The sequence below is a fragment of the Camelus dromedarius genome, chromosome 17, assembly GCF_036321535.1.
Source record: "Camelus dromedarius isolate mCamDro1 chromosome 17, mCamDro1.pat, whole genome shotgun sequence".
Taxonomy (NCBI): domain Eukaryota; kingdom Metazoa; phylum Chordata; class Mammalia; order Artiodactyla; family Camelidae; genus Camelus; species Camelus dromedarius.
Genome location: NC_087452.1, coordinates 45,256,828 through 45,401,006, shown reverse-complemented (window position 1 = coordinate 45,401,006; position 144,179 = coordinate 45,256,828). Strand labels below are relative to the sequence as shown.

The 144,179-nt window shown below is 43.5% G+C and overlaps 1 protein-coding gene, 1 non-coding gene and 1 pseudogene across 2 annotated transcripts; 2 read left to right on the top strand and 1 right to left on the bottom strand.

The window, feature by feature from the left end:
• Positions 1 to 48,074: 48,074 nt before the first annotated feature.
• Positions 48,075 to 95,996, top strand: GPD1L (glycerol-3-phosphate dehydrogenase 1 like). Its single transcript, XM_064496808.1, has 9 exons — positions 48,075 to 48,200; positions 60,085 to 60,282; positions 65,239 to 65,242; positions 71,725 to 71,841; positions 73,483 to 73,621; positions 81,461 to 81,573; positions 87,086 to 87,319; positions 87,574 to 87,680; positions 93,182 to 95,996. The coding sequence occupies exons 1-9, from the start codon at positions 48,154 to 48,156 to the stop codon at positions 93,276 to 93,278; spliced, it is 1,056 nt and encodes a 351-aa protein (XP_064352878.1). The 5' UTR covers positions 48,075 to 48,153; the 3' UTR covers positions 93,279 to 95,996.
• Positions 62,213 to 63,276, top strand: LOC135323365 (cytochrome c oxidase subunit 6C-like; annotated as a pseudogene).
• Positions 95,997 to 110,261: 14,265 nt separating the features above from the next.
• On the bottom strand, positions 110,262 to 110,334 carry TRNAI-AAU (transfer RNA isoleucine (anticodon AAU)). The gene has a single exon. It is a non-coding gene; the product is annotated as a tRNA-Ile (tRNA).
• Between the last annotated feature and the right edge of the window lie 33,845 nt (positions 110,335 to 144,179).

Below are 144,179 nucleotides of genomic sequence, written 5' to 3'. Positions count from 1 at the left end.
ATAGTCTGATGGGATTTGGGTAAGAATTGTGCTGAATTAAATCATTTTTGGGGATTGAGTCTTCCAATTCATGAGCATATAATGTCTATTTATTTATATTTTTTTAATTTCTCGCAGCAATATTTTTGTTTTCAATGTATATATCTGGCACTACTTTTGATAAATCTATTCCTAAGTATTTTGTTCTATTTGGTTCTGATATAAATTGAATTGGTTTCTTATTTTCCGTATTGTCCTAGCTAGGACCTACAGTACATCACTGAATAGAAGTGATGAGAGTAGGTCGTCTTGCCTTGTTAACGATTTTAGGAGGGAAGCATCTGGTCCTACACCTTTCAGACTGATATCAGCTAGAGGTTGTTTGTAGATGACCTTAATCAGATTGAGCAGTGTCCCTCCATCTGGTTTGCTGAGTATTTTTTTTTTTTTAATCATGAATTAACACTGAAACAGACTCACAGACATAGAAAATAAACCTATGGTTACTGGGGGGTGGTGGGAAAGGGATAAATTGGGAGTTTGAGATTTGCAGATACTGATATATATAAAATAGATAAACAACAAGTTCATACTGTATAGCACAGGGAACTATATTCAATATCTTGTAGTAACTTATGATGAAAATGAATGTATGTATGTTCATGTATGACTGAAACATGATGCTGTACACCAGAAATAGACACAACATCGTAAACTGACTATACTCCAATAAATAAATATATATATACACACACACACAAAGGAATAAATAAATAAATAAATAAATAAATAAATAAATAAATAAATAAATAAATAAATAACAAAAGCAAAAAAAAAAAAAAAAGAATTAACTCTGGATTTTTCTGTATCTGTGGAGATAACCATGTAGTCTTTTACTTTATTTGGCTTTATCAATATGGTATATTAAATTAATTGATGTTTGTATGTTAATTCAACTTTTCATTCCTGAGACACAGGGTATAGTCCTGGGAATAGATTTGGTCAGGGTGTATCCTTTGTTCTACATTGATGAATTTGATTTGATAGTGTTTTATTAAGAATTTTTGTGCCTATGTTCATGAGGAATTCTGATCTGTAATCCTCTTTTCTTGTGATGTCTTTGTCTAGCTTTGGTATCAGAGTAATGCTGCCCTCACATGTGGGGGCTCTTTGTTACCGTAGCCTAACTTACCCTAAGCTGACTGATACAGTTGCTAAAAGAATGATACAACTCTATATTTACAATCTCTGAGATATAGCATTAGGTGGTAAATGCATGTTACAGACTCTACGGCACATGGTGCGCTATCACTTTGTATAAGGAAAAACTAATCTATAAACTCATGTACATACGCGTAGCATATCTCTGGAAGTAAGGTTGCCTCTGTGAAAGAAAAGTGAGCCACTGGGGTAGTGGAAAGACTTCTTTTCCCTGGTTATCATTTCATACCTTTTGAATTTTGTACCATGTATGGGTGTTACACACGCACGCGCACACACACACACACACACACACACAACATCCATACACTCTTATTTTACAAAAATATACTTATATTATAAGGAAGCATGGCCACAAACAAGATGAAGATTACAGAAACAAGCTTTGTCTGGGAAGCAGCTAAGCTGACCCACCACCTCTGACCATTGCTCCAGAAATACTTCTGATTACAGTCTGATTTGCCTTGGAGATCTGTCTATGGAGACAAGCTATGTTACCTGATCCCTTTTAGCTGTATGTTATTTATTTTTAAATGAATGAATGGATGGCCATGGTTCTGTACAGTATTGTATCTTTTCATCCTGGAAGTGTGCTCCTGAGAGGGGGTGCCGTCGTCAGGTGACTAGACGTTCAAGACAGACGACCTGAGCCCAGGTCATGGTGACCTCACCTGGGCCATCTTGTCCCCTGTGACCTTTCAGGTGGCCAGCTTCCCCCGCTCCTTCTGTGATATCTGATTTGCTGTGTATCCTTTCCTTCAAACAAAACACTTGCCATGGGGAACACTTGTATCTGCAGCTACCCAAGCATTTGCATTGTATTATATTGTTGTGTTGTATTACGTTGCATTGTGTTGTACTGTACTGCATTACTTTTTAATTAAAGTATCATATACCTACAGAAAAGTACCTAAGAAACAAGCTAAACACACCCAAGTAACCATATCGAGATCAAGAATCAATGCAACCAGCACTTCCGATGTCACCTTCCTGCTCCTTCAACCACTACTGCCCCGAGGGAGATACTATCCGTATTTCTAACACCATAGATTAGTTCTGCTGGTATTGGAACTTCTTACGAGTGTAATTACACAGAATGTACTGTTCCTGAGCTTCTTTCACTCAACCCTGTTAGACTGGTCCCTTCTAGTCCAGGTTGTAGTGGTACATTTGTTCTGATGGTTATGTGGTTTTCATGGAGTGGATACTCAACACTGATAATATCCATTCTGCTGTGATGTGCGTCTGGGAACTACAAACAGTGCTGCCATGAATATTCTAGCATGTCTTTTGATGAACGAATGTATGCACTTCCCTTAGGTCAACACCTTAAAGGCAGAATTGCTGGGTCACATGATGTGTGTATTTTCGGATGTAGCAGACACTGCTAAACAGTTTTCCAAAGTGGTTGTACCAACTTACACGCCCAGCAATGGACTTGATGTTGTCAGTCTTTTCTGTTTTATTCATCGGGGAGATAGGTAGTGGTATTATTGTATTGTGGTTTTAGTTTAACTCTGCAGACTTCCTATGTTAGGGTCATTTCCTGTAAGCCCTGCCTCCCCAGAGTGCGGAGGTCAGACCATCCCTGTCTTAGTGCCCCCGTGACTCAGGCTTCACCCATCAGACACACTCATGTAAGACTTCAGCTCCATGAGGGAAGCAACTGTGCAGAATCCACTGTGACAACACTCACAGAAACTTCGGATCTGCAGGGACAATGTGAAGCTTCAGGCGTCTACACCCCGGCATCACAGGTGGGAGCTGGGGTCTGCGGTCAGCAGAGATGGGTGGATGTGATGTTTACACTGGAGCAGGGTGTTGGGCATTGTTCCTCCCTACTCAGCCTCCAAGCCCAGCTCCTTGGCCCTCACTGTCAGAACCTTAATATTCTTTAAGGAGTTCCCTTTCTGCTCCATATAACTTCAATATAGAATGCAGGTTGATGTGATTACAGGGACGCCAAAAGGGACAGCCAAAGGCAATGCACGTGTCTGAAAGGCAGATCCCTTAGTGAGCATTACAGCAGGGTGCCTCTTACCACACACATCAGTGGTCCTGAGGGAAAACCTTTCCATCAATCAATATCTGCATTCCCTTCTGCCTAGTGAACAAAGATCGCTCTCGGGAAATGACCCGCCACACTAACGTTCCCTTTATCTTAAAAGAGGGGCCTCCCAGCTGCATTTTGCAGGTGGTGAACAGCTTTTGCAATTTTTAGCCAAGACTGCTCTAAGCTGAGGAAGCAGGCACAGGATCGAAATCCCCAGAGCCCACTTCACTTCCTCAGTAACACCCTCAATTCTGAGCCAGAGAGGCCGCAGTGGCGTCCACACAGGTGTGCGTCAGCCCCCAGGACAGGCTGGGGCCACACTCAGAGAGAGCGAACTCTGGGGACCTAGGACCCCAGCTTGAGTGGTAACAGCCATGGCCAGCTGAGGGGTCACGGATTAATAAAAAGATACATGAATGGATACTCTACGTTAGCTTCCAATAATTATGTATGCAAATTCTAGAGTACAGATTGAAAGGTACAGCCCACACTCATCCCGGCCGACTGAAGTCGGGGCACAGAGCAAGAGAGGAAGGGGGTTGGGGTGGTGAATAAAGGGGATGCTGGCCTCATCTACAATGTTTCACATTCGTTAATGAGAAGACTAGACACAAATGAGACAAATGTTAACAGCTATTAATTCTGATGTTGGAAATGGGAGTATTTGCTAAATTTTCCTTTCTCTTTTAGCTCAAAAAATCTAATAAAAACTGGAATGTGTTCAGATTTTAAGCAAGAGGCCTTCTGCTAAAAAATGGAGATGCCCCTCCAGACGTCACAGTTTAGCTTTTTCTCACAGCGAGACAAGACCTAGAGCTTGGTCCTCCTCGTTCTTTTCCGGATGGGGCAGTGGAGAGGATGGACTAGCTGTGTTCAACCCTCTTGAAAAGAATTAGCCACTGGGTTCTGGAAGGGGTTCTAGAAGTCAGCTCAGCCGGTGAGTAAGGAAAATACGGAGAACTGCCCTCCCTGTGCACGACAGCCCTGCCACTTCAGCGGGTCCTCGCCTTAGCTGGTATCTTTCAACCCATCCCTCAGCCGGAGCTTCCGTGCTCATGCTCAGGAAGGACATACAGACGCTCTCATACACACGTTCTCACGTATGTGCTGTGGGGGGTCAACCTGGTCTTGATGTCAAATGTGTGTCAAACTGTGGGTCACAGTCAAAATCTGGGAGCCACTATACCAAGCAATAACATGGCCAAATCAGAACTCTTCTATTTCATTCACCTTCTTCTCTCTAAACCTCTAAAAATATTCCTCCCCCATTTTCTCCATCTCAGTAAATGGTACCACCATCCAACCCACTGGCTTAAACCAAAGACCAAAAGTGTGGGCTTTCTTCTCTTATTCTCCACGTCCCAGCCACCGGCTCCACAACAGATAACAGACTACACCTGCAGCACAAGTACCGGTTTGTAAAACTCATGTTTTGGACACAGACATACACATACACACCGACATACACACTGACACACATAATACGCACACTGAATTGCAATGTAAAATGTATTTCTTCCCTTTTCTTGAAGAGGGAGAATGTTACAAAGAGGTGGTTTTCATATTTTAGCCTCTTTGAGGAAGTGGGAAACATTGGCGCTCATACGTGCTTTCTTTTTTCATGTTCTTAAGTGTTTAGGAGCCTCTCCATCCTGTTGCCTTTCCTTTTCTACTACTAAGAAATCTGCTCCTTTTGTGGGAAATCACTGATGGAAGGTAGGAGGAAACAGAGGCCGTGGAAGGGATAGTACATTTCTAGCGTGCTGCTGCCTGACTGAGAGGTGTGAGGACCAATGAAAAGTCTGTTCTCTCCTCTGCATTTCCACAGCCCTCCATCTGGACCCCCTGGGACACCTCCCACTTTGGATCTTGTGTTGCAGTTACTGGAACACATGTTTTATCCTCTCTGATTAGCTATACCTTGGGTGGGGAAGGTTTCTTTTATATTTTACCTGTGTTCATCCCACCCCCACCCTGTTCCCCTACCAAAGAGCCTAGTAGAGTCCCTTAAAAAAACCTTTTGAGTGACTGCCTAATTCTAACTTCCTTCCCTCCTCCCCTTCTTCCCTCCCCTCCAGTCTTCCTTCCTTAGACAGCAGTACAACTGTGCTTTAGAAACTCTGCTTTCAGCTGGAATCAGGTATGAAAGGGGCAGGGCCTTCGGTTCAGAGAGCACCTTCCCTGACACCTGACATCATGGGTCTGGTAAACAGGCCTGCAGAGAATAAAAGTGCACCATGGGCACAAACAAGCTCAATGGAGCTCCAAGCTCATCAGCTTGGGCACGAGCAGAGTTTATCAAGTGTCCTTGCCGAAGGGGAGGGAAGAAATTTCTTTTTCTCATTTCCGTCGGGAAATTTCTCTTCCAATGAGTTTTGAATGACTCTAACCTCTAAGGTTATTTCCAACACTCACTCACAGATATGAGCCACGCCAGCTTAATCCAGGTCCTGCAGTCATGAATCAGTGTCACGTGCCTGCAGAGGTCACTGAGACACCTCACCACGCCAGTGCTTTCTCTTAGGGAGTTCAACTTGACTGCCAAGGACTCTAATACACATGGGAAGAGAGCCAATAAAAAATAAGGTGAAAATGCATCATTTCACTCTGAGACGCATCCACTCCCTAAAGGGGAAAATATCTGAGGTAGAGCCAGAGAAACCATGTAGAGACATACTGTTTTTATTTGCAGATAATGGGACAGCGGGTTGTGATTACGGCTTCTTTATGTCTCACGTAGCTGCTAATGCAACTACCAGCAATCAACAAATAATTTCTAATGATAATAATAATGTTATATCTGAGAGCAATAAATCCTTGAACACTGCCCATTAAGAGTAGCCTGTAAACCATTTCCTGAAATTGCTTTCCAGCCAGTCTCAAACATGGCTCTATTAAACCATTAAATAAAACAGAAGAGGCTGTGTCATAAAATCAGAGTGAGGATTATAGCAGAGAAGGTTAGAGGCTAAATTTATAGTATCTAAACTTTCTTAAGGAAGCAAGGGATAAAATTTTACTAAGCACAACCCTCAAGTTGTATAAAATATTCTCTAGCTGAAATCACACTTTGTCCAGCAGTACTTTATCACAAGGGAGTGATAAGATGATATGAAGTATTTTAACAAGGAAATAGAAAGATTGAAAATAATCGAGAACTAATGTGAACTTCACCTACAAAAAAAGTAAAATACTTGACAATTTTATAATTTCAGGGAGAGTGACTGGGTTTGTCCTATCTGAATATATCTTAAGCTCACAGGTGAAGCCAAGGTCGATGGTATTTAGAACCTTTTATTTTTATAAGTTGAACATAATTTTTTAAAAAGATGTAATTTGGGCCAGAAACCAACTTCTTGCAAAAAAAAAAAAAAGCTTCAGATTGTCTTCAATTATTTAATTGGAAAGGTTTTGAATAGAAAAGAATCTACAAAATTCTGATGTTAGTTAACTTTTAAAGGAATATTTGGAGACAGACTCAAGGGGGGAAAAAACTGATACAGGGAAAGCATATAAGTAAAAGCAAAGAATGAGAAATAGGAAATATAAGTGCAACAGAAGAATGAACCCGAAATCTTAGAATATTTCAAAACCCAATGCAGATATCAGAGAAAGACGCATCACTTAAAGAACTGCTCCTTGGAAATCTTAGGAGATCCACATATTTTGTTTTCAAGGAAGGAGAAGTTCCTTCTTTCATGACATCCCTCCCTCCCTGGAAAAACAGGTAAAGGAGAATAATTAAATTTTAGTGTCTTTAATTTGAAATGCCACCTAAACAGGACACTATTTCTTCTGTGAATATGAAAAGAAACAAGAATACAAGATTTACTATCTCCAATTTTATTGATCAGCTGACTCATATTATTAACTTTGTAAGAGTAGAGCATGTTAGCCTTCAACCCAATGGATATATGTTTCAGATTCTTGTTAACAGAACAGGAAAACTAATGGGAAAAATGACCTCTGACATACTCCCAAATGACCTTTCCATTAACAGAGAATTTCATAAAATAAGATTTGCTGTTTGTGGAGGTTCACTGAGTGAAAGTTCATGTCTTTCCTCAAGAATACCCCACGTACAAATTGGAAAACAAGCAGTAAACCTGTCACTGTTGGTGGATGACATGACACCATACACAGAAAATCCTAAAGATGCTACCAGAAAACTATTAGAGCTCATCAGTGAGTTCAGTAACATTGCAGGATACAAAATTAATACATAGAAATCAGTCGCATTTCTATACACTAACTACAAAATATCAGAAAAAGAAATTAAGGAAACAATCCCATTTACCATTGTATCAAAAAGAATAAAATACCTAGGAATAAACCTACCTAAGGAGGCAAAGGACCTGTACTCCGAAAACTGTAAGATGCTGAGGAAAGAAACTGAAGATGACACAAACAGATGGCAAGATATACTGTGTTCTTAGAATGGAAGAATTAGTTTTGTTAAAATGGCCATACTACCCAAAGCAATACACAGATTCAGTGCAAGCCCTATCAAATTACCAATCACAGTTTTCACAGAACTGGAATAAAAAATATTAAAATTTGTATGGAAACACAAAAGACCCTGAATAGCCAAAACAATCTTGAGAAAGAAGAACAGAGCTGGGGGAAACATGTATACTGATTTCAGACTATACTACAAAGCTATAATCCTCAAAAACAGTGTGGTACTCTCACAAAAACAGACACATAGGTCAATGGAACAGGATAGAAAGTCCAGAAATAAACCTGTGCATTTACGGTCAGTTAATATACAACAAAGGAGGCAGAAATATATAATGGAGAAAAGACAGTCTCTTTAGTAAGTGGTGTTGGGAACACTGGACAGCTCCCTGTAAAAGACTGAAATTAGAACATTCTCTGACACCATATACAAAAACAAAATCAAAATGGATTAAAGACCTAAATATAAAACAGGATACCATAAAACTCCTAGAGGAAAATATAGGCAGAACACTCTTTGACATGAGTTGCAGCAATATATTTTTCAAACCAGCTCCTAGAGTAATGGAAATAAAAGCACAAATAAACAAATGGGACCTAATTAAACTTAAAAACTTGCACAGCAAAGAAAACCATAAACAAAATGAAAAGACAACCTACAGAATAGGAGAAAATATTTGCAAATGACATGACCGACAAGGGACTAATTTCCAAAATATACAAACAGCTCATACACTTAACATCAAACAAACAAACAAACCAAGCAACCCAATTAAAAAATGGGCAGAAGACCTAAATAGACATTTCTCCAAAGAAGACATCCAGATGGTCGAAAGGCACATGAAAAGATGTTCATTATCACTAATTATTAGAGAGATGCAAATCAAAGCTACAATGAGGTATCACCTCACACCAGTCAGAATAGGCATCATTCAAAAGTCTACAAATGATAAATGCTGGAGAGGGTGTGGAGAAAGAAGACCCTCCTACACTGTTCGTGGCAGTGTAAATTGGTGCAGCCACTATAAGAACAGTATGGAGATTCCTTAAAAAACTAAAAAGAGACTTACCATATGATCTAGCAATCCCACTTCTGGGGATATATCCAGAGAAAACTATGATTTGAAAAGATACATGCACCCCAATGTTCACAGTAGCACTATTTATAATAGCCAAGACATGGAAACAACCTAAATATTCATCTACAGATGACCAGAAAGAAAAAAGAGGACACTAACAAACTCATCTACAAAGAAACACACTTGCAGGGAACTATATTCAGTATCTTGTACTAACCTGTAATGAAAAAGAAGATGAAAACATATATATATATATATACATACACACACACACACACACACATATGTGTACACACACACATACACTGGAATATTAGTCAGCCATAAAAAAGAATGAAATAATGCCATTTGCAGCAAAATGGATGGGCCTAGAGATTATTATATTAAGCAAAGTAAGTCAGACAAAGACAAATATCATATGATATCACTTATATGTGGAATCTAAAAAAAATAAAAATTTTATTTGCAAACCAGAAATAGACTCACATAAATCAAAAACAAATTATGGTTATCAGAGGGGAAGGGACGGAGGGAGATATTAGGAGTTTGGGATTAACAGATACACACTACTATATATACAATAGATAAACAACAAGGTCCTACTGTATAGCACAGGGGACTATATTCAATTTCTCGTAATAGGCTATAATGGAAAAGAACCTGAAAAAAATATATGTATATATGTATGTATGTATACGTACAACTGAATTGCTTTGCTGTACACCTGAAACTAGCAATATAAATCAACTATGCTTCAATAAAAAATAAAATAAAACAAAAAGAATATCCCATGTAACTTCTAGTAATAACAAAAAAAGTCTTCTGAGTTATTAATGGCTGTGGTCAGCAGTTATATTTAGGAGCTTGTCAAACCACAATTTGATGGATTTGCAAAAAAAATGTACTTAGATTTTATAAGTCATGTGAACAGTTCTATTATTTCCAATAAAACAATTTGCAATGTACATTAAAGCTCAGTGGTTTTTTTCTGTAGAATCATTTTGGCCCAACTTGTCAAAATTTGAGGACCTTAAGGGCTGTTTCAATTACAAGAAGGCTTTTACATATCTGTATTAGTCTTGTAAGATTAATTTTCATCTTAACAGGAAATCTGATTTTTTTTAGTACCTAAATTTAATTAACTTGAACTTACATTATCCATTAGAATTTAAAACCTGGCAAACCATGGACACCAGTCCTGAGGTTAGAAATTTAATTATAAAATATCTGACACCTAAAAGGCACCTGATGAATACTCGTAAAGGGAGTGAACGGGGTGGAGAGGTACCTCCTTGCTAATAAAAGGTTATATAGTTCTGAATCACAGCCAATGAATGCTATATAAGAAAATACCTAAGAATATTCAGATTCACATTCATTGTCAGCTACAAGTGACATTAACCTCCACAGAGAGAGGACAAAACGGACAAGATTCCAATAAAGCCAGTCATTCTGTTCACGACAGGGGCTGTAGGACACTCAGCCCAGAGCGAGGAGATCAGCTGTCCTTAAGGCAGGACGGCAATAAGAGCCCTTGTCATTATGGGATTTCTTACTCTGTCTTTAGCAGAAAGAAAGAGGAGAGGTAAGGTGAGAAATGAAGAATTTGTATCACATGCACCCAAATGTTCATAGCAGCACTGTATACAGTAGCCAAGACATGGAAACAACCTAAATGTCCATCAACAGATGACTGGGTAAAGAAGTCGTAGTATATTTATACAATGCAATACTACTCAGCCATAAAAATAAGAATAAAATAATGCCATTTGCAGCACCATGGATGGATCTAGAGATTGTCATTCTAAGTGAAGTAATCCAGAAAGAGAAAGAAAAGTACCATATGATATCACTAATATGTAGAATCCAAAAAAAAAAAAAAAGCTAAAAAAGGCACTAATGAACTCACCTATAAAACAGAAATAGACTTGCAGACATAGTAAACAATCATGGTTACTGGGTGGGAAGGGATAAATTTGGGAGTTTGAAATTTACAAATGTTAGCCACTATACCATACATAAAAATAGATTTTAAAAAATAAGGTTTTCTGTATAGCACAGGGAACTATATTCAATATCTTGTAATAACATTTAATGAAAAAGAATCTGAAAACAAATATATGTATGTGCACGCATGACTGGGACACTGTGCTGTACACCAGACTGTACTTCAGTAAAAAAAGAAAAAGAATTTATATCAAACATACATACCTCTCCAAAAGTTCTGAGGCTTCCTCAAAGAAAAGTAGAAATCAATAATTAACGAGTCCAATCAGTCACCAGCTCTGAAACTGAAGAAAACTCAACACCAAGATTTCCCAAACTGAAGAGGGTGACACTCAGGACAGTGCCTTCTGAGGAGACAAGTCTGCGTACCGCTCTGGGTCCTCACTGTGGGACCCTCTAACTTGTCTCCAACATAGTGCTCACTATCCTACAAGCCTTCGGTTAAGCTTGGCCAAGATGCTGCTCACCAAGAGGGAAAAATTTCAGGCTCAGTTTGTGAATTCAGTATTGCTGAACTCACATTTATTTATCCTATGTCAGAGAGCTGTTAGGAGAGTCAGGCTTCATCAGTGCGTGGTGGGTCAATTTCAAACTATGAACACCCATAAAAATACCAAAATAAATATAGAGCATAGGGCTATTTCAGAGTCTAAGAAAAAGAACATATATATACACACACACACACACACACACACATATATGTGGAACCCATGAAGAATTTTGGAACATGATTGCCGGATTTTCCTATTACTGAGGTTGTTTTACAAAAACAGCAGCAATCCACACTCAGACAGTCTCATCAGGTACACAGCCAGCCACCCCAGAGAGAACCTGGAGATGGGAAAGTGGAGAAGCAAGATATACCAGAAAGGTAGAAAGGTAGAAAAAAATGTATTAATTATGTATGATAAATGAAGTAAGTCAGACAAAGACAAGCATCATATGATGTCACTTATATGTGGAATCTAAAAAATGCTACAAATGAATCTATATACAAAAAGGAAAGTCTCACAGATATTGAAAATAAGCTTATGGTTACCAAAGGGGAATGGGGTGGGGTGGGTAGGGATAAATTAGGAGTTTGGGATTAGCAGATACACACTACTATATATAAAATAGATAAACAGCAAGAATTTACTGTATAGCATAGGGAACTATATTCAATATCTCATAATGAGCTATAATGGAAAAGAATCTAAAAAGAATATATACATATATATATGTGTATATATATATATATAATTGAATCGCTTTGCTATACACCTGAAACTGACACAATATTGCAAATCAATTATAGTTCAACAAAGAGAATAAGAAAGAAAAAATATGTTAAAACAAAAACTCACAACAGACATGTCATCTGTAAAACAGGATCAGATACAGATGTTCTTTTTAATAAAAATATTGAGAAAAACAGTGTTTGGAAGAGCCCTTAAGAGAATATGCATTCATTCTACCCCTCAACCTTCTGGTAGGAAAAGAACTCAAGCTGTCTTCGTGGATTTAAAAAGCAAAAAATACGAGGCAAATTCATAGAGACAAAAACATAGAAGAGGTTAAAATTTTATGTTATAATAAAATTTACCATTTTTAAGTGTACAATCCAGTGGCATTAAGTACAATCACATGGTTGGGCAACCATCACCACCATCCATCTCCAGAACTTTTCCATCTTCCAAAACTGAAACTCTGTGCCCACTAAACACTCTCTCCTCATTCTCCTCTCCCCCAGCCTCTGGTAACTAGCCACCATTCTACCTTCTGTCTCTCTGAATTTGACTACTCTGAGTACCTCATTATGATAGATATATTTCACCATAATTTTAAAAAAATTTTAAGAAAAAAATCAACTTGCCACTCCTTTCCATTCCAATTGCACAGCCCTGACCAGGCCACCGTTTTGTCTCATGCAGACAGTGGCAGTAGGTTCATAACTAGTCTCCCTCCCTGTCTCTCCACTCTGACCTGGGACCCACTCAGCTCTCCACTTCCACTCAGAAATCATCAAAGGCTTCCTAATTTCTACACAATCAAACACAAAATCTCTGGATTGCTTCAAGCTTTCAATAGCCTCAAGTGCTACCGTGGGGTAAACCCCAGTGCCTCCCAACTTGGTAAGATGCTGCATCTAAAGCCTTAAACATGAGACACGAGAACCCGCCCAGAAGAAAACAGGCAAAACACTCTGACATACATCTCAGCCATGTTCTCCCAGGGCAACCTCCCCAGGCAATAGAAATAAAAGCAAAAATAAACAAACGGGACCTAATTAAACTTATAAGCTTTTGCAGAGCAAAGGAAACTATAAGCAAAACAAAATGACAATCTATGGAATGGGAGAAAATATTTGCAAGTGATACGACTGACAAAGGTTTAATTTCCAGAACATACAAACAATAATTACAGTAACTTAATAACTAAAAAACAAACAACCCAATCCCAAAATGGGCAGAAGACCTAAACAAGCAACTCTCCAAAGAAGACATACAAATGGCCAATAGGCACATGAAAAAATGCTCCATATCACTACTTAACAGAGAAATGAAAATCAAAACCACAATGAGGTATCACCTCACACCATTTAGAACGGTCATTTGAAAGTCCACAAACAACAAATGCTGGAGAGGGTGTGGAGAAAAGGCAACCCTCCTACACTGCTGGTGGGAATGTAGTTTGGTGCAGCCACTGTGGAAGAGAGTATGAAGCTTCCTTAAAAAACTAAAAATACAGTTATCATATGATCCAGCAATCCCACTCTTAGGCCTATATACAGAGGAAGCTCTAATTTGAAAATATACATGCACCCCAATGTTCACAGCAGCACTATTTACAATAGCCAAGACATGGAAACATCCTAAATGTCCATCGACAGATGACAGACGACAGATAAAGAAGTTGTGCTATATATAAGGAATACTACTCAGCCATAAAATAGAATAAAATAATGCCATTTGCAGCAACATGGATGGGCCTGAAGATTGTCATACTAAGTGAAGCAAGCCAGAAAGAGAAAGAAAAATACCATGTGATATCATTTATATGTGGAATCTAAAAAAATGACACAAATGAACTTATTTACAAAACAGAAACAGACTCACAAACATAGAAAACAAACTTATGGTTACCAGAGGAGAAAGAGCTGGGAAGGGATAAGTTGGGAGTACAAGATTTGCAGATACTATTATACATAAAATAAAAAACAAGTTCCTACTGTACAGCACAAGGAACTATATTCAATATCTTGTAGTAACCTATAATGAAAAAGAACATGAAAAGGAATATACATATGTACACATGTATAACTGAATCACTATGCTGTACACCAGAAATTAACACACAATAAATCAACTATACTTCAACAAAAAAAGATGGAACAGAAAATGCTGTTCCTCAGAATGACAAATTAGGGAAGCAGAGACCCACAGCAGAGTCTAAAAGACGTCCCCACTAAATGCAGTGTTTGAACAGACGCGAATTGTAAAATGCATTCGTGAGGTTACCCACTGGGCTCTCGGAACCACAGACAGCCACACAGCAGGCCACCTATCCTCATTCTGAACAAACAGCTGGGCAAATGTCCAGATGTCGTACTAGATCAGGCAAGCTAACTTGATCTGAACTGGTCTAAACCAAAGCTGTGCCTCCCTGCCCAACTCTGCCCCCTGCTGGCGCCGGGCGCTCTCTCTCTCTCTCTCTCTCTCTCCCCCCTCTCTCTCTTTCTCCCTCTCTCTCTCTCTCTCTCTTTCTCCCTCTCTCTCTCTCTCTTTCTCCCTCTCTCTCTCTTTTTCCCTCTCTCTCTCTTTTTCCCTCTCTCTCTCTTTTTCCCTCTCTCTCTCTATTTCCGAGGCCATTCAGTGACAAGTACCATTCCTGAACCGGCCACTGCATCTTGGGAGGCAAGCATCCTCTCAAGCAGGACCCCCAGTAGTAAACGCTGGAGGAAGGGGTCTCCCATGCACCCCATCTGACAGAACGTACCCCCGGCTCACCAGGAGGGCTGGGCCTGACATGGGCACCTCAGTGAGACAGGTTAACAACAGTCTACTCACCTGCCCGGATACCCTCTCCTCATTCACAGAGGAGAGAATGTGTGTATCCTGGAAAAGATTCTGCAGCTTTCACGGGAAAGGGAGCATCGTTCTGAGGACTCTGGGAAAAAAATACTGCTGAAAAAATGTTTTCATATAAGAGCAAAAAAACTGTTTATAAAATGTCTAAAAGCTATGGATTAATGCACCAGAGAAAAGGGAGTTGCCCTGAAAGAGAATTCCAGAGATTTGCAAACAGTCCTCCTGAGACTTTGGCAAAGTGCTGATGTCTGCCTGAATCTAGGGGAAACCACCAGAAAGGAGTAGGTGAACATTTCTGAAAAATCACAAGTACTGATACACGGATGGGCCTGAAAAACATGACGGTCAGTGAAAGAAACCAGGCACAAAAGACTGGATGTTACATGAGTCCGTTATGTGAAGTGTCCAGGAATAGCAAGTCTGTAGACACAACAAGCAGACCGGTCGTTGCCTGGGGCTGCAGGTGGGAATGAGGGCTGACTGCAAACAGCAGAGTGGTCCTCTTAGATGATGGGGATGTGCTAAAATGGACTGTGGTGATGCTTGCACAACTCAATATTTACTAAAAATCACTGAATTTACACTTAACTGTGCATGAATTTTATAGTAGCCAACTCAATATACAACTTATAACCCAATAAAGCTGTTCAGAAAAAAAAAATCCTAGACAAGAAAAATAAATAAATGGGGGGAGGGTATAGCTCAGTGGTAGAGGATGTGCTTAGCATGCACAAGATCCTGGGTTCAACCCCCCGAATAATCATTTAACAAAAAGTTAAAAAATAAAACAAAATAAAATAAATGGACAAAATCCCTTATCTAGATGTTAAAATGGGCTGAAAGATTACTGCAAGTAAACTACAAAGACAAAATTAAAAATTACTGACAAACTAAAAAAACAGTGAGATTAACATTAAAAAAAATTTAGGAGCTATTAAATAATTTAGAGAGAGCTTAACTTCAGAAAAATGTATTTTTTAAAAGGAAGAAAATGTCTTCCTGAAAAAAAGCAAGAAAAGAAAAGAGAAATTCTAAAGCAGATGCTAAGAGATAAACTGAGGCTTAGTAAAATTTTTGAGTTTATTTGAGCAGAAATCGATTCAAACCAGGCAGCATTCAATCTAGCAGATGGAAAGGAGCTCTGGGGAGCTACATAAAATGAAAGACTTTTTAAAAAATTGAAGTATAATTGACTTACAATATTATTTTAGTTTCAGATGTATAACATAGTGATTTGATATTTTCATATATTACAAAATGATCACCAAGATAAGTCTAGTTACCACCTGTTCCCGTACAAAGTTAGCACAGTGTTACTGACCATATTCCCCATGCTGTACATTACATCTCTGTGACTTACGTATTTTACAAGTGGGAGTTTGCACCTCTTCACCTCCCTCACCTGTGTCACTCACCCCCGCCACCCCCCTTCCCTTGGCAATCACCAGTTTGTTCTCTGGATCTATGTCTGTTTTCTGTTTTGTTATGTTTGTTCATTTGTTTTGGTTTTTTTAGATTCCACATATAAATGAGATCACACAGTATGTGTCTTTCTCTGCCTGACTTATTTCACTTTGCATAATACCTTCTAGGTCCATCCGCGTTACTGCAAATGGCAAGATTTCATTCTTTTTTACCGCTGAGTAATAAAATGAAAGACTTTTGTAGCCAGAGGGAGCAGGAGGTTATACTGGGCAAAAAATCGGGTTGGTTATCACAGTTACTGTCCTTGAGGGGGTGGCAGGGGTCTGTCGGGTACATCACCTAATGGTGCAGATCAAGTTTCAGGTTCCACCTCTGGGAGAGCTGTAACTATAATGAAGTTAAGATTCTGTTTGGTATCATGGGGCTTAGTGTACGCGACTCCATTCTGGGCCTGTTGTTTTTAACAGAGGTATAAAACAAATAGATAGGATTTTTTTTTTAACTTAAAGGAAAACAGAAAAAAAATACCACTTAATGTTAAGAGTGATTCGCTGTCTTTAAATTGATTACGTAGTTTTTATTTTCTCCTTACTCTTCCAAATTTCCTATAATAACACAGCTTTGATTATAAAATATGATTATATGTGTGGATGTTTATAAGGTAATTAATTGGAAATTTTCAATGAAATGGATGATCTCCTAGAAAATATAAACTACCCAGATCGTTTTAAGAAGAAATGACAAAAAAGGATAATTGAAAATAGTTCAAGTTTACAATTCAAAAGGCTCTTATTAGTATTATGCATTTCTTTCTTGTGTGTGTGTGCTGTGTGTACATGTTTGGATGACACTATCCAACAGTGAGTGGGAGGAATGCACCCTTCCCCACGCCCACCCACTTCTTGATGTGAGTCACCTGGCTGTGAGCACCCGCAGTCTAATGAGGGGAATGAATAAATGCACTGATGTCAGGTTGTTGCAGGTTCTTGGGGAAGCAGATGCTGAAATGGCATCAGACACGTGACTGATTTACTGGGAGTGACACTGGCAAAGGAGAAAAGAGGAAGAAGCAGGACTGGGCAGGGGGAGGTCTCAGACTGACTGTGAGGCAGACCTGATAACCTTTCTGCCTGTAGAGACATCTCTGCAGGATGGAAATGGCCAAGACCTCCTACCGCTGTCCTCTCTGGTCATTGCCCAGGGGATGACCCAGAAGAGGGATTCTCGACTCAAAAGCTGAGACAAGTATCCAGAATACATAAAGAACTCTTCCAACTCAACAACAAAAAGACAACTCAGTTTAAAAATGGGCAAAGAATTTGAATAGACGTTTCTCCAAAGAGATACAAATGACCAACAAACAAATGAAAATGACATTCAACATCACTAGTCATTCAGGGAAATGCAAATCAAAACCACAGTGAGACACCCCTTCCCCCCACTAGGATGGCTATGATCAAAACAACAAATAATAAATGCTGGTAAGGCTGTGGAAAAACTGGAAACCTTATACATTGCTGGTGGAAGCATAAAGTGGTGTTTAGCCAGTGTGGAAGACAGTTGCGTAGTTCCTCAGTAAGGTAAACATAAAATTACCATATGACCTTGAAATTGCGCTCCTAAGTTAACATACCCAAAAGAAATGAAAACAGGTGTTCAAACAAAAACTTATACACCAATGTTCATAGCAGCGCTGTTCACAACTGCCAAAGGATGAACCTTGCAAATATGCTAAGTGAAATATGCTAAGTGAAAGAAACCGGACACAAAAGTCCATATATTTCATTTACATGGAATATCTAGAGTAGGCAAATCCATAAAGACAGAGGTAGATTAGAAGTTGCCAGAAGCTGGGGAGAGGGGGCAAAAAGAGATTGACTGATTAATGGATATGAAGTTTCCTTTTGGGGCCATGAAATGCGCTGGACTTAGTGGTGATGGTTGCACAATATTGTGACTGTCCTAAATATCACTGATGATGAATTTTATATTATGTGTATTTTAAAATTGAAAAAAAAAAAGCCGAGACAGATTCTGAAGACACTAGAGGCAGCTTCCAGAGAGGCACGCTTCCCAGCGCTGGGCAGCCAGCGTGTGCCCCTGTGTCTGTCTGCCTCACCGGGTCTGTGATGGGAACTTTCTCGATATATGGGGTGATCACCCTTCTCCTTATTCACTCTTATCTCCAACCCAAGGAGCTGTCTTTTCCTCTGCACCGCCTCGGGGGAGGAATGATTCAGGAGAGTTCAGTCTTTAGCTTTCAGTTTGGAGAGGAGAGGTCCTTTGGGAATAAATACAGACGGTTTTGGAAGGAGGCATCAAATTCACACTCCCAGCTTCAGGGGTTAAGTGTTGGATTAGATCTTAAGGAATCCTGTGCTTGGGGTGGAAGAAAGGTAAGGGAGAGTGGTAAAAGTTACTTGCTGAAAGACCCTTATTTTTCAACGTTATTTGAAACAGTAATTCAGTGCAGTCTCTGCTTCAAATGTGCAGGGGAGGGAACCTGGGTTTTGAGGGCAAAGGGAGTGAGGGAGAGATGCCAGATAGATCTGGAGGTTCTGGAGGGGAAAGAGCCTGATTGTCACTTCCTATGTGGAGACCTCAGAGGTCTCCTATCTTATCAATGTCTCCCTGCAGCTGGCCTGGCACAGGAGTGGAACGCAGTAGGTAGACAGGATCCCAAGGAGCCTCGCAGAGTTCCCTGCAGCCCCAGGAGGTTCAGGACAGCAGCCAGCCTTCCTCCTGTGCCTGGTGAAGGGGGCAGTTTTAGATGAACTGGAGCTGTCCTCAAGAAGCCCAGCAGTAAGGGACGACACAGCAGACCCTGCTTGATTCACATCCCAGGAAACGCGGGTGCAGGCACATCTGGGCCGATGCCAGCCTGGATAGAAATGAGCCCTGACCCAGCTCCTTCCCCACTGTAGGCACCTCAGGGAAGGGAGGGTTGAGCTCAGGTGATCCAGGGTGACCAAGATTACCCAGAACTAGGTCTCCTTGCCCTGACGGGATTTCACAAAAGAAAAGGCAGATTGAATCATAGGAAAACAAAGTTCTCTTTCTTCTGTGATGTGTGGCCTCAGACAGGACACCTGCCACAAAGGCAGTAATGTTACCGAGCAAAAGAAGAGTTTGGAGCAGAGAAAGGTTTCTTGCAGGGCCAAGCAAGGAAGACTGGTGAGTTGCACTCGAAAAACCTGAAGTCCCCAGTGGTTTTGGGGGAAAAGTTTTTATAGGCAAAATTTAGGATGAGGGCTGCAAGGTATGTGACCTTCTTCTGATTGGTTTGAGGGGAGGTAACAGGGCATTGCCCCAGGAATCTTGTGCTCAGCCTCAAGTTACCACCCTCCCCCTGGGTGGGGGCCTTAGTCCCTGCAGAAGAACTCAAAGGTATTGTTACATCTGTTCCTTCAGGAGGAACCAGGACCCCGCCCCAAGGCTGCAGTATTGTTCCCTGACTGCTCCTCCTCTGTTTCTGCATCCTCTCCCTTCCTTGATTAGCAACTGTTTGAATCTGCCCTTTGGAACTCAGGGAAGGTCAAGGAGGCAGAATGAACCCCATCTCCTACAAAAGAGAAACAGGGAACAGAAAGGATTTGTACCAGAGAGAACCCCACAGGGTCCTGCTCTGTCTCAATAAGATTCTTCACGCCAGGGCCCCAGTCTACATTCATAGCCTGATTTCCTGCACTGTTTACTCCACACCTGAAATTCCAGCAACACAGACTGCCCAACGGCTGGAAGCACCCACGTGCTCTCTCAGCACTCCTGCGACAAGTGTTTAAATGGCCATCTGCCTCCCACTGAGAGGTGAGGCTGTCCCTTCCTGGTGAACCTGAGCCAGCTCAGCCTGGTGATAACTGATGGAACGTGGTGCAGGTGGTACCCCGTGACTTCCAAAGCGAGGGCTGACAATACCTTGCAGCTTCTGCCTGGTTCTCACTTTTGGAGCCCTGAGCCACCAGTTTAGAAATCTGACCATCCTGAGGCCGGCTGCCATGCTGTGAGTTAGAGAGGCCCCGTCAGTTATTCTGCTGACAGCCCCGGCCATGGTCACCCCCACTAGCCAGCATCAACCGCCAGGCACGTGAGTGATGATGCTTCCAGGCAATTCCAGCCCCCAGCTGTGGGGTCGCCTGCAGCCCTGAAGTCTTTCTAGTTGGGCAACCCGGATATTGTGGGGTGAAGTCAAATTGTCCCCATTGCACCCGGGCTGAATTCCTGACCCAGAGAGCCTGCGAGCATAATAAAATGATTGGTTTTGGCTACTAAGTTTTAGGGCAGCTTATTTTGCAGCAGTAGTTACCAGAACACATCCTTCTCCATTTTGAGGGGCCAAAGTCCTAGTCTTCCTTAAAAAGGCAGCAAAAGGCTCTCATCCCCTTTATGATCTCCCCTCCTCCTGCGACAGGAGGGAAGGGGGCAGGGCACAGCCATTAAGAGAATGACGCAACAATTAGCACCAAGATGGCAGAGAATTCAACTCCCAGTGGACCTGGAAGCCCAGGATGGCAGGAGATTTGACTTCCAGTGGGCCCTGAGCTTCATTATACGCTCATCATAATAATAACATGGTGAATGGCACTCCCACAGGTGCCATGCCAACTCCCAGGCTGGCCATAAAAGGTCAAAAAGTGGGCGGTGGCCCAGTTCCTGGGAATCTCAGCCCCTTCTCCAAAGTAATTGGAATAATCCTCCTGCTTGTTAGCATATGAAGTTACCAAGCTCACAAAAACTAACAACCAAAAAACAAAAAAATCTAACAACCCCCACTCCTTGTGGCCACTGTTTCTTCTGAGTGAGACAGCTCACACTCTTGTCTGTGGAGTGTGTATCTACTTTTACTTTAAACTGAGCACTCAACCCCCACACCTCATGGCCTCTTTCTGGCCTTCTGAGGTGGCCTACACTCTGTCTATGGAGTGCGCCTCTCTCTGAATAAATCTGCCTTCACTCTCCTGTGGCTCTCTCTTAAATTCTTTCCCGCATGAAGCCAAGGACCCTCACTTGGTGGGGCGCATCCCAGGGACTCTTCCGAGACCTGGGACAAGGCTGTCCTCTCGCGCCGTCTCCCCGTATTGCTCCCAGCCGCCGGGTCAGACTCGATCTCGTGGTCAGGCTGCTGTGATGCTCAGTGGGGCACCGCCATCCCTCCCTCTCCCAGGCCAGCACGCAGTATGCCCTGCACTGAGTGGGGAGCCCTGCACATGGTAGCAACTCAAACATCATTTGTTGAAAGAATCTTATTCCTCAGCTTTCTTTGAAATAATTCAATGCAGCCTCTGTTGCCAAAATATCGGCCCCCATCCCTGACAAGCCAAATAACTCAGAGACCGGGTCTTGGAGCTTAGAAGAAAAGAGGCAGCTTTATTGCTTTGCTGGGCAAAGGGGCTCAAAAAACTGCTCAAAACCCTTTGCCCAGCAAAGCAATAAAGCTGCCTCTTTTCTTCTAAGCTCCAAGACCCGGTCCCTGAGTTATTTGGCTTGTCAGGGATGGGGGCCGATATTTCGGCAACAAATTCTTGGCACCCATCTTGTGGCTCAAACCACCCTCTTTTCTAAGAAGGGCATTAGGTTCCTCCTCACTGCCAGGCCAACAAGGCTCGAATGATTGCCACTCCGGGCTGATGGGAGGGACAACGGAGAACGCAGCCCAGAGGCTGCCAGGGCCTCCTTTTGCTCTGGGGATCCTTTCATCCCTTGCCCTTCTACCCGTCAACGGACTGCAGGTGCCCAAACCCACTCCTTGGAGGAAGAAAAGATGGCTCTGTTTCTTCTGACGCGTCGCATCTGATCGGCAGGCCTAGAGTAAGTTCCCGGTGACGACTGAGGCCCCTTGATCTCGCTTTGGGAGTTCTCAAATTAGGTGCGGAACTCCCGTTTGCATCTGAAACAGGTACCCGTTTGTAAAAGAGAGCTCGGGCTGAGGGAACTTGGAAGCAAATAAGTTTGGAATTTGAATTTGTTTTAACCTGGCATTTGTAAGTTTGTGCTTCCATGTACTTACACAGGCCAGGTATTGCAATCTGAAATCTGTATTTGCATCTCGTATTTGAAATGAGTTGCTATGAGAGGCGCACCGTCTATTCCATCCAATAGCTCATTGGGTAAGATCTTAAATGACTGGTCTAATTATAGTTAACTAAGAAAAAGTAAACAGAGTAAGTAAAAGTAAAAGAGCAACAGCCAAAAAAACCCAGGAGAATTACTGGAAACTGCCTTTCAGGTTTATAATGCTAGAGAAGAGAGAAACAGAAAATCAGTGAATGTTGTGATAACAACTCGCCCTGGAGCCTTTAGTAAACAGAAGCCCAGAGGCCAAAAGGGAGAAAAGAAAAAGCCAACTGTGACTGTTGATCAGCGTGTCTACTGTAAAGAGGAAGGACACTGGAAAAAAGGCTGCCCAAAACCAAAATTAAAAAAAAAAGAGAGACAGAGAGAAGAACACCTTCCAGTGCAAAGGTCACCTAGAGCCTCAGGTACAACTGACAGTGGGGTCTCAACTAGTGGACTTTCTAACTTCTAAACTCCTGACTTCTTAACTTCTGTCCCAGTACCAGTGACTCAACTGCTGTTACGACCTATGGAATGCAAATTTTGAAAAAGAGGGAAAGTAATTTGGAACTTGGCTTGTCAGGGACAAATAGAAATCTTAGGTGCCTTCCATAAAAGTTAGTAAAAACATTTAACTATCTGGACAGGCAACTTTGATTTATTCCATCTGCCGGAAACCCAACTTAAATCCAACTTCTTGTAACTGATGAGACTTATATTGTTGTATCTGATTCACGGCTAAAATTTTGAAACGGGAACTATGAGGTCTATGTGTTCGTGTGTTTGTACGTTCTTATAGGTGTGTTGTAGATATGCGGCATTGCCAAAGTCAATTTGTAAAAGAGCTCTATTTAATGGCCTAAGGAAAATTAAATGCTTATATAAATACTCAGAAATATAAAAGAAACTGGCCAGAATGAAAATTGGGTTCATGTGATCTAAAAAATATTCAGTACTGAATTGATATCTGGTATCTAAAGCTAGCTTACTGGTTTAATTAATATAGACATGTCTCAAGATGCAATAATGTTAAGGATAAAACTTTTACTGTAGTTGGGTTTAACAGAAGTCCTACTGAAGGAGGATTAATAAAATGGCAGCACTTGGGCCAACAGGTTACTTATCCTTACGCTCGCCCTTAAAACGGGCAACTGACCTGACGGGTTGCTGCTCACGGTTGCAGGCCCATTGCTAAAACCGAAGCTATTGCTCTTGCTGTTTCTACTTTCTTCCAGTGATCAAAAGCTATAATCATGCTTGGTCTCTGAGTCATTCTCCAGGGAGAAGGTGACAGGACTTTAACCTTACAAAATAGCCTGAATTACCAAGAAGACCACACCTTGGGTGCTTATAAGATAAAGAGATGGAAAGAGTGACAACCGCTGGCCTCTATAGAACTGGTCGCCTGGAGGCATCCTGACTCCATTCTAAGTCTTCTGATGAGAAAATGATTCGGTTGATTGTTATCGATGCTTTATTGTCTGAGCTATGGCTGCACAACCACCCCACCCCATCCCCAAGGTGGGTGCACAGTTTTGAAGGCACTAGCTTTTGCCTGGCAAAGCAGTAAAATTGCCTCTTTTCTTCTAAGCTCCAAGACCTTGTCTCTGGGTTATTTGGCTCGTCAGGGACGGGGGCCGATCTTTCGGCAACACTACAAGGCCTTGTCATATCTGTTACAAATCTGTCAGCAAGAAAAAGAACTTGGTATAATGTTCTTATAAGTAACTTACATGCAAATGAGAAAGACCTTTGGGGTAAACTCTTTAGGAATGATCATTTCAGGAATGTCTACTCAAATGGTCTCCCCAGATATTTGGTAACTTGAAATTTTAGAGTTGTGCTAAATTAAGTTAAACGATGACAGTTTATTAAATAGCTAGGCCATTTTCAGACAAAATAAGATATCAAAACATTAATTGACTTCCACTTACAGAGAAACAAAAGGTATTTAGAAATACTAATAAATGTTTGGTGCCACCCTGAAATATTCTCTACTATTAAGGGAAACATCTCAGTATGCGAGGAAAGTAAAATGAGTGTGTAAAAGAAGGTATGAGGAATGGAATTATGCTTTGTTAATGGAAAAAGAGTGACTTTGTCCTGAAGCTGGTTACTTCTGAGTGGAAGAGAAAATAAGGGTCAAAATAATATGAGTATAGAAAGCTGTGGAAGGTTTGTGGAAGAGGAACCCTGCGAAAAGAGTTTTGTGCATGGTCATGATTGGCCAAGTTTAGAATAAATTCAGCTGAGTAAATAAATCTTAGAAGTCAGCTGGTACAAGACTAGATTTAGTTCTCCATTTCTCTGTTAAGGGGACAAAGTTTTCTTAAAATGTTAATCTACCTTTAGTAATAGATTGTAAAATTTCTTTTACCCCTCAAGTGATCTGTTCTGCATCTACCTTTAAAATATTTTATTGTTAATAAATAAGTGTTGTCTCACAGTGACCTATGCTTTTATCTGACCAACTGTTTTGAAATTTTTTTAGCAAGCTTCCCAAATATCAAATTTTAATCAGAGTTCTTTTGACCTCCGGATAACTCTGGGATGCTTCAGAGGGCCCTGAAACATCCCCAAAAGAGATTTTAATCTAGTAAATTTCAATTGGTATGTTAGATTACATGGGAAGTATTGTCAAATGAATAATAAATCTTCTTAGGTTATATTGTAAGAGAAAATGTTATTAATATAGATATTCTAGAAATTATGTGGAATCCCTAAAAATCTGGTACGTCTGAAATGTTACTAGTCATAATTCTGGTTATTGTAACCAGGTTTCTTTATTGATTACAGTGTAATGAGGTGCTTATCCATGCTTTTAAGACTTTTATCATTTATAGACAGTTATTGTTTTGTTCTGATGCCTTTGCAAAATGCTTTCTCTTCAAGGAGATTTACTGGTTTCTGATAAGTTTGAGATTATAGCACTGAACTGAACTGGGTAAGAAATTTTAAGTCTGATGGAGACTCATTTCATGAAACTGTTAACAAAAAGGATTAGTTACATGAGTAAACTGATGAATATGGTCATAATTTTTGGGTTTGTCTAAAATATTTCTGGCTTTTAATCTGTGTTTTCCAGATATAAAGAAACCCGTCTCCTTAAGCTAATTATGACTCACAGCAACTTGGTAAATTATACCTATGTGAGCAGACTTGGAACAGTTACCTTTTCTCTCTATCTGATCTCTCCAGAGGCTGGAAACTTCTAGGTCCCCAGTGGCTCTATCAGATAAATTAGGAAGATTACCTCCTAACAGGTATAGGAATCTCGAGGTATTCTGAGGAACTTGAACAGAAAAAAAATTTACCTAAATCTGTAAGGCAAAATCTGTGACAAGCCCTTAATGTGGCTTTCTTGGCCTTAGGAGATCTTATTAAAATTTCAGCTTGAATCTCCTTATAAAAAGTTCTGGCACAACCAATTTAAAAGAGCTTACATGATCAAACAACAAGACTTAGCTTGCAGACAAATTAATCTTGCTTTAGCTGTATTTGACAAAAATGAGGGTAACTTTAGAGAGAAAAAGATTATATTTCAGTGGATAGTAAATTCGAGTTTTGTTAATTGAGGTCTGTGTTTACCAGGACTCACTTCCCAGATCATTCCTTGCTGTTATGTTACATTGCTGAAAGGTTTAATTAAATTATTAAAAGGACACCCTAAGATTGTTCCTGAAGCTCAGTAATCCAGCCTTTAATGAAGATCAGATGCCCAATGACCTGCAACCAGGGGATATACGTGCTGGAACAGTAAAGAAGTATCTCCAACCTGGATGGAAGGACCCTTTATCAGGTACTCTTCACTAGACCATGCACAGCAAAAGCTGAAGGAAACTGACTTTTGGATAAATTTCCAGTCAGAAAGAGCCCCTGCACGGGATTGGCCTATAGAGGACTGCGCACCTTAAAACAATGCTCAGATGGAGCTCAAGAGCTACCAGACCAGGATGAGAAGACGACATCTGAGGTAGACAGCTGACCCAAGACACTGGACCAGGCCTGTATACCAATTATTTTGATAACTGCTCACACCTTCACTTATGAACAGATGCAATTGTTAGGTTTATAGTCAGTTACCTCTATCTAGTACTTCTCTGTTACCTTGGAGGGTTTCCCCACTCCAAGGCTCTAACTAGATAGCCCTTAGAAAATTTATTCTAGAGAAAAAAGAAATTATAGTTCTATTTAGGCCCCTATCGATATTACAAGCTGGGAGCCCTCACCTGGCCAATTAATAATACCTGCTCTGAGCTGGGCCATAAATATGAATTTTCTTGTAAGATCACCCAGGCTCAATCAAGGCAACAAGCAAAATTTCAGCCAAAGAATATAACCTCCCTCAGTTATGGACTTATATGGTTAACAGCAGGGTATGGACATTTAAGCTTAAAGGCGCTGATGTTGGGAAAAATTAAACTATATTAAGGAAGACCAGCCTCATAACACTAGGAAATTTGGCTGGGTGCCCTGTGAACGATGCCTGTGCAACATCTTCCTTAAAGATAAGGATCAGTACAGAGCAGACTCAGTCAGGTGACCTGGGGATACACTGAGCCGCACCTAATGGGAAGTTCTCGGCTTAAATTCTTGCTTATGACCTTACTAATACTGCTAACGATATTATTTGTATCTTGCCTCTTTTACAAAATTGTTGTTTCTTGCATTGCCAAATGTGTGACTGAGCCTCTGATAAAATAATGACTAGGCAACTTGAAACAGTAGGCCAGACATATACTTCTGTATGAAACCCGTGATTGTAATAGTATGACTCTAGATATGGGAAGAAGCAACATGAGGAATATTCTCCTGGATCATAACAGGCTAGTAAGACAGGGGGGTCCAGAGACTTGTTGCTGCTGTTAATAAGGCCTAGTCTCATAATAGCACAGCGAGTGGTCTATCAGTGAAATCCTTGCCTGACCTAGGAATGAGCATTCCTAGCACCATGGGACAAAATGGCCATGCCAAACCATGGTCAAATTTATGATCATGAGGGCACCCGCCATCTGCCTCTGCAAAGACTGGCTCATGTTGGCATTTGCCATCTACCTCTGCTTGGATTAAGTCATGAGCTGCTGCAACCGCTGACCTCCAACACACTCTGAAAGGAGTTCAGGATGGAGATCAGGAATGAGGCTCTCTGTGCTCTGGGAAAACTGGCTGAACAGGCCTTCAGATAGTTAGATATTTTCAGGAGAAAATTTTATGAGCTCAAATTCTTGCATCTCCTCATATCTAGAAAAGCACTAAAAATCATTAATGGTGGCATCTGCTTTGGCCTCTAAGGAGAGAAATGCATTTGAAAATCAAAATGGAATAACTGTAGTTCAGACAGCCAAGGTAAAACTAGGTTACCATTGAAGATGGGACTTCAGGCAAGTTTCTGTATTGCTGAGGACTGGAGTTTTCTGAGCGGTATTAAATTGGGGACGTCACCAGCCATCCTCAAAGCAGCATCTGCTGGCAACTTGTAGCAGCAACCTCATGGGTTTGAGTTCTCCTCCTGTAGTTACTGAGCTTCTGCCTGTCGTACTTTCATACCAGATGAATCCTGGAACATCACAACTGCCCTGCAGGACATGAAGCTACAAACACAAAATGTAAGGGACTCAGACGCTTATGCTCGAGAAGTTACATCTCAAGTCAATACCTGGTTTTCTGGCCTCTTTTCATGGGTGCCCCAAGGTCTCAGACCCATCCTTGTGGGGCTCCTCCATTTTCTGTTATCACTTCTGTTAACAAACGTTAGTACATATATAATATTTAGACTAACGGTTTTCTGTTGTCTAATGTGCGGAAAGTGAACAACGATAGCTCTTTCTGAACCCCCAGCCACATGACAAGATCAGGTTCATTCTTTCCATTTCAAGGGCCACCAAACAACACCCCCATTCAGCAGGAAGCAGCCAGACGAACACGATGTCCGTCTCCCTATTTCCATAGAAACGGAATGAGAGAAACTGACAGTGGGGATTTTGAAGGAGAAATAATAAAATGGCCGCACTTAGGCTAAGAGGTTCTTGGCTTTATGCTTGCTGTTTGCTCTTAGAACAGTCAGCAAATGACTGATCAGTTACTCCTCACAGCCCCAGGCCCATTTAAAGCTGTTGATTTTACTGTTTCTACTTTATTCTGGTGATCAGAGTTATAATCATGCTTGGCTTCTGAGTTGTTCTCTAGGAAAAAGGTCACCGGACTGTAACTTTACAAAATAGCCTGAATTACCAAGAAGACCACACCTGGGGCACTTACAAGAAGAGGTGGAAAGGGCGACAGCCACTGGCCTCTGCAGAACTGGTCGCCTGGAGGCACCATGACGCCACTTGGAGTCTTATGAAAAGTGAATAATTCTGTTGATTGTTACTGATGCCTCATTGTTTAAGCTATGTTTATATAATCATCAAGCCCCAACCCCAAGACAGGCTCCCAGTTTTGAAAGCCCTAGCCTGCTGTGAGTCTCTTTTGCCTGGCAAAGCAATTAAGCTGCCTCTTTTCTTCTAAGCTCCAAGACCTGGTCTCTGAGTTATTTGAGTAGTCAGGGATGGGGGCCGATATTTCGGTAAGACCTCTACTTGAAATTTGCAGGGAAGGGCACCTGATTTTGGCAAACTCAGCCTACCTCTGAATGAATGGATGGCTCCAGGGTTAACTCACTTGTGTCTTTCTCTCAAAATTAATTTGCAGTGTAAGATAACCTACAGTCTTTGGCCACAGAACGTTCCACCCCCCTTTGCAGGCAGTCTCAGTGGTTTGGGCTTCTCCTAGATGCTGGAAAACAACTGTGAGTTACTGAGGAAGCAGATTACACTAATGTCTATTGCAAAAGTCAATTTTCATAGCAGCTGTTAGGGTGATTATGATAAGAGTAGGCTGATAATCGGGTTTATGCTAACAGATCGATCTGTAAAAGAATGGCAGAGATGATTGGGAAAGAGCCTGCATGAGGGTGCAGAGGTGAACCTCTGTGTACCCAGCCCCTCGTCATCGGGAAGCAGAGACAAGGAAAAGGGAGGGAACAGCTGTACCCTTGGCTTCCCACCTGGGCAGGTTCCAGACGACAGCATTCAGCCTGCAGTCAGAACAGACAAGCACGTTTAAAGGCAGTCTCAGCCCCCACAGCCTGACAACTTTGTGAGCTCTCAGATTTCCCACACGGTCTTCCTAGAAGTGAAATGGGGGAAAGGGGATTGGCTAACAGGGAGGCTAAGCCTCCCTGACTCCTGGCTCCCCCGTGGGGCTGACTCAGCAGCACTAAACAAAAATGCGAGCGGGACTTGTGTGGGCATCTACCAGGTGCGGGCAGAGGAGGTCTAAGAATAAATGTGATTATTCAACGTTTAAAAAAAAAAAAACTAATACAACATTGTAAATCAACTATACTTCAATTAAAAAAAAGTATCATATACAACTGAAAAATTGTGCTCTACACTGGAATTTGACACAACATTGTAAAATGACTATAACTCAATTAAAAGAAGCTTGAAAAAAAAGTAAAACACAAAAAGCAGCCCAGAATCTCAGTTCTACTGTTTGTCCTGAACCCACTTTCCTGTGGTTTCTTATTTCTTAGTTACAGTGCGGAATATTTTTGCATCACAAAAATGGGGTCAGCCTGTGAGAAAACACCGTTTGCTCTAAAAATAACTGACACTCAGCAAAATCTCCTGGGTGTAATGTACCCCACTGTGCCTTTTCCTTCTCCCCAGCCCCAGTGGCTTTCCCACCTTTAGACTCCGAGTTCTCCCTACCTTTCCTTATCAAAACAAACAAAAGATCAGAGATCACTATTTTCACCTTAAGTGAAATTCACGTACACCAATGTAGTAATGCTTTTTAGTTTCTAGGCTTCTGTCATCAGAAGACACTTTCTGCAAAACAAGTGGCTCCATTTCCTGTTAAACTAATATTGCTTCCATGCCAGGCAGATGGGAAAGGAATGAAGATGGGGGAACTGAAGGAGACACATGAGAAGTCTTCCTTGTTCTGAACTGTCAACGCCCAAGACTGGCCGCAGCACTAAGCCAGCCCACCACCCATCCATGCATTCAGCAAACCAGTCACTCACTAGCCAGGAAATCTACATGATCTCCTGTGCTGCTCACAAGAATTGACTGGGGTGGGTTCTATGACTGTCCCCACTTTACAGACGTGGAAATTGAGGCACAGAGAGAGTTCAGTTAACACAGATGTACAGCTAATAAATGGAGGAACAGGGACATGCATGTAGGGGGTCTGACCCGACACCTTCTCCCCAACCACTGCGCATGGCAGCATCTATTGGGTTTCCCTTTCCTTTCCCTTCTCTTCAACTGCAGCCAAAATCAATGTTCCAAAAGGCAAATTTGGCCATGCCTCTCCCCAGGCTTAAAAAACACTTCAGCGGTTTCCCTGTGCCCTTGGCCAAGCCCAGACTTGTTGGTTTGACCAGATCCTGCTACCTCTCCACTCCCCTGGAACATTCTCCTGCTTCTACTCTGTCCTCCAGACACACAGACCCCGCTCAGGTTCCTCAGATGAGCCTCACTAGGTCTGCCCTCCCAGACCTCCCACATCACCCTTCCCTCCTCTGCATCTCTCCAGTCCTGCGCATCCTCCAGAAGGCCTTTGTGGAGGAAGGAGCACACTGAAGACATCCTCCTTCTCCGTCCCCTGAGAACCCCAGACACCCCAGCCAGAGCAGTCACCACACCTGATTGTAAGTATTTCCTTAATACCTGTTTTCCAGACAAACTGCAAGTACCATGGGTGCAAAGACAGTCTCTGTCCTTGATCCACTGTATTTCCCGGACTCAGCCCTGGGCCAGGAACACAACAGATATTTGTTACATAAGGGAAATCGTAAAGGAGTGATGGGATGAAGAAATGCTTTTTAAGATTAGAGTTACTTATCTATCACAATCAGTACCTGAGGGGAAGTCTTTTGGAGGGAAAACCCTGAGGTTCCCACAGCCTAAAACCCTTTAATGAATGCATCCTCCCTTTAGCTGTCAAGTTTTGCCTCCAGGACAACAGAGGGTGCAGGTGTTGTACGTGTTGCTGGATTTATCAACCTAGGGCACAAGTTAGCCTACTTAGGGAGCAGGTAGGCAGCTAGTTTGGGGGTTTTTTGAGGGGAAAAAAAATCAATGACTTCTGGACGGAAGAGGCAAGAGAAAGTGGAGGAAGAGAAGGATGGAGAATCAATAGTGTGCGAACCTACTACGTGCCTGGCTGGGTACGGACTTGGAGAGGCCAAGGGAAGAGCTGGGGGAAGAAAGGGCAAGGAGCAGGAGTGACACTGGAGAGGACCTACAGCGTAAGGGGAGCCAGGGCAGAAATCTGGGTCGTGCCCCAGGGCAGCAGCTTTGGGCAGGAAAGAGCTCTCTGCAGGAGGCCCCTTTTGTCTCTTCCCTTAAACCAGGCACCCCCATGCCCTACTCCTCTCTGGCCCTAGATGCCGCCTTCCAGATCTTTTGATCACACGATACCCTGCCTAATCTGTTGGTTTCTTTCTGTAGATCAAAGAAGTAGAAATGGAGATTAAGTGATTAACAGATGACCAGATCTCCCTAGCTTCTCCTTCAGAACAAACTGAGCAAGACAGCGTCTAAAGAAAGATCAGAAGTCCACAAGCCTGACAGCCTATCTCAACGATTAAATGAGATTGCTTCCCTTTCTCCCTTTAAAAACTCTCCTGACTGAGCAGAGCAGAATCTTCGGTGATGGTTTTGGGGGGCACTGCGTCCACCATCTCCCCCCATGGCCAGCGTTCTGATTAGGAGCAACCCTCCTTCCAACCTACTGTGTCTCCCTCGGGGACTGACTTTTGAGCGGCGAGCAGCCGGACCTGAGTTGGGTAACACCGATACTGCGAATCAGAAACGGAGAAGGAGGCAATGAGATAAAGACCGAGGGACACTGGGCGTGCTGGGCGTCAGGATTCTAGACCAGCCTGACACCACCCTGCTGCGTGGCCCTGTCAGACCTCTTGGTCTCCCTGGGTCTCGGGCTCCCCATTTGCGAAATGAAAGATTTTCTTAGAGCAGGCAGATAGCTAGATATGAGCAGAGAAAGGCGGACACAGAGCAAATGGCAGGAATTGGGCAGAAAGGAGGGGCACAAGCCAAATGCAGGAAACATACATAAGCACCAGGGGTCCCTGGGCAGAGAAAGAAAAGCAGGAATCTTTGGGTTGATAAGGGGCCACAACTTTGGCCTGGAGACCAACAAAGAAAGGTGAGAAAAGGCAGGAATTTCCAATGTTTGAATGTAACATTTTGCTCATTATGCCCTCATTTCAATAAAATTAGCCTTGCAGGTCAGAGGTACCTATCATGCACCGACGCCATGACGCTTCTGATCCAGACTAAATAAGGACAAAAATCCCTCCTCCCTTTGGGAAGGTGGAGTTGGGAAGATAATCAGGAATTATGACCCCAAGCCCTTCCCTCCTCAATGAATATTCTGCCCATTCATTTTACACCCGATGTAACTAACTTGCCCAAGTAACTCAGGGCAGCCGCTCACCTGAGCTGCCTGCTCTCCCCTGAGAGTGTACTATCCATCCTTTAATAAATCCTAACTTTACTTATTTTAACCTCTAAGTCGTTTCTGAATTCTTTCTGAGGTGGGACAAAAACCTGGAACACTGGTTGGATCCACTGGCAACAGTTTCACAAAAATGATGCTTACCAAGAGTTCAGAACTTTGTAAATGCTGGTTGTTCAAAGGCAACACTTTTTTCAAAAGATCAAAATGAAAGACAAACTTAGATGAATTGAACACTTTCGTGGTCATGATCTCTGCCAAGCAGTGAACAGTGGGTAAGTAGTTAACTCTCTTACCAGGCTCTCTAACCTAATCTAAGGTATGTTTTTATCTGGTTCTAATTGTCCTGTAGGATCTCAATTGTGTCTTCAATTGCAATAGTGGATGTTTGTATAATACACATTGTCTTTAGGATTTAGAAAGTTCTTTTAGGCGGGTCCACACAAAAACTGAGCACAGATATGAGATCTTGTCCCAGGACACAGAACTGAAAAGGGGAGAGAGAAAGGCTGGGTGAGGCCTTCCTGCAGGAACCTGGGTTAGTGCTCACGTGGCCACAGCCACATGTCACCACGTACTGACATCCAGTACTTCCTTTCTAGCAAAAGTATTGTGCGTGTATTATGAACTTCCAGACAGGACAGGAGCATTTGTCAATTCTCAGTCTTCAATCTCCTGTTTTTATTCCCCAGCATGTCGTGCAAATATTTAAAATTGAAAAATGAAGACCATCTGTTCAATGTTTACCAGCAGGCGAGAAGCAGGCGAGATAATCTTTTCAAATAAAGTCCTCCTTTTTCTGGTACTTTTTACCTTGAGCATGCAAATCCTGGAACTAGACATGTATTGTGGATAACCTCAGTTCACAGCAGTTTATGTGCTAAAAATATTTATATGTTCTCTGGTCTTGATGAGCACAATAGTGATCTTAAAAATCCTGGCAGTGTGATGTAATAAAACTTGAATTGTAGCCTTGAACATTTCTAGTTTTCATCCCATCTCTTGGTTGCTGAATCAACATGGGTTTGTTTCAAGAGCAGACTAGCAGAACACTTTGCTCCCTCTGGAGGAAGTGAGGAGGGACACTCATCAGAAGTATCTCACGAGAAGAGGTGGCCGCTGACTGTTTTTAGCACCGAGGGACTAGTTCCCCATTTAATCCTGCTTTGAGCGGGAAGCTGACAAGTCCAAATTCAGGGGTCTCAGCTCCACAGCTCAGGAATCCTGGGCCTTTAACATCAGAGAGTGACCAGCCTCAGGGTAAACAGACCAACAACAGAGGTCAAGAGTGGGGTCTTCAGTCAGATTAACCAGGGTTCCTACAGACTCATTATGTGCTACTAGAAAGACATGGGCAAGTCACCTGAGTTCTCATCACCCTGTCCCCTCCTCCATAAAGATCATTAACACAGCTGTGAAATAAAATTCCTATTTTATGGCAAGACAAGAAAAATTTAAACATAAAATATTTTTCTCTACCCTCTGACCTCCTCTGTGCATTATGTACCTGCATGATACACAAACCTCCCCCACCGGCAGGAACACCTGTGCAACTGCAAAGAGCAACATTCTCCCAGCATCAACAAGACAACTCCTTAAGAGATAATAGTCCTTCTTGATCTTATGAGGGCTCACATGATCCACCAGGATGACCCTTAGATCTGAATTCAGTAAACCTTATTTGATGTGCAGCCCTGTGCCTCAAAGAACTTAGAAAACTGTGCCTTGATTTTTGAATGGGCTGAACAGTTCTCAGAGCTTTCCAAGATGCTCTTCTTGGGTTATAATCCTCAAATTTGGCTTGAATAAAATTTTCCATTTCTTTCTTATGAATGAATTTATGACGAATTTTTCGTTGACACAGCGTATCCCTTGGCACTGCTTTGAAGATCACACTCCTAGAGGATAAAGAACAAGAGATGTGTCTTGTTCACAGTTGTGTATTTGGCACCGAGCACTCTGCTTAACACCAAATAGATGTTCATGAAAAACTGTTCAATGAATGGTGAATGTAAAATGCTTAACACAGAGCCTACATCTTGGTGAATACTAACAGAAAATGTGTTGACTGAATGGTTCACATGAGTGTGGGACTGGCTGAACACCTAGCCACCGGGGGCTGATGTGTATAAGGGCTCACTTGAGGTAAGAACTCTAAATGTCAGGTTAGCTGATTGGCAGCAAATGTGTTCTCTTCCCAGTAAAGCAGCCGACCTGGGAAAGCAAAGTGAGTGAAAATGTGCAAAAATGAGCCTATTCTCTTAGATTCAGTGTAAATATGAGAATGCAAATGGTCTGCCCCCTAACTCCCCCTACACAGCTTGGGCACTAAGGACGGAAACCACCAGCCCCCAACATGCTTCAGGGAGTCTGTGTTGATTTAACTTAAGTATTCTACCCCCCTCATTAGCATAACTTTACTATTCCAGAAGACTGCCCAGACAAAATGCGAAACTGTTGAGAACACGAAATTCCTGAAAGACCCAGCAACTCTTCAATGGAAATCATCAACAGATACTTTGCATGCTAAGATTCTTTGAATTCCTCACCCATCCTGGAGAGTTGCATGTAATCCTTGTCCGGTCCTCTTCAAAGTCACAAACCGAAAGCCCCGTTCCATTTCCACCTTGCCGTCCACTTGAAGCCACAGCCAAGCCCCGGCCAGGTAGCCTATGGCCAGCAACAGACCCTGCCTTGTCTTTTCAGTCAGTCCTGCTGGTACTGTTGGGGTGGTTGCATTGACAGATGAGTCATCGACTGTCAACACTACAAAAGCAGCCTTAAGGTGCCTGGTCCACCAGGGCTGGGACCCTCTAGCAGGACCCTAATAAACAGTCATCTAGGCTCAGCTCTGATCCCCACCCCCTTCTGAGGGGCTTATTCTGTCTCTGCCCAGCTCTCTCCCTGTGACTTCCCACAAATCTGATACTGCCTCTGGAAATTCACCCCAAGACTGGTTCCTCCTCCAGGAATCAGCTGACAAGGAAATCATCAGCCCAGTGTCCTTATCAGCTCTCTCTGAAGGCAGCTGCCCACAGAGCAGGATCTAAAATATCAGAGGCTTTCTCAGAAATCTCTTATTTTCTCTTTCAAGCATTTTGAATTCCCACCATGACCATCACCCTTTGGGACAAGAGATTCTGTATCTTATGAAACCAGGAAAAAGATGATATAATTGTTCCCTCCCTTGTGTTAAGGTCTGGTTACCCCTCTTCCAATGTAAGTGCTTTTATTTTTGGCAGCCGGGGGGTGGGGGTTAATTAGGTTTATTTATTTACTTTTAGAGGAGGTACTGTGGATTGAACCCCGGACCTCATGCATGCTAAGCATGTGCTCTACCACTCGAGCTGTACCCTCCCCACCATAAGTGCTTTTTGAAAGGGGAATATATATAAAGCCTGCTACCCTCTTTACAAACTCCTTACCCTAGATGAACCAAACAGGCACTTGAATCCCAGTTGGTTTGAAAATATTTTATTGTTGTTCTTTCGTTATAGAAATAATACATATTCATTATAGAAAATTTAGAAGACGTAACTAAAGTTTTAAAAGGTCACCTGTTCTCTCCACCTCTGATTCTCAGTCTTTTTATGTGTATCATTCATTTGTGTTTCTGCTGGTACAAATTCTCTTTTCATGCCCTGTGTTCATTTTTCTACTAGAATATTCAGTCTTCTCTCTACTAAGTTATAAGAGTTCTTTATATATTAGGATATTCATCATTGTTCTGTTCCACATTTTATACAATTTCCTGAAGGTTAACAGGCAATGGAGCTGAAGGATCTGGACCCGATGGTAACAGAGGAAGGTACAGCTCGGGAACGGTCCACAGAGGTGGATCCTGGGGAGTGTCGGGGAACTAAGACCTGGGGAAAAGTAGGGAGAGAAAACATGGAGAAGGAAAACCCAAGACAAAGACTCAAGTCAGAGAAGGGCAACAAAAAGAGACCATATGCAGTGCAAGAGGGTATCTAAGGTGATAAGCCTGTCCAAAAGGATGGCGTGGAGTTCCTTTTGATTCGTCTAAATGGTGAGCAACTTTTCAACTTCCTCACTACTGCCTGGCGGGGAGAGGGGTAACCCTAAGACTAGATAAAGCAGCGAAGTCTGTTAAGTTCCTCTTCCAAACAGGCACATTTAGGCTCTCTGTGGCCCTCACACACTGTCAGAGGCTTCCTCCTCTATTCCAGACCCCTTAATGCTAATGCAGGAACGTCCCACCTGGAAGACCTCCAAGCTTCCTGTAAGCTCACAGGTTGGTGGAACTGCTTGGTACCTGTTTTCTGTTTGTCTTTTGTTTGGGGGGAGGAGGTAATTCAGCTTATTTATTTATTTATTTATTTTAATGGAGGTACTGGGGACTGAACCCAGGACCTCGTGCATGTTAAGCACATGCTCTACCCCTGAGCTATACCCTTCCCCTTGGTCCCTGTTTTAAAAAACAAAACGAATCAACAAGAAAATCTTGCTAAGTTTCAATTATCTTCAGACAGTCTGGTCTCCTGAATCCCGCCCTGGGCGCCTCCTGGATCTATTTATATCTCACTTTTCAGGATCATCGATGTAACAGTTGGAAGGAAAGTGACCACTTACAAAGAAGAGTTTACAATCCCTCCCTCTCCAACCCACGCACCAGCCAGAGACCTAAGCTCAAAAGACTGTCCTGTTTTACTCACTTCCTTCTTGCTCTATACCTAGCCCTTCTGGTTTCTGCTCTTGTAAGTAGATAAGGTAGGGGGTCCCTGGAGAAGGAGAACCAGGAATGGCTTTCTTGACACAAGAGAAGCCATTTTTGGCCAAAGCCATTTTGCGATCTAAGCCTGGCCGTAATGCTTGCCCTTGAACGGGTCTCAGCAATCCAAGACCTTAAGAGAACAAATGACTGTTATCAGGCAAGAAAAGTGACAACAGCAAAGATAATAAATCAGTTGTGATAAACTGGAAGTTTGAGATTTGCAGATACTAACTACTATATATAAAATGGATAAACAACAAGTTTCTATTGTATGGCACAGGGAACCATATTCAATATCCTGTACTAATCTACAATGAGAAAGGATATGAAAAGGAATATACGTATGTGTATGTACGACTGAAACATGATACTGTACACCAGATATTGACACAACATTGTAAACTGACTGTACTTCAATTAAAAAAAAAAAATCAGTTGTCAAATCCTACTTTTGTTTCAATGGTAAACATTAACCTGAAACACTTTCCTGGACTATTTTGCAGCATTTAAATCCCCCTTGGGACTCAACAACCAGATCAACTGTTGATCTCACCTAAGGGGTGAGAATGTTGAACTTTAAGTCTGACCCCTGTGGCTTCAATCAACTAAGCTTGGGCTCTGCGAACCTTTGCCCCAATTCTATGCTGAATTCTCCCCTCCTCAAGCCCCTTGATGAACATGCATGTTCCCTTAGTTTAAAATTTCCCAAATTTAGCTGCTGGGGGAGACACTGCCTTGGGAAAGAACCCCCAGCCCCACCCCACTCCCTGCCCCATGTTCTCCTTACTTGCTGCAAGTAATAAATCCTTCCTTCTCCTGATCTTTGGCTTGGTTCTGTCTTTTGGCTCCACACCCACCAAAAGGTAAACCCAGTTTTCGGGTAACACTCTGAGACCCACAGAGCTCAGACTGAACGGCACAGCTCCCCCTTTCCAGGCAAGAAAGTGCCATCAGCTTTCTCTTCCATTGGCAGTTAGTGGTCTTCCTTTCTCACATCCCATCCTTAAGTTTAAGTGATTATCTGGTTAACATAATTAATACCAAGGCATGAATAATGGTAGGCTTTCATTTTCTTAGGTTTGTATTTATTTATTTTTATTAATGAGGGTATTGGGGACTGAACCCAGGACCTCATGCATGCTAAGCATGTGCTCTACCACAGAGCTATACCCTTCCCCTTCTTTTTCTCAGGAGTATTGGCATGGCAAAGGTTTTACCAACACATATTTTTCTGTAAATATACAACTGGTAGATCTGGATTTTTTTGGTGGGGAGGGCAGGCAAGGGGACAAGCAGGAAGGGAAACTCCTTATCTGTAGAATGAGCAGAAAAGAATAGAGTCCCTCCCCCAACCTACTGTCCCCCCTTCCCTGCAAATTACAGGTCAGTTCCCTGTCCGGGGTCACCTCTACACCACCCCCCTTGCAGCAGTGGTTATCCACACATACATTGTGATTACAAACCAGAGCAGAGATGTGGTTTTTCTCAGTTTTGTCTTCTCAGGGTCTCACATACACACGCTGAGGAAGTCATTATAAATATTTGTTAAATGAGTAAATGAACAAATGTGCTATGATATGTGTAAATAAAAAATGTTGCCAGCCATATCAGTAAACAAAGGATGCTGCAGCCATCAAGTCGTCACTGCTGCCCCATCCCAGACAGTGAGCGGAGGGAACTCAGGATGCGGACAAGCAGGCAGCCCAGCCTCTGCAGCCACCCCCATCCGTGCTCCTTAAGGGGACTCAGGATGGGAAAGAATAGGACACTGGCCCTAGACAGCTAGGTACACATCAAAGAGATGATGTCAGTGAGCTCAGACCTTTGCACCTTCCCACACACAGAAAAGTGCTAAATTCCTTAACTTGAGATAGCTGGTTTTCTTTTATTAAGTCATCTTTTTAGATAAACAAGTTTCTTCTGTATAGTACAGGAAACTATATTCAGTATCTTGTGGTAACCTATAATGAAAAAGAATATGAAAAGGAATACATGTATTTATATGTATGACTGAAACATGAATCCCTGTTTACTATCACAGGACAGCTGAATTACAAAACTCAAGAAGTAGCAGAAAATCTTATTAACAATAAGAGAAACACAATGTAAAAATAAAAGGAGAATATTTTCACCTATTGGACTGGTGAAATCCCAAAAGTTTGGGAACATACTTCCCAAGGCTGTGGGGAAGTCAGCACCATCACACACTCTGGGAAGAGTATAAACTGGCCTAAGCTCTGTGGAGGACAATTTGGCCATACTTCACAAAATTATGAATGCATATACTCTGAACCAGCAATGTCACTTATGGGGATTTATCCTGGAGATATATTTACATGTGAGAAAAATAACATCTGAATATTCTCACTGCAGCCCTTTTTGTAAAGGAAATATTAGGGGAAATGCAAATGTCCACCTGCTTTTAAAAAAGAATAAAGATGGTCTCTCTACTCAAATGGCATGCTTAATTAAATATTTTATTTTTATTTTTTGCAGGGGGAGGTAATTAGGTTTACTGATTTATTTGTTTTATTGATGGAGGTACTGGGGATTGGACCCAGGACCTTGTACATGCTAGGTATGCACTCTACCACTGAGCTAACCCCACCCCCCTAGTTTCTTAAAAAAATATTTTCTTGAAGAAAAGCAAGGTGCAGAGCAGTGCATGTATATGAGGTGATCATCAGCATGGTTCACCAGCAGGTCTGGCTGAGTGCTGGGCACATGTACATAAGTCTGTACTTTCTGGCCCCCTTTAAATGGTCATGTCCACACGACATGCCTTGTTCAATGAATGGGAGCAGGAGGGACACGTTTCACCTCTGAGAAGAAGCCTTTAGGGACCCAGGAGCATCTGTCATATTCCCTGCCCCTTATCATTGCAAGCATGACACTCCAGATGGTAGACACTGCTGGTTTGCCACCCTGTGTGAGGAAAATGTGAAACCGCCTGGGATGGACATGGAGCGTGAGTGAGAAAGAAGCCCCTAATGTGCTTGGATTAACCTGTGCCGGGGCCCTAGCCCGGACCGAGACCCCCTGTCTCCACCACGGAGGTTCGTTTTCTGGTCGGGTTTGCACAGCCAATAACAAAATCGATGCTGTGACTGGGACAGCACAGGCTTTACTCAATGACCAAAGAATGGAGAAGTGGGAACCTAGGGTGCAAAACAACTTCTCAACCCAACTCGGGCAGAGACACCAAACGTATAGGAGGGTGGAGGTACAGGGAGGAATATCCATAAATTAGCTGAGAACCGGGGTGTGGTTTGGACCTAGAACTGATGCAACCCTCCTGTTCAGTCCTTGTATGGGCTTTTCTAGTTGTTGTCAGGACAACTGTCAACTGTCATGGTGGGGGTATAATTTAGCAGCTAATGCATTACAATGAGCAAATAATGAGGCTCAAGGTCCACTGGAAGTCAAATCCTCTGCCATCTTAGACCTACTAGGTTCTAACCGGTTCTTGTTTTTCACTCTTTGCAGCTTCCTCCTGAATCTTAGATAAGAATCATTGCTTTCTATTCAAGGGAGGGGCAGGGGTATGATTCTGGGGCAAAAGCCTCAGCAACGTGGTGATATTTCCTTTTATACAGGTACATACAGAAACCTAACAGTGGTTTCGCAAGGGAAGTGGATTGGGTAGGAGCTAGACAGATGGGAGACAGGAGAAGGAGAGATAACTCTTCACTGTGTATCTTTTTCTGTCTTATTTTAGAACCATACAAATGTTTTACCTATTCCCAAACTTAAAAAAGAAACAGCAGCATAAGAACATTGTTTACACACATGGAAGTAAATATCAGATGAAGTAGCAAAAAGAGTTGAAAGCGGTTATTTCTAGGGAGTGGAAGCTAGGGAGGAAGGTTGTCACTTGCCATTTAGTAGTACTGACTATAATACACATTTTAAAACTATGTGTATACATTCCTTTGATTTTTAAAAATTAAGAGGAGAAAGCCATGGAGAGTGACAGTGGTATTATGAGGGCTCAGCTTTACTCAACTCTGTCTTGCATCGGGAAGTGACCTAAGAATGGAAGTTTCTGAATTCCTCCAAAGTGCCAATCCTTTACAAATTGAATCATATCTCTTAGGCTTGCAGGTCATTTGTGGAAAACTACAACCAGTCTTGAATACTGCTGGGCATGAAATGGAACAGAAGGACTGGTATCTGATTTCATATTCTGGTAAAGAGGAAAACTAGCAAACTTCTGCTTTTGCCAAGAAAGGCAACTTCTGCCTCAAAACACTCCCATCCACCACCACTGCCCGTCCAGTGACCCAAGTCAGAACTCTGTAAATCACCCTCAAAGTTCCCCCCTCCTTCATCCCTTCAAATGCAACCAGAATGATCTTCTAAAGGACAAATATGACCACATCACTCATCAGCATAAACACTTCAATATTTCCCCTTTGCCTTCAAAATAAAAGTCAAAGTCCTGTAAGAGAGCCCCCCTTGCCTACCTGTCTGCCTCATCTGTCTTTACCTCTTGCTCTAGCCTCCAATTTACTAAACTCCCAGTTCTCAAAGGAACCGAGTATTTTCCTTTTGCCTCCAAGCCTGCATGCTGTTCTCCCTGCCTCGAACGCTCTTTCCCTTTTGATTCCTACTCATCCTTCAGTTCAGACATCCTTCTTCTAGAAATTCTTACCTAGCACCCCAGGCCCAGGTGAGTACCACTCCCATCTGTTCCCAGAGTCCCCGTCTCTATCAGAGCAACGTCAGGCTGTACTCTATGCAAGACACTTGTTTCTTTATCTGACCTGCTTTCTAGACTGAAAGCTTTGTCTCTTTTCTTCAACATTGTATCCTCAGCTCCTGGCCTACGGTAGGAGTTCAGCGTGGAATAAGCACACAAACAAGACTCAAATTTAGAACCAAGACCAGGTTAACATTTGACTTTTAATCAAGTAGAAACTGAATGAATATCTCTGCCTTTCTCTGTTAGGGTACAGTGCCGAGTCTGATAATTTTGTCTTCAAAACTCCCAAGTTCTCCAAGTGATCCAAGGTGGCTGGTACCCAGGTGCAATCAGTTACAATACCCAGTGCTTGGTTAAGAGTTGGTTCTTAAATAAAGGTAGGTTATAGCAGTATGATCTCTAAAAGAAATAACAGATCCTAATACCACCTGAATCTAAAGGGCTGGTGAAAAGGTACAACTGGTGGATAAACCTAGAGTGCAAACCTTTTTGATAATTTAATAAATTTTGGTATGAACAGATTACAATTGACACCAGCTACTATTAAGTGTCTGGAGGTCTAGTTAATTCTTTCAAGCTGCTAAATCTGCCTTTCATCTATTATGTCTCTTTTCCCCAAGGAAGTGAGATTAAAAAACCCATATAAGCTTCCAGAATGAGGCATTGTTTTCTTTGGCCAAAAATCTGTAATTTCTCATTAGACTGTCAATAGCAATATTGAAGGTGGGCAATTTCATTTGAAGTCTGTTGTAAGGATAGTACAGTGTGTAATTAAGAAGCTAAGGGGTGATATATGTACTGGAGAACAGAGTAGATAAAATGTTTCTCTAGGGCACCCAAGTTTGTCTTACCTGGAATTAGAGAAATGAATATAACCAACACCAGCTTGTGAAAACACTCTCAGTGCCACAGAGAAATGAGAAAAATAAGAACTTTGTGGTGAGAGTTTCCTAAAGAGCTTAATTTATTCTTTTCATTCTTCATTTTTAGTTTTCATTACATGCCTTTGATTTTCTGGCAATGACTGACACTTGTAATATGAAATCATGTTAGGCAGGGACATAGGTAACAGAATTATGTGCAGACACATGAAACTGGTAACAAGGTTCCCTAAAGGGAGGGATCTGGGGGCTGGAAAAGGGAGGGAGAGAATTTCACTATATACCTTTTCGATCCTTTTGGAGTTTGAATCATGTGAATGCATTAATTATGCAATAAATGAATTGATTAAATTAAAGTGAATAAGATGAATTAAAATAAATTAAATAAAGTTGAAATAGGAAGAGAATATGGCAGTAAGTTTATGCCCTTACTTGGAAAATTTTTGAAGAATTGGTTAATTTTATGTCAGACTTCAAAACCAGTAAAACTGTTTTTAATCTATGAAATACCAAGGTCTGGTAACTACTTCAAAATATTTTTTCAAGACGCCTAAATTAACTAAATGCCCCCTCACTCCAGCTAAAGAAGGCATGTGTGTCCCACAGCTGGTAACATAGAAGCTGATCACTTGGTTAAAGGTGGAGCCGGCCAGTTTTCTCTACTGTGAAGTTACTCTTTTATCCCATGTAAACAATTTCCCTGGAGACTTTGAGGCTCGGTAAATATCCTGTCCCTCATCAAATTCCACAACTATTGCAGCCCCCAATGATGACCGTGTAGTCCGTTTTTCCCTCTGTGCTTAGCTGGCATGATACCACAAGGTAGAGCCCTCCCCCTGCTTGTTTATTTGTTTACTTACTTCTTTAAATCATCATAGACCAATGAATTTTTTTAATCCATGAATTTTTAATTTATTTCATTCAAAGGATTTAAGCCCATTACTGCTATTATTTACTTTAATGCTTCTGTTGACCCAGATTTGGCTAGTGGGAAATCCTTCTGTTTTTTTTTTTTTTTTAAACCATGGACCACAGGGCCCTACTAATTAGTCTGGCCTGACTGCACCTCTGACTGAAATTTTGTAGCTCTTCCTGTTCCTTAAACACATAGGCTATTTCCTGCCTCAAGGCCTTTGCACTGGCTGCTCCGGCTCTCTGGAGTGCTGGCTGCTTTGATTCATGCAGGAGTCCCTCCTCAGAGCCCTTATGACCCTCTCATCTAACTCAGGGGTAATCCTTCTCTCCCTCCATCACTCTCCCTCTCATTCTCTCTGCTGTGTTTGCAGCCTCTCCCTCTCTACTGGCTCCTTCCTGAGTATTTCAACGTGTTCTAGCCTTTTCCACGATTTAAAGGAAACAAAAGCCCTACGGATTCTTCCCTTCCCCCTTCAGTTTTGCCTTCTCTGCCCATGTGCCCCTCGCCCTCATCTTCCGCTGACAGGCAGACTTTTAAAAGGTAGGGTCTACACTCTCTCAAGCACCACTTCTTGCCTTCCATTTACGCCTCCACCCACCACAAGCCGAGTTTATGCTCTGCCCCAAACTGAAACTGAAGCCTTCTCACTAGGCCCATCACCTACCAGGACGGTGGCTACCCATAGCAGACTTTTGTGTGGACTAGAAAAAGGAATCCCTCCTTCAAGACACTTGCATCCATCTGCCAGAATATGAGCCTCTCAAACATACCAAGCTGCAATGTCCACAATGTGCATGGTGCCCACTGGCATTGTGCAGTGTGCTACCTGTTCAACTGTACTTGAGGGCTCTACTGGCAGCCTTCGTTCCACTAGCTTGGAAGATTCACTCCAGTCTGATTGTATCTGACCACTCTCAAACTCCCCTGCGACCACGCCTCCCTCTGGAAATGCAGCCTTCCTTTTGCAACCACACCACCACACTCTGCCTTCCTGCTCCTCCTTTCTTGCCCTTTCAACCTCCTTCTCTCTCTTTTTTAATTTATCTTATTTTATTTATTTATTATTGTATCATTTATTTTATTTCGGCAGGGGGAAGGTAATTAGGTTTATTTATTTTAGGAGAGAGTACTGGGGATTGAACCCAGGCCCTCCTGCATGCTAAGCATGCGCTCTACCACTTGAGCTATACCCTCCCCCTTCTTTGGCTCTTCTCTTAAATATTAAGTCCATTTCAGAGTCCTGCCCTGGTTTATTTTCCTTTGTTATTTGACCCATCTCTGTGACTGATTCCAATCACTTTTACTCAACAAACATTTACTGAGTGTCCACTCTGTGCCTGGCATTGTTCTAGGCACTGAGCCCTTGGAAGAGAATGGAGGAAAACGTTCCTAGAGCGAGAGGAAGGGAGACTCCCGTTATACAGGAAAGTTTGGCAGTGCCGTAACCATCGTCTCCTGCAATGCAGGAGAAAATTCTTGTTTCCCACAGAAAGTAAGAAGTGCACTTCATGAACTCAGTGATCTGGTTAGGGAGATTTCTGGGCTGAGTTTCTAAAGTGCCACCTGGCTTCTCCTGGCTGCCTGGTGAGTTTCTACCATGATAAACGCATACCCTAGTCATGGTGTCAAACACTGTCTCCACGCACCAAACCATAGACACCTAGTAGCATCTCCAAGTCCCTGAAGTGTCGGCCTTGTCACAACGAGACTGGCTAATGAGACTTGTCTTCCAGGATGCTCAACCCTCTTGGGGAAGATGACCCACAGGAGGCCAGCATCAGCACCACTGCCACCTTAAGCTGACCAGAGGGGGACTGGCAGGAGACCGGCCGTCTCAGCCCTGGCTTTCCTCACTCCTCTGTCCTGTGGCTTCTCCCATGCCCCAGGATTCTCATTAAATCGATACACAAACATGTTTATAATAGATGCAAAAGTATAAAGAATAACCAACTCTCCTCTCCACCATAACCACAATCCTGCATTTTGTGTTTCTTTCTTCCTTTACAGTTTTACTATGTATGTATCTCTCCCTAGTGATAGATGTGATTTTGCTTGTTTCTGAACTAACAGAAATGGGCCCTCCTGTATGCATCCCCTTGCATCTTGCTTTGTTTTCTCAACCTTCTGTCTCTGGGCTTCACCAATACGGTTTTCGTCTTATTTTTGTTTTTAAGCCAACATTTTATTTTATTTGGGTTTTTCCTGTTTGTTTTGGTGTGGGGAGGGGAGGTAATTATGTTTCTTTATTTTTAGAGGAGGTACTCAGGGGATTCAACCCAGGACCCTGTGCATGCTAAGCATGCACTCTACCGCTTGACCTATGCCCTCCCACCTCGGTTTTTGTTTTAAAATTTGTAACTAGTCCATAAAATAAATGACTACTCACTATGTCCCTTCTGGCACAGTGCGTTGTGCATCTCAGGTTATGAGGATGCTGTGCGGGATGGGTCCACAGAACAGCCAGGCAGCTCATTTTCATGCAGGTGGGGTTGCAACATCAGGGAAAAGGAGTTTCATGCAAAGGCTTAACTGGAATCCATAACTTGGTGTAAATCTTGGCATGTTGACTCCTCAGGTACATAAGTTCATTGTTTAATTGGACAAACTCACTTTGGAACACACAAGCAAGAGGGGAAAAAAAAAAAAACGACTAAAGCTTGGATAGTCCACCTTTTGCATCATTCCTGCTTTGGTATCTTTCCATTGGTGGAAAGAATTGAGAACAAACCACCAGAGTGGAGTGGAGAGCATGCTCTGTGTCCCCGACTCTCTCCAAGTAGTTCCTTGAGTAAACATCATAAGTAATATGGATAAATTCTTCATACAATGTATAAGGAAGACAACAACAACAGTTACTCCTCTGGGCATCAAACTAATAGGCCTAGGTACTACAGTATTTGTTTCCTCAGCCAGTCTCTGCTGGTATTTCAGTCCTCTGGTTCTCAGTCTTGAGTCCTTTTGCAATCCCTATTGGAAGTTTAAAAAATTCTGATGTTTGTATCCCATTCCGGGGAGATTCTGATGCAGTTGGTCTGGGGTGGTGCCCGGGGAGCGGGATGTTTGAAAGCTCCAGAGGAGGCTCTAATATGCAGCGGAGTTTGAGAACCACTGGTTCACACCACTTTGTCCTCCTCCCTCCCACAGGATGGAGGCTGGCGCCTGGTGGAAAGTGATGCTCAGAATGGATACACAACGTTTGGTTTCTTAGGAAGGAGGGAAGGGTGGTCTCAGAACCACAAACTTTCCTGGTGCCCCAGGGCGAAGACGATGAGGAGGCAAGTCCTGCCAAGAAAGTGAGTGAGGGCGGAGTCGCCCGCGTCCAGGTCTCTCTCCTGACTCTAACTAGAAAGTGTCCACCCTGATGCGCAGGTGCTGTCCGGCCAAGTCCCGAAGGCCTCAGAAGGTACATGTCCACCGCGAAGTTCAGCAGTGCCAGGGGGTTTCGCGTTTCCACAAGTGAGGCAGAGGCTGAGGAGGCGGGGGGCGGGGAGGGTCCTTCGAGCTCCAGCCCAAGTCTGGTGGACTTTGGAGTCAGCCTGCGATCCTCTCTTGGCTCCCAAATGCACCGCGGCAGCTCTTTCTGACAGGAGGGGCGGGAGGAGTAGGGGGCACTGGGGCGAACCGGGCCAGGCCTGCTCCGCGGGGAGTGTGATGCTGCCTCCAGCGTCTGGAGCACGGGTCGCGGCGTAACCACGCCGGGCAGCGCGTGGCACGGCGGCAGCGGCCGTCCAGGGGGCGCGCACTACAAGTCCCGAAAGGCCTCGGGCAGGGCTGGGCGGCGCCCGAGCGGGGCCGAGAGGCAAGACGGCCCAGGCGTGCGCAGTGGCTCTCGGGAGTGGCGGGGCGGGCCCTCCCTGCTGTCAGCTGTGGCCGGGGGCGCCTGAGCTAGTGGGGGGGTCGCGGCCATTGGCGGAGAGGCGGGAGGGGCGGGGCCGCCGCGAGCCGCAGCGGCTTCAGGCGGAGCGGGCGGAGGCGGAGCGGGCGGAGGCGGGCGGTGGGCCGGCGAGGCGCGCGCCGGGCTGCAGCGTTCCGGCCTGGCCATGGCAGCGGCGCCCCTGAAAGTGTGCATCGTGGGCTCGGGGAACTGGTGAGCGGCGGCGGGCTGGCAGCGCGGGCTCCGCCTCTGGAAAGCCCCTCTCCCGGGCGGGTGAGGGCGCGCGTCCCCGTCGCGGCGTGGGCACCGGGCACCGCGCGCGGGGAGGGGGGCGGGCGGCCTCGCGGCCCGGCTGGGCACCGCGCGCCGGGGGAGGCCGCGCTGAGGCACTGGCTCGGGAGGCCCTGGGCCCGCGTGCCCGCGGGGGCGGCGCGGAGAGAGAGTACTGCGCGCCCGCGGGCACCTGTCTGCGCTCGCGGCACCGCGCGGCGGGCGCACGGAAGCCACCTGCTCGCCACGCCTGGGGGTTTGCGCAACATTCTAAGGATGTTGTCCCTTCTCAGCAAGTCTCCTGGAGTTGTCCCTTCTCAGCAAGTCGACTCGCCAGCAAGTCGAGTTGAAGGAGGCTCAAGCCTTGCTGTGGTTTCGGTATGAGGAAACCGAGGCAGAGGGGTCTGAAGGGCGCTTGCTCTCCAGGCTGAGGGCGGAGTCGGTGCTGCCCTTCAAAGCGCGGGTCTGGCTCCGGCTTCTGCTACGTCCAGTATCTTAGTAACATATGGGGAAGAAAATCCAAGTTCCTACAGGCCTGGCTCCCACAGTAGCCCAGGGGTGTTGGGAATTCTCCCTTGGGGGAATGTTTGTGAAGCTTCGAGTCTCCACTAGGCTCTGTTTGACTTTATCGTTTATAAAGCACTTTGTGCACGGCACTCTTCTAAGCACGGCGCTCTTCTAAGCACTTTAAGTGTCAGCGCTTTTGGTTCCTTTCCTCAGACTTACACAGTGGGGATTATTTGGTGTGTTTCGGTAAATGAAGAGCGAAGTGGAGACGAGGAGGCAGAATATGGTATAGTCTCTGGTATTTTCCATCTTTTTTTAGGTTGCTGTGCACTTTTTCCCCCCACATCCGAAGAACTGGTATAGAATAGTTCAAAGCGATGTTCTGATGTTTTTCTGTGACTTGACACTCATCACAGTTCAGGCTTCTAGGAGTCCTGCAGCAGTTGGTACTAGTTACTTGGTCTCCCTCTTTAAAACTTGGACCAGAAACAACTACTGGAGGAAACCTTATCTGGTTCTCCACTTTTCCATCCCAGCCAGGCCAGGGGACCTCTCCTTGAGTCCCTGTTGCTGACATCTGTCACTGGAGGGTAATGATTGATTGATTGATTGATTGATTGATTGATGGATGGAGGTACTGGGGATTAAACCCAGGACATCATGCATGCTAAGCATGTGCTAAGTTACTGATCTGGGTGCACTTCTCAGCAAGGTGATGATTTATTTGATTATCTGTTTCCACTCCTCCCCACCTAGCTCTTGAGAACATATGCTAAGTAAATACTAAGTGAAGACTAAAAATTAAATTTTTAGTGTAAAAATTAACTATATTTGATTCAGTAATATCTTCATGTTGTTTGAAGCCGGAAGGCACCAACCCCCCGCACCCACCAAAACAAGTGAAACATTTCCCACCCACACTTTTCCCCCAGAGTGCCTGCTGGAGGAAAACCAGTGTTATCAGTGTCTTCTGGTCTTTCCAGAGCAATTCCATCAGATGCAAATGAATGTTTTCATATATTCTTTTACCTCTCTGCCCTACAGATACGCACTTTCTGTAAACTCCTTTTCTTCAATGAACAACAGAACGTTATGTACAACATTTAACGGAGTCAGTTCCAGTCCACTGCAGAGTTTCATTTGGACTTCCTGCTTGACTTTGCCAGTTTTGATCCCAAGGTCACTTTGAGTGAGATGTCAGCTGCCTTGATGGCCATGAGGCTGGAAAAGCGCCCGTTTAGCACATGTTCTTTAACATTAGTTTCCTCTTCTGGAAGAGGACACAGAACCACAGATGAAAGCATCTCTTCCCTAGTTTGCAAGGTGCTGTAGAAGTAGCATGGCTTTGTCACGCTGGATTTGGGCCTGGAGCAAGAGTAGTGAAGTGACCCTCCTACTCCCTCCACCGGATTTGGCTGCCTTCCCACAGCTTCACTCTGTTGTGCTTGACTGTTTTTCTTGGCTCACTCCAGCCCAAGGAAATGGAGTAGAAATTGGCTAATGACACTGGAGCAGAGCAATTGAGAAATGTGCCGATGGTTTGGGCAGTCTGCCTGGCTCCCTTAATTACGGGATCAGATGGGAACAGTTGTTGGCTTCCCTGCCACTGCCCTGGGTGTCGAGCCACACCAGTCCTAGAGAGAGGATCACGACCTCCCCAGAGAGATTCAGGAACTTACCTTAGGAACTTCACCTTCAGGCTAGAGATAGATAAAGACTTGGAAGATAAGTTCAGAAGGAACACAAAGTGGAATGAAATATGTCACAAGATTAGATGTTACCTTTTAAATACTGTTTCTTAAAATGTGATCCAAAGATCACTTGCATCAGGGTTAGCACTAAAGCAAGATTTGCTGAATCATATTCCCTGAGGGTAGGATAGATTTTTCTCCCAGAGACTTCAACCTTGTGCTAATTTTAAAACAGGTTACCAAAAGACAGACCTACCCTTCCAGTTCAGAAAAAGGAAGTTGCTTAAGCAGCGTTCATACTTGGGACTTTGAAGTAGCTCAGAATGCTTACGTAAATAAAGGTATTGTCACATCTATAACTAAAAGGTGACTCTAAGGCTCACACTGAGTATCTCTCCCATGTTAATGATCATCACTGGCTTTGCAGATACCTGAAGACTGAATCTAGCTGACTTGCCAGGGAGCTTCAGCCAGAAGGATATGCAAGGGAAAGTAAACAGTTGTGTGAGGATCCTGTCCCACCCTCTCGCACCTCCTTTCCTCTAGAAAGAGAGAGGAGGCTGAGAGGGACCTTCATACCTCCAGCTGAGCCCTGCTCTGCTGCCCTCAATTGAGGATGCAGGGAGGTGCGTCCTAATCCGCATGGCTTTTCATGGCCCCTGTGACTTATAAAAAACAACAGAAAGGGAAAAACAAAAGCTTCTTAGGTTCCTCCAAAAATGAAACAGAGTTTCTTCATCAGAACCTTGGGAAGATCACCCAGACACAGTGCACCAGGCAGTTCTAGGACTAAAACCTCAGGGTTGTATTTGCAGCCACGCTGCTGTACTAGGGAACCTAAGTCCAGAAACACCCCAGACCTCCTTTGGAAAGGGGGCGCTCAGGATTCTATCCCCGTCCAGCGCTGGGTCCTTGAGCAAACTGCTTCTCCCCAAGAATCATTGCTTGTGATATCTTTACCTGCTGTCATAGGATCATGGTTAGAATTAAATGAGCTGATCGGGGACAGTGCAGAGTGACACACTCCATGTCAGCTAATAAAGATATGTTCTTTTTATTGGTTTGATCATCCTTCATCAGTACCATCATTAAGTCACAAAATGGACCTTTTCAAGGTTGGAGTTAATAAAGTAGTGTTGAAACCCAGATCCTTTAACTCCATTTTTCGTGTTTCTAGAAATTCTTACCATTTTTTAGTGAGAAGCATACTTTTACCTGAGAACAAATTCCATTGTCAAAAATATAGAGTCTTTTACCCTCCCAACGAAAGTCTAATATAACAATAGTCCACTTAAGAAAAATCAAATTGAAATGAGGTCTTAAAAATCATCCTGTCGAGTTTCCCTCCAAAGCAGGCAGCCTGTCTCTTGGAGACATGACATGGTTATAGTTTACTGTTTTTAAGGCATAATTTACTGATTTTAAAAGTAATCTAGTATATTAATTATTAGAAAGACCTTATATTTGAGAGAAAAATATGCCATCTCCAACGCCCACCCATTAGTCTCAGAGCAGTGCCAAGGTGAGCCCACTCTTTTCTAAGTCCCATTGGATACAAGTGCACTAAATCTCTGTTGTCAGGCCATGGGGTCCTCGCCATGCAGGTCTTTCTTCCCCTTACCCCTCACTTCCAGGCTTGGTGATAATCAGGAACTAAGCCAGAAGTCCTTCAGCTCCTTTAAGGTTATCCCAGTGGCACTTTGCCGTCATTCAACTTTGGGGCTCAGTTCCTTCCACAGTTGGGCGCTGGGAACCGAATCAGTTATTTGTTGCTACCCAACCATCTCCCCTGAAACTTAGTGGCTTCAAGGAGCTGTCATTTATTAGCTCATGATTCTGGGGGTCAGCAGTTTGGGCTAAGCTGCTGGTCTAGCCTGGGCTCACTCATAAGGCAGCGGTCAGGTGGTGAGATGGCTGGGACTCGTGCTCCCAGATGCCCCCTTTCACATGTGCGGCAGTGGGCGGGCTTCAGCCAGGATGACGGGGTGCCTGGCTAGAGCCTCTGGTTCTGCAGCAGGTGAGGTTGGGCTTCTCCGTCTGGCGGCTGAATTCCAACATCAAGAGAGAGCTCCTATAAGTACCTCACATAAGTGGAATCATAGAGTATTTGTCTTTTTTGTACCTGGCTTGTTTCACTTAGTATAATGTCCTCAAGGTTCAGCTGGGTTGTAGCACGTACCAAAGTTTCCTTCCTTTTTAAGGCTAAATGATACTCCATCGTCTGTATACACCACATTTTGTTCATCGGTTCGGTCCATCAGTGGACACTTGGGTTGCTTCCACCTTTTGGCTATTGTGAATAATTCTGCCATGAACATGGATATACAAATATCTTCTTCAAGATCCTGCTTTCAATTTGGGTATATACTCAGAAGTGGAATTACTGGATCACAGGGTAATTCTATTTTTAGTTTTTTGAGGAACCCCTGTTTTATTTTCCATAGCAGTTAGACCATTTTACATTCCCACCAGCAGAGCACAAGGGTTCCAGTCTCTGTGCGTTCTCACTAACACTTGCTTTTTGTTTTGTTTTGTTTTAATTTAGTAGCCATCCTAACAGGTGTGAGGTGGTATGTGTTTTGTTAATTGCATGTGATTTTATGGCATGTACAGTTTTGCATCCTGTTTTTTGTTAAATGTAACATTCTATCTTAGGTTTTTCCTCTGCAGTTTGAATGTTGATAGACACAATGGCTTTTTTCATCTGCTTTCTCCCCCTCCTTTTTCTCTATGTGAAGTTGTTCACATTGATCTTTTTTCCTCTGTGGTTTCCATCTTTAATTTTAAACTTAGAAAGCTTCCCTATCTAGAAATCAAATAAACATTCACCAAGTTGAATCCTTTATTTTAAAATAACTTCACTTTTCACATTTTAATCTGATATTCTGGCATTGGATTGTACTTTAAAAGCCCTTTAACTGCAAAGAATTACACAAATTGTTAACAGTGGTTCTCCTTGGATGGTGAGATTGTTTACAATTATTTTTTCATCTTTCATATATTGCTTTCATGTGTAAAAAAAAAAAAGTAGATGTTATTTAAACTAAAACTGACTACCCTTTTCCATTGGGTGAACAGGCAGGATCAGCTCTGGGCATGAAATGGGGGAGGATCTGGCTTGCGTATTTAATAACCCTTCATTATTCTCCCTAGAGTTTCCTCCTTGGTAAAAGAGGGATGGTCTGTAGGGTCTTTTCTGGGCCAGAAGGCTTCTGCACCACATGCAGTTTTGGGAGTTGACAGGTTCTAGCCTGACTTGATAAGCAGCCTGTTCCTTGGCTGATAAAACTATTAAACCTCTTTAGAAAGAAAGAGGTGAGAAGGCTGTGGACAGAGAGTGAATGCCAAGGGATTGGGGGAATGTGGGTATTGCCAAAGTAGAGGTTAGGACCTCCAGCAGGTGGACGTCCATCCAGCTGGGACCCAGGGAAGGAGAGTGGTGGTGAAGACATGGCCTGGGCTGAGTCTCTTCTCTTCTGCTGATCACCTGTGTGATCCCTGAGGTCACTTTCTTCACGTGAAAAATGGGGATCACAGTAGTACCTACCTCAGAGGGTTGCTGAGGCTTAAAGCGGATAATGTGGGTAAGGCATTTAAAATAGTACCGTGGTGGTAATCAGAATGGGACATATCAGTGTATCAGATCAACACGTTGTACCCCTTCAACTCAGACAATGTTATATGTCAACTACATGTCAATCAAAAAACAAAAAGCAAACAAACAGTGCCTGATACCTGGTAGTCAGCAGACTCCTACCCCTTTCTGTCTCCTGCCCCATCCTTGCCTCTTCCCCTTCCCTCCCCTCCTTTCTCTGTCCCCTCTCTGCCCCCAACCCCTCAGCTTGCACTTCTTCATGGTGTCCTCTCCCCTTCCCCCTCCTCTCCCTCTCCTGCAGGTGTGGGCTCCGGGTAAAAGCAGAGGACACTCTGCATGCCCCTCCTGTTCCTGGGCTTTTGCTCCACGGGCCCTTCCCTCTGCTTGGAAGGCCCCCCCACCCCGTTCCTCCAGGTAAGCCAGCTCAGCCTTCAGAGTCCAGAGTTCTGCCCTCGCTGCTGCACCTGGCTCCACCTCTCCCTGATGTCCACCAAGTGTCACTGTATCACCTGTGTAGCGTCTTTGGTCACCTTGGTACAGTTACATTTCTACGTGTGCTTCCTGGAGCAACATCAGTCTCTGTTTCCCAGCCTCCAGGAGAGCAGGGATTTGTCTTTTTTATTTTTTTTTAATTGAAGCATAGTTGATTTACAATGGTGTATTAGTTTTGGATGTACAGCAGTGATTCAATTATGCACGTATACATATGCACATACATACATACTCTTTTTCAGATTCTTTTCCATTATAGGTTATTACAAGGTATTTAATAGGGAATTGTCTGCTTTATTGCCTGTATCCTCTGTGCCTGGCACAGTGTCTGCACGGCATAGGTGCTCAATGTGTATTCTCTACAAATGATTCTACTCTACCCTGCAGCAAATATAAATTAGCAGAAAGCGTGGGCTTTGGAACCAGATCTGGTTTTGAACTGTTGGCTCTAGATGGACAGCGGGACTTTGGATAACATTCATTCTCTCTGAGCCTGGACTTCCTCATCTGTAAAGTGGGGATAACGTCAAGTACCCAGTATGTACACAGCTGGCACTGGAACATGATTTCCCACCCAAGTCCCTTTTAAATTTCATATGTATAGCGTTACTGAGGTTGTGGGCTAGCCTGTGTTTTGAGGCCCAAGGGCTAAGACAATTCACAATTTCATGGGAAATATGATGGGAAATGTGACTTGGTCTGTCTGTAAAGACCCAGGACTGGCTGTCAGCAGTCCCGAGTCCCCCTCCCAGTTCTGCCACTGCCTGGTTGAGGGACACAAGGTCAGAGTGACTGGGCCTTCTGTGTCAATCTGCCAGGTGGAGGTTTAGGTAGGATTAAACCTCCATTTGGCAGGCACTGCCCTTGTGGGGTTTGCTCTGCTCATTTGCCTATTATACTTTCTTTAAAAGTTGACTTTTGTGTTTTTGGGAGGGGAGGGTAGTTAAGTTGTATGTATGTATGTATGTATTTAATAGAAGTTCTAGGGATTGAACCCAGGACCTTGTGCATGCTAAGCACCTGCTCTACCACTGAGCTAATACCTTCCCCCCTAAATTTTCTTTTAAAGTCAACTTTTTAGGGAGAAAGGGGATAGCTCAGTGGTAGAGTGTGTGCATAGCATGCGTGAGGTCCTCAGTTTAATCCCCAGTACCTCCGCTAAATAGATAGATAGATACATAGATAGATAAATAACACCCCCTTCCCCCCACCAAAAAAAGAAAACGTTATATCCCCACTGCAGATACCATGAGCAGTAGATAACAACAGCCACCCGCAGAATGGAAACAACACAATGTCGTAAAATCCTCGTCAGATGCCCGATGATGCCCGTACCTGCCAAGGCCCTGAGTCAGGCCTGCTCATACTTTGTGAAGAAGGGAAATTCACACATGCTGGAGATGGGAGAACTCAGTAGCATCCAGAGGAGACATTCTGCACTCTCAGGGAGGCTGGGAGAGTGGAAAAGGGCGGCAGGGCAGCAGGTTTCCCCCACATGGGGAAACACCCGGCTCCTCATACACCTGTCATCCAGCAGAGGGATGAGCTCGCAGGTGTAGAAGTGGCCGCTATGCCCTTGACCCAGCCGTGTGGCGATCCGTGCCTGGACGTATTTTTTGTTTTTGCTGGGGCGAGTGGGGTGGGATTAGATTTATTTATTCATTTATTTTTTTTAATGGAGACACTGGGGATTGAACCCTGGGACCTGGTGCAGGCTACACACGCACTCTACCACTGAGCTGTACTCTCCCCGTCATCATTGCTATTTGTAAGTGGACTCTGGTTTCCTTAAAAATACACAAGTTCCTCCAAAACGCTCCCTTTGCTCTTTTTTTTTTAAACAATGTCCCTTTGTTCTTTGATCTTGTTCCTTCACGTTGGTCAGAGGTAGTTACACATAGATGACAAACACATTTCATACTATTTCAGAGCTACAAAGGACTTTTGGGTATGAATTATACTTTAAAAGCAAAACCCAAACAGCTTTATTGAGGTATAACTGATACACAGAAAACTCTGACATACTTGATCTTTGATGGGTTTGGAGTATGCATACAGCTGTGAAACCATCACCACGATAATAATAAACACCCATCACCTCCAGAAGTTTCCTCCTGCCCTCTCCCCCTCCCCTGTTTTTGGTGACAAGAATACTCAGTACCATGTTAACTGTGGGCTTGGCATATAGAATATATGGCCTTTATCGTGTTACGGTGAATTTTCCTTTTGGGGTTTTAGAAACAACCCAGAAGACGGTGGACAGCAAAGAAGACATGGAAGTTGTACCGAAAGAGATTAAAACAAAACAAATTAAAGTGTTTTGACTTCTGATCTCCCCCCATCAAAAAAAAAATGATTGTATAAGTTATTTAGAAAGAACAAGACTAGGCCTTAAGGCATTAGAATCTTTTTGCTCATCTAGATTTCTCCTTGAATTATTTCATGCCCCTTGCTTGCCCCCATCTCTTCTCCTGCCCCTATCCCTGAGTGGTAGATCCAACACCTAGGCCCACAATTACCTGGAGTCACCTCTAGTTGCCTCAGAGTTGCTGTGTCTGGTGTACCCTTAGCCTGCTGCAAAACCTCCCTTAACTCAGGGCTGAACATAGCAAGCCTGGGTCATTACTAATGGATCAGCTGGTTAGTTCCTGGCTTGGCCCAACTCACCCATGTGCCTGTGGTCAGCTGAGTTTTGGGCTCTTCCCATCCCTGATTTATGAAGCCCTTTTTGCTTCTCAGCAGAGGTATGATCTTCCTCAGCACCACTGTCATGTCTTCTCTCAGACCCCACCATGGTCCCCTCACCTGAACGGTGGGCAGGCCAGACTTCTGGATGAACTGGATGGCACCTGAGTCCCTTGTGTTGAAAATCCGTTGACATTTACCCTTCTAATGATGTGTCCTTCCATTTCCCTCCACCTCTTATCACACACAGAATTGTGAATTCCTTTTACCTTACACATCTCTCTCAAGTGGGCGGGAAGCTTTTGAGAGCAAAGAATGCTTCCAGCCCAAGGCATTCTAGGCAGTAGGTGCTATGCACACTGTTGATACCTGAGATAAAGGCATGAATGAGTGACTGAATGAAGTCATTGATGAAACCAGGAAGGAGGCAGAATGAGGTCCTGGTGACCTCACATGAGTAAATAATATAAGTGGAGTTTCCCTTACTTATTTTTGTTCTTTCGTTGTTCTTAACAGTTCCAATTTTTACTTAAAATTTCTTAGCTAACTCTTTTTAGTAGATACTGCAGGTTTCCCTCTGGTTACTAGTGCTTGGCTTCCCCAAGAAGCTGCAAAGGCAGAAGCAAGTGTTTTCCAGTAAGACCGTGGACCATGGGGAGCAGGCTCGTGTTCTAGTTTATTTTCCCACTTGATTTACTAGACTTGGATTCCTGGTGACTTGTAGATGGACCCTCGGTTTGCTCAATTCCCCAGAATCATGCTTGCTCTGTTTTACTTTGTATGAGTTACTTAATGGCAGGGAAGCTTGTGAGCCTGAGCGGTTATGCCCTGTGAGCAGTGAGCAGCTATTTCCAAGATTAGAGTAAAGGTGATAGTAGTGGTGGGGAGATTCTTGACCTCTTTTCTACAAGATATTGGAGGGAGAATTGGATTAATGGATATTTAGCTAATAAACTGTCCCGCTGGCATAGAATAAGAACTTCACAGGTAAAAGCTCTGATGTTTACAGCTATTCCTTGGTGAAGGAGGAGAGCACCAAAGATCATTGGACGGAGTAGCTGTTTGGAACTCTGGCCGCGCATCAGTCCCAGGGGAGCTTTAATAACTGCTGCTGCCTGATCCCACTGCAGAGCTACCCATCGCATTGGTCTTGGGTGTGGCTTGGGACTCTGTCTCCTGGGTTATTCTAATCTGCAGCCAGAGTTGAGGACACCTGCTTAGTTTATCCATTCTATCTCAGGAAAGGGGGCATAATTCTAATATAGATTGTAATTATTTGGATTTTCCTGGTTGTTAAAGCACTGAGATCTACGTGCAGGGATGAGTTAGAGTTGGCTACAATACCAGCTTTATTGGAGAGTAAGGATAACTGTCCCCAATATGTTCCTCTGCATCAACTTGGTCTCCGCCCCTTTTCTGTTATCAGCTCTTACTCCCTCTCACAAATTGTGTTCCGAATAATCCTTAGAGAAAATAATGAATGCCCCGTCGCATGAATTCTTCAGGTGCTCTTTGCCATTCTTCCGTTTCTCCTCATACCAGGAAGATTGTCTAAGAAACTATTTCTCCAAAGTCCTACAAAAGAAGCTAATTGGCTCAGCCGGGATCGGGTACCACCCCTGGCCCAGTCAGTGGGCTGGTGGCCCACTGTGCACTCAGCACACCCGTGAGACCTGGCTGACCACGAACACCTCTGCCACGGGGTCCAGCCTCACATCCGTACCTCTTGTCCCAGGACTGGCCTTAACTAGTGTTAGCTAGTGTCTTCTCTCCCCCACAGTGGGGAAGCCTAGGGAGACTGATCATTACCAGAATATGTTTGGTGAATAGAGATGCAAAAAAAAGAGGGAGCTGCTGGGTGTCTGCTGGGGGGACCAAATGCTCATGCAGCTGGGCTCTGTGCCTTTGCTCTGTTCCTTTTCTGGAATCCACTCAGGTCTTGCCTGTCCTTTCTGTGTGCACCTGGGGCCTGCTGCAGTTAACCAGAACATGGTGTTGACGGAAATAAATGCACAGCCTAAAAGTTGAAAGTTATGTTTTATTTGGTGGACATTTCTGAGGACTCGAGCCTGGGATGACAGCCTCTCAGATTGCTCTGAGGGACTGCTCAAAAAAGGTAGGGAGGAGCTAGGATATATAGAGTTTTACAACAAAGACCAGGTAGTTGGAACATTAAAAGATTACTTGTTAACTGAAGAAAAACAGACATCTCAAGTTAAAGAATTTACGGCTTTTCCGTGTATGGGAGGGAGCAAATATTTGGGCTCATTGAAATCATTCCTTTGAAAAGCACCTAACTATCTAGGGCCAGTATCCTGTCCTTTTTATTCTGAGTCCCCTCAGGGTGCACCACTGTGAGTGGCTGCAGTGGCTGGGCTGTAGGCTTGTCTTCACTGGAGGGTGGCAGCAGCGGCTGATGACTTGATGGCTTCAGCATTCTTTGTTTACTGGAATGGTTTGCAGTATTTTTCACAAGGACTACGTTACATTATGGTAGCTACATTTTAACCTCCTTGATGGATTTGAAATATACCCTAGTTGCCTCTTGAAGTATTATTTTTATGCTGTCTTTCAGGTGGGTTTTTCTTCTGCCTGAATACTCCCTTCCAAGATAGACTGATGCTTAACTAGTTTCAAGGCGTGGTGCTTTTTGACGTTGTACCAAATTTCTGACCATGGGGTGGTATTTCCAGGAGAAAACTAAGTTTCAAATGGCTTGTGGCTGATGTGACAATCACAGTCTTGAGTTATAAGCTCAGTGCTTGAATCAGAACACAAGCCTTCTGAATTATGATCTCAGGCTTTGCCTCTTCTGCCTAGGTGAGTCTCATTTTTCCCCCCACTGTTTCTCTTATAGGGGTTCAGCAGTTGCAAAAATAATTGGTGACAATGTCAAGAAACTTCAGAAGTTTGCCTCCACGGTCAAGATGTGGGTCTTTGAAGAAACGGTTAATGGGAGAAAACTGACAGACATCATAAATAATGACCATGAAAATGTAAAATACCTCCCTGGACACAAGTTGCCAGAAAATGTGGTAAGACTTTGGAATGAAAAGTACATTTGGTTAATTCTGAAAGTCACGCTCAGCTGAGTTAGCCCGAGGGACTTGGGGAGCTGGGGAAGCTTCTTTCCTCCTCTCCTGTTCCCTTCTCTACTGTGTCCTTTGCTTGGCTGGTTTTGGTTTTCCTGAAACTCTGAACGTGGGCTTTGTATGAATTTGCTACTGTCATCATAACAAGGTACAAGAGACCAGGTGGCTCAAATATAGAAGTTAATTTTCTCACAATTCTGAGGCTTCAAGTTGCCTGGAGAAGGACATTTTCTGCTACCCTTTGGGGTTCTTCTGGCTGGTCTAAGAATGACATTGACATGAGACAGATTAACAGGAGAAAATCAAACAAGTTTAATCACATGTGTACATGGGAGAGACCCAGGAAAACTGTATAACTCACCAAAATAACTGAAGCCCTCCCCTTAGGTATCATCCTCAGCTAAAGAGAAAGGGATGCTGAGGGCAGGGAGAGTCTGTTACGGGAAGTTACCAGGAAGAGCACAGTAAACACGGGGGAGGTTGTTATGCAGATTGTAGCCTTTCCCTTTTCCATTCATGAGAGTTTCTAGAGATTTTAGGTGCTTTCCTCTTCCTGGTACTTGGAGGGAGACCCCCTTACAAATGGAGATTTTCCTTATCAAGGTGAATGTTTTTTACAAAAGGGCACCTCCTACTTGGATTTTAGTTTTTCCCATGTCTGCTGTTTCTTAAAAAAATAACTAGCTTAAAATAATTAATGCACCACAAAGAGACATATTTTGAGGTGGCAAATTCTGCTCCCATACAAAGCCCAAGGTCAGGTTGTCAGCAGGGTTGGTGTCTTCTGAGGCTCTGTCCTTGACTTGTGGACGGCCACCTTCTCCCCGTGTCTCTGGAAAGATTGGCCCCCACCCCGTCCCTGATGAGCCAGATAACTCAGAGACTGGGTCTTGGAGCTTAAGAAGAAAAGAGGCCGCTTTATTACTTTGCCAGGCAACGGGGACTCAGAGCAGGCTAGTGCCTTCAAAACTGAGCCCACTTTGGGGTTGGGGTGGGGTGGTTATATGGCCATAGCTCAGACAATAAAGCATCGATAACAATCAACAGAATCATTTTCTCATCAGAAGACTTAGAATGGAGTCATGATGCCTCCAGGCGACCAATTCTGTAGGGGCCAGCTGTTGTCACTTTATCTCATAAGCACTCAAGGCGCGGTCTTCTTGGTGTTTAGCCTACTTTGTAAAGTTACAGTTCTGTGCGCTTCTCAGAGACCAAGCATGATTATAGCTTTTGATTCTCCCAAGTGCGGCCATTTTATTAATCCCCCTCCATCTCCACATGGTTTTCCTTCTATGTGTGTGTGTCCAAATCTCCTCTTCCTGTAGAGACACCAGTCATGCTGCATTTTAGGGCTCACTCTGATGACCTCGTTTTAACTTAATTACCTTGATATAAAGACTGTCTCCAAATCCAGTCACGCTCTGAGGTACTGGGGTTAGGACTTTGACATAAGATTTTTGGGGGACACATTTCATCCCATAACAGCCATAACAGAACCTCCTTGGCATTCAGACTGCTGATCACCTCAAAGCTGGAAGTAACAGCTTTGCCTTTGCCTCATGTCCCTTGGTAAGTCCCAGTACACCTGTTGATGAAAAATTAATCAGCTGGTCTGAAAAGGAAATGGAAAATTTTATTTGAGCCAGACTGAGGATTATAACCAGGGAACAGCATCTCAGAAAGCTCTAAGAAGGGGTGGTATGGCTCAGTTGGTAGACTGCGTGCTTGGCAAGCATGAGGTCATGGGTTCAATCCGCAGTACCTCTATTATGTAAATTAAAAAAAAATAGATAAACCTAATTACCTCCCCCCAAAAGACAAAAAAACAAATAAGAAAAGCTCTTAAGAATTGTTCTGCCCGTTAGAAGTCAAAGCACAGTTACAGAAGTTTTTTTGAGACAGAGGGCTATACATTGAATGCTGCATTATTGACAGTTTACAGAATCCGAATTTCTTAAGTACTGTACAATAAAATAACTAATTTATGGCAAGACAAGAAAAATTTAAACAAAAAATTCTTCTCTGCCTTTGGCCGCCTCTCCCCCTGCGGTGTCTTGTGTGTCTGCATTGTGTGTGGACCAAACCTCACCCATCGGCAGGACCACCTTCTCCACCATAAACAGCAGCATTCTAGCATCAAGACAAGCCCTTCAGGGCCATTTCTCCATCAGTCTGGAAGGACATTGTTGAGCTGTCAAGGAGAACACCATGACTTCCTGTGCTTTGAGGAAACCTCAGATGCGAGGCCTTCCGGCCAAGTGTCTGCGATTTCATATTGTTGGCACATTGTATCCCTGGGAGCTGCAGTTTTCTGTAAGTTTTCTGTGGCTGAACCAAGAAGGAAGGCATATGAAGCTTTCTACAGAGATTATGATTCCATGAAAGATTTTGAGGGAATGAGGAAGGCTGCTATCTTTCAGAGTGCAGAGTGATCTTGGAACATAAAGAATTTCTCTGGGTTGAGTTCTGTGGAAGTTGTCACTGGTTACCTGCATTCTTGGACTATGAAACTGTGAACTGTGAATATCTGGGTGAAGGAGTAGTTTCTCTTGATCAATGAGCAATGAACAAGTACTGTGGGGAAAAAAAAAAGACAACTCCTTCAAGATGACAAACATTCCTTCGCTGGGGAGACAGCTCAGCAGTATTGTGCCTGCAAGGTCCTGAGTTCAATCCCCAGTATCTCCATCAAAAATTTTAAAATAAATAAGTAAATAAATAAATAAACAACTTAATTAGCCCCCCCAGTAAACAAAAAAAAAAACATAAAAAAAAGATAACATTCTTTCTAGATCTTGTAGGCAGTCATGATTATCCGCCGTTTTGTGCTGTTGACACAAAATTAATCAGTTGATCTAAGAAAGAAATGGAAAGTTTTATTCAAGCCAAATTTCAGGATTATAAGCCAGGAAAAGCTTCTCAGAAAGCTCTGAGAACTATTTCCCCCTGTTGGAAATCAAGGCACAGTTATATAAGTTTTTTGAGACAAAGGGCTGTACATCAAATGACATTTTTTAAAGCATTTTATTTATTATATTATTTAATTATTTTATTTTGGTGGAGGGGGAGGTAGTTAGGTTTATTTATTTTTAGAGGGGGTACTGGGGATTGAACCAAGGACCTCATGCATGCTAAACATGCAGGCTACCACTTGAGCTATACCCTCCTCCCCGCAAATGACGTATTGGCAGTTTACGTCGTCCAGACCTAAGGGTCATCCTGGTGGGTCATGTGACCCCTCACAAGATCAAGAAGGAAGGTTGTCTTTAAGGAGTTGTCTTGATGCTGGGAGAATGTTGCTCTTTATGGTTGAGCAGGTGTTCCTGCCAGTGGGGGAGGTTTGGTCAATGCAGAATGCAGATACACACCGCATGGTCAGCCGGGAGAGGAGGCCGAGAGCAGAGAAGAATCTTTTATCTTTAAATTTTTCTTGTCTTGCCATAAAGTAGGAATTTTTATCTCACGCGCCTTTTCAAAATGTGTGGAATTCAGTCTGTCCCTATGACAGCTGATGCACTGGTCTGTAATTAAAATCAAGATCAAGACCTAAATTACAGAGGGAGATTGGAGAAAATAGAAAATTCTAAGACTGACAGTTTAAAATTCAAGCTGATTAGGTCTGAGAGGGGAAAATCTGGGTTATTGCCTGGCCTCATTCCAGTGGGGAAGAAATGAGCATGCGAGTGAAAATGGTGACCCTGCTGCCTGTGGGAGCTGCATTTACGAACTTCTGTTCCAAATGGGGTTATAGCTCAGTGATAGAGCACGTGCTTAGCATTCACGACGTTGTGGGTTCAATCCCCAGTACCTCCGTTAAATAAATAAATAAACCTCGTTACCTCCCCCCAACAAAATTTTTTAAATGAATAAAATAAAATTTAAGATAAATTTAAAATAAATAAATAAATGAATAAATTCCTTCAGATTCACTTGTGGGTGGCTTTCTGTAATAGTCTGTCTGAGAACAGACCATGTGGCTGCCCATCCCCTGCCGTCATGAGGCACTCATCATTCGGTGTTCACTCACCAGACCTTTGCGAGCAGGTGCCGCGGATGCAAAGCACAGCATTGGTTCTGGAGACAAAGAGGAATGAGGTCAGCGGGCCCAGCACGAGGGAGCCGGATCTGTAGGCTGAGAAATGTGAGGAAGTTTGGAGATGCGATGACCTTGCTCACTGAGGACTTCCTTTGGCTTTGGTGACAGTGTTCTTTAGTGTCAAGCACTGTGCTAAGTAGTTTACAATTACCGTCTTCTTACTCGAAAACTTGGTGGGTGTCTAGCCAAAAGACTCAGCCAAGCCAAGGATTTATCGCTTGCAGCAAGTAAGGTTAGAACACTGAGGATCTTTCCCAAAGCAGTGTCTCCCCAGTAACAAAACTGGGGACCTTTTCAGCTAAGGGAACATGCGTGTTCCTGAAGGGGCTTGGGAGTGAGTCCGAGCTTTAGTTGTTTGAAGCCCCGAGGGTCAAAAAAGGCCAGCAACATAATTCCTTAGGTTCCAGTTGATCTGGTGGTGGAGCGCCCAAGGGGGATTTAAATTCTGCGGAACAGTTTAGGACAGTGCTGCAGGCTAGTGTTTACCACTAGACAGAACTGGGAGTCTTTCCAACCGACTTGTTATCTTTGCTGTTGTTACTTCACGTGCCTGGTAAGTTTGTCCTTTTGTTCCCTTAAGATCACTGATTTCTGAGACCTGTTCAAGGGCAAGCCTTGTGCCAGGTTAAGATCACAAAATGGCTTAGGCCAATAATGGCTTCTCTTACATCAAGAAAGCCATGCCTGGTTTTTTCCTCTGAGGACCCCCTACCCTATCTGATTTTAGTCTTATTTAATGTTCTCGGTAACCCTCTTAGGTTGATGCAATTAGTTTTCTTACGATGATGATTCTGATTTTACAGGGGAAGAAACCACAGCTCAGAGAGGTTAATGAACTTGCCCAAGGTCACAAAGCTAAAGGCTGGTGGACCCGTTCCTGAGTTCCTGAGCCTGCTGAGTTGGTGCCTTCTAGACAGTGATGACTGTGTCATGGCACTAAGGCCGGGCAGCGTTTCCCTGCAGTTACTTTTGGTGCTGTAGGCGGGGAGAGAAAGGATGCCTAGGGTTCTGAGCTTGGCAGTTAAGTTGCCCAAATATCTGATGGAAAAAGTAAAGGGGGCAGGGGTTCCCACTGCTCTGGAAGGCCTCTGAAATCATCTCTGATCCATGCTTGGTGCAGACGATTCCTCGGAGCTTCCCTAGTCAATTTTAGAGTATTTCATCACCTTAAAAAGAAACCTCATGCCCTTTAGCAGTCGCATCCTGTTTCCACCTATCCCCAGCCTAAACAACCGCTAATCCACCTTCTGTCTCTCTCGATTTGCCTGTTCTGGACGTTTCATACAAATCGCACCATACACTGCGTTGTCTTCTGTGACTGACTTCTCTCACCGAGCGTGATGTTTTTGAGGTTATCCATGTTGTAGCATGAGTCAGAACCTCACTGCTCTTTGTGGCTGACTCACATTCTGTTTTATGCATGTGCCGTATTTCGTTTATCCACTCATCGGTTGATGGACATTTGGGTTGTTTCTGCTCTTTGCTATTGCGAATGATATTACTGGGAACAGTCATGTACCATGTTTTGTGTGAATGTGTTTTCTGTTCTTCTGACTGTTTACCTAGGGGGACAGTTGCTGGGTCTGATGGTAACTGTTTAACTTTTTGAGGAACCGCCAGACTGCTTTCCAAAGTGGCTGCGCCCTTGTACGTTCCCACCAGCGGTGTGCGAGGGTTCCAGTTCCTCCACACCCTCACCAGCACCTGTTGTTATCTAACTTCTGGATCCTAGCCACTCTCGTGGGTGTGACGTCATGTCTCACTGTGGTTTTGATTTGCATTTGCCTGATGGTTAACAATGTTGACCATCTTGTCCCATGCTTATTGGACGTTTGTATCTCTTCTTTGGAGAAAGGTGTATTCAGATCCTTTGCCTGTTTAAAAAAATTGGGTTATTTGTCTTTTTATTATTGAGTTGTAAGAATTCTCTCTCTATATTAGATACAAATCCATTTTCAGGCATGTGATTCAGAAGGATATTGTCCCCTTCTGGGAGTTTGCGCTTTCTTGGTGGTGACCCCTCTTTTTTTTTTTTATTTATTTTTTATTGAAGTGTAGTTGACTTACAATGTTAGTTTCAGGTGTACAGCCAAAGCAATTCAGTTGTACATATACATACATACATACATATATATTTTCATTTTCCATTATGGCTCATGACAAGAAATTGAATATATTTCCCTGTGCTATACCTTTGTTGTTATCTATTATATATACAGTAGTGTGTATCTGTTAATCCCAAACTCCTAATTTATCCCTCCTCCCCAACCCTTTTCCCCTTTGGTAACCATAGTTTTTTTTCCCCTGTGTCTATGATTCTATTTCCAAGTTGTAAATAAATTCATTTGTATCATGGTTTAGCTTTTTGGTTTTCGTTAGTGGATCAGCCTTCACTGGTATTCTCAGATTCCAGTGTTCCTCAGACTCGCTGGGAGAGCTTACCAGGAATCACTGGGTCCACCCCGAGAGTTTGGGATGCACTAGGTCTCCGCTGAGGCCCAGGCATTCGCATTTCTAACAGGTCCCCAGGTGATAGAGATGCTGTTGGTTCGGGAATCACACTGGGCATCACTGGTCTACATAATGAAATGATATTTCTGGCACAGTATTGAGGCAGCCTCACTTTCCACAGTGGCATGTTTCTGTCAGAATCATCAGACGGGGTGTGTATTTGAGGATCATTTTTCTGAATGCAGAACCAAGGGTGTGAATTTCACCTATGATCTGGGCCCAGATGGAGGTGAGGAGAACAGGAGGCAGCCACGGTATTTCTGAACCTCTGCTGTGGGCCAGCTGTCTTTTGCTATGTGTGCTTCTCATGCTGTTGTGTTTAATTACCTCAAGAATGTAGGGGAATGGCCCGTGGTGTCCAGTTAGCTAACTGGTGACAGAGCTGAGCCACGCTGCCCACACACTGAACTGACAGCTACTCCACAGCGAAACAAAGGAAACTTCAGGTTTGGCACATGGACTTTACTGGCTGTGTTTAAAATGAATTTACTTATTATTAGTTTTTCTTTCTTTCTTTCTTTCTTTCTTTCTTTCTTTCTTTCTTTCTTTCTTTCTTTCTCTCTTTCTTCTTTCTCTCTTTCTTCTTTCTCTCTTTCTCTCTCTCTTTCTTTCTCTCTCTCTCTCTTTCTCTCTCTCTCTCTTTCTCTCTCTTTCTCTCTTTCTCTCTCTCTCCCTTTCTCTCTCTCTCCCTTTCTCTCTTTCTCCCTTTCTCTCTTTCTCCCCTTTCTCTCTTTCTCTCTTTCTCTCTTTCTTTCTTTCTTTTCTTTCTTCTTTCTCTTTCTTTCTTTTCTTTCTTTCTTTCTTTCTTTCTCTCTTTCTTTCTTTCTCTCTTTCTTTCTTTCTCTCTCTCTTTCTCTCTTTCTCTCTTTCTCTCTCTCTCTCTCTCTCTCTCTCTCTCTCTCTTTCTCTCTTTCTCTCTTTCTCTCTTTCTTTCTTTCTTTCTTTCTTTCCTTTTCCTTAACTTGGACCAAGAGCCCTGGATTCCTGAAAGTCTGGGCATCAAATGAACCAGCCCTGATGGCTTAGTTCTGATTTGATGATTTGTCCTCCCTGCCAGTGGAAGGCAAGCCCTGTTGTTCTGACTTGTCTTTCCCAACCCACTTCAGGTTCTTTAATGGACACTCTCAGAAAGATTTTGGCAGGAGGCCTGTGAAATAGATCAGTGTTCCCAAAGCAGTGTCCTGATTTTGCTCAGAGATGGGATAGTGGCTTCGCTAAAGGTTTTATTCTGAAAGAGGCTGTTGCACCTGCTGTGTTAGTTGTGGAGAGCTCATTTTGATGCTGGGCAAGAGGAGTCGTGGTCTGTGAGTGGGCCGAGTGCACCGTACAAATGCAGCTTGTGTTACCTGCTGCTCCTGTGGGTTAAACCCTAAGCATTCAGCCAAGGACAATGGAATGACGTCCGTAGGAGCTGAGTGAGCCCCGGTCGTATTGTCCTAGGGACCCGTCACCTCCAGCCAACTGCAGGTTGTCCTTTGATTTACTGAAGAAGGAAACAGAAGAGACAGGAAGGAATCCAGACCAGCTGGCAGTTTCCATGCAAATGTTTGGTAACAAGGGACCTAAGGATGGGCTGACTCCTTAAAAGTTAAGAATTTATAGGAGGCAGGTAGATTTTTCTGGTGAGTAATTCCTTTCAGTTATTTCATATCACTTTAGAGCTCTGTCGTTCGTATTACTTAGTTTGAAAGTGTTCTGTGAAGTAGCCGGTAGGAAAGGTGATTTTCATTCCCGTTCTGTGTACGGAGTGACTGTGGTCAGTGAAGATGTGTCCTTTGTCTGAGGTCCCACAGCTGGTCAGTTGTGGACGTGGGGCCCCAGTGTACATCTTCAACATCTTTTCTCTGGTTCTGGTGTCTTTTCCATCTCACTGTGTTGGGAAAAGCCCTGAAGGGATGGAAAGGGAGGATGTGTGTGGGCGGCCGGGAAGTGGATGGGAGAGGAGAAAAACAGCTCTGGAGAAGAAGCGTTTGAATTAAAATTCAGGCTGCCAGGCTTCGTATGAGAAAAGGAGTCAGAGAGCAGAAGTCCCAGCCTAAGCAAGGCTAGTAACCCCAGGGGAGCAGGAGTGGGGCGTCAGAGTCAGAGTTCTTACGAAGGCTGCGGGGAGACTGTCTGGGACCACAGACAAATGTATAAGAGCTTAATGAGCTTTGACAGTAAGGGACAAACAGAGCAACTGCAAGTTGGCATTGGGGGTTAATGGGATCAAGTAAGAAACTGCTTTTTTGGAGGAGATAGAATCTCCAGATGCCAGGGAACTAATAGGCAGGTAGATACTTGGTGGTGAATCCTTGCTACACAGCCTAGATTAGCAACCTGGACAAGCCCCTCTGAAGAGGAAGACAGGTTTCCCTCTGCCTTTGAGGGTGTGAAAAAAGAGGGATAAGTGCTAAACTCTGGGTTATGATCTCCTCTGTGAGGAATGACTCTTTTTGTTGCCATTCAAATCAACTTAAGCTGATGTTTTGAGTCATATGACTAAAAATTCAGGTAGAGCTGGTTTCAGGTACAACCAGAACCAGTGGCTTAAATGATGTCAACAAGGCCCCATGTTTTCCTATTTCTCTGCTCTGCCTTCATTCACATCAGAGCCCTTGGCAGGTCTCGGTTCTGCCCCTCACAATGTAAAATGGTTGCAGCTGTTCCAGACCTCGCACCATCATCCCATCCTGTTCCAGGAAAGACCCAGTAGCTGCTGCAGAAGAGTAAGGAAGCTGCTATTCCCCAGAAGCCCCAGCAAACATTGGCTTCCATTGTTTTCTGTGCCTATGAGCTCAAACAACTTAAGGACCATCCATGGGGCAGGGGAAGGGCTACCTCCAACCACATTGCATCGTTAAAATGGGGCAGCAGTAGCTTTTGAAATGAAACTGAGAGGTACTTTTGCTAGAAAGAAGGGGAATGGAGGCTGGGTGGTAAATTACAGAAGTCTTACCCACCAACCGAAGGGAGGAGGGGGTGCAATCATGCCAGGTAGAATTCCTTGGGGAATTCTCTGAGTGAGGGAGTAACTCTTAGCACATGTGTTAGTTAAGAGACTAGAGTAAGGGATAAGGAGAGACGTCATAGTGTGACTTAAAGAGCAAAGGTATTTATTTCCCTCTCACATGACAGTGGTCCGGCAGCTCTTTCACGCCATTATTCTTGGTCCCACGTTTCCTCACCATTTCTGTGCCATTTGCTAGCTCTGGGCTGTCAGTGAGCAGAAAGAAGGGGGAGGGAGTGTGTGGAGGAAACAGCCCCCTGTTTGAAGGCTCTGGGCCTTCAGTAGTGAGTGCTGGCCAGTCCCCAGCATGGTGACCAGTGACCAGAAAACAGAGAAGAAATTTTGTCGAAGAGTTGGCATCTCCACTACAGCTCCCAAACTAGATTTTCTGGGAGGCTTATCCATCCTGAATGATGTTCCCGTGGCAGATAGCACTTCCTCAGAGTGGAATCTTCATCCAGGTCCCTTCATTTTGGGAATCACCAGTGTTTAATGGGAACTAGGTCACTTACAGTTAGGTTAGGTTCAGGTACATATGACAGAAAACCAAAAATACAATGACCTAAGCAAAGTGAATGTTTGCGCTTTGTTTTCTCTCACATAAAAGACATCCATCGTAATAATGATACATCATAGTGTCAGAGACTCTGTTCTGCCATCTCAGTATTTGGTTTCCTCCTCATACTCTAAGGTGATTGCCTGAGCTCCAGCCATCTCTTCACATTCACTCCGGTAAAAAGGAGGAAGAAAGACCTTCAAGGGCATTTACTGGAAGTTACATGCAACACTTCCATTTACACCTTACTGGTCAGCACTTAATTACACAGCTACAAGGATGGCTAGAAATATAGCCTTTTTCCCTGGAGTTAAGAGCCTCACCCCAAAGTATGGGGTTTCTCTTGCTGAGGAAGAAGCGGAGAACAGACATTGGGCAACAAGAGGCAGTCTGTACTAGAGACCTATGCCCCAGTGTCCTCACTAGATGTCCTCGCCTCTGCCTCTGTGTGTGTGTGTGTGTTTGTCCAGGTTAATCTTAAAAACCCATCTTCCTACTTACCTGAGAAAATAAATCATCATAATAGCTAATATGTTTCACGTGCCTGTCAGGTGCCAGACACTGATCTGTAGCGTTTATTCTTCCCAACAGCTCTCTTTCAAAGTGCTTAAAGAAGGAGTGTGTAGTGTGGGACCACTGACAGAGGTGTGGGCAGAGTGGAGGGAACCAGAAGGGCTGGGTGAGGTGCCTGGAGATTAGCAACAGCAGGAAGCCATGGCCACCCCTGGAAGTGCAAGGGGATGGTTGAGTGTCACTCCACCGGTTCAACCAGTGCTTAGAGCCTCGAACTCAGCTGCCTCCTACCAGGTCAGGAGGTGGAGCTGTAGAAGGAAGCCAGGCCAGCAGCACGGCTGGAGTGGCCCCAGGAGGCTGATCGGCACCCTTAACTTCCCTGTCTCTCCTCCCACCTTGGAGCTCGCGATAGCGCCGCCCTTGGGCCGGACCCAAGAGCAGCCTCCCGGGGAAGACAGCCGGGCAAAGATGGGCAGAAAATGGACTGGGGGGTTGGCTGAGCAACAGTATGGTTATGACTCCCTTTTATGGGGAAGGGAACCGAGGCAGGGAGGGAGTAGGGCACTAGCTTGGCTAGTAAGCTGCAGAGATGTGCGTCCTGAGTGAGGAAGGCAGGGCACGCCGCGCTCTTGTCCTGATGGATGGTCTGCGCTTGCGCCACGCAGCGCTCGACTGTTCGGCCCAGGAGTAACAGTTTTCCCCCTCACCATTGCAGGTTGCTGTCTCGAACCTCGGGGTAGGCGGTGCAGGATGCAGACCTGCTGGTGTTTGTCATCCCCCACCAGTTCATTCACAGGATCTGCGACGAGATCACCGGGAGAGTGCCTAAGGACGCGCTGGGCATCACCCTCATCAAGGTGCCGCGGCCCCTCGCTGCGCCGTGTTACTGGGAGCTTCCTTTCCTCTCCCTTTCATCTGTTGGAGGGAAGGAGCTGAAGGGAGGTTACGGCTGGTTTGGGTTTGTTTTCTTTCTTTTTTTCTTTTTCAATTTTTTTGGGAGGGTTATTGAGGTTTATTTATTTTTAGAGGAGGTACTGGGGATTGAACCCAGGACCTCATGCAAAGCATGTGCTCTACCACTTGAGCTATACCCTCCCCTTGGGTTTGTTTCTCAAATATGCCTGGAAGGTGATCAAAACCACGTCTCCCATGAGGCTGACTTAGCTCATATTGAGGAGAGGCTGCTTCCCCATGCAGGAGGTTCTCAGGGGTGAGGGTGCGAGGGTCCCCTGAGAAGCCTTCCCGCCAGAGAGACCCTTTTAGTCCAGTACGTGGGTCTGCGCCTGCGCTCTGGAAATCTCCCACGGTTTGCAATAGCTGCAAAATTAATCATCTTCGTTCCCACATCTGGGTTCATTCCCTAAAGAGGTTGTTTTTAACTGGAAGTCCACAAACCACCCCCAAAGCTCCACAGACAGAATTCAAGATGTTCATGGACTGAAATATAGGGGGGAGGCCCTGCATTTTTATTAATTTTAACTCTGACTGAAACAGGCATTTCGTTCACTTAGGAATGTAGGCCACAAGCCAGAGTTTCATTAACAGTAGTATTAGCAGGACCTTGACCCCGTGGTCAGTAGGTATTTTTGTATCACTTTATGGTGGCTTCACATATCTCAGGGTATCATTTATGCTCATCACTACTTTGAAATTACTGTAATTATTAGACCTACCATGACATCTTTTAATAATTGCATTAATAAAACATATATATTACTTTGCCACAAATTTTTTTGGACATTCTGGTAACAATATTTCAATATAATTGTCTTACATATTTTCCTCTGTGCATATGGATTTTGAGAATGGGTCTGTAAACTTCACCACACTGCCAGGGGCGGGTCCAGGTCATAAGAAAGGTTTAGAACCCCCTGGACAGACTCTGTCCCAAAGTGTTCGTAGGTGAATGTTTATGAAGGCAAACAGCTGCAATGTCATTCAGCAGTAGGGTGGATGAATGAACAGTGGGGGAAACTACACAGCCGTGAATGAGAGTGAACCCTAACATTCATGCAGCCACATGGGTAAATCTCTAACGTAATAATACAGTTCAAAGCAGCACGTTACAGGTGAACAGTACAGTTTCACTCATGGTTTTCAAAAATAGGCATACTGACATAACATTGTTTAGAGATAGTTTTATGTGGCAAATGAGCAAGAAAAGCAAGGGAGTAGGACATAAATCATTCAGGATGGGGGTCAGGGAACAGGGACAGGGAACAGTACTAAGAAGGGGGATGAATTTAGGGAGAGACACAGGAGACCTCAGTGTCTGTCATGTTCTGTTTCTTAACCTCGTGGTTACATGTTCATTTTCATCTGATTGTTACTCTTTAAATAGTACATAGACAGTATGAGTGTTTACCCTTGTAAACAAGAGAGGTTTTTCCAGTTGCGTGTGCCACCGGAGGTCTGAACCTGGATTACTTACAAAGCAACAATCTCCTGCCTCTTTCTTTGGTGGTTTGTTTCCCCCTGACTGGCTGCCGTCCCCGCAGGGCATTGACAAAGGTCCCGAGGGACTGAAGCTCATTTCCGACATCATCCGGGAGAAGATGGGTATTGACATCAGCGTGCTGATGGGCGCCAACATCGCCAACGAGGTGGCCGCCGGGAAGTTCTGCGAGACCACCATTGGTGAGCGCCCCCGGGGATGGGGCCTCGGGAGCCTGGACGTTTGCTGTCTTAACATGTACATTTTCTGTAGTGGACTCTTCCCTGCCCCCTTAACATTTCTGGGGTGGACATTCAGTGGGGTGGGAATTTTATCTTAGGAGCCCATGCTGTGGGATTGGAGTGTTTCAACAGCCTCTGGAGTGAAGGAAAAGCCCAGGAGACCATGCTGACCCGCCGTGATCCAGCAATGACATCATTGAGGCTAAAACACAAGGGTGCTTGTACCAAGAAGCAGAGAATGGGGACATCCATGGTGGGGCTCCCCTGGCCATAGAAACCCAGCTTCTCGTTACTCACAAATGCCAGGACCTGGATCCTCACTGGATTCCAGTGAGATCTAAAAATTGGTGGGAACGATCCCCACTTTCAGGTGAGCAAGCCGAGGCTCAGAGAGGAAGTTACCTGTCCCCAGGGTCACAAAGCTAGAGAGCCTGGGCATGAACTTGGGTCCCCTGTTTCTTGAAATCTCTTTCTACTCTCGTACACTGGTGTGAGACTTCAGTTTCTTATAAAGAGGGCTTTGGAGTTCCCGTGTGCCTATGTAGCATGTTATAGGACTCAGAGAGAGAAATATCGTTGTGTTTGCGGATGCTTTGCAAATGTCTGTCTGCTACTCCCAAACTTACTTCCACCCTTGTCAGACACACCAGCGATGTGAATTGCTTCTCCTTAGCAGCTCTGTTAAACGAAGCACTGAGAGAGGTCAGGCTCTTCTGAGTAAGTTAGGGTGAACAGGGAAGGGCGGCTCCTGGTTCTTATGCCTCAAATTAGGACATTTTTTACTTTTTTTTTTTTCCTTTTCTTCTCCTTTACTTTTATTAAAAAAAGGTTTTTTTTTTAATATGTCTGACATTTGCCTTTTTAACTGTTTAAGTGTACAATTTGGTGGCTTTAAATATATTGACATTGTGCAACCACTACCTTTATCCATTTCCAAAACTTTAATTACCCCCAGAGAAATTCTGTACCCAGCAAGCAATAACTGAGGATTCCTCCCTTCCCGCAGTCCCTGGGAGACACCACTCTACTTTGTGTCTGTCTGAATTTGCCTATTCTAGGTATTTCATATAAGTGGGCTCATACCGTATTTATCCTTTTCTGTCTGACTTATTTCACTTATAATGTTTTCAAGTTTCATCCATGTAGCATGTAACAGAATGACATTCTTTTTTATGGCTGAATAGTATTTCATTGTATGGATGTGCTGCATTCTGTTTGTTCACCTATCTGTTGATGTGAGGTTGTTTCCATCTTTTCAGCTACTGTGAATAGTGCTGCTCTGCCCCTGGGTATGTAAATACCTGATTGAGTACCTGCTTTCAGTTCTTTGGGGTATATACCCAGAAATGAGATGGCTGGATTATACGGTCTTTCTGTGTTTAATTTTCTGAGGAACCGACAAACTGTCTTGCACACAGCCTTTTACATCCCCCGAAAGGTGTATGATTTTAAACTGTAAGCTTAGTCTACTCCAGCTCTTTAAGTATCAGAACCGTAGTTGTCTTTTTGAAGGTGCTTGTTGAATGTATGCATGCAGTAGTATGAGTCTCAATCAGCATCATTCCAGGATAGAAGTTCAGGTGGGTTGATTTAGCTTCCAGGGAAGAACTGTTAGTAACAGATTGATGAACACCTCTGTTCAGAGATGAAAGTCTGTATTTTCTCCAATAAATTAAGTTCCTATTGCCAAGTTTTCTCCTTCATTTATCTGTTTATTTATTTGTTTATCCCTTTAATGGAGGCACTAGAGATTGAACCCAGGACCTTGTGCCCACCAAGCACACACTCTACCACTGAGCTGTACCCCCACCCCTTCTCCTTAATTTTTAATTGTATGGATATTCCCTGATTACTGTGGAAAACAGAGATAATCAAAAGAAAACCTTTTAAAATTTCATTTAATTTTTATCTCTTCTGTTTTTGTAAATTGTGTCTGTAGCTGTTACGCCCTCTTTTATGATCGCTCCACTTACTTGGTGTGTAACAACCGACTTCCTAAGTCTGTCAGCTTACATCTTTATAGTTGCAGAGCATTCCGTTGACAATCCCGTGTATCTGGGCACTTAGATTTTTTTTTTTTTTGAGAAATAATAATTTTGGAGAGGAGAGGTATCACAAATACTAAAAGGAAGAAAACAAAATGACCTATAATAACATGGCTCAGGTTGATATTTATGAAGGCCATACAGACACAGGTAGGAAAATTCAAACAGCATGAGAAGGTGTAAAATTAGAAGTAAGATTAGAGTTTTCCATCTGTTCCTTCTTCCCAGAGGGAGTCACTGTTAGCATTTTCCAAGCATCCCTCCAGGAAAAAAACTGACACATGTGTATGACTAGCCTGTATACAGGTTTTATTCTTTCACAGTTCTTTCATTCATCTGTGATTTTAATGTAGCCTGTGAAATTGTTATGTAATTACTATTTTTTTTAATACTAACTAGTTGTTCCCACTCAGTCCTATTTGCTAATAGTCAATTTGCTAATCGGTTGGGAATGACTGGTCACCCATTCATTCTGTAAGGCTGAGACTTCTCCAGTCCTTGGGTGAGACCTGTAGGTTTTGGCTATGATTTTTACTGGCCTCTGAGCCCTGTTGTAAGGAAATGCATTAGGCTTTTTTGGTTTGTAAGACAGACAAATGCACAGAAGTCACATCTCTTCACCTCTGGTTTCTGTTTACCCAGTGCTCCCACTGCCTTGTCTGTGGGTTGGACCATGGCTGGCAATTAAATTCAGTAAAACGTTGAAAGTAAGAACAGGAAAGTGACACTTGCTGAATTTTCTTACGTAACCTGACTTTGATCGTGAAGGAATATCAGACAAGCCCAAAGTAAGGGATGTGGTACAAAACAGCTGGCCAGTACTCTTCAAAAATGTCTGTGACGTGGACGAGGACGAAAGGCTAAGGGAGTGTCTAGTGCAGGATCCTGGGATGGATCCTGGTTGAGGAGGGGAGGTTGCCATAAAGGCAACACTGAGGTGATGCGTGAGTTGGAGTAAGGGTTGTAGTTAGATAATTATATCAACATTAAAATTTCTGGACTCAGCGGGGTGGGTATAGCTTAGTGGTAGAGCATGTGCTTAGCTTGCATGAGGTCCTGGGTTCAATCCCCAGTAACTCTGTTAAATTAAAATAATAATTAATAAATAAGCCTAATCCTCCCCCCCCCCCCCCCAAAAACCCACGAAACAACAAAAAAAATTCTGGATTCAGTCATTTCCCCTTGGTTATCCAGATCTCCTTTCTTGATGACATTAGCAGCCAACTCATTTTTAATTATGAGGGATTCACGGATCTTAGCCCTCTTGAGTCGTCTGTGGAGGAGGGAGAAAATGGCATTATTTTCAGCTCTGGAAAAATACCGCTGAGCACGGGGAACTACGGCGCCCCCTTGTGGTGAGAGCTCCCTTCCTTCTTGGGACTGACTGCACAGAGTCCCAGACTTCCACTCACCCACAAATACCGTTCAAAGCCTGTTCTGTGTCAGTCATGGTGCTAAATGTCAAGAATACATAAGCTCCTGTGTGGAAGGAGCTTCTAAGTACACAAATAGGGAACTGCAAACTGATGGGAGGGTTTTGAAGGAGTTTTACTCAGTAGGTTATCTCCAAAACATGGTGTAGCTGAGAACGGGGATTTTCCTGTTTTTTGATTCATATGGAGTCTGGGGAGCCCTTGCACACAGCTGTTGGGCATTACCTGTTCTGGACCAGATGCCCCAGGTCCCTGTGTGCGGCGTCACTGCTTATGACTGATAACGATAATATGGTTAGTGCTTCCTTATCCACGATTTAAAATAATAAAAGATAAAAATTTAAAAGGTGCATTTGAGAAAATGTAAGATTGCTGTCAGTCAAGCCCACCTCCCTAATGGACACCGTGTGGAATTTGCAGCCACCGAGGCATTGACAGACGCCACCTTGTATCAGTGGTAAATGGACACGTTCTCCCTGTCAGGTTGCTCCCAGGTGCCGACGGCTGGATGAAAGTGCCTCGGGTGGGGGCCTGTCTGTGACAGTTGTCAGCATCCCTCGTGTCGGAGGCCCGTGGTCAGGGACAGCGGAGAGAGACAGTAATGACATCCTGATGTGGGGCTGGGGCCGGTTTACCCAACCCAGGTGATGAAACAGTGCTGCTGGCCTGGAGGACTGTTTAGAAAAGGAAGGGGACAGTTTGCTCAAATGGACATACTTCTAGTATTTGGACAGAGGAGAACTCAGCTAAATAACTGATAACAGCACGGCCTGTAAAATAGAAAATGTGTTTCTATTTCTGAGGATCTAGTGTAGACATCTTAAATATTTTATGGAAAATTTCCTTAAACCAAACAAAATTAGGGAGAACAGTATCAGGACCCCACCGCCTGTCTTTAGTAATGAGTAGCTTCTAGCCAGTCTTATTTCATCTTTCCACTCTCTCCTGGGTCATTTTGACATTATATTACTTCTGGGTGTCATTTTAGTTGTTGACAATTGTTTTTTTTTCTGCATCAGGAGACAATAGCTCTAATTGTGATGTTTGTTTGTTGCTTATCTTATCTTTTCTTGCCCCAGAGAGGAATATAGCACAGAGAGAGCCTGGGCCCAGGAGTCAGAGCACTGGGTTAGAATACAGGCTCTGCCTCCTACTAGCTGTGTGACCTAGGGCAACTCGGTAAACCTCTCTGGGCCTCCTGTCTATAACCAGGGAAAAATCAGGCATAAGCACGTTAAGTGTCAGCTGTCCTGTTGTTGTTACATAGGACCTTTGCAAGCTTGTTGTGACAAATAGGCTGTTTTCACACCTGATTCTTATTTAACCTCACTCCAGTCCTGATGGTGTCATCCTGTCTTACTCATGGGGAAGCCAAGGCTGGAGGAGGTTAAATCAGAGGTTTGCAGACTTGTCTGCCTATTGGAGTCACCAGGGGAGCTTCGAAAATTACTGATGCTTGCTCAAACCAGAGCTTATGGTTTAACTGGTCTGACTTACTTATTTATATTTGGAGGAGGTACTGGGGATTGAACCCAGGACCTCATGAGTGCTAAGCATGCATTCTACCACTTGAGCTATACCCTCCCCCCAATTGGTCTGGGATGTGACTGGCCTTCCTTTTTTTTTTCATTTTTCTGTTTTACTAAGTAGAATTGTTACAGTTTGACTGCACATATATGATATATTGCATGTAAATACATATACACAATATACTGCACATATTTTTTAAATTTACATATATGTACTGTTCATTGTTTCTAGGAACGTTTAGAGCTTTAGCTTTTTAAACTTACGTAGTTATCAAAGGAATAAAGCCAACCACAAAATAAGAATTAATTTAAAAATTTGCATTCACCCCACTGTTAACGGCCACATTATTTATAATTGCCAAGATATGGAAGCATCCTAAGTGCACATCAATAGATGAATGGATAAAGAAGATGCAGCATATGTATATAATGGAATACAACTCACCCATAAGAAAGAAAGATATTTTGCCATTTGCAGCCCTTCATTCACATTTTTTTTTTCACTCCCAAAACCAGAATTTTGTAACTGGCAGAAACAGTTCCATTGCATCAAAAAAAAAAAAAAAAAAAAAAAAAAAAAACCCAAAAACCAAAAATACCTAGAAATAAACTTAACCAAAGGGGTTACCTATGCTGTGAAAACTGTAAAACATTGATGAAGGAAATTGAAGATGATACAAAAAAATGGAAATGTGTTCTTGAATTGGAAGAATCAGCATTATCAAAATCGGCCTTCCGTGTTTTTAAAGATCACCAGGTGATTGTAACGTGCACCCAAGCGTGGGGGCAGACTCAGGAACTGAGAGGCAGGAAGGGCCCGATGGCTGTGGTCCTCAGGGGGCTGTCTGCCGGCTCTGCTTGGCGACCACCATGTGGGCCCCAGGACTTTGCTGGCAGATTTTGTCATCCTGATCGTTGGAGCCCTCCCGGGGCTGAGTCCCCACCTTGTCCCCCACCCATCAGAGCAGCGTTCACATCAGGCTTAATGTGTAAAGTTTTATTTTTGTTTTGAACCAAAAGCCTCTAAACACAAAAAGTGTGAAAACTACTGAGCTTCTGTGTCCTTCCAGGCATGATCCCAAGGGAGGGGAAACAGTGGGAGCAAAAACAAGGATCCTTTGAGTGCACTTCTGTCTCCAGCAGTTTAGTCAGTGAACATATTTGTTGGTATTGCATCAGTTCTCTGATCCATAGTGATGCTCAGTAACAGACAGTCCCAGAATCTCAGTGGCATCCAAAGCAAGCCCAGCTCACAGGTCTGTGGGTCCCCTGGGGCGCTGGGGTGGCTGTGGTCCTTGCATCTCATCTTCCTGTGGGGCCCAACGGGCTGGCCGGGGTGTCTTCCTCTCACAGTGAAGGCAGAGGGACATGAGAACCAGCCCTACTCCTGCACATGTGGGCTTCAAGTCTGCAGTGTATCAAGTCTATTAATGTTCCCTTGACCACAGCAAGTCACAGGACTGAGCCCAAGGTCAGGGGATGGGGAAATTTGCCTCACCCACTGTGAGTCCTGGCACATGGTGTGGTCAAACCTGGCATTGGTAGAAAGGGAGGTATTCTCCCATGGAAACGAGAGGGTGATTGGTATTGATCAATAATATGTATGTTACAGATATAAACACAGAAATCGAGCTTATAAGTATCGATGGTAGCAAAAAGTCAGGGACAGTTTTAGATATCAAACAATAGAAAGATGCTTAGATAAAATGCAATGCATGTGCACAGTAGAATACAGACATTTAAAATAATGTAGAAAATACATCATTGAAAATTATTCATGCCATAAATGGGGGAAAGCAGATTTTGGACACATACATGTCATGTTCCCAATTTTGAGAAAACCTATGTATATTCCTATTTCAGTAAGTTAAAGCTGTATGCAAAGTGTTATGATCATCTCTGGTGGAATAATGGAATATTTTCATTTTCTATTTCTAGTCCTGTGAGTTTTCTAAAATTTCCTATAATGAACATATGTTACCTTTGTAATAAGAAAAAAAAGGTCATTTTAAACTGTGTTAGATGTGAAAATTAAGATTAGAGGCTGCCATGGATTTACCCTATAATCCAGCTGTCCCACTCCTGGGCACATATCCAGAGGGAACCTTAATTCAAAAACACACACACAGCCCAGTGTTCATAGCAGCACTATTTACAATAGCCAGCACATGGAAACAACCTAAATGTCCATCAACAGATGACCGGATAAAGAAGTTGTGATATATTTCTACGATGGAATACTACTCAGGCATAAAAAGAGTGAAATAATGCCATTTGCAGCAACATGGATGGACCTGGAGACTGTCATTCTAAGTGAAGTAAGCCAGAAAGAGAAAGAAAAATACCATATGATATCACTTATGTGTGGAATCTAAAAAAAAAAAAAAAAAAAAAAGACAAACATTTATAAAACAGAAACAGACTCACAGACACAGAAAACAAACTTACGGTTACGGGGGTGGGGGGGAGGGAGTGGGAAGGGATAAATTGGGAGTTTGAGATTTGCAGATACTAACTACTATATATAAATTAGATAAACAGGTTTATACTGTATAGCACAGGGAACTATATTCAATATCTTGTAGTAACTTATGGTGAAGAAGAATATGAAAATGAATCTATGTATATTCATGTATGACTGAAGCATTATGCTGTGCATGAGAAATTGAGAAATTGACACAACACTGTAAACGGACTATACTTCAATAAAAAAATATATATTTAAAAAAAGAAAAAACTTAAAAAGGATTAGAGGAGCTGCTATTAATTTCCTTTTTTCTAACCTTTCCATAGGCAGCAAGATAATGGAGAATGGCCTACTCTTCAAAGAGCTTCTGCAGACTCCAAATTTTCGAATTACAGTGGTTGATGACGCAGACACCGTGGAACTTTGTGGTGCTCTGAAGGTAAAGCCAGCCTTGTTCTTGGTTAGCATTATGGCATCGGACCCCGGAGAATGGGCTCTGTGTTCCGTGCACTTACTTCAGGGAAGAATAGTGAATTGGCAGCCTTGTTTATCACTTCCTGCTTTGCCCTAGCCTCTCCCAGGGCGATTAGAGTTTCTCTCTCACTCCTGGTTTGTTTTTATTTGTAAATCTGGGGGAAGTGTGGTGTTTTGTTCTTTGAGAAAGTGACAGCATTAACAATTGGAAAGCAAGGGGCGAACTTTGATGTGAGAGCCCAGTGTTCTATTAATTCACACATCTCTCCTACATATTACCTTGAGCAGGAAGAGGAATTTGGTCCTTCTGAATGATGCTACCCTATTGGCTTGCTGGTTTGGTTGGTTGTTCTTTTGGGGGGCGGGGGGAAGAGTCTGCTGCTGAGGGAGATTTTCCTAAGAATAGCTTTATCTTTGCCTTTAAGGGAAAAGATCAGATTAAAGAAGCAGTTTCTATTGGCCAGTGGCTTGGGAGGGTTAAGGGAAGTTTCTGCACTTGGACTCAGGCTCCTGACTTGTTCCCTCTGCCTTGGAAAGTTGGTCCCTCTCTCTATCCTGACTGTGGGGAGCAGTCAGCAGGGAGCTGGGCTGCAACTTCGAATCCTTCTCCCCTTGGAATCAGCTGCCTTAGCTGCCATCTAAAAAAAAAAGGAGAAAGGAAGGAAAGGAGGGAAGGAAGGGCTGTAATGGAAAAGAATCTGGAAAATACACGTATTTGTGTGTGTGTGTGTGTGTGTGTAACTGAATCACTTTGCTTTACACCAGAAACTAACATTGTAAATCAACTATACTTCAATTAAAATATAAGAATTTTTAAAAAAGAAGAAGAAAGGACGGAGAAAGGGGGGACAATAGTGTTAGAGTGCGTGGTTAGCATGCATGAGGTCCTGGGTTCAATCCCCAGGACGTCTGTTAAAATAAACCGACCAACCAGCCAACCTATGTCCACCCCCCTCCCCCCAAAAAAAGAAAACTGGAGGGAAGGAAGGAAGGAAAGAAAACAAAGAGCTTCAATGTGAATGCATAGCCCCTTTGAGTCACTTTTGAATCACGTCTTTTGTAGCAGAAGCTGCTTTTCAGGAATTTGAGGACCTAGGGATGGAAATGAAGTGATCTGGCCTTGGCCTCACTTTGTCAGATGAGAATCGCAAATATCGAAAAGAATGCGGGGGAGCCCAGCCCAAAGAGCACCTTCTCACTCTTTCTCCAAATTGCACATCTTTTTTTCTAGTCAGAATTTAAAACCACTTCCTAGATTTAATATCGTGTGTGTGCACGTGTGGTCATGTCCCCAGATGACAAGAATTTAAAAAATTGAAGCCAACCAGGGACTTGGGCTCCCAGGCATCCCGCATCCCTGCCGCATGCTGGCAGGTATTCTCACGTTGCACGCAGCCTGGTACAAGTTTAAGACACTGCCTTTGGTGGCATTGTTTGTTTTTGTTGGTTGAGATTTTTATGTGTTTTTAATAGTCCTTCATTAAACTAATGACCACTCGCCAGCAGGGCATTGGGAAGGCTAATTGCTCAGCACGGCCTGTGTGCTTCAGAGCCGTTTTTGAAGTGACTGGGTTATTCTGGGCAGTGGATGGAGAGGCTGTGAAAGCCTGCCGGGAACAAAGGTGCTGGAGGCGAAGAGAGATTTTACATTGAGGGCTCTGGAGAAGCTTCTGCTAACAGGGCCACACACTGGTCTTGTGTTTGAACTTAGCGTGGCTTTTCATTTCTGTTGGCAGGAAGCCTGCCAGTGGATTTGCGGGGGGAGTGGGGGGAGGCAGATAGGGGTTGAGGACCATTGATCATCCTTCCCCCGGCTTCCCTGTGAAACAGGAGCTGTCACCATCATTCCTGCCAGCCTGCATCAGAGCTGGGAGTTTTGAAAACTGAGAAACAGGCACTTTGGCAGTAATTGAGTCTAACAAAATCAGGCGATACAAAGAGTAAATGACTCAAACGTAGCACATATTAGCACAGTTAGCACGGTCAGAACGTGAACGCGGGCGTTAAGAATCAGTCTGGTGTTCTTCAGTGACTGTGCACGGCCTGACTTTTCCGGTCTGTGTCCAGGCAGTTGAATAACATGAAGCCTTTCCCTGTCAGAGCCTGCCAAACAAGGGCAAATGGGCATATGCCTCTTTGATTATGTAATTAATATTTTGTTTTCTTCCTGATTTTAATAGGTGGTGCAGGGGGGAGGGTATATCTCAGTGGCAGAGCACATGCTTAGCATGCACGAGGTCCTGGGTTCAATCCCCGGGACTTCCATCAAAAATAAATAAATAAAATAAGTAAACCTAATTACCCCCCCCCCAAAAAGGTAGTGCACATTCACTGCGTTTCACACAACAGAGAGGTGTAAAGAAGAAAGTGGACATGAGCGATAACCCCTACACCCTGAGATAAACGCCCTCTCTGCTTGTTGTGTACCCTTTTTAGTGAGTATATATGCAAGTGTACGGCCCCTTTCTAAGACAAAATCTAGATCTTACTGTTCAAGTAGTTTCTGTTGTACTTTTTCACATTAACAACGTTTAGTAATCTTCTCCATGCTAGAAAATTTTAAAGGTACGGTTTTTTTGGTGCTCAAAAAATGAGAGCATTTGACTTACAAAAAAAGGGGTAAAAGAGAAAAAAGATTAACAACTCCCTACAAGGATAAAATAGAGAAGTCAAAGGAATTGTGCAAAATCATTTTGTACTAGTGCATCTTACGGCCTTAAAATGTCCTTCCCTTCTTAGCTGTGTAACTCTTAATCAGGAAGGATGTATTCTTTTTTAAATATCAACTTTAAGCGTGATTTGTGTGCATTAAACTGCATCCATTTAAAGTATGTAATACAATGGGTTTTAACAGTTGGGTATATACATCCTGAAAATCACTATACAGAGCATTTCCTTCACCAGAAAACAATTCTGTATGTCTCTTTGCAGTGCACCCTTGCCTCCCAAGCTAGCAGGCTCTCATCTGCTTTTGTTCACTATAGTTTGCATTTTCTAGAAATTTTACAATGGAGTTGTATAGTGTATACTTCTCTATGTCTGGCTTGGGTGTATTTTTGTTTTAATGTAAAATTTAACAGGCACTTCACATAGAAAAGTACAGAAATTAGAAGTGTACAGCTCAACCTATGTTATTTTTAGTAAATGCTTTATCAGGTAAGTTTCATTAACAGAGACCCAAAATAATAGTGGCTGAACAAGGAGGAAGTTTCTTTCTTATGTAAAAATCCTGACTCCAGATGACAACTCCATTCACAGAATTTTCAGGGACCTAGGCTCCTTCCAGCGCATGAGATCTTGTACTCATGTTCTAAGATGGTGACCAGAGCTCCAACCATCACATCTGCCTTCCAAGTCAGCAGGGTCCAAAGACAAAAAAAAAAAGGACAAAGGGCATGTGGCAGCTGTAAAAGGCAGGTTCTGGGGAGTCACAGTGTAACACTTTGGCTTCATCTCAATGGGCAGTACTTAACTGTACTGCAAGGGAGGTTGGGAATTTTTTCCCTCTGAATAGCCATATACTTGTATGAAAATCAGGGACTCCATGACTCTGGAAGAAGAGGGGAGTAGATTGGGAGATAAACCCATTACCTGAGCTGCAGATGCACAGCATTCCTTTGCAGGGTTGTCTGTGGTGAGGTTCACTGCCCTAATTGCTGAGAGTGTTGGTTCCCTCCAGGACTTTGGCTGTGATGAACCGTGCTGTGGGGCACAGCCTGGTGCCTAGTCTCTTGCCAGGGCTCCTGCTGGAGCCCATTAGCCATATGTGGCTATTTGCATTTACACTAAAATTAATTAAAACTTAGAAAAAACTAAAAATTCTGTTCCTAAGTCACAGTAGCCACATTTCAAAGACTCAGTAGCCATGTCTTTAGTGAGTCTCGGTGGCTACTGGCTCCTCTACTGTGTAAGCAGAACATTTATATCATTGCAGAAACTTCTGGCGGACGACTCTGCTCTAGCTCGGGCAGCTTCTTACCTGGGTTCTCAGCCTGGCTACCTTACACAGGGCCCGACCTGCAAACCACACGTGGTACCTTGCCCATACTTAACCTGCACTCCGCAGACGGTTTCTTCCTGGGTCAGATGCCCTGGGAACTGGCCTCAGAAAGAGTCAGATGGATTGTCAGACTTCTAGAAAATACTGACTTGGGTTTCAGCAGGGCCATTCTTCCTAGGTGGTGAAAGTGTTTGCATAACCTAGTCTTTTTGTGGGAGGATGAGAGGGAAAGAAATTGAGCCCCATCTAACCCGCCCCAATTCAGAATTGCACAGACCGCACTTCAGGGAGGATGAGTGCCTCCGAGTATTGCAGTCAGCCAGGAATTGGGGAAGGGCTTGAGCACGTCTCTCTTCTGAAAACCAGGGTATTTTTAGCTCCAGAATCGTTTAAAGCAGATTTAAATGCACAGTGGATAATGATAAATTTCACAGCTGAGCAGATCTCAGAGGACATCTGCTCAGATGCTATTCAAACACAGTCTGACAGGCTCAGTATGTTTATTTTTCTTTTGACAGTGATAAGTGGTGGAGCGAGAGAGTGAGGATTTCAAGATCTATCATAAAGAGATTAAATTGGGTCAGGGCCCAGGGCCCCACCAGGAGGGAGGCGTTTACTCTGTAGTGGTCCCCTGCCCCCTGATAGTGGGGAGGGTCAGACATGCGATGGAAATTCAGCTGGTCCCAACCTGGGTGCCCTCAGACCACAGGCATCCTCATCTGCCTCTTCTCTGAGTGCAGAGACACAGAAGGTCAGACACACTGCAGTGGAGCTCAAGGCTTATCTGTCCAGCTCCTGCTTGGATGCTCCCAGTGACAGAGCGCTCACTCCTTTGCCTCTGTCTTCTTTGTTGGGTGGGGTCCGCTCTTCTTGTGAGAAAGTTCTTATCTTCCTGAACTGGCCACTCTGTGCCTCCTGCTCACAGGCCTTGGGCAGCCTTGTGTGATCTGGTCCCCGGAGAGAACGAGGGAGCCGGGTTCAAAGCCCAGCTGTACTGGTCCTGATTGTGCAACCTTGGGTGAGCTACTTACCCTCTGTGTCTTGAGTTTCCTCTCCTCTTGCTGTGCACAGTAACAGGACCTGCCTTATATGAGTGTTGTGAGGATTAAGTGACTTAACATATGAAGCACTTTGAACAGTTCAATAAGGTTAACTGCTATTGTCATTTTTATTATTTTGCACCGTAAATTATATCCAAACAGTATGTGACTGGAGACTGCTATGTGCTGTTCTCTGGCTTGTGCCCGATCGCCCAGTGACCCCATGTCTGGGCCTTTTGTCCTTTGGAGAGAGAGATGGGAGCCTGTCCCCCCCCCCCCTTTCTGTCTCTCTCTTTCGGGTACAGTAGCAGAATCCAGGGTCGTGCGGGAACCAGGGGAGTCAGCGTCCTTGCCTCGGTCTCTCCCCACCTCCCCGCAACCTTTTCCGCAGCAGGTGTGTGTGTGACGGCCCCCTGGGCTTCTTGTCTCCTCCGCAGAACATCGTGGCCGTGGGCGCCGGGTTCTGCGACGGCCTCCGCTGCGGCGACAACACCAAAGCGGCCGTCATCCGCCTGGGGCTCATGGAGATGATCGCCTTCGCCAGGATCTTCTGCAAGGGCCAGGTGTCCACCGCCACCTTCCTGGAGAGCTGCGGCGTGGCCGACCTGATCACCACATGCTACGGGGGCCGGAACCGCCGGGTGGCCGAGGCCTTTGCCAGGACCGGAAAGGTAGCCCCCGCCTGCCCTCCCCGCAGCCCCATCCCCCGCGAGGGCCTCCCGGGCCGGAGAGAGGCCGGCCTTTGCTGCCTGCGGGGGTGCTCCTGCTCTCACCTGTCTGCCTTCACTTAAAAGCCCTTCAGTCCTACGATGCCCCTTGAATGTCTTTATCTCTCCTTGGCCTGCAGCCCCCCTCCCACCCTTCCTCTTGAAATCGGTGGTCCTCCAGACTTTACAGGAGGCTGTATTCACCCTTTGTCTTTAAGACCATCGAAGAACTAGAGAAGGAGATGCTGAATGGGCAGAAGCTGCAGGGACCCCAGACTTCGGCCGAGGTGTACCGCATCCTCAAGCAGAAGGGGCTGCTCGACAAGTAAGTGTCCGTTGTCCGCGAGGCGGGAACGGCCGTCAGCCCCCCTCGCTCGGGACCACCGGCGCGGTGCGCGCCTGCGCGCAGCTGTTGGACGCGCGTGCGCAGAAAGCGCCTGGAGGCGTTCGGTCCCTGGCGCGGTGGGAAGTCTGGCAGGGAACACCCGCCCGCCCTGAAGAGGAGTCTCTACACCAAACACGACACGAGGGCGAAGGGTCAGTGCTGCGAGGCACCGTTCAGAATAGGAAGTTGGGGGTTCCGGCTGGTCCTGCAGGGTGTTTGGTGAAAGCTACACGTTATATGTTTTAAAATGGAAGGGAAAAAAAAAGAGATGATTTCGGTGTTTTAATAAAAAGATAAGTCTTGTTTATAAAAGGAAAAACAATTCATGGAAGAAGGAAGGACAAGTCACCCCAGGACTCTAGGACCAGGCCCCCCGGCCCTAGATATGTGTTGGGTATGGCGAGCAGCCTTGCCATCTCCCTGTCCTGCAGGTGTACCCATGCGTCCTCTGCTGCCTGTCCAGGCCGGGCACGTGGTAAAGGCAGCTTGGGTCGGCTTGGTCTGCCTCCAGATGGACGGATGGAGCCCAGCCTCTGAGGCCGCTCCAGCCCCTCCTCCTGTTGGTTTGCTGGGCCTGTGTCTGTAATTACGATGCTGCTGCACCGCCCTGTAAATGCTTAGGCAGTGCAGCCCTAACTCTCCTGTAATGTCTGGGAGACGGGGAGTTGGGGGCCTCCGGAATGAGGATAAGGGAGCTGGTCCCGAGCATGCACGTATCCACACTGGGTGGTGGGTCGGGTCTGTGCAGACGCTGCTGGTCCCAAGCACGCATCTTCATCCCACTGGCAGCAGCTCTCCTCCTTGTTCGTCTGGTTCCCTATTGAATGTTGGAAATGAGGGATGACAGGGCATTTGTCTTCCTTCTTTAATTTGCATTTTATTTTCCTGAGATGGCTTTCAAAGCCAGCCAGGCAGAAGTGGAAGTCATAAACAAGCCTCAGAGGAGAACTACCTTTAAATCGTGGTTAAAAGGAAAATGCCTCTGACACACATGGCTTTCCTTACATACTGACAGCAGACGGTGATATGCTTGTGTATGGCTGGGGCTACTTTCATGACTTAACTCTTTATCGGGAATTTTTTTAAAGTCTTAAAAGAATACCTGGGTGTTTGATGATGGTAAGTGTCTACTAGTCAGTTTTAAAGTGGCATCTGTGTGATACAGAGTTAGAATCCTAGGATCCTAATAGCTCGCCGATAGTGTGAGCTCCTGTCCTTTGACAGGATTCTATAAGTTGACCTGTTGGCCAGTGTGAATCTGTGTGCATCCTCTGACTGCCGGAGGATACAGGCTGGAGCGGGTGTTCTGGGATCAGTACTTGCCTGGGTTTTTGTTGGCTTTTTGGGGGAGGGGGTTGAGGTAATTAGGTTTATTATTTTTTTAATGGAGGTACTAGGGATTGAACCCAAGACTTTGTGCTAAGCACGCGCTCCACCACTGAGTTATACCCTCCCTCCTTGTTCCTGCCTGTTTTAAAAGCAGGTGTAACCAAGCCGGAGAAGCCCGGCTCTGGACGACACCTCCCCAGTCATTTTCTTTCTTTTAATTTGAAATTGAACAGACTGTGCCTGTGCTTTATGAGGTTGCTGCTGCATTGGGTTTGTGGGGTGGGACGGGTACACCCCTTCTCCTGGACTGAGTGCCGAGTCCTGTGGGTCTCTCCCCCACCGCCTCTTACCTTGATTTCTTTTCTATTCTAGCCATCCCCACTCTGGTCTTCCTCTCTTTCCTTCTCCCCTCCCTCTTATAGAAAGAGCAGTGAGCAGGGCAGTGACCTTGTAGCTCACTAGCTATGTTGTCTATTTTTAGCTGTTCTGTGCCCTGGTGGTCTTTATCTGCAGAATCAAACTGGTAGACCGGATGGTTGCCCTCTACCCTGAGGATTCTCACTCAAAGGTCTCCTGCTCTTAGGAAATGGGGTTCATAGTCCCTGGGTTGGCATCTGAAGCAGCCCCTCTCAGCCTAGTACCAGCTTAGCTTCTGACAGCAGGTCCTGGGGCCCCTGCTGTAGCTGACAGGACCTCCCTTTGCCCCCACGTGCCTCCTTTGCAGAGTCTTGTGTGAGTCTGTCCTGCCACTGGCTCACCTGGACACCCCCTCATCACCCTCGAGGCAGCCCACTGTGTCCTCAGAGAGCCTCTTCCATGTCCTCCAGAGGCAAATAACTCTCCCTGCTTCGAACTTACTGTTGAGACCAACTATCAGCACATTTTTTCTGTAAAGAATCACACAACAGGTATCTTTGTTGGTCACGTCCGGGTCTCTGTCCTGTATTCTTTGTTTCCTTTTACAGTCCTTTAAAACTGTGAGAATTGTTCTTAGCCTACAGGTCACAGGCCAGCCTTGCTGCTCAGAGCCTGGTCTGACACCCCCTGGTTTAGAGAACATTGCAGCTGATGTGCTGGGGACTTCCTACGCAAATGTACAATTTTACTTTTATTCTTCAAATTTGGTTGTGAGGGGGGCACATGCTTCTGGTAGAAAGAAATTAAAATCACACAAAAAGGCACCCAGGGAAAAAAGTGGGTCCTGATCTCCACCCCAAACGGAGGTGGCCTTCTCAGTGTTCAGTAAACTTTCCACACGGCCCTTTCCTTTGTGTGACGGGTGACGGCCTCCATCGTCTACTCTGTCCCTTTTCTTCACCATGGGATGTATTCTGAAGATCATTTTCTCATCTGCACCTCGAGGTCTCATTTAATGACTGGAACATTCCACTGTGTGGGAGAACCTCAGTTTGACTGACCCAGTCTTCTCTCGACAAAAGTGAAGGTTGTCCAGGTACTTCTGCTGTTTCGAAGTTTGCTTTATTTAGTTTCCTTATACGTGTGTCTTTATGACCCTGTGTGAGTGTTCAGGTGTCTGTGTTAGTTTGCTGGCGGCTGCCACAACAAAATACCACAGATCAAGGGGCTCACACAACAGAAATTTATTTCTCACAGTTCTGGAGGCCGGAAGTCCAAGATCAAGGGGTGGGCAGGCCGACTACTACGGAGGCCTGTCTTCTTGGCTTGTAAACGGTGGTCTTCTCTCTGTGTCTTGCCGTGGTCTTCCCTCTGGACATGCCTGAGTCCTAATCTCCTTTTCTTGTGAGGACATCAGCCATATTGATGAACACTTTGATTATCTCTTGAAGTGCCCTGTTTCCAGATACAGCCACATTCTTAGGTCCTGGGGCACTGGATGAATGTGGGGTTGGGGGCACATTCAGCCCCTGACAGTGTTAGGAGCTCCTTCGGGGCTGTGGCTTTATTTATAATACGGTACCTTCCTGTGCCACGTTGAAGCCTAACACATCCGCACCCTCAGTATCTGTTAGTGGGATTGCTCATTGATTGGTGCATGTCGATTTTTTAATGATATTTTGTCTTTTGTCTTTCTTTCACTTCTGACCTCCCTTAAGGAGTTCCTCAAACTGATGTAATTGGCTTTGCAGCATTTTAAATGGTTAGAAGACAGCATTTAGATGGGCGTTATCGCCTAGCGGTTGAGTGGTGGCCCCTGAGGCAGAAACTGTGCCTTAATTTCCTCAAATTTATACAATGAGGATAATAATATTATCTACCTCATAGGGTGGTGCTTGTGAGAGTTAAACAAGTTACTTGTCCACAGAAATCCTCCCTTCCCCCAGCAGTCTGTATCTCTTGTTAGCATCCCATCTACGGAACACATTTGGAAATGCAGGTTGTGAAAGTTGGGAGAACTTTTGCTTATGTGAGCAACACCCAGTTAAAACGCATTGAACAACAGGGTTATTTTTCTCACGTAACAGAAGAGTCTGAAAGTGGACGTTAATGGTGTTGGCCCAGTGCCTCTGGGTTAGGAGCTTAGTGATCCTGTTGGCCTTTCCTCAAAGCCTCAGTATGGCTGCAGCAGCTCCAAGCATCACATACTCACACAACTGCACTAAGCAGCAGGGAGCAAGGGCAGTCTGGGGTAGCAGATTGTTCCTTCAGTGCTTCTTGAGGAGAGAAAGCTCCTCCCCAGAAACTCCCAGATGTATTATATCTTGCTGGCTAGAATGTGCTTCCTTTGCCAATTCTAGGTGAAAGAAAGACTGGGGAAGAGAGGCTATTTCCCACCTCAGTAAGGAGAGAAGGGGGTTGGGAAGGTCTTTGGGTGGCCACTCATCACCTGCCACCCTGCTTGAGGGACATACAAGTTGTTCTTAGGAACAGGAAAACTAAGCCATTGAAGGACAAAGGAAGAGGCTGAAATCTCCAGGCTCAAACTCCCATTCACAAGAATTCATTCAACAAACACTCACTGAGCACCTGCCTCTGCCATGCATTGTGCCAGGCCCCACCTACACAGAGGTGAACGAAACAGACTCAGGCCTTGTCCTCCTGGAGCTGACAGCCTGGGACCCAGTGGCCGTCATGTGGCTGCATTTATAAGCTGTCGTTTATGGCACACCTGTCATGTGCCAAGTGTTGTATTGTCCACCTTACATCTGAGTCCCTTAATACCACAGTCCTGAGTGTCCAGCCCCATTTTGCAGATGAGCAGCAGGTCAGAGGGCTTGTGAAACCTGCCCAGAGTTAACAGGCTGTGAAGTCGGATTGGAGCAAGTCTACCTGACTCTAAGAAACAAAAAAACATTCTGAACCTTGAGAAACCCACAATGACAGCCTGTCTTAAAGAGATACGACCCTTTAGTACTGTTTGCTGTTCTTAAATTGTCATAGGATGCTTAAGTAGATAATTTTCCAAATGGCGTTTATGATTCTTTAGATTCTTTCAGGCTCACTTTGGGCCGTGTGCATGTGTTGAAAAGCCTGATTGGAATTACTTAGTTGTTTCCTGAGTGATTTCTGCCATAAAAGATACTTACTGAGCCCGACGGACCCTGGGATGACACCATCTTTTCTTACAGTGGATTATTAGCCCACTCCTTCGTGCCCTCATCCATTTCAAACTTTCATTTATACCTGTGTTCACATCTTGGAAGAAAAGGCAAAATAAACCCAGCTTCCAACATGACATCAGTGCTCTGCTAATTGTGGGTCCCTACACGGATTCCTGCAGCATGTCCCAGGCCTGCATTACTTACGGTGCTGTGTGGGCTGCCTCGTCTTCATCCTCAAGTGATTCATCTTGCAGAAGCGAGAGCACCACCTCCTTGAGATTTAAAGTGTATTCTGCAGCCTTTTTAAAGAGTGACAGAACCTTGGACTCATTCCAGATTTGGCCAAGATTACCCTGTGACTTGTCTGTAGACAGCGCACTCCCAGCAAGAAGGCAGAGGATGGTTCAGGCTGGACCAAGTTCTTACAGCCACCGTGCAGAGGCTGTCTGCAGACCAGATGATGAAGGAATGTGAGGTTAATCACTTTGTTTCCTGATAGGCACACACTCACATATGCAGAAAGACTAGTTTGTTCTATGAGGTAGACCAGATGGCTTAACTTGTCTTTTCACATCTCCTCCCTCTGACCAGGTTTCCGTTGTTTACTGCGGTGTACCAGATTTGCTATGAAGGCAGGCCCGTCCAAGAGATGTTGTCTTGTCTCCAGAGCCATCCAGAGCATACATAACGTGAATCGTGCAGCATGTCAGGGAAAGGCCCGCCTTTCTGATCAGTCACTTGGATGCAAATGGAAACCGGGACTTGGCGACAAGACATTTGCTTGACTGTAATCCCATCCTGGATGTGTATGGACTTTTACAGGTTCATTTTTGAATTGAGAGGTGAAGTCCATTGGCTAAGAGGGTCCTGGGCAGCAACTCTACGCACATATGTGAACGTGTGAGTGTGTGTTCATTTCTTGTTCTGTGGATGTTTCTCTGAACCAAAATTAAAGACCCTTTTTAAAAATTCCTTTTGAAATTTTCCCACTGTGGTAGCTTGTAAGATTGAAACTATTGCAGCTAAAAGTTTGGGCGCTCATTCATCTGTATTTCTGTGAAGGATTTTTTTCCCCCTCATTCTCTTGAGGTTAAAATTGAACCAGCATAATTAACACAGTAGAGTGGAGGAGTGAGTGTGTTCAAAGATCAACATACTGTAACTTTTAAACACTATCTCAGAGCCAGCATAATTAACTACTTCGATTGTGGGTTGATCTTTTTTTTTTTAAGCAATTCTATATTTTTAATTAGGTGATCCACTTATATATAGTCCTCTCCCCGTGGTTTTCGGCAGTTTCAGCCTCTTTTCTCTTCATTAGCTACCAGAGTGTGCTTTTACGCAGCCTCAGCAGTGGCAGAAGACAGACAACTCCGCCAGGAGTTTCCTGCTGTGATTGGCACATTCTTCTGATTAACGGCACTTGTGTGATGCTTTTTGTCAGGTTGTGCAGATGCTTCCTGGAAGCCCCACAGGCACCCTGAAAGGAGGCTGCTCTACTTTTAAGATGCAGTCGCCTGGCGAGTAGGGGCCAATCCAGTGCCCCTCCCCCCACCAGGGTCCTGGGACGTCACTGGGCTGCTCTGACCTCCAGCTTATTGGTTGTAGCAGATGCCAGCACAGCCTTCCTGAGGGCATAGGCGGGTTTTCTGCAGCAGGGCTTTGTGTGGGTCCTTGTCTAGAAGGATGCCACTCCAAGGATGTCTCTTGGACTCTTGGAGTCTTCTTAGAAATGCAGGCTCCCAGGCCCCACCCCAGACCTACGAAGTGGGGATCTCGTATCTAAGCTTTGCCTTCCATGTGTTTCAATGCTCACTACAATTTGAGAACCACTACTTTAGAAAATTTACTTTAGAATGGCGTTTCCCAAACCAGGTTCTGTAGGAAACCAGTATCCTGGGATCCAGTGGTGGTTCCGGGTGTTCCCTGACGAGGCCCAGCGCGTTTGGGAAAAGCTGCGTCTCTACACCCTTCTCGAAGGAGTAGAATGTATGTTAGTGTGTTAGCAGAACCTGTTTATTTAACCCAGCAAGTCCCAGACATCATAAATTACGGAGATTTTGAGGGGCAAGGAAACTTGGCCAGAGTTTCCAAGGAACACTGTTCCTGGCTGGTGACAGCTCAGGTACACCCTTACTCTCTGCAGGAAATTAGGGTGAAGGACTCGCTGTGATATTGTTCTGAACTTTCACAGTTCAGGTCTGCCAGGAATCCCTGACAGAGCTTCAGGGCAACACTGTCAGGAACAACCAGGTAGATGTCAGCCTCGCTGAAACGCACATTGTATGGACTAAGTGCTTTTAATTTTAGAATTAGAATGGGGATGACTGTATCTTAAATGGGATTGGTTTCAGGATAGCATTACAGGTACCTTAGTAGCTAGCCCTTGGTAAGGGTTAAGGGATCCTATGAACATCACTTATATATTCATAGATTTTCAGTCACTTTCAGATTTTTTTGACCTTTCTTATTTTCCAGCTTGGAACTTTTTCCCTTCTACACCTGAAATGATTGTAGAGTAGGTTTTGTGGGAATTTTAAAAACTCCCACACACAGAAGCGTAAGAAAGCACACGACATGCTACAAATTTCATTGATTTCAGTGCCACTGTTAAGTCAATCAATTTTTGCTTGTCTTGTAATTGATCTTTTTAAAAATTTGTACGTAGGAAACAAAGTGTTACTTTTAAAGACACGTAAAGGGCTGTAAGCTAACTGTGGTGTCTGTCAAGTGGGCTGATCGGATGTGAGGAATTAGGATTTTGTCTTTTGTGTTTTCTCATCCGCGTTTAGCTTCCTCTCTGGGTTTTGAATGTAAGTGCTTTTCCTTTACAAATGCCCTCTGCCCACTCTGAAGTCTCCTGTCGGTACCTCTTAAACATACTTACACTCTTCTGCACGTACAGAAAAAGGTAAATTTTATATAAGTTTGTGCTTTGCTAACTGTAGATATATTTATGACTCTACAAGTTCTCTATTTTTCTAGCCACCTGTGGTCCATCATTTATTTTAATTCACATTTCTTACTAATTATGGTCATAGGGGAGGGAGACATCTAGAAGAGAAGCTTAATTTATACTGTTGCAGCCAACCTGTGAATGTAAAACTACACTGTGGCCTTGCTAAAATCCAACCTACTATAATGTGGAACAAATATCTGTCTGGAAGTCCATCTGAGCATGTGGAATTGAGCTAAACTCCTGGTTTTTCATTTGACTCTTAGCTCTAACATGGCTCCATGGCACCGACCCAAGGAACAGTGAGGTGCCACTGTATAAAGGAGTCTTTAGTTTTTCCGCGAGTTCTCATCGGGGAGCCTTTTACCTACACATGTACTATATTTGTTTACAGACTGTAGGTGGATATAACTTAAAAGCTTGGTTTAATAAAACATTTAATCCCCCAAACTTGTGCTGCTGATCCTATTTTTTTTAACCAACTTATTTAATAGTTTCATTTATTTAGGTCTGCTCTTTTTTTTTTTCTCTCTCCAAATTGTGTTGCATTGACAACAATAAAAAGGCAAGTTTTAAAAGAGAGGCTTCGTCTCTGATGCGCTCTCAGACACGTCTGCTTCCGTTGGTCCGCGTTCCTTTCCACTGCTTGCTGATATTTTTTTATAATCATAAGCGTAGGACGGAGACCTTCCAGTTCCAGCCTCCCAGGGGACCAACGTGAGGGAAATTCCCGGGAGCCTGCAACGGATTGGGGGGCTGACGGCCAGAGCAGTAAGCTCTGAGGTGGCTCTGCGGCTGCAGGGGAGGGAGTGGAAAAGGCCTCCATTATTACGTAGGGGTTTGGGTTGTAAAGTTTATGCTAAAACAAGAGCCCTCCGAGGACTACACTGTTCGGAGAAGAACGGGCTGAGAAATGCACAGGCAAGGAAGCTGGGCTCCAGGTGGAGGAACAGGTCTCTGCTGAAAATTTGTCATCATGCCAGCACCACAAATGGGCTGTGGGTTTGAATTTTCATATCTGGGAACCACAAGCCAAAAGTTAGCATATACATGGAACTTGGGCCAGTCATGCGAGTAGATAACTGGCAGAAACAAACAACAAAAACACCTGCAGAAATCACTCTGGATCCAGGCTGTGTCAGCATCTCATAAATATGCACTTTCCATAAATACTCCCCACTTCTGAATATGCCTTTTAAAATTATAAAATAATTACAAGACAGTTCATGAGGAGTGAAAGTCTACAGATTTTTTTAATGTCTTTAAACAGAAGAATTAGATGCCCAGAATTTCTGATATTGAATTAAGCAAAATGATAGATGCTTTGAAAGGTAATTTTAAAAATAGAGACCTAAACGGCGGATTACTGTATTAAGGACAAATTATGATGAAGAAAAATAACAACCAAGCATACTCAAAAACAAACCTATTAGAATGTCTCAGAATGAATGTAATTGAAATGACATCATTGGACAGATGAAAGAGATTTGACAGTACTGGAGATGGAATTAGCAAATTGGAAATAGATCTGAAGATATTAATAGAAAGTAGCAAAGAAAATATCTGAGAATTTAAGAGGTAAGTAGAGGATGTGGTAAGTTTCAACATACATCTGATAGGAGTTCCAGAAGAAGGAAGGGGAAGAAGCAATTTCTGAAAAAATAGTCTGAAGTTTGTCCAAAATGAATTGTATGCCTTCAGTTTTGTTATTCTCCAAAATATATTTCCATTAAAATTTTAGTACATTCTCTTTATAACTTTATGGCTGCATATAGACTAAGTCAGTGGTGAACTTCTCTTTTTTTTTTTTTTTTTTTTTTTTTTGAGGAAATAAATCATATGGGAAAGTTATAAGGGATCTACTAATAGACTCAGGTCTGATTGATTTGAATACTGAAGTGAGCTGTGTTACCTTTGTTTACTTGCGGCAAGACGTGTTCTAGACCCTGCTTCATCATTTTAGTATCCGTTTAGTCATGTCAGCTAAGTCCTATTTGAAGTTTATCTTCCTCTTTGGTAAGTGGGAACGATGTTCATGCACTCTATGGCAAAGCTTAGTGTAAAGGTCTATGAAAAGCAGGGAATCTTAACTATTAGAGAAAAATACAGTACTAATAGCTGCTTGCGGCAGAGACAATGATACAATCACTCAATTGTTTAATTTTTTTTCCTGAGATACACACCTTCAACTACATTTCCCAGCCTCCCCTGCAGTTAGGTGATTAAATTCTGGCCAATGACATTGGGAAGCAAAAAAATGCCACTTCCTTGGGTTATGGTCTGTTTGAATCTTCACTCTTTTTTTCCTGTGTGCCGATTGGATCTCAATTTCCAGGCTGCCCTGGAAGCTGTGTGTTGGATCTTGAAAGCCTGGATTCCTCCATGACTATGTGGAGACATACCCCTCACCCTCAGTCCACACTAGACTGTGATAGGTGATAGGTAATCATTCAGTCATTATTACACCACTGAGATTTCAGTGTTGTTTATTACAGCAGCTAGCATACCTTACCCTAAGACATTGCTAAAAAGACCTTTGAGGAGATGGAACTTACAGAAATACCAAGAGATTTGGGAGACTTTGTGCATTGGTCACTACAGCATCCTGCTATCTATCAGGGCACCCCTTGTCTGGACAGAGGAGCCCGTGCTGGGATGTGAGTGAGGACACTTGGGAGCTTGTCTGTTCCTCTCCTCCCAGGACTAACTAGCTAAGTCCAGACTTTGTGGATGTAATTGTCCCTCCTCCAGATGTAACGCCATCAAGATCCAGTATTTATACTAGAGTGTCCTTAAGATGTCGTCCTTCCAAAAGGCTTTTAATTAAAAATGTCACTAGACTTAGATAAGTCTACATGCCAGTTGTCAACTCTAAAAATCATGTCTAGCTGAAGCCAAGAGTGACTCTTCAGGTTCCCTTCAAAAACTAAGGAATGAAACATCTCTGAACTTCACACATTGTGAGTAAAATAGAGACTTTGGAACAAAGTCCCTCATCGCTGAACTTAATGTATCCTGTAACTTGTCAGGTTGGTGTGACTCAACTGGCTGCAAATGGCAATGCTTTTATGATATGATAGAAGTGCTATTTGTGACTTTTTTGTTATTGCTCTTATTTTAAAAATTTTCAGTGGGTCCCAGTCACTTGGTTCAAAAATAAAGCCCATTTCCCAAGTAGCTACTATGACTAGTTTCTAACATGCTCTTCTAGAATTCGGTTTTACAAAAGCAGATACATATTTACTCCCTTCCCTGTTTTTTCTGCGCAAGATAGAGCTTACTACGTACATCCTGCTTTTTTCGGTTAACATTGTCTTGACCATCTTTCGTATCGTTTTTTTTTTTTAACCTTTTTATTTTGAAATAATCGTAGATTCACAGGAAGTTGCAGAGGTAGTACCAAAAAATCTCACGTCCGCCCAATTTCCCTGATTATATCAACACCTACTTTTTAAAATTTTAAGTTAAAATAACAGTAAAAGCACTTTTAGCACTACTCTGGTGCTTCGTATATATGAATTTATTTAATCCTCAAAATGTATCATCCCATATACAGATGCGAAAACTAAGGCACAAAGATGTTAAAGAACTTGCCTAACTCACAGCGATTGTAGCTGATAAAAATCAGGATTTGAACTCAGGCAGTTTGCCTTCAGAGTTTGTGTTCCTTTAAGGCTGTGCTTCCTTCTTTGAGTAATGGCTATTCAGAGTTAAGCAAAATCAGTGATTGGAAGGGTGGAAGGTGCAATCCACTCCTAACAGTTCTTTCAGGGGGAAGGATATATAGCTCAAGTGGTAGAGCACTTGCTTAGCACCCAGGAGGTCCTGGGTTCAATCCCTAGTACCTCCTTCAGGCAGAAATCAATGAAGAAACCTAATGACCTCCACGTCAGAAAAACAATTCTTCCTGCAAAGTTGCATACATATACTGTGTACATACACCTATTAGATTTTAAAACAATACTGTTCTAAAACTTTCTTTTATAATATTAATATTAAAAAATACAGAACTCCCATATCCTTTAAATATCTGCATGCTTTACATGACTTCCATAATTTATTACAGACAAATACTTAGATTGTTTTCTCTAATTACAATAATTGTGGCAGTAAACATCCTACGTGTCTCTCTGCTCACTTATATAAGTAAATCTAGGGGATAAAGTCCTAGAAGTGGAGTGGCTGGCAAAAAGCTATGTGTTTAATATTTTAACAGACACTGCCAAATTAACCTTCAAAAGGATGGTGGCAACTTACGCTTCTGACCTCATTTTCTTTTCCTAATTACTTCTATAACCTCTATTAGGGATTCCTTTATAATCAGAGATCTAAATTGAACCAAAAAATCCAAGAAATGCGCAATTCAAAATGTATTGCTCTCTTGATAAACTGTCTTTATCCAGGATTTAGAAGTCTCTCATACCAGATTCACTATAAAAAGTAAAATTTTGTTAATCAAAACTACAATTGTGTTAAAGCAGCCTTCTTACTAACACTTGTAATGGGGTGCTGAAAGCTTATTTAGGCATAGAATATGTCGTGTAACTGAAGTGAGATGTTTACAAAGAATGTTGAAAAAAGAAACATTAATAAAAATTTTTAAACACCACAAATTCACTGTTTGAGCAAAACCCCAGAAGGCTCTCGTAAAGAAACAGGCTGAAATGGATTAAAATGCCTGTGTCAGGAAATTCCCCGTTCCAGCAAACGATGACCCTCCTGTCCACTAGAGGTCACTGTTTGGGAACGACTTTGCTGAAGGCAGTTGGCAGCTTGCAAAAAATAGCTTCATTGTTCTGTGATTTTTTTTTTTTGGGGGGGCGTGTGAAGTGTTGAGAGAGCCACTTATTTACAAGCTAAGCTGAGTTTGTGCTGGGCTAGGGTCCAGTGTCTAGGTTTCGTTTTTGACTTTGTAACTCAAAACCAACCACTAGCCTTTGCATACAGCAATTTTGCTTTGACTATGGCCTGCGTCCACTGGGACATGTGACTGGTTTGTTGTGCTTCTGAATTTCTTGCTCTTCCTGGATGTTGGACTCCCACTTACGTCTGACTTTGTCAAATGCCTGTCTTCTCCCTCTCATTCTGACACTGACATTCTGGGAAAAGCAAAAATACCTGCTCCCTGCTGCTTGTTCTCAGGAAAGACTCCAGGAACATATTGGGGGAAATACCTCTAGAAAGGATGGATGAACCTTCCATGCTTTAAAGAAGTTTCAGAGGGGAAGGTATAGCTCAAGTGGTAGAATACACATTCAGCATGCATGAGGTCCTGGGTTCAGTCCCCAGTACCTCCTCTAAAAATAAACAAACAAATAAACCTAATTACTTCCCCCCACCTTTCACTTTTTTAAAAATTAAAAAAAAAATTTTTTTTTAGGTTTCAACAAGGAGGGTGGAAAAAATATCTCCACATCCTAATCTTCCCCTGGTTTACCTGTTCATTACCCTTGGAGATCGTGTCATTTCCATTTAGAGGCCATTTTATCAGGAAGCGAGTGAAATTTAAGCCACAACTCGTTTGTATAACAAGTCCTTTCTATAGCCCTGTACCTAACTTTGTTTTCTTAATTTGGATTCTTTTTCTTAAAGAGAAATCTCTAAGTTCTAAAAGCTTCTGGCCCCTTGAATCGAGTACACAGCCAAGTATCAAGACTCTGGAGTCAGATGGGGATTCACATTCTAGCCCTGTGGGGCTTTGGGCGAGTGACTTCACCTCTCAAGGCTTCGCTTTTCTTGTCTGTAGATGGTGTCAGTTTCCTTGAGTCAAAACACACGTATAATTTGCTCCTCACAGTGCCCTGAACACATCCAGGAACTGGGGAGGGAAAGACAAATCCATACTTGGTTTGAATTGCTTGGAGCCTTTTGTTGGGAGACATTCAGGCGGCAAGAGAACAGCGTGGATCACAGGTTACAGGGGATGAGCTCAGAGATGTTTGGGTGGGGCCGCTGTGAGGTCGGCGTGTGCTAAGGGAGGTCTGTGAGGCCGGGAAGGGAGGGGAGGGGGCCCAGGACCCAGTACCTGCTAAACGGATAGGACTGAGGGGTTGAGGGTACATTGTCCACGTTTCATTGCTTCGAGGAATTTCTAAAGCTTACACCACATTCCTCAGGCTTTACTCACTCAAGGCCCCGCTCTCGTTTTCTTTCTGGCTTTACCGAGGTATAACTGACAAAGAAAATATTCTATATATTTAAAGTGTAAACGTGATTTTTAAATGGATGTATACATTGTGAAATTATTACTCCAATCAGGCTGATTCGGGGGGAGGGTACAGCTCAGTGGTAGAGCCCATGCTTAGCATGCACGAGGTCCTGGGTTCAATCCCCAGTACCTCTGTTAAACAAACAAACAAGCAAGCAAGCAAACATAAAGAAACCAAAAAAAAGAAAAAAATCAGGCTTATGCATCACCTCACGTGGTTGCCTTTTTGTGGTGGTGGTGATGGTGAGAAAACTTAAGGTCTGTTCCCTTAGCATCTGTCTCACCTACACAGCATGGTATTATTAACTACTGTCACCATGCTCTACATTAAATCCTCAGAATGTATTTGTCTTATAACTGGACATTTGTACCCTTTGGCCAACATCTCCCCACTTCCCCACCCCACCCACCAGCCCCTGGCACCCACCGTTCTACTGTCTGCTTTTATGAGTTCAGGTTTTCTGGATTCCACATATAAGTAAGGCCATACAGTATTTGTCTTTCTGTTTAGCTTATTTCCCTTGGCATGATGTCCTTCAGGTTCATCCATATTTCCTTTTTTTATGGCTGAATAATATTCAGTTGTATGTATACCACATCTTCATCCCTTCATCCATTGGCGGAGCCCCAGGTTGCTTCCATTATCTTGGGTATTGTGGATTATGCTACTATAAACATGGGAGTACAGACATCTCTTTGAGATACTGATTTCATTTTCTTTGGATATATACCCAGAATTTGAATTGCTGGATCATATGGTAGCTCTATTTCTAATTTCTTTTTTTTTAAATATGCTTTTATTGAAGTACAGTCAGTTTACAATGCTGTGTCAGTCTCTGGTGTACTGCATAATACTTCAGTCACATAGGAACATATACATACATTTGTTCTCATATTCTTTTTCACCATAAGTTACTACAAGATAGTGACTATAGGTGCTATGGAGTATAAACTTGTTGTTTACCTATTTTTTATATATTAGTATCTGCAAATCTCGATCTCCCAATTTATCCCTTCTCAGCCCCTTCCCCCTCTGGTAACCATAAGTGTGTTCTCCATGTCTGTGAGTCTGTCTGTTTCTGTTTTGTAAATAAGTTAGTCTCTCTTTTTTTTTTTTTTTAGACTCCACATGTAAGTGATATCATGTGGTATTTTTCTTTCTCTCTCTGGCTTACTTCACTTAGAATGACATTCTCCAGGTTATTTCTAATTTCTTGAGGAACCTCTGTGCTGGTTTCCTCCAGGCTGCACCAGTTCACATCCCACCAACGGTGTTCGAGGGCTCCCCTCTCCCCGCATCCTCACCAGCACTTGTTACTGCTTCTCTTTTTGGTGACAACCATTCTGACAGGTGTGAGGTGGTGTCTTTTTGTACTTTTGATTTGCATTTCCCTGACGATTAGTGATGTTGAGCACCTTTTCATATACCTGGTGGGCCCCATTCTTATCTCATCCCACAGGCACCAAAAGCGTGAAAGCCACTGGGAGTCAGTTTAAATTCAATTATCGCAAATACCGAGAGTAATCACTGGAGGGCAGCACGGCACAAGGGTTATTCAACCAGCATCACTGATTCAACAGATCTGCGGGGGATATGTACCGAGATCCCCAGTGGATGCCTGAAACAGCAGATAGAACCCTATATATGTTTTTTCCTATACCTACACACTGATAATAAAGTTAATGTAAAGTTAGGCACAGTAAGAGATTAAAGATAATAACCAATAATAAAACAGAACAATTATAACAATATCCTATAATAAAAGTTATGTGATTGTGGCCTCTCTCAAAATCTTATTGTACATATTTAATCCCTTTTCCATCTTGACTAAGCACTTAGCACACCCTGGTTGTAACTTTTGCAGTTGAGGTGGGACAGCAAAACTAACATTTCTCCTTCCTTTTTTTTTAACTTCACAGATGGAATATTCGTTTTGACCGTCGATCTTAGCAATGATTTTTTTTTTTTTCTGTCCTTGTGAAGTTGAGAACTTTTACCTTTTCACTTAAAGGAAGCACGTTACAGCTTCTCTCTGGCATCTCTGAATTGCCAGCATACCTACTCTTGCGCTTTGGGGCCACGATTAAGTAATATAAGGGCCACTTGAATGCAAGCCCTGCGATACCTCAACAGTCCACCTGGTAACCTAGATGGCTGCTAAGTGACTAAGGGGCAGGCAACGCTGGACAAAGGGGTGATGCACATCTGGGGCAGGACAGGGCAGGACATGCGAGATTTCACGACACTACTCAGAATGACACGCCGTTTACAACTTAGGAATTATTTATTTCTGGAATTCTCCATTTAATATTTTCATACCACAGTTGACCTCAGGTAACTGAAATTGCAGAAAGTGAAACCACAGATAAGGGGCCACCACTGCACTTAATCAAGGGCATATCGTGCGCTCAGGGAAGCTTGTCACCAGGGCACTGATGTAGCCTGGGAAGTCAGGGAGGGCCTCCCTGAGGAGGTGACGTTTGAAGCATATATCAGGGCACAGTAAGACTAAAAAGGGGAGGGAGGTGTGTTCCGAGGCCCTGCGCTGGCAGAGGGCCTAGTTGAGTGAGAGGCTAAGAGAGTGAGTGACGTGTGGAGGTCATCAGGGTGAGAGCTAAGCTTCTAGAGTCTGCCAACATTCATTCACAGGCTACTCTGCCCTGTACTTACCCATAGCTTGCTCACTTGCAGGCAGGTGACATCAATCCACATTCACAAAGGCACAGAGGCATGGCTACCACCAGCCTTCCCTCAAGGCCCCTCGCCTTCCCAGAGCATCCTTTTCTCCACTGACCAGTATGTCCTGCCTTTCCTTCCAGGTGTAAGATCAAGTCTCTCTTCAAGTTGAATGTTACTGATCCTTCTGTGCACGGGCACCCTCCCCACTAAACTACCTCCCTGAGCCAAAGGTTGTGCTGATCCTTCAGTGTGTCCCCTTGACGGCCCAGAGCTGACATCTAGGGGACACTCTGATTCAGCTGGTTCCTGTCTTGCAAAGGTGTTGGTGACATGACACAAAGTCATGGCGATGCGGGAGATTTCCATCATGGCCCCAGTCCCTCAGCCCTCCCTGAACCCACCTTGGCCATGAGACTTCACAGACCCAGTCTGTTTTCCAGGTCCCACAGTCGGGGCTTGGACTATGACTTGCTTGGCCAATGCAACATGGCAGAAGTGATGGGGTGCCATGTCCAAGCCACGTACATATTTGCCAACTTGGCTTTATCCTCTTTTATTTTAATTGAAGTATAGTCAGTTTACAATGTTACATCAGTTTCTGGTGTACAGCATCATGTTTCAGTCATACATATACATACATATGTTCCTTTTCATATTCTTTTTCATTACAGGTTACTACAAGATATTGAATATAGTTCCCTGTGCTGTACAGTAGGACCTTGTTGTTTATCTGTTTTATATATAGTAGTGTGTAACTGCTAATCTTGAATTTACCCCTTCCCCCGACTCCCCTCCCAGTGACCATAAGTTTGTTTTCTGTGTCTTTTAGTCTGTTTGTTTTGAGGGGGGAGGTAATTAGGCTTATTTATTTTTAGAGGAGGTACCAGGGATTGAACCAAGTACCTTGTGCTTGTTAGGCACGTGCTCTAGCACTTGAGCTATACGCTCCCCCTTCTATGGCTTTTAGTCTGTTTCTGTTTTGTAAATAAGTTCATTTGTCTAATTTTTTAGATTCCACATGTAAGTGATATCATACACTATTTTTCTTCTCTTTCTGGCTTACTTCACTTAGAATGATATTCTCCAGGTCCACCCATGTTGCTGCAAATGGCATTATTTTATTCTTTTTATATTCTCCTGTACTTTTGCACTCTTTAGTCTCATTTCTGGGAGATAATATAAATCATATTTTAAATATTTTATTACATACTGTCACTCGAATTTGTTTATTTTTAAATGGTAACTTTCTATTATATGTATAAACCTCAAGATAGTTATCCGTTTCCCTATTGATGGCATATAAGTTGTTGAAGTTTTTCTCTAATAAGGAAAATAATGGGAGGAGATCCCTGTGCATGCCTCCTGTGTACATGGGCGGGACTTTCTCATATGCAAAAGCAGCAAGTCATGGGAGATACACTCTTCAAATTTACTCAAATACTGCTAAATTGCTTTCCAAAGATTTTGGAACAGTCTACTTTCTCACCAGCAATACATGGGAATTCTCATTTCTCCACATTTAGCACAGCATGCACTAATTTTCACAGTTCTTTTGCCAGTCTGGTGGGTCTGAATTGGTATCTGGTTGATGTTTTAATGTTTATTTCCCTGATTTCCAAGGAGGTTGAGCCTCTTTCCTTTTTTTTTTTTTTTTTTTTTTTTTAGTGATACCCTTATGTTTAGACCTTTTGTTTGTATTTTGGGGGAGGGTAGTTAGGTTTATTTATTTACTTATGGCAGTACTGTGGACTGAACCCTGGACCTCGTGCATGCTAAGCACATGCTGTGCCACTGAGCTGTACCCCAACCCCCGCCAGCCTCTTTCTGTGTGTATATTGACCCTTCTGGTTTCCTTTTTGTGGATTGTCTGTGCACATCTTCTATTTTCCTATTGGGTTGTTTGCCTTTTTATAGTTTTTTTAATAGACCTGCTCCTACAGGTTTTTACATAATCTCTACATGACACATTCTGCACATCATATGCATAATATGTAAAGATAGCATATGAAGAACATAAGGTATATTGCATGTATAACACATTAAAATGTATGTTCTTTATGTTTGGCTGCTTATATGCACTGCAAAGATCATTCAATAATTTTTTAACAGCTTTTTGAGATATTCACACATCATAAAACTCAATCATTTAAAGTGTATAATTCAATGGGTTTTTTAGCCAATTTAAAAATATTTACATGACCTCCTAAAGAAACCCCATGCCTTTTAGCTAGCTCCCTTCCCCACCCCCGCAATCCCTCCAGCCCTAAGCAACCACTAATTTGCTTTCTGTCTCTATAAATATGCCAATTCTGGACATTTCATATAAATAGAATATTTAATACTTGGTCTTCTGTGACTGACTTCTTTCAGGTAGCATGATATTTTTCAGATTTATCCCTGTAATATGTGTCAGGACTTCGTCCCTTTTTTTAAAAAACATTTTTTTATTGAGTTATAGTCATTTTACAATGTTGTGTCAAATTCCAGTGTAGAGCACAATTTTTCAGTTATACATGAACATATATATATTCATTGTCGCATTTCTTTTTTTTCGCTATGAGCAGGACTTTGTCCCTTTTTATGGGCAAATCATATTCCACTGTAGGGATATTTTTGTTTACTGATTCATTGGTTGAAGTAATGTTTCCTGAAAAGTGTAACCAAAATTGAACATTATTCTGATTTCTGCTCATCTGATCTGATTGCTTACCCCTATCCTCCTCCCTCCAAAGAAAAGAAAAGTTTTTTTGACCAAAATGAGGCGAAGGTTTATCACTGGCTTTGTTTGTACCGTATTGATGAGAATTCTTTGTCCAATCCCCATAATTAAAGAGGTGGCTCTCGGGACCCTCGTTCAGCCCTGGAGCAAAAGCATCCCTGTCCCCTGAAGCGCGTTAGAAATGCAGGCTCTCAGCCTCCCCAGACTTTTGTTGGAATTAAACTCCACTTTCATGGGCTCCCCGGGTGAGTCGTATGCCCATTAAAGTTAGAAAAGCAATGTTTGCTACACCACTATTTCTTTTTTTTCCCTCCCTTTCTTTTTTTTAATTCTTATTTTTTATTGAAGTGTAGTCAGTATATAATGTTAGTTTCAGGTGTACAGCAAAGTGATTCAGTTTTATATATATACATATATGTTTTATCAGTTTCTTTTCCATTATGGCTCATTACAAGAAATTGAATACAGTTCCCTGTGCTATACAGTAGGCCCTTGTTTATCTATTTTTTATGTAGTAATGTGTCTCTGTTAATCCCAAACTCCTAGTGTAGCCCTCCCCTCCTCTCCCCCTGGTAACCACAGTTTGTTTCCTAAACCACTGTTTCTTACCTGGAAGGCTTTGCAACAACGATTTTCAGAGATTCAGATTCACTAGTCCCAGACTCCCAGGGTGACTCCACTGACCAGCTGGCCCAAGCAGCCCTGACACAGATATATCTTAGGAGCAATCTCAGATTTTTTTCTGTAAACCACTTTAATTTAGGAATATGTGTTCTACACATTTTAAGCCACACGGTTTACTGTTCCGTTTAGCAGAACTGACGGGAGGGCTCCTGGGAAAGGATCCACGTGTCCCTTTTCTAAGGAATTGGAGTGTGACGGCCAGTTCCGCCTTCTGCTCTCTGACCTCGCTCTCCGAGTGAGCATTCAAAGCTCTGCTGACAAAGATGGTCTGTTTTGCAGAAAACACAGCTGAAGCCCCTGCGAAGGACGTGCTGTCAATGATGTGCTAGTTTTTTCTCGGTCCATTTTCAGCATCCGGTGTACAAACTTGCTCTGCAAGGAACGTCTCCTGCTTTAAGCAGGGTTTACCCCTCAGTGACTTCTTTCCTGCTTCTGCCCTCAGATGAAATACAATGAGGACAAACATCTTGGGTAGACCCAGGATGTCTCTTTTTAAATAAACCCGATCCAGATCTGATCTTTGCTAAGGAAGCTGTGGCAGCAGCAAGCTGTCAAATCTATTTCCCTGCCTTCTTGTTTATGGATTTCCTGCCATGCACTGGCTCCCGAGAATGTGCAGTTTCGTGCCCTGTCCTGTCGTTGGGATCTCGTGGCTGCAGTAACCAGCTCACGGCTCCGAGAGGCAGTACAGCTCCACCTTGCATGTCCGTCAAAGTTTTCGCCATTTTATGGGGCGTGGTCTACATCCCCTTGTCACTTACAATCCCGCCCAATATCTGTCTTGGAGAGTGTCACAACAGTGTCGCCGCACTGGGGCTGAGGCCACTTTTCCGAGTTAAAGGAATCAGGAAGGAGGGTAGGGAAGGTACGTTTCTCCTGTGCATCCTGCCATTAGCCAGCTCACAGATCCATGCGCAAAGTCCTCGGAACTTTTCGTTCCATGATTTGCAGCCACCTCGGAGCGTGGGGTCGCTCTGACTTATTGAAAGGAGTGCACGCCCAAGAATCAAAGGCCCCGAGGTTCCTTAAATGCACACCCCGCGGGGCACTCACGGGTGTCGGGTGGCTTCTTGGGTTCTCTTCATGGATAGCTGAGTCGCTAAGCTGTTAACTTGATCTCCTTCTCTCATCCTGGGCCAAGGAACCCTGCTTTATTTTCCAGACACCGAGTGCTAAATCTCCTGTGTTCGTGACACTTTCCTGATTCCAACTCTGGGACATCCCCTATGACTTAAAGGAGACTCCTTGGAGGGTTTTAAACCAATAAAGAGTTCTCAAACCTGGGCAACACAAAGTGTGCGTCTCAGCTGGAGAGAGGAGAGACCTCGGCTGACCCAGCATTTCAAAGCTCTCTCCACGGAACAGGTTCTGCATTAAGAGAAGCCAGGATAGCTTGCTTAGTGCCTAGTACCCGGGCCTCCCGGCGTCAGTCACTCCTGTTTTTGATCTTTGCGAAAGGTATTTGCTTAATTTGCTGGTCCGCTGCCTCTCTGATCGCATTGCAGGTCTGCGCCTGTGTGCATGTGTCCCTTGTAAATAACAGCCTGTTCTTTTCTTTCAGTCCGCCCTTGCTGACTCCCCAGTCTGCCCTTTTAATTTTTTAAAACTGGTTTCATTGTTTTCAATTAGGACTCTAATAAATAATTCAGTAGCCTGAGCCTGAGTCCCCGCCTCCCGGAGGTGGGAGCACGTGCGCCATGTTTATTGGCGATTTCCACCGAAGGGCGTTGAGCCGTTTGCAACGAGATTTGTTTTCCCACCACAACTCATGAGCATCTCTGATGTCTTTTGTAAACTCCAGCGAGCGTGCTTCTGCACCTGCTGCTCTAACAAGGGTTTGATGTGCACATAGTTCCTTTCACTTTAGTACTTTCTCTGCAGGAGCCTCTGTGTTCAGACACAGTTCAGAGAGCTGACTTCTCTGTTGGTTTCTGTAAGAGGACCTTCTGAAACAATAGCCTGGAGTGTGTGTGTGTGTATGTGTGCTTGTGTGTGTGAGCGAGAGAGAGGTGGGGAAGGGAGGATGTGAAACAGTGCCCCATGAATTGATTTAATTTGCTCATTCTGCCTTAGTTTCTAGGTCTGTCTTTTCCTGTCCTCAACACGCTACTCCAGCTTTCCCTCCCCTCTTGTTTCTCTCCTTCACTTCCCACCACTACATCCAGTCCCGCCCACCTTAACTAACCTTAATACACATTATATAGAATTCCACGAATTCTTCCATGTTAACTGAACTTAAGTTTTAGTGTGCTGTTATTACATTATAGCAGAATGGAAGAAATTCTTTTTTTCCTTAAAGAAAAGGAAGGGGTGGCAATTGAAATGCCACCTTCTTCCTCTCAGCTTTTAAAATGCCATATATATGGGGTTTTCTTTTTTCTTTTTTGGGGGGTAATTAAGTTTATTTTTTAGTTTTTGTTTTAATGGAGGGACTAGGGATTGAACCCAGGACCTCATGCATATTAAGCATGAGCTCTACCACTGAGCTATGCCCTCCCCCCATATATAAGGTTTTGTTGTCAAATTTTCAATCATCCTGTAAGATCCCACTTTTTTCATTTTACATTCAGTCAAGAGCATTAGTAGTTTGAGATTAACAGACACAGTACTATACATAAAACAAAAGACAAGGACCTATTGTATAACACAGGGAAGTATATTCAAAATCTTATAATAAACTATAATGGAAAAGAATCTGAAAGAGTGTATATATGTATATGTGTAACTGAATCATTTTGCTGTGCACCTGAAATTAAAAATTAATACAACATTGTAAATCAACTAGACTTCTATAAAAAATTTTTTTAAAAAAAGAATATTTCCCCAGAGTATTAAATATTCTTAAAAAATGCATTTAACTATTTGTAAGTTGATAACATTTTAGTGTTTGTTTCTTTTTAATTTTAGGATATACAACTTAATTATAACCATTGTTATATTGCAGGAACTAGAATTACAGGATTTAAAGGGCATATTTTAAAAGCTTCCAGTCATGTAGGCGGGCCGGGCTTACTGCCTATTCAGCTGGCTCAGCAATGTCTTGGAAAAATACATCTTTGCCCATTCATTAGGTGAGAACGATGTCTTGATATTTTAATGTGCATTGCATTGAATTGAAGACTCAGGGATAACAGCAGTAAGAGAAGGAAAGAAGTTTACTTGCAAGAAATGTGAGACACCCAGAAGGACCTGCTATTCAGATCAAAACCACAGCAGGTTATTAGAGCCAAACACGGCAAAATTACTGAGGTTCCTGAATTTACACTTGGTATGTTCATGACCAAAAACCTGCAATTTTCTTACAGAGCTACAATTTCTGGGAAGTTGTGGCCAGACTTCAGACAGCAGCATTGCAAAAGTCAGGGATAACGTTGTTTGCATTAAGTAGTCAGCACCTCACAGGCGATGCCCGGCATTCATTTATTTGGGGGGCTGGAATTAGGGCTGAAAGTGTTTATTCTCCCCTAATGGTGGGACTTGGAGGCACGATGTTGGTTTTGCTTCCACAAGACTTTGCATGTGTGGAAAGGATCGTGTGTTTCTTCTTTTGTAACTATATGTTTGTGTCTTGTGCCCTGTTTCATTTTATTGGAGTTTATCTTTTGTTTACTGGATTACTTCTGTTTACTTGCTATATATTAAAAATCCATTGTTATATATTGCAAAAAGAAATTGTCCTCTGTCACCTGACTTTTGATTTATTATATTTTTATCATAGCTAACACTTGTATTTTTATGTAGTCAAATCCATTGATTATTTCCTTTCTAATATATTTTGGTACCATGCTTAGAAAGTCTTTCCCAGCTCTTTCATTATTGCTTACAGGCAGCCACGGAATGGAAGAAAACATTTACAAATCACTTATCTAGATAAGGAGCCAATATACAGAATTTACAAAGAATTCCTATAACTCAACAATGAAAAACCAAACAACCTGGTTAAAAAGTGGGAAAAGGACTTGAAGAGACATTTCTCCAAAGCAGATATACAAATGGCCGATGAGCCATGAAAAGATGCTCAACATCACTAGTTATTACAGAGATGCAAATCGAAACCATGGTGGATACCACTTTCCATCCATTCGGATCGCTATTGAAAAAGAAAAAACAGGAAATAACAAGTGTTAGTGAGAACGTGCAGAAATTGGACCCCTTGTGCTCTGCTGGTGGGAATGTTAAATGGTGCAACTGCTTTGGAAAATAATACAGGGTTTCCTCAAAAAACTAAAAATAGAATTACCCCCTGATCCAGCCATTCCACTTCTGGGTATATGCCCGAATGAACTGAAAGCAGGTATCTGTACACCCCAAAGGTGGAAGCAACCCTATCGATGGATGAATGGATAAACAAAATGCAGTCTGTACATGCAAGAAATATTATTAAATTAATTAATTATTATTATTATTATTAATTAATTATTATTAAATTAAATAATATTATTAAAAAGGAAGAAAATCCTGCCATTTGCAACAGCATAGATAAACCCTGAAGACACTATGCTATGTGAAATAAGCCAGAAATGAAAGGACACACACTGTACAATTCCACTTATACAGAGTACATTTAAGGTCCCTAGAGGAGTCACATTCAGGGGTAGAAAGCAGAATGGCAGTTGCCAGGGACTGAGAGGAGAAGGAAATGGGAAGCTGTTTAATGGATACAGGGTTTCAGGTTTGCGAGGTGAAAACATTCTCGAGATGGGTGGTGGTGATGGTTGCACAACAGTGCAAATGTGCTTAATGCCACTGAGCCGTATACTAAAAAATGGCTAAAATGGTTTTATGTTACATATATTTTACAACAACTTTAAAAAAGATATTACTTATATTTTCTTTTCTTTCTTTTTTCTTTTTCGAAATTTTTTATTGAAGTGTAGTTGATTTACAATGTTAGTTTCAGGTGTACAGCAAAATGATTCAGTTACACATAAATATATTTTTTTCTTTTCAGATTATTTTCCATTATATGTTATTACAAAAAATGGAATATAGTTCCCCGTGCTGTATTTTCTTTTCATACTTTGTAATTGTGCTGCGGTTTTTTCAGGAACCATTCTGATGGCAAGTCCCATCCACTGTGCAAGCGTCACCCGGTGGTGGTGGGAGGGCGGTGGTTGGGGGCCTGGTGACAACTAAACCAAAGGTGAGGTAGCAACGGGGCAGACCCTGGGAGACAGCTGGGTGTGTTAGGCTCTTTGCTGCCAAGGTATACAAGTTTGCTTAGGATGACCACTGGTTCCGGTTTTGTTGTGTAACAGACTATCCCGAACTTTATGGATTAACCTTTTTATTCCATCACACAGTCTGTGGATTAGCCCTGTGGGCAGGGTTCGGGGCGAGCAATTCTTCTCCTCCTGGTGTTGACTGAGGTCACTCAGTGTTACTCAGCAGCGGGGATGGGTTTGTCTGGCGTATCCAACATGGCACCTTGGTGGGGCTGCCTGGAGGGCTGGGCTCAGCTGGGACTGTCAGTTGAAGAGCCTACACATGACCTATTCAAATAGTGCTTTCCGGGTAACCAGATTCTTTTTCTTGCCTGTTTTGGGAAGTGAGGAGTTTATTTATTTACTTGTTTTAATGGAGGTACCAGGACCTCATGCATGCTAAGCACACGTTCTACCACTGAGCTATACCCTCCCCCCTGAGTTCTTACATGGTGGCTCAGGGCTCCCTGAGAGAAGGTCTCAAGAGAACCAGATGGAAACTGAATATCTTTTGACCTAGTGTTGGAAGTCACATCTTGCTACTTCTGCATTTTGTTGGCTACAACCTAAGGTCACCCCTAGACTCAAGGAGAGAGAAATTATAAACCACCTTCCATTGGGGAAGTGGTGGGGTCACATTGAGGGGAGCATTCGGGCTGGAGATACTGTTGTAGCCATCCTTAGAAAATCCAGTGTATCCCATTGTTAAGAGAAAGGGGATTTATTGTAAAACACAAAAGACTAGAAGTAGGAAAACCCCGAAATGGAGGCGGAACAGGACCAGCCGTAGTCGGTCTGACCTGCTGCATAATCTGCTTGCATCTCTCCCTTCTCAGTTTTCCTTAGTCTTCCTCAATTTCCTTTGACCTGTGCTCTCCTTCCAAGCCTCCCAACAGCCCCTCGCCCGTGACCTACCGTGGCCTCTCCTGCCTTTCTCAGTCTTCCCCCAGAGTGTCTTAGTTCAGGTTCCTGAGTCTCGGATTGGCTCAGCTCGGATTTCTCGGTAGCCCAGGGCTTAGTCGTGGGAGGGGCGGGTACAGGCTGGAAGTACTGTGAAAGAGAAGCTGGTATCAGATCACACTGCCTCCGGTTTTCACACCCGGCTGCACATCTGAATCACCTGGGCAGCTTTAACAAAAAAAATCCTCTTGGCCTGGATTCTGATTTAATTGGTTTAGGGTTAGAGACTGAGCAGGGGTATTTTTTAGGTCCATGCATCTCCTACAGTCAGGTAACGCTGTGGTACCCTGGGAAGGACCAAGAGGTATGGACAGCAAGCTTGCCTGGGGAGTATCATTTCCCAGACCGGGAAAGAAAAACAGGCTTTTCTTGTTTTTGTCTTTGATCGTGTATTGTTTTTTGTTTGTTTGTTTGTTTGTTTGTTTTTTAACATTTTTTATTGATTTATAATCATTTTACAATGTTGTGTCAAATTCCAGTGTTCAGCACAATTTTTCAGTTATTCATGGACATATACACACTCATTGTCACATTTTTTTCTCTGTGAGTTATCATAACATTTTGTGTATATTTCCCTGTGCTATACAGTGTAGTCTATTCTACAATTTTGAAATCCCAGTCTATCCCTTCCCACCCTCCACCCCCCTGGTAACCACAAGTCTGTATTCTCTGTCTGTGAGTCTATTTCTGTCCTTTATTTACGCTTTGTTTTTGTTTGTTTGTTTTTGTTTTTGTTTTTTAGATTCCACATATGAGTGATTTCATATGGTATTTTTCTTTCTCTTTCTGGCTTACTTCACTTAGGATGACATTCTCCAGGAGCATCCATGTTGCTGCAAATGGCATTATGTTGTCGGTTTTTATGGCTGAGTAGTATTCCGTTGTATAAATATACCACATCTTCTTTATCCAGTCACCTGTTGATGGACATTTAGGCTGTTTCCATGTTTTGACTATTGTAAATAGTGCTGCTATGAACATTGGGGTGCAGGTGTCATCCTGAAGTAGATTTCCTTCTGGATACAAGCCCAGGAGTGGGATTCCCGGGTCATATGGTAAGTCTATTCCTAGTCTTTTGAGGAATCTCCACACTGTTTTCCATAGTGGCTGCACCAAACTGCATTCCCACCAGCAGTGTAGGAGGGTTCCCCTTTCTCCACAGCCTCTCCAGCATTTGTCATTTGTGGATTTTTGAATGACGGCCATTCTGACTGGTGTGAGGTGATACCTCATTGTAGTTTTGATTTGCATTTCTCTGATAATTAGTGATATTGAGCATTTTCTCATGTGCTTTTTGATCATTTGTATGTCTTCCTTGGAGAATTGCTTGTTTAGGTCTTCTGCCCATTTTTGGATTGGGTTGTTTATTTTTTTCTTATTGAGTCGTATGAGCTGCTTATATATTCTGGAGATCAAGCCTTTGTCGGTTTCACTTGCAAAAATTTTCTCCCATTCCGTAGGTTTTCTTCTTTGATCGTGTATTGTTGCTCGTTTGTTTTTTTCACAAATGAAATCTCAAAAAATTTTTGTGAACTGGAAGGGACCTTAGAGACATTTACAGATATGGAATAGGACAACCAGTTCATCTGGGTTTGTCTGGAACTGTCCCAGTTTTAGCACCAAAAGACCCACCAAGTCCCAGAGAAATCCCTCAGTGCCAGGTAAACCAAGAAGGCTGGTCACCCTACATGGAAACCCATTAGCAATCCCTCCCCATTCTCCCTGGCTCCCAGTTGCTGCCAACCTCTTGTATCTGCTCTGTCTCTATGGATTCGCCTATCCTGGACATTTCATATAAATGGAATCCTGTAGTATGTGGCCTTTTGTATCTGTCTTATTTCATTTAGCATAGTTGTTTTTAAGGTTCATTCATGTTGTAGCATGTCTCAGTACGTCATTTCTTTTTATGGCTGAATGGATTGTATGGATAGACCACGTCATCAGTTGATGGACATTTGGGTTGTTGCCACTTTTTGGTTATTATTAATAATGCTGCTATAAACATTTATGTGCAGGTTTTTGTGTGGATATATGTTTTTAACTTTCTTCTATATACACCTAAGAGAGGAATTGCTGGGTCACATGGTAATGTTAACATTTTGAGGAACCGCCATTGCTGTTTTCCACAGCAGCTGCACCATTTTATGTTCCCACCAATAGTGCACAAAATTTCTGCCCTCCACATCCTTGCCAACACCTGTTATCATATTTTTTTTTTGTTATAGCCATTCTATTGGGTGTGAAGTGGTATCTCATTGAGGTTTTGATTTGAATTTCCTTGATGACTAATGATGTTGAGCATCTTTTCATATACTTATTGGCCATTTGTATATGTTCCTAGAGAAACTGAATTTAAACATGTAGGAAGTGCCTCTCCTGTACTGGCTCCAAGTAAGGTCCTAGGAGATAAAGATGAAATGGCAAGGTCCTGGCCTTCAAGGAGCACTCAGTCTGAGACAGAGGCAAGGAGTCAAAGAGGTGGACTTAAGAGTTAAGTCTTTGATGGACATCTCTACAAGGTGAGAGGGTCAGGCACAGGGAGGCTCAGAAAAGGCCCCGCCATGAACTTGACCCAAGAGCTGTGGCTGGGAGCAACCTGGCCATTATACCAAGGAAGTCACAAAAGTCCTTCAGAACTAGGGTGTCTGTATGTCCTGCTTTCCCCAGATCAATCCTGATTTACTCCTGTTATCCCAATTTAAGTATCTGTACCCCCCTTTACTGTCAGAATACCCATTTGATATTTACAGTGTTTCAAAATATTTTCCTAAGAGATTATTACAATTGCAAAGGGAAAAACAGTAATTTCATAGTAGAGAAATCTGGCAGACATGTAACCCCATGAATAACCAAGGTTACCATCATCACTAACGGGACAAAGAGATGTTATGTGCCTCCTGATATGATATGCAGAGAAAGACAACAATATTTTTGTGGTATTTTTGCCAAAAATACATAAACTGAATCTAATCACTTAGAAACATCAGACAAACACAAATTGAGGGCCATTCTAAAAAATAACTGGTCTATACTCTTGAAAGGCAAAAGGACTATTCTAGATTATAGAAGCCCAAAGAGAAATGACAACTCAGTGCAATGCATAGTACGGGGTGAGCTCCTGGGTGGAATAAAAGAACATTAGTGAGTCACGTGGTGAACTCTGAATAAAGTCAATGGGTTAGATAATAGTACTGTTAGTGTAGAATGTCCTGGGTGTGGAATGGATGGTAAATAATGTGACCTCCCTCTCTAGAACCCAAGGAGAACCCAGCTCTCTCCACTCCCAGCCTGTGGACCTCTTGCCATCAACCATCCCAGCTGGCCACTCAGCCCTTCCACCACTGAGGGGGCATCCAGATAAACAGGACCCCAGTCATGCCAGTGCCAACCTGGTCACCACTACACCTATGAGGTTCTTTGGCATCTAAATGACCGAATGCTTAAGGACTCAGCCAAGGAAACCACTGCTCTGCTTTTCTCAATAGTCAGAAGTAAGGTTCTCAAACAAAAAAGGAAAAGCAAAAGGAAAAAAAAAAAACAACCAGTGAGAAGTTGGCTTTTTTGTAGTCATTTCAGCTTCCCTGCTGAGTGGCTGAGGGCTCCTTGGAGCTGATTTTCTGGCCACTGGTCCTTTATGACCTGCAGGCCAACTGATTCCTGCAGAAAGCCTGTTTTTACTTCCAACTACAGCGTCTCACCTGCTTTATGCCTCTTAAAATAAGGGAATCCTCTCAGGACCGAAGTAAAAAATGTGGACATTTTGGGCAGGCTAATAACTGGGCATTCCCTCAAACTGATATTATTTAAATATTTGCTAAATGGGAGTAGAAGGAACTGAGCTTCTGTTCATGCACAGGTGCAGGCAGTTCACTGCATACACCTCTGCTGGCCGGGGCGGGCAGTGGCCTGAACACATAGGGAAAAAAGCGGGGGAGGTATAGCTCAGTGGTAGAGCGCACGCTTAGTATGCACGAGGTCCTGGGTTCAGTCCCCAGTACATCCTCTAAAAATAAATAAACCTAATGACCTCCCCCCTAAAAAAAAAATTTCCCTGTGTCTGTAGTCCCTGTCTTCCATTTTCTTTTAGGATTTTGCAGAATTAAGTTACTCATTCAGTTTATCGCTTACTATCAAGAGTGGACCATGCCTCACTCTTTTTTAAAAATTTTACTAATTTATTTTTTATTGAAATATAGTTGATTTACTCTCACTCTTTGTTTGTTTGTTTGTGTTTTTTGGGGCGGTGGTAATTAGGTTTATTTACTTATTTAACAGAGGCGCTGGGGATTGAACCCAGGACCTCATGCATGCTAAGCATGTGCTCTACCACTGAGCTATAACCTCTCCCCCACCTCCTTTAAGACACTAGAGGCTCCACGAGGCAGGGATTGGGTCTGCCGTGTCCTCTATGAGATCGCAGGGCCTGGCCAGAGAAAGGGCTCAATGCACAGTTAATGAAGGATAAAGAAATCCTCAGTTCCCCTCGGGGTGCACCGCTGGGGACACTGCAGTGGCTGATGGTTTGATGGGCAACAGTTGCTGTTTACTGGCATGACAGGCATCATTGCTTGTCCACCATCCTGAATATGGTCACACTGGCCACCAAGCTTAGGCCGAGATGTGGGACGAACTGGATAGGGATCTTCAAATACCCAGAGAGCAGTGGAAGATGTTGTGTCTTGGTCCAGAGTCCAGAACTGCACTCCTGGGTGAGGGAGGCGGGGTCCGAGGTTGCCCTGCTCATCTTCCCACAGGGATGACTGCTGGGCGACGGGAGGGGCACAGCCTTGCACGCGGTATGCTCTCTCCCACCGAAAAGCTTGAGAGGACCCCTCTACTGAGGGAAGGCTTTTGTTACCTCCCAAATAACGTGTACTAGGTTCTCTCAAATACAGAGAAAGATGAAGAAGAAAACAAAGATGGTCCTTAATCTACCACCTAGGAAACTACCAAAGGTGAAAAAAGTACTGGAAAGTATTTGAAACTTTTTTTTTTTTAATTCTGCTTGTTCCAGTTTACATTGGTAGTGGAAACAGAGGTGGTATTTTTAGCTGGAGCCAGATTGTCTTGAAGGAAGGTCTTGAATGTCTGCCCCGCAAACCTAGATTTTAACTCAGATGATCTTAAGCAGCTTTTTAAATTTTTGGTTTTTTAATTTTTTGTGGGGGAGGGAGTCACTTAGGTTTATTTTTTATTTTATTTATTTATTTATTTATTTATTTATTTATTTATTTATTTATTTATTTAATGGAGGTACTGGGGACAGAACCCAGGACCTCGTGCATGCTAAGCACGCGCTCTACCACTGAGCTGTTACCCTCCCTCCTCAAGTGGCTTCTTGCATTTTGGGGCCAAAGCTGGCATTCACAAGCTGAAGGGTTCAGCAGAACAAGTTATTTTGAGAAACCTATGTGAGTCGCTGCCTACCGCGAGGATCCTCTAACTTGAAACTTCACACCTCAGAGCAGAAACTTCCAGAAAGCAATGAATCCCATTTACTGCTAAGCCTGCCGGGTTTGTTTCTTTAAACATAAATCTCCACACCTTCCACCCAAACCTGCAGTTATATTGTCAGAATTAGGTCTATAAAGTAACACAAGTCCTCTCCTGGGGTTGTAACCAGAGAACCCATTTGTCAGAGCCCTGGCCTTGTTCCTGTCACCCTGTGGAGGAGGGGAGGAGCAGCCTCTATGAGCAAGCCCTGTGGGGACAGCTACTGATTTGTCCACTCATGATAGCATGCCTGCTGGCCTATGCCTGGCCCTTTCCCTGCCCCTAGCCCCATGCCTAGGGCCACCTGCTTTCAGCTCTCACCCCCTGGGCCACTGTGATTGGTAAGTCCCTGTCCCAAAATAGGCCAATAGCATTGTTCAATCTCTTACCGCTGTCATTGGCACAAAGATCTACCCCAAACTGGGCCAAAGGCAAGAGGGCATCCCTCTCAGATGACGGAGCTTAAGGTGGGAGCCTGAGACTCACAGAGGGCCACGCTGTCCCTGCCTGGGAGAAATCCACCAGAGGGAATGACGGCAACACAAGGTGTTTCCAAAAGGTGGCCACGGTTATGTTTCTCATGGCGCATGCTTTTCCAGGACCTGGCCACGCTCCACTACAAGGAGGGGTTTATGACTCTCCCCAGCCCTTGAAACAGAATGGGCCTCTGTGATGGCCTCCGCTGATGGAGAGGACAGAGCCGTCCTATCTGACTCTGAGGCCGGCGCTTAAGAGGCAACACAGCTTAACCCCCTGACTCCCTCTCTCTGACGCTCTTGCACTTCGAATCTGAGAGCTCTCACGCTCTCAGTAGCCACATGAAGAGACCCACACCTGGGGCCCTGAGCGCCAGCTGACCTCCCAGTCGACAGCACGATTGGGTTACCTTAGAAGCAGACCCTCCAGCCCTTAGTTGAGAGCCTTCCTTTCTCTGCCAACCCCTGTCCAGTGCAGATTCCTGAGCATAACAATCGATTTGTTGTTTTAAGTTACTACTTTTGGAGGTGGTGTGTTATATAACAATACACAATTGTTATACTCAGGAACACGGAGAGTCACAGTGGTTTTTGAGTTCCACTGTCTGTGACGTCTGCCAGCACCTTCTTGAGGTCATGAGAGCCTTGCAAAAATCCTCTTTTATCTAAGGTCATTGGGTTTCTGTCACTTGCTATTGAGAGAATCCTGATTAACACTGGTGGTCATGATTAAGGAAGGGTTCTGCTCAAATAAGAAAATTTCCTGGGGGAGGGTATAGCTCAGTGGTAGAGTGTGTGCTTGGCACACACAAGGTCCTGGGTTCAATCCCCAGCACCTCCATTAAATAAACAAAAAACAAACAAACTAAACTTAATGACCTCCATCCCTCCCCCAAAGTAAAAATAAATATATTAATTAAATAATTGGACCCCAAAAAAATTTTTTTAAAAGAAAATTTCCTGACACCTGCAGGTCTGGGTACACTGCCGAGGCACTAACTTCTAGACTACTAAGTTTCAAGATGAATAAAATTGCTGCCACACCACCCTCACCTTAAAAAAAATCTGTAATGACAGAATTGCCAACTTTAATTTTGTTACTTTAAACCCCTTTTAAATATTCAACTGCTGTCTACTTTTACTATTATCTTAGCTAAGAAAGGATATGTAAACATTCACAATGTAAGAAGGACACAATCTCAGAGTAAAGAAGAGGGCTTTAAATTGAATATATTTGGTGCCATGCAAAATTGACCACACTGACATTTTCTCCCCTTTTTACTGTGGCACAGTGAAAGGTTTATCATAGTCAGACACTGGTCCTTGACATCTGGATATTGGAAAGTTGGCTGGGTACTAAGGGGGGAGGGGAGCAAAGCTGAGAACAGCACGGTCTGCTCTCAAAGAACAAACGTTAAAGAACCCTGGGATGGTGGCTGAAGAGGTGGCTGACCTGGCTTGGCTGGCCCTTCCCAGCGGTGTTTTGTCCAGAGTTGTCCTTCTCCAGAGAGACCTGGATGTTAATGGGGACCTTGCTTCATGAAGCAGTACTGAATATAGTGTTTGGTATGCAGATTTGAGAACCAGAAGACAGCCAGGTGTAAATCTCAGTGTCAATCACTTGTTTTTTGTTTTGTTTTGTTTTGTTTTGTTTAAGTTGGGCAATTTACTTCTCAGTTTCCTTGACTGCTTTGCTTTTTTTTTTACTTTAAGTATTGTCAGTTTACAACGTTGTGTCAGTTTCTGGTGTACAGCATAATGCTTCAGTCATACATATACATATATATTCATTTTCATATTCTTTTTCATTATGGGTTACTATAAGATATTGAATATAGTTCCCTGTGTTATACAGAAGAAACTTGTTTATCTGTTTTATGTATAGTAGTTAGTATCTGCAAATCTCAAACTCCATCTTATCCCTTCCCACTCCTTTCCCCACCTGGTAACCATAAGTTTGTTTTCTGTGTCTGTGAGTCTGTTTTTGTTTTGTAAATAAGTTTATTTGTATCTTCTTTTAAGATTCCACATATAAGTAATAACATATGGTATTTTTCTTTGTCTTTCTGGCTTACTTCACTTAGGATGACAATCTTTAGGTCCATCTATGTTGCTGCAAATGGCATTATTTTATTCTTTTTTATGGCTGAGTAGTATTCCATTGTGTAAATATACCATATCTTCTTTATCCAGTCATCTGTTGGTTACTTCCATGTCTGGACTGTTGTAAATAGTGCTGCTGTGAACACTCAGGTGCTTTTCAAATTAGAGCTTCCCCCGGATATATGCTCAAGAGTGGGATTGCTGGATCATATGGTAACTGTACTTCAGTTTTTTAAGGAATTTCCATTCTGTTTTCCTTAATGGCTGTACCAAATTACATTCTCACCAACAGTGTAGGAGGGTTCCCTTTTCTCCACACCCTCTCCAGCATTTATCATTTGTGGACTTTTGAATGATGGCCATGCTGACTGGTACCTCACTGTAGCTTTGATTTGCATTTCTCTGATAATTAGCAATATTGGGCATCTTGTCATGTGCCTATTGGCCATTTATATGTCTTCATTGGAGAACTGGCTATTAAATAGGAATGTCTTAGGTTGAATCTCCCAGAAATAGACCCTGAGACTAGGATTCATGGGGAAGTTATGTATCAGGAAGTGTTCCTAGAAGAAACCTGGTGGGGGAAGTATCCTGTGGGACAGGGGGAGGTCGGCTTGCTCCTGGCACGGCCACAGGGATGCAGGACTCCTGGGGAAGGTTTGCACACATTTGCAAGCGGGCAGCCCGAGGGTGTGTTACACAAAGAACCCAAAGAGACTCAGGTGATGACTAGGGAGTGTGTGGGCAGGAAGTGGTAAAGAAATCCAAGGGGAGGCAGAACTCTGACAGCACCAAGTAGGAGATAAATGATAGTACTTACCACCTCATTTTGTTGTGCTTGGTTCTTGGTCACTAGGTGATTTAAAAAGCAGAAAGAGGAGAATAAGAAGTAAGAGGAAGAAGAATAGAAGGAGGCGAGAAGGGGGAGGGGAGATGGGGATGGTGGGGAGAAGGGGAGGAGGGGGGAGGAGGGGGAGGAGGTAAGATAAGGGGGAGGGGAGACTGGTGGAGGAAGGAGGCCACCTGGGGAGCGCTAATGCCCTGTGCGCTGTCCCGCTGTCCCGTAGAGGGAAGAGCGGAACTGGCGAGGCTCAGACCCGTTCCTCTACTCGTCATGGTCAAACACAAAGCTGAGAGCAAACTACTGAACAAAGAAGTTCCTACTGTACAGCACCGGGGACTATATTCACTATCTTGTAATAGACTATAATGAAAAAGAATATAAAAGGAATATATATGTGTGTAACTGAATCACTGTGCTGTACACTTGAAACTACCCCAACATTGTAAACCAACTCTATACTTCAATTAAGAAAAAAAGTTGGGGGAGGATGTAGCTCAAATGGTAGAGCACATGCTTAGCGTGAACAAGGTCCTGAGTTCAATCCCCAGTATGCTCTCTAAACATACAGAAATAAATAAACCTAATTACCTCCCCCTAATTAATAAAAATAAATTTTTTTGAAGTTGAGAGCAAACCACTGGGCCTAAATCAGGCCTCTTCTCCTCTTGAATCTTAAAGAGATTCAAATCCTTGCCCTTGGAGACAGGCTGTCACGTGCCCCAGGCCGGCCTTTCTGCAGTGCGGGCGAGTTCTCCCTCACTCGCCTAAGCACAGGACACAGCCAGTCACGTGAGGTGGGCACACCCCGCAGGGACAGCCTGACAGCAGAGGAAAGAAGGATGGGAAGACGTGAGGAGGCTGGAGGACAGCGGGGAGGTGCAGGAAAGGACTGTGTATCCGCTACTATTACTGCGTAACAGACCATGCCGAACACAGGGGCTTCCAACCACCATTATGTTGTGCTCGCGGAGTCCCCGAATCTGGAACTTGGAAAGGACTCGGTAGGGATGACTGGCCTCTGCTCTGCAGTGTCAGGGTCACGGCTTTGAAGTGTCCGTCAGCAAGTCAATAGTGGACCTTTGCTTAGTGCATCGTGTGCCACATTTCTTCCCCGCTTCACGCCACTGCACAGAACACGCTCTGGTGGAGACCTCCCTAGACTGAGTTCAACTCCTTCAGGAAACCTTGAGCCCAACTCAGAATCTGGGAGCGTGAGATCAGTCTGCTGCTGTGTTTCATCACACCCCGACCCGGTCCCAGCCAATAGCGTCTGATGAATTGGACAGAGCTGTGCCCTTTGGAGAGCTCAAGGTTGGGCATCCATTTATTGCTTCTCAGCTCCAAAAGCACCCGTCAGTATCCGCCGTCTGATAGCCGCTCGTCTCGGCTAAGTCGAGCACGATGTTAATCAAGCTTGCCCTGTAGAGGGCGCTGGAGGACACTGCAGGAGGAGGCTCCCCTGCCTTTGCTGGGGTCCACCTGGGAGGCTGGATGGATTTGAGGACATCCGCCGCGCCTGCCCCAGCCCCCAGAACACAGGCCCTCTGTGACAGCCTGGCAGTAACCTTCCAGGGCTCTGTCAGCATGGAACCCAAAGCTCCCATGTAGCCTGTGTGCTCTGAAGGGCTGGGAGCAACTCCCTGCCCTGGGAGCAACTCCCACCACCCACCCAGGCCACTGCTCCCCTGACTGCCTTCCCAAGGGTGGCCTGTAGCTTCCCAGCAGCTGCAGACCAGCTTTGGCCTGGGGGCACCAGCAAACTCCTGTCCAGCGAGCTGACCCACACCTTCTCCCATGAGATCTGAACCCCTTCCAAGCTTGGCCTTTCTTGGGTACCCACCTCAGCCTGTGCCACAGAGTTTCCTTTTATCTTACAGTTGCTCTTTTATCATAGTTACTTTTTTTTTTAATTGAAGTACCGTCAGTTCCAATGTGTCAGTTTCTGATGTATAGCACAATGTCCCAATCATGCATATACATACATATATATTCATTTTCATATTCTTTTTCATTATGGGTTATTATAAGATACTAAATATAGTTCCCTGTGCTATACAGAAGAAATGTGTCTTTATTAAATCTATTTTTATGTAAATAGTGGCTAACATTTGCAAATCTCAAACTTCCAAATTTATATCATAGTTACTTCTTTATGTAAAACTTCCCATTTAACCTATTGTACGGCTCTGCCTCTTGGTTGGACCCACACTGCTACACACATGAATTACCGTTCATTTTTACAAAAGGAAGATATCAAGAAAAAGGGTACTCTGCTCTGATTAAGGGCCCAAAAAATATAATTGTAGTTTTCCAATAATAGGAAACTTTCTTGCCAGCAAATTTGTGTTAAGGGCTTTTAGTGGCAAATAGTTATTTTTAATGTGATCTCTTGGAGCCTGGATTCATCCCATAAATCATTGGCCTGAAAATGGACAAATCCAAATCACATTAGAAATAGAATATATCAAACAGAAACAGACTCACAGACATAGAAAACAAGCTTATGTTTGGGGGTGAAGGGCCAGGGGAAGGAGTTGGAAAGGGATAAATTGAGAGTTTGAGATTTGCAGATACACACTACTCTATATAAAATAGATAAACAAGTTTTTTGTGTATAGCACAGGGAACTATGTTCAATATCTTGTAACTTATACTGAAAAAGAATATGAAAAGGAATATGTGTGTATACGTATGACTGAAACATGATGCTGTACCCCAGAAATTGACACAACAATGTAAACTGACTATACTTAATTTAAAAAAATAGATTATATCAGTTAAGGATCTGTTTCATATGACAAAAGTCAAAACAAAGCAAAACCAACCTCCCCCTCTCAAAAGCCCCCAGACTTCAAATTGCTTTATCAATAAATGGACTATATTGGCTCATGAAACCAGTGTGTGCAAAGACTTCAGGAGCAGTGTGATTCAGGGCCCAAATGCCGTCACCATGGAAACTCTTTCCCTCTGTTGTTAGATTTATTGTCATATTATACCAATTGCCCTCTCTCTGGCAGCTTCAGGCTCTCCTCTTTTATGGCTGAAAAATAGCCCCAGCAAACATCTTCCTGTCTGACTAGTTCCAATCAGATTATATTCCTCCCCCCACCACCACCACCAAACTGGTGAAGTGGCCAAGATTGGTGACTTAAGCCAATCAGGGCTCAGCCCTAGACCTGAGGATAGGGTCAATTCCATCTAAACCACGTGGCTGAGAATGAGGAAAGAGCAGTTTCTCAAAGGAAATCCAGGGTAATGTTTTAAAGTGGGAATAAATGCTGAGCAGTTTTTTTTTTTTTTAAAGAACAAGTGTTAAGTATAGAGAGAACTCTTAAGTGTGAAAATAACACAAAACAGAACAATCATACTCATTGGGGCAAAGAATTTGTGGAACTTTTTTTTGAGAAATAGATCTACCTTAAGGAAGGAAAAGTGAAACAGTAATGTGTAATATGAGAAAAACACTTCAGAATGCCAGCCTTGAAAATCCAGGAATCCAACATAGTAGCATTTTATTTTTTTTACTTATTTTTTTACATTTTTTTATTGAGTAATAGTCATTTTACAATGTTGTGTCAAATTCTAGTGTAGAGCACAATTTTTCAGTTATACATGAACATATGTATATTCATTGTCACATTTTTTTTTTCGCTATGAGCTACCACAAGATCTTGTATATATTTCCCTGTGCTGTATAGTATAATCTTGTTTATCTATTCTGCATTTTAAAATCCCAGTCTGTCCCTTCCCACCCCCCGCCCCCTTGGCAACCACAAGTTTGTATTCTATGTCTATGAGTCTGTTTCTGTTTTGTATTTATGTTTTGTTTTTTTTTTTTTTTAGATTCCTCATATGAGTGATCTCATATGGTATTTTTCTTTCTCTCTCTTTCCGGCTTACCAACATAGTAGCATTTTAAAAATGCATTGTGAAAAAGTAAATCATTTGCAAAGCCCCGCCAGCTGATTTGGTACCTTTGTGCCAAAAGGCATTCTTGATCCAACACACTTTACTGCCAACTGCCAGAAAATAGTTATATTTATCCAGGTCTAAAATGCTGACCATGTGAATGTTGCCTCAATCAGTGATGGCTTTTTTTGTTCAGTGCACAACTGGTACAGCCATATGCAGCCTACCTGTTCATTCAAATAGTTCAAAATACAAAGGGGCATGAATACTATGTCTCCTTCCCAGTCCTAGTTTCTCCCACTAGAGGCAGTATACCCAGAGAATCTGAGCTTCCTAACATATTTTCTTACTCCACTTCACCACTTGGGTTTGGAGAATACAGGGAGAGAAAAAGAGTGCTAGCTTCAAATCAGATAAACCGGCTTTGTCTCCAGTTAAAGGCAAGCTACAACTCATCCTTCTAACTGCATATCCAAGGGCACATTGCTAATGTTCTTCCAAGGGCACAACTTCTTTTATCTATTTGAAACATTTATAATCACTGATTACCATAGTGTCATTAATATATATTAATATGCAGGACATACTTCTAAACTGCAGTGTGAGTACCATTTTACATATGATAAAATTTCCATGCAGAAATTGCTACCTGCCCCCAGGACATTCAGAAATTCTTATCATAACCTTCACCAAATGTCCACTGGTTTCCAAGCTTAAATTTCCCATAAGGGACTATCTCATTCCTTTCCACTCTGCTGTAAAAATGAACTTTCTAAAGCACCAATAGAATTATGTCTTTCTCTTGCCTAAAATACTTCAATATTTTCCTACTCTTTTCAGGATAAAATCCATACCGCTTAACATAATTTTTAAAACTTAAAAATAAGATTTCCAAACAAATGCAGCACAAAAATGTTAAACTTTATTAAACCTGTTAATTAGTGAGGAAACAAATGAGAAAATAAATCTAATTTAAGGAACACTTGAGGGGGGAGGCTATAGCTCAAGTGGTAGAGCGCATGCTTAGCAAGTCCTGGGTTCAATCCTCAAGGTCTCTTCTAAAAATAAACCTAATGACCTACCCCCCCCACCAAAATAAAATAATACAATAATACAATAATAAATAAATAAAATATAAAAAATAAAGTGTTGAAAAAAGAAACACTTGAGGAATTGAGGTTTATATAGTCTTTTTTAAAAAAAGAAAGAATAAGTTTGGAAGTTAGCTACAAAGCTGGTTAGTGTCCTACAAGTCAATAACTGTAACCTTTGAGATTGTCTTTTCTGCCAGACAAATTATTTGCATCTGCTAACAGAGATCTGCTAATTTACATGGAACTTCAAAAAGTCTGAGTCCTTAATTAACAGTGACAAAATCACCCAATAGTTATAATCCTGCTAAACAATTACATACTGTTTGGGTGTGTTTCTTACCCAGTGTATGACATTTAATGCATACACAGTCACCCAGGTGGCCTTAGTTCCAAGTTTTCCACAATTTTTCCTAACATTCTGCATTTTTCCTAATATGAACCTTGTGTACTGTACCAGGCTCATTTCCTGCCCCTTCTTAGATCTTCCAGGAAAACAAGTTGGAGTGCAGTGCCTAGAACATGTTGTGATCACTCATGCCTTCCTTTTTTAACACAGGCTATTTTTTTAAATTGAAATACAGTCAGTTACAAAGTGTCAATTTCTGGTGTACAGCACAGTGTCCCAGTCATGCATATACATACATACATTCCATATGTTCATTTTCATATTCTTTTGCATTACAGGTTATTGCAAGATATTGAACATAGTTCCCTGTGCTGTACAGAAGAAACTTTTTTTTTTAAACCTATTTTTATATATGGTGGCTATTTCTTCTTCTGAAACACCCTTCCTCTCTCCGCCCCATTCCTAGCCCTCCTCCACTTGGGTGACTTGGTTGACATTGGGTTAACTCTTGAAGATCAGCTTTGAAACTCAGTCAAGGCATCACCTGCTCTAAGACTTTCCTCCACACACCTACCCCACCCCACCTTCGTCCACCCTGGGTTAGGACCCAGCCTCATGTCACCTCATCCGCCTCTGCATCCTTTTACAAGAATGATAATGGTGACATTTACTGAGCTATCATTATGTGCTGGGTAGCATGCCAAATGCTTTACTTAGATGATTTCATTTCATTCTCCCATCAGCCCCACAAAACAGGTACTATTAATAACCCCCATTGCTGGTGAGAAAATTGAGGCACAGAGAGCTTAAGGATCTGAGCCAAGGTCACACAGCTGATTGGTGGTCACATAATTCCACACCCGAGCAGTCTGACTCCAGAATGGAACATTCAGTGATCATCTGAACTGTACACAGCTGACCACTTGCTTCTATCCAGATGATGAGATCTTAAAAGAAAGGCTCCCTTTCCTCTGTCCACTGGGCTTAGTTCTAACTAGGGGGTTGTTAATATTTGTTGACTGAATTCAAAAGCTGCTGCTGTGGGTAGACCTTATTTCACTGTGTTCTGTAATCATCCCTGATGGAGAGCAGTGGTGCTCCCTTGATGCCAACAGCCGAAGGTAGGATACCAGGATGAAGGACATTTCATGAACCATGAACCAGCGTAAGTCTTCTTATGCACAGTGTCTATCTGACCAAGATCTCCCAGGGGTATACAGAAAAAAATGGAATTAAATTATGTCCCACCACAAATGCAGTTATTCTATGATTAGGGCAGAATGCTTTGCACAGTGCCTGGTAGTACAGTGAAATGTATTTTATTGCAGACTGGGGTCAAGTGTTTTGTATTGAAAATATTTCCAAAATTATAACAAATGGGCAATTCCATAAAAACTATGAAAACCTGGGGAAAGGAAGGGTAGAGCTCAGTGGTAGAGTGTGTGCCTAGCATGCATGAGGTCCTGGATTCAATCCCCAGTGCCTCCATTAAAAAAAAAAAAAACTACCAAAACTAGGCAAAATTAAACTATATTGAAGAAGGCAGGGAAGTGGTGACCTAGGGCAGAGGAATGAGCAGGTTCCTGGAAGGAGTTACAAGGAGACTTCTGGGGTGCTGGCAGTATTTCAGTTTCTGATTTGGGTGCTGTCATATAATGGCTTCTTCCATTTCTGGTGGTTCTGAAATTTATGTTTGGGGAATAATTTCAGCATGGGAATAAATTAATACATCAAAACTGCTATTTTTACTGCCCTGCTAAATAAAAGTGAGCTACTGAATTAAAACTGAATCATAACATGCATTTCCCCAAGTGTTCTAGATTTTTTTCATGAAGGATTAGATAGTTACTATAATTTCATGAAGTAGCATTTTTTTTTTTTACAGTTTCTCAAAGCATCAGATTTGACCCAGTAAGGTACTAGAAAAAAACAGTCAACATTGACACATGGCAGTGCTTTAATCCGCAATTATCCTTGTAACTTGCACCATTCCTTTTTTTTTTTAAACATTTTTTATTGATTTATAATCATTTTACAATGTTGTGTCAAATTCTAGTGTTCAGCACAATTTTTCAGTCATACATGGACATATACACACTCATTGTCACATTTTTTCCTCTGTGATTCCCTGTGCTGTACAGTATAATCTTGTTTATCTATTCTACAATTTTGAAATCTCAGTCTATCCCTTCCCAGCCTCCGCCCCCTGAAGTAGCATTTTTTTTTATTTTTTCAGTATCAAAATATTTCGTTTTCCAGTCACAGCTAAGGCATACACTACAAATAATTTTATCTTTCCAGCTGTGATATTACTGAAATATTGAAAGTCAAAAATAGTAATTTTTGACTGCAGAGTGGATTCCGTTTTTTCCAAACTTTGGTTTTTCAGTAACTGATCTTATTCAATAAAAAGATACTGGGGTCATTTCTGTATTTGGAACACTCTCTGATTTTCTGTCACATCCAGATTCTTTGTTTTCCTCTGCCTGGGACATTGTTGTAATTCTATCATTTTTTTTTTTCCCAGCACATGAATGGTCAGTTCCTGACTAGCTAATAGGTTCAAGCACAATTCGGTAAATAGCATGAAATCGTTAACACTGGGCTTAATCAATCTACCTCAATAGGAAATATCGGTCCTTTGGTGACCGGCTGTTAATCTGTCAGTAAACATTTCATGATAATCTATCATATGTGAGATCCTGTGCTAGGCACTGGGGACCCAAGACAAATAGGAAAAGGCAGGATTCCCTCTCCAAGGAACTCTCTGTGGGGAAACACCAGGACCCAGAGTGATCTGCACTAGAACTAGGGTGACCAGGTAATTTATCCTCAAGGTGGGACAGTTTTTTTTAAATTGAAGTATAGTTGATTTACAATGTTATGTTAGTTTCTGTGTACAACATAGTGATTCAGTTTTTGAAATATATATATATATATATAGATATAGATATCTATCTAGATATCTATATAGATATCTATCTATCTATCTATCTATCTATCTATCTATCTATATATATATAGTATATATAAAAGTATATATACTTTTTCATTATAGGCTATTACAAGGTATTGAATATAGTTCCCTATGTTATACAGTTAGAGTTTGTTGTTTATCTATTTTATGTATAAAAGTTTATCTGTTACCCAACTTCCTAATTTAGCCTTCCCTCCTCTTTCCCTTTTGGTAACCATAAGTTTGTTTTCTGTGTCTGTGAATCCTTTTCTGTTTTGTAAATAAATTCATTTGTATCATTTTTTAGAGTCCACATATAAGTGATATTATATGGTATTTGTCTTTGTCTGACTTACTTCACTTTGTGTGATCATCTGTAGGTCCACTCATGTTATTGCAAATGACATTATTTCATTGTTTTTTTTTACAGCTGAGTAGTATTCCATTGTGTATATCACATCTGCTTTATCCAGTCCTCTGTCGATGGACATTTATGTTGTTTCCATGTCTTGACTATCGTAAATAGTGCTGCTATGAACATTGGGGTACATGTATCCTTTCAAATTAGAGTTTACTTCAGATATATGCCCAGGAGTGGGATTGCTGGATCATAGGGTAACTCTATTTTTAGTTTTTTAAGGAACCTCCATACTGTTTTCCATAGTGGCTGCACAAAATTACATTCAAGGTGGGACAGTTTTGAGTCAGAGAAGACACCATTAATATGACACCTAGACAAGACGTGTAAACTTAACACTGTCCCAGGTTCCAATGAAAGTTTATACAACATGTTATAGGAAGGAACAGTCTGGAAAAACAAAACAACTGAAATAAAAATTACCATCCATTTCAGATCCCCTGGTACTTCAAAGCTTTGTTTTGAAGAATCATGTGCAATTAAGTTGTTTAACTTGTGAAGATCCTTTATTCAAAAGACCATCGTATGAAAGGCATTTTTAATAGCAAGATTGCCCAACATAATTTTGAAAGTTGGGTGGACATTTGGATACATGGAGAATGTTAAAGATAATTTGTTCCTGGAAAAAGTATTCCATAGATATATTAATTTAATATCAGAGTTAATAAACCAGCTGTAATAGAGTAATTATTTGAAAGCTCCCACCCAAATCTTCCCTTTTTTCCTCTGCTATTCCCAGCACTCTTTAGAACTGCAATTCTAGTCACCGTAGATAATTATATATGCTGTCTGGCTTAAAGAGTAAATTAACTTTGCCTGTAGTTCCCCCAGAGATCTATATGAAAGACAACTCCATTTTATTCTTTTTTTTTTTTTCCCAGAATGGCAATAAATAGTACAAGCTACTGATAAGAAACCACTCCTTGCTATGGTTTAAAGTGTCAGACTATCTGAAACCTACTTGCTTAGGTACTTCCAGCCCAAAAAGCAAAAGTTTTTCTGGAGGGACATGGAACCTGTGAAGTAAAATTTCTGCATTAGTCTTTAATGGCTGTGCCTTTGGAAAATATGTTTGTTTTCCCAAGTCAGCTGTGAGGCATGAGGTGGGTGTGTACAGAGGCCTTCAGCGCGAGCAAAGTCTTGTTTACCATCTGACAGGCTACTCCATGGGGGCCGGTTAGAAATTATATTTGCATGTGTACTGCAGATACCTGAGTAGTAGCTGCGGTGTGAAAAAAACACCCAGATACGTGTTACATGATATTTTGACAAATACGGTTTGTCCCCTGTCTGGATGCTGGAGAGAAGAGTATGGGGTTCAGGTCCTAGTTCTGCACACCAGCCAGTCCAGGTGGCACTCATGTGTGTGAAATGAGGGTGTGCAGCTGCATGGTCTCCAAGCCCCCTTCCCACCCAAAGTGTCCAAGCCCAGCCCACGGCCTTAAGGGATGTGTCCCATGGAGCAATTTTCCGATGCAAGTGATCTTCTTTTCAGACAAATTTTCAGGCTTAACTAGATAGCACAGTGTGCCTGAGGGGTGGGGGAGGTGACAGAGGAAGCGATGCTGTTAACTGCTGTTTGGATCCGCAGGGCTCTGCCCCCTGCCTGTGGGTCCAGGGCTGGCCTTCTTTGGGATATTTAAAGGCATAAATATTCAGAGTCGTAACATAAGACCTCAGGAGTCACCTGCGATAATGAGTCACAGGTCATAATGATTATCATTACTCCTGTAAGAAGGCAGACTCAGGTTTTGTGGGGTCAGAGGCTTTTACAGTTTTCAGGGCCCTTTTTAAGAAAGAGAATACGCAATTACAAATACCAGGGGGAGGGTATAGCTCAGTGGTAGAGCGCGTGCTTAGCAGGCACTAGGTCCTGGGTTCAGTCCCCAGTACCTCCATTAAAATAAGTAAATAAATAAACCTAGTTACCTCCCCCCATTTTTAAACAAACAAACAAACAATTACCAATACAAAATTAGGCAAGAAATGTAAAGGCATTTGGAGGGGCCCTAATAGAACCTTTGGAAGGATCTGTGCCATTGAGGGGCTTGTAGCCTTGACCCTCATGGTGAGTCTACCTTGGATGTCTACGACCAGCAGCATCAGAATGTCGGCTCCAGAGTGCCAGGGATTTTAGTCTATTTCTTCACTCCGGGTCCCCCCAGTGCCCAGACCAGGGCTTGGCACATAGCAGCTTCTTACTATCTCCTTGTTGCACCAATGAACAAAGGGTGAAAATGATACCTGACTTTCCTACGTCCAGGAACCACGCTGCATACTTTACATGCGTGAACTCATTTGATACTTACAATGACGCTATAATCATAAATGTTATCGGTTGCTATTTGGTGGTAGGTGGTGGCTGTTCACAGGGCTTTCCAGTATTGATTAATGTCATTCCGACAATAGCACTAGAAGGCTGGTTCTCTTACTAAGAGCCTGAGTTTCCCAGATGAGAAATCCAAGGCACAGAGAGGTTAAGTTACTTGCCAGTTGTCACACAGCTACAAATGCCAGACCTGGGATTCAAAGCCAGGTGTTCTGGTTTCAGGATCTGTGCTTCTGGTTACACTCCTGTCTCCCAGATAAGGCTCAGAGAGATCCAGGGACCAGCAAGAGATAAAATCGGATGGCTTTTGTGCATGCCTGAAGTCAGTCCAAGTCCCTGGCATTTGGCTATGGAATGCAGTCCTTAGATACCACAAATATTGACTGCTCACTAGCAAGGGAGACGAATGTGTCTCAGTTTAGTCTCGATTGGAACCCAGACTTCACTGAAACATATGAGAAAAGGAAGAACTGAGTTGAAGTCATACTGTAAACCTACTTGAAAAAGAGAGGGAAATGTTGGGGCATCTTTCTATTCGAAAGGCATTGATTTCCAAGTTCAGAGGGAGTCGCCTTAATTACTGTCTCCCCTTCACCATTGCTTCCTGCTTTCAGCCCAGCCCCAGGCGCAGTCTGGTGAGAGAAACTTTTTTCCAAGTGAGGCTATTTGTCATATATAATATCTAAAAGGAGAGGGTAGAGCTCAAGTGGTAGAGTGCATGCTGAGTATGCATGAGGTCCTGGGTTCAATCCCCAGTACCTCCTCTAAGAATAAATAAATAAACCTAATTAGCTCCCCCCCCAAAAAAAACCAAAAACAAAGAAAGGAGATTCAGATATATTTAGGTGATGTCCCACTCCCTCCACTACCACCAAAAAATAAAAAAACTTGCTCTCATGATATCAAGGAATTTGGATTCAAAGACGTACTTTTAAGGAGGATGATGGGGCCATCCCTTTGGGAGCACCATCCATTTCCTTGTATCCTTGGGAAAGTGATTTAATCTTTTGAGCCTTTCTGGTTTTCCCACTGAAAATTAAATCAAGACAGCAATGACTTCCGCAGCCCCTCTAGGTCTCCTCTCTACCCTTTGCCATCTTGCTCTGATACCAGGCTGTCCAGGAGGCCGCCGTCTTTAGCCAATAGGGAGCCCCAGCAGGAGGTTGGAGGGAGGAGGAGATGAGGTCCTTGCAAGGTTGGCACAGGTTGACGGCTTCAGCCTCGCCCCTCACACTGCCTCGCCTGTCCTCCCTCATCCAGGCCTAGAGCAGCAACAGCCCCCAACTGGTATTAACCCTGGGGTCCTCACCCTCCCACCCTTCTCACAACTTCCTAGATAGTCCCTTTACTAAACTTCTCAAATTCCCTGGACTGAAGAGTGCCAGCAGGGTCCCTGACTGATGCAGATTTCTTACCAAGTAGGATGTTGTGAGAATCAGGGAGAAAGCAACTTTGGAAGACTGTTCCCCCTACTGGCAGTTAGAGTGAGCCCTCTGGGCCTTGGGTGAGGCCAGGGAAAAGGTAGCGGGGATTGAGTGCACGTCAGCCACAAGCCCCCACCTCCCGCAGACCAAATAAATCCCACCTGGGGCAGGTGAAGAGCAAAACCTTCAGGCGATGAATCAGTCTCAGGACTGAAACTGCTTACAAAGACCCCATTGGAAAGCCAGCTGTGTTGGTTATTAAACAACTCTGCCAGATCACAGCCCTGAGTGCTCGGCCTGCGGGTGAGAACTCCAGTGAAAGAATTCCTTGGGCATCTACTGCGTGCCAGGCACAAATCTCTCAGCTTGTTCTTTTCTTTTCTTTTAATTTTTAAAATATGTTTTCATTCTTTATTTATTTGTTTGATTATTTTATTTTTATGGAGGTTCTGGGGATGGAACCCAGGACCTCATGCATGCTAGGCATACACTCTGCCACTGAGCTACACCCCACCCTCTCTTAACATATTCTGGCTTCACACAAACCCAGTTAGACAGCAGGTACTATTATTAACACCCCCATTTTTCAGATGAGGGGCCTGACAGTGTAAGTAGAGCTTGCACAAGGTGAAAAAGCTGATGGTGACTGTGCTGGTTACCTACTGTGCTGTAGCAAACCATCCCAAAACTTAGTGATGGAAAACATGCTATCATGTCAAGGATTCCAAGAAGCAGGAATTCAGATGGGGCACCTCAGAGCTGACTTATTTTTGTTCAATAATAGTAATGGGCTGCTGGGCTGGAATAATCTGAAAGCATTCTCACTCACATGCCTGGCATCTGGGCTGAGACGACTCAGAGACTGGGCTCACCCAGGACAGCAGGCCGAGTGCCTCCCATGCGCACGGCCTCTGCGTGCGGCTCGGGCTCCTTCACATCCTGGAGGCCTCACGAGAGCTGAACTTCCTACGTGGCGGTTCAGGGCTTCAGAGGGAACGTCCCCAGGAATAGGGCAGGAGGAGCGTAGCTTTAGAGGTCACGTGCCTCACTCCACCCACGTTCGAGGGTGGGGCATAGATGAGGGGAGACAGACCCCATATCTTTTTTTTTATTATTTAATTTTTAAAGTGGCAGTCTCTTTATTTATGTTTATTTTGTGCGGAGGGAGGTAATTAGGTTTATTTATTTATTAATGGAGGTACTGGGGACTGAACCCAGGACCTCTTGCATGCTAAGCATGTGCTCGCTCTACCACTGAGCTGTACCCTCTCCCTTCAGAACCCATATCTTGATGAGAGACGTATAAAGAATTTGCATCTATTTTTTTTATGTAGGGGAGGTAATTAGGTCTGTCTGTCTGTGTGTTTATGTATCTTAATGGAGTTACTGGGGATTGAACCCAGAACCTCATGCATGCGGAGCACATGCTCCACCGCTGGAGCTATACCCTCCCCTCTTGCAGCTATGTTTTTAAACCACCACCAGAGTGAAACGTGAATTTGACCCTAGTTAATGTCTCAGTGTAGCTAGTATTTTATTGAGAATGACCTTCAAATGCAATCCAGGGCCTGAGATGTGTACAGTCCTTTACACTTAACAAATCAACGGCCTTATTTGTAAAGACTGGATATTTCTATTTTTGTTGTACAGCTAAAGAAACGAAGGCAACTCCTACCTTTTGTTGCCACCTAGAATTACACAAGTAAGGCTGTGCAGTTTCTTTGGGGTTAGAAGGCTTTGGTTCTGTGCGTGATGGACGGGAGATTGTTGCAGGATCTTCGGCCAAAATGCAAATAGCATTTGGCCTGAACAGTTACCTGTGCCCCCGACCCCCAAAGGACACGAGGAGGCAAAGACCGGCTGGCAAGCAGAAGGGGCTTGGGTGGTGAGGAAAAAAGGGTCAGGGGAGAGGAAGCACCGTTACCGAAAGACCTCCTATGAGCCTGCGCTTAGGCCAGGTGCTTTACTTACCTCATTTCACTGACTGCTTCTGGAGATGACCACCGCCTCCCCTCCCGTCCCGTCTCCTCTTCTCTTCTTTGACACTGCCACTCCTCCAGCGAGAGGTGCGGTCTGACTCCCCTACCTTGAACCTAGGTGGGTCCTCTGACTCACTAGCCACCAAAAGAAGGTGAAGATGATGCCGTGTGACCTCTGACGCTGGGTCACTGGGTCAGAAAAGGCTATAAGGCTTCTGCTTGGTTCCCTTCGGATGCTCACCGTGGGATAAGCCAGATGTCAGGTAACAAGTCCAGCTACCTTAGGACTGCCATGCTGGGTAAGTCACACACAGGACCCCCCCACTGCAGTAGTCCCAGTGGAGCCCTGCCTTCCAGCTGTCCCCGTCCCGCAAGATGCCAGACAAGATTGACACTGTCCTGGACGCTCTGGACCAGTCCATCCATCAGCTGAGTGATCTTGACAGACACTACAGGGACCAAAACAATCACCCAGCCAAGTCCTGCTCCAATTCTGACCCACAGAGTCTGTGAGATAGAATAAAAATGTGGTTGCTTTAAGCCACTGTGTTGGGGTAGTTTGTTACGCAGCAGTAGTAACCAGAACACATGCCTGTGTTTCCTGTGATCCTTATGGCAACCAGCAGGATAAGAAAACCAGGGGAGGGGAAGTTAAGGAGTTAACTGACACTGCTCCATTAATAGCTGGGGTTATAAACTGGATCTTTACAAGCAGGCAATGTCTGCTGTCACTTGCTACCTCCAGAGAGTGAGAAAGAACCTGGACAAGAGACTACAGAAGGTTAAGACACTTTCGATGCCTCCTTCATGCTTTTATCTGGCCAAGCTTGTCCCGAGATTATTAATTATGAAAGCGAACTCTTCTCCTCAAGGCTCTAGGGCTAGACTCCAGGACTCACCACTACAGCTCCAGCCTCAGAAGGGTCCGGTTTGTTTGTGGTACTTCCCTGTGTTTCATAAAGGACAGGAAGCAGCAGGAGAGTGTGGGAGGTTTATGTCACCAGTTGTGATGTTACTCTGGGGCACTGATCCAGGTCCCCTTTATTGTCCTCCCACGGACTCACTTCCCATCTCAGTTAATGGCAATTCCATCCTTCCTGATGCTCAGGCCAAGTACCCTGGCGTCTTTGTTAATTCTTCTTTTCTTGCACCCCCATCCAATCCATCAGCAAAGCCTTTGGCTTTATTTTCATATTCTTTTTCACCACAAGTTACTACAAGATATTGAATATAGTTCCCTGTGCTATACAGTATAAACTTGTTTATCTATTTTATATATAGCAGTTCATATCTGCAGATCTTGGACTCCCAGTTTATCTCTTCCCACTCCCTTCCCCACCTGATAACCGTAAGTTTGTTTTCTACATCTGTGAGTTTGTTTCTGTTTTGTAAATAAGTCCATTTGTCTTTTTTTTTTTCACAGTCTACATATGAGTGATATCATAGGGTATTTTTCTTTCTCTTTCTGGCTTACTTCACTTAGAATGACAGTCTCCAGGTCCATCCATTTGCTGCAAATGGCAGTATTTTACTCTTTTTATGGCTGAGTAGTATTCCATTGTATAAATATACCACATCTTCTTTATCCAGTCATCTGTCCATGGACATTTAAGTTGCTTCCATGTCTTGGCTATTGTAAATAGTGCTGCTATGAACATTGGGTCACATGTTTCTTTTTGAATTAACGTTCCCTCTGGATATATACTTAGGAGTGGGATTGCTGGATCATATGGTAAGTCTATATTTAGTTTTTTGAGGAATCTCCATACTATTTTTCCATAACGGCTGCACCAAGCTCCATTCCCACCAGCAGTGTGGGAGGGTTCCCTTTTCTCCACAGCCTCTCCAGCATTTATTGCTTGTGGACTTTTGAATGATGGCCATTCTGACTGGTGTGAGGTGATACTTCATTGTAGTTTTGATTTGCATTTCTCTGATAATTAGCGATATTGAGCATCTTTTCATGTGCCTATTGGCCGTTTGTATGTGTTCATTGGAGAATTGCTTGTTTAGGTCTTTTGCATTTGGCTCTTTTTTGAAAATACATCCAGAATCCAATCACTTGCTGCCTCCAGGTGGTCTCACTGAGACCACCAGGTTCAGGCCGCCACTGTCGCTTACCTGGATTACTGCAGTCACCTCCTTACTGGTCTCCCTGCTGTCTGTTCCCTATAGTCTATTCTTAAGGACCATCTTAAAAACCCATATTTGAAAGTGCTCGTCCTCTGCTTGAAACATCCAGTGGCTTCCTCACCTCCCTTAGAAGAAATTCCAAGGTCCTCACCATGGTCTAGAAGACCCTTCAGGATCTGTCCCCAAGCCCTCTCTGACCTCACCCCCAGTGCTCTCCATCCTGCTTTTGCTCCTCTAGCCGCTGTGGCATCTTTCCGGCCCTGAGATGCCTTTCCCTGGGGCCTGTGCTATTCTCCCTGCCTGGAAGGCTCTCCCAGATCTTCCCTCCTGGGTCTTGGGATAGATGCTGCCATTTCCTGGCCACCCTAGATGAACAGCACACACCTCCCTTCCTCTTTTTATCTTTACCTTTCTACCTGGCATTTATCCCCACTTATGATTTATTTTCTGTCCCCCTCCTCTTGTATGGAAGTTCTATGAGGGAAGAGATTTTGTCTGTTTTGTTCACTGTTTTATCCGCGGCACCTAGCACAGTATTTGGTGTGTGATGGACACACAGGAGTTATCCAGGTTGTTGAATTGAGTCACAGACTCTTGAAAATCTGATGACAGCAGGGATCTTCTCAGGTAAATGCCCAGATGTACACAATATTGCAGACAATCTCTGGGGGTTCCCAGGCCCCCAGAATCCATGCAGGTTAAAAATCTCTGCTTTAGAGTGACAGTTTAAATAAGCAGGAACTTTAAGTTTCAACTTAGTTGGATGCCTAGCTCTGGTTAGACTGTAGTTAGATTATTCATACATTGACTTAATATATATTCATTGAGTGACAACTGTGTGCCACATTCTGTGTGTAACCCTGGGGAAGAGATGCTTGACCTCAAGAGACTCGGTCCAGAATAAAGACTGCCAGGTAAATGCCTGTCTGTAATAAGGTCATTCCAATAGTAGAGTGATGCACATGGTCCAATGATGGCACGAGGGAGGCCATGAACTCTTTTAGGAAGAACTCACAAAGAAGGACAGGCTTGAATTGAGTCTTGCCGCGTGAGTAGGAGTTTGTCTAGCAGAGACGAGGGCAATCCAGTCAGAGGAACAAAAAGCACCACAGCATCTAGAAAGAGAAAGCTACACATTTGTTCTAAAAGTTCTACTTGAACAAAACTGTCTTCGCTTAGATTTTCCCCAGAAGCAGACACCAGACGAGGATTTGAGCACAAGTCGTTTATTTTGGGATCTGAAGGGAACAGGAGAAGAGAGGAAGTGATAGGGGTAGGGAAGGCAGCCAGTAAAGGGGGCATTGTAAGTTAGCTACGGCCTCAGGGCACCTCAGCTGAGTCCCTCAGGAAGCTCTCGGAGTTGGCGTGGAACACATGCCACAGATTTCTCTAGACCCAGGGCGGTGGAAGCTGGGCTACGTATACACTGACTCCTCAGAGCCGCGTCCAGGGCTGCATCTTGCTTTTCCCTCACGTGGGTTTGGTCCCCAGTCCAGCGCCCCTTCACAGTATTGAGATAGGCTTCTCTTCCAACCAATCAAGATGGCAGAGGTGGGCTGATTCCCGACTCCCTGAGCCAATCAGGGACCAGCCATGGGGCTGAGGGTGGAGTCAGACTCATTCTCCCTTTGCGGCCACCCCACAAGGATGGAGGTGGTAAGGTGGACGTTGGGGAGGCAAACGCAAAGTCCACCAAACCCACCCTGTCACACAGGAACTCACCCTTCAACTTCAAGACCAGGTTCAGGAAGATCGAAGGACCCGTGGCGTATTTTCTTAGTTCCAATTGGCTGCTGCTTGGCGCCAGATCTGGGGAGGTGACCCAGTTACCCGTTCATTCAGCCTTGTATCTCTACTCCGTCGTATTTCATCGATCACCAGTGCTGCAGACGGCTTCGCTTTAAGATGGCTTAGATTTAAGTTCTCTGGTTTTGAGTTTCAATATCAACTTCAACCCATTTTAGGAAACACGATTCTTTCCCAAGAAAAAGAAAAAGGAGGGAAGTGGGAAGATTGAAAGGTGACAGAAAAGCCCAGGATTGGGTTGATGACTGGCTTTTGGGGGGAGAGCACAGACCCTTTTCTGTGAGGCTGATCTGGAGACTAACAAAGCAAAGGGGTCCCCTCCCCCAGTGAAGGTCGCCGTATACAAAAGGACAATTGTTCGGCCGTGGTGTTCGATTATTTCCCTCCGATGCTGTCTGCCCTGCTTGATGGACGCTGGCATGCTTTTCACTGTAACTGCTCAGAGCTGGGGCAAAGCATAAACTGAGCAGCCCAGAAGGCTGCGATCTTAGGCAAAATGGAAAATGTCCCTGAGTTGAGATGTCAGATCAATAAAAAAACAAACAAACAAACAAACAAACAAACAAACAAACAAACAAACTCTTCATCCTGTGCTGAGGAAAAGGAGGTGAGTGTCAGGAAGCCTAATATGTATTCCCCCTTCCCCTGCCCTCAAACAGCAGCTTGGAGAGAACTCCAGGCTGACACCTAGGGGTGCGGCTCTGGAGAGGGAAGGAGTAGACAATTAGACACCAGGTTTCCAAATCAATCCTTGTAAGAGTTCAAGTCAGATCTTTAAGTGCTGTATTTTTGCCTGGAGCTGTTTACCATCCTTAAGCCTAAATCAAACAGTGCAAATAGGGTAACTGCTTTCTTGGAATTCACCATTGTAATAGAGGTGGGATCTTTGGTACTGATTCCTCTGGTTGTTTTTTTTTGGGGGGGGCAAGGAGAGAAGTGGGGTGGGGAGTTGGAAAGGGAAGACTCGTAAGGCCAGAGTTCTCAAATTTTGCTACCTATTTCAGTCTTCTGGGGAGCTCTTAAAAATCCCAATACCAAGACTGTACTTCAGACCAATTAAATCAGAATCCCCTGGGGAGTCTGGCCTCAGTAGTTTTTAATACTCCCCAAGTGACTGCAATGTGCAACTAGGTTTGAGAACTGGGGGCTTAAAGCAGTGCTTCTCAAATTCTAATGTGCACTGAAGCAAGCAGGATCTTGTTAAAACGCAGGGTCTAGTCCAGCAGGTCTGGGGTGGGGTGGGCCAACGTTCTGCAGTGCCCCTGCTGCTGCTGCTGGTCCAGGGACCACTCTTCCAGTAGCAAGATCTTCAGATGTTTCTTTAACATAAGCGGGGAATGGAGCCACTGACAAATCACAGAGCCAAGCAAGCGGCTTTTCAAACACACAGCTTCCTGCTAAAAACTTTTCTGAAAGGGTTCCTCTTTGCTGTGAAGATACATTGCAAACACCCTACTCTGACCTACAAAGAATCACCTGGGGAATTTTCCCCAAAACATTAATTCCAGGATTCCATATTCCATTCCATCCAGACCAATCACATCATAGTCTCTGACATGGGGATTGGACTTTGGTAGTTTTTTAAGTCTCCCAGAGTACTTTGATGTGCAGCTAGATTTGAGGACCCTTATGCTAAGTCGCCTGGCCTCTACTGTTTCCATGGGAATGGTCCTCCCCCAAAACCTACATGGCTGCAGTGCACCAGCCATTGTTGATTGGATGAGGGAGAAGGTAGAGGGCTTAAGCTACACCATTTGGGCCCCTTCTCTGGGAATTTGGGTGGGAGATGTAGGTTCCAGTGGGGTCTGTCTGCCCTTGTTAACTCAGAGATGTGGAGTAGAGAACTTTTGCCCATTTCCCCCAAGACAGACCAGGAACAGAGAAAGCTGGTCTCCTACAGGAAACAAGAGAAGAGGCAGGACAGTACTGAGGACATGGGGCTCTCCAGATCACCCATCTTGAGGGCTTCCATGGCCAGAATGAGAACCTCAGTGACCCCACCCTGTGGTGTCTCTAGAAGAGGGCCAGCTTCCTGGTTGGGGGCTTTATGTAACTGTCCCCTTCAACTCAAAAGAGTTGATGTGACCAACAAATCTTGAATAGCCAAACCTGATAGGAAAAACCTCTAAAATTCAAATTTAACACAGCACTTTTGTATTATCAGCAACTGACCTCCCTCCCCTTGGATCTCCCACCATTAAAATTCATGAAAAATGAGAAGACACTTTGCAAGTTTCAAAAATAAGGACTTCTAGTGTGCATTGGTGGTATAGTGGTGAGCATAGCTGCCTTCCAAGGATAAGGACTTCTGGGTTCTCAGATTGGTTGTTTGTAGAGGAGTCATCAGCCTTGAATTTGTGCAGCTGGTTTCTAAATCTAAGCCCTCTGTTGACTTTGGAGATATAATCGTGTGTCATGTCTGTTTTCTCACCTACGTAATGGAACTAAGTTACAACAATCTGATCAGTTTGCTGTGAGGAGTAAGTAATTAAAGGGTTATGAATCATGACACAGATGTTGTAGAAATGCTTATGAATGAGTCATCTTTTCCCCAACTGTCACTGTAGAATAGTGGAAAAGAGGTCGTTGGAGAAGGTTTGTTGAAATCTCAGTCTCTCCACCTACCAGCTATGTAATCTTAGGCAAGTTACTTAACCACTCTGAGCCTCAGATTCCACATTCCAGATATAGGCTAACAATGCCTATTTGCAGAACTCCTGTGCGGAGTGAATGAGATAATGTGTGAAGACAGTGGGTATATAGGAGGTGCTCCAAGACGTGTTTCCCTTCCCTCTGCAACTTCTCTCTTGATCTAAGGTGGATTAGCTAGGTTATATTCTTACAGTTTTACTGTAACAAAGTCTACCC

Coding starts and splice junctions, on each gene's coding strand:
- GPD1L (XM_064496808.1), top strand. CDS start 48,154: ATGGCAGCGGCGCCCCTGAAAGTGTGCATCGTGGGCTCGGGGAACTG. Junction 71,842..73,482: donor TGGGCATCACCCTCATCAAG/GTGCCGCGGCCC, acceptor CCGTCCCCGCAG/GGCATTGACAAAGGTCCCGA. Junction 81,574..87,085: donor AACTTTGTGGTGCTCTGAAG/GTAAAGCCAGCC, acceptor TCTCCTCCGCAG/AACATCGTGGCCGTGGGCGC.